Consider the following 141689-nt stretch of genomic DNA (forward strand, 5'->3'; position numbering starts at 1 on the left):
CCATACTCTGTGGGGTATCGACTTCTCTACAAGTTGATCTAGATTGTTGATTTCTGTTGCTACTGAATCTTTTAGAGCATCTGTGTATGTCCAGAGAACATGTTATATGACGTGATTGAACTTGATTTACTGCATAGCGGTAGCAGATGAAGGTAAGAAAAGCTTCATACATCATTTGTTAGTATATATATATATATTGAATGATCGATGAACTAGACGAGTACATTCAATAAATGTCTTATCGGAAACAGCCTCCCTAACTTTACCAACGTAGTTGTAAGGTTTGTGTATACCTCGTTTGTTGGATTACATAAGGTTGTTGTACATTTGATGAATTTTTGCCATCCTGTTTTGAGGTGTACCTCTTATCGTTATTTATTATTTTCTTTTGAATTTGGATCGATTCAAAGATTGAATCGATAAACCTATAAGTTTAAATAAATAAAAAATGAAATTGGACGGTTGAAACTCAAAGTAAAAATAGGTATTTTCATTTGGTTATTTATGTTCTTTTATAGTGTCATTATCAAACAACTAATAATGAGAAAAAAGTGCCATTATCATGAACTAAAGATTGATTTTAATTATTTATTTTTCTCAACCAATCAATATTCTCGAAGTGGCATGTACTTGGTTTTTTCGAAATAAGATTTAATAATAAAATATTGATCCAGCTTTAATATTTAAATAAATAAACAAGAAAACACTAAAATAGATATAGGGTGTGTTTGGTTTGGAGGAATTTTTTTTTAGAAAACGAAATCAAGAGATTTAAGTCTAATTAGTCCGAGGGAGTAAGTAAGCAACCTTCATTAAACAAATTTGTGCTTGAGCTCAATAACTTCTTCGGTTTATTTTTTAATTTTTTCATGTTCGATTTAGTAAAAAAATAATGATACATTTTCCTAGAAAAGCATACTCTTTAAACATAAAAAAGTAAATAACTTTTTAGTGAAAATTGAAAAATAATTTTTTTTCATATTAATTCTATTTTTCACTTCACCTTCATAGAATACAATGATAAGGTGAAATTTGAAAATAAAAAAAAATCAGGCATTAATTAAAACTTTTCAAACTTGTAATAAAGGGGAAAAAGACAAAAAAAATTATTGCATCTAGGAGAAAGTAGGTAGAATTCACTACTCACTTATTTACTTGTCAGATCATAATAAGAAACAAAAACTTTTTTATATTTTTCCTTTTTAATATTAGTGTTTAATGTCTATATTGAAATTTAGCTATATTTTTTTAAATTGCTTTTATTAATAAACTTGATTGGATTTGAGAGATATTCTTATCTTAAATGAAATAAGTGGATTAAAATAGACAAAATTCTAATAAATGAATAGTTTGGTCGTATGTTTTTTCTATAACATAATTTATTAGTTAAATTGTAGCTATAAAACTATTTTCTAGAATAAAATAAAGATAGAGGCTGTATTTTATAAGTATTTACATATCAGTCTATAATATTGATATTAATATATGTTATTTCATATATAAAATTACAATGAAATTCAATTTGGTTGATTTGTTCAGGTGAATCTGAATTAGTCTTATGTCTTATAGTTTGAGTTATTATATATTTTTTTTTAATCTGAATTTCGATATCAAAATCAAATTAATTAAAAGGAAAAAAATAGATTTAGACTTGTTCAAAACAGAGACCATTTGGAATTTGAGTTCTATAAGTAATAATGAGGATTTAGAATATCACATTTGAATAATCAAAAGGAGATTCAACAATAGAAAGAAAAATCAATTCTTTGACATTCTTTCCTTATTCAAATAGAATGAAAAGAGATAGAATCAGGTCGATTCTCAAAATATATTTCTACATATTTTTTAATGTCTCGACTTTTATATAACTTATTTAAAAATAAGGTTAAAATTAAATAGTGAAATGAAATAGCATATTTGTGAAAATCATTTCATTTTTATAACAAATTGATATTCAAAATTTATTGATTCGATTAATTTTAAATTATGTAAAATCTATTATGAATTAAATGATTCAGTATTAAGATTCTCATTTCAAAGCTAGAATCCATGAGGATAAAAAGAGTAGCGTCACATCCATTAAAAAAAAATTAATCATAGATTGTGATAGAAATGATCGAAATATCTCTATCATTAAATAAATATCCCAAAATTAATCAAGAGCGATGTAATATGAAAGTATCATAGTACAAAAGTACTCTCTCCGTTCAACAATAATTATCCAGTATACTATTTTGAGATGTTCAATAATACTTGTCTACTTTATAAAATTAATGAATAATTTTTCATAATTCCTAATTTACCATTATCATTAATTATAGTCATTATTTTCCTGCTATATTTTTTAAGATATTATATTTATTATATTTAAAGAATAATACAATAAAATTACTCTTTTATTTATAATTTCTTAAGAAGCATGCAAAGTTAATAGTGAACAAATATTATTAAACAGAAGGAGTAATACTAACAATCAATGCTATAAAATTTAAAGTAAACAAAATTTCGTACTCAATACCATAAATACGTATCAAATTTCTATAAATAAGTTTCTAATGTACAAAATTATTTGTCTCATCATTTAATTCCTAACTACTTTTGTCTTTTAATACAAATATGTTTATTAAAAAATCTTTTCAGAAGATTTATCTAGCCTTTATCTAACTATTTATCAACACCAAACAATATAACAATAAATTTCATTATTTATGTAAAAAAAAAAAAATCAAAAAAAAAAAAAAAACTTTGCACAAGGAGCTATAATATGTCAATGGGGTTTTAACAAAATTGAAAAAAAATATTATTGAAAAAAAAAATATGGAGGGAGAAGAAATCAAGAATGAAGTGAAAACTCCATTGTTGGATGGGTGGAAGCTTAGTTATAGTGGACGGCGGAACTCAGTTACAACTCTAAGGGGTGATTTCTTAGCCAGATTGCCTGAAAAAGTGAAGTCTTGTGTTAATGTTGATGTTGAATCTTCATCATCAAACATTGATAATACCAAGAGTTCTAGCTTATCTAAAGGTACCCCCACCCCACCCCACCCCCTCAAAAAGGGAAAAAGGGGTTCTTGTTTTCTAGTTTTTTGGTGCATTTTGGTTTTCAAGATTCAATTTTTGCTAACTTATGGAGTTGTTTGATGGTTTTTGGTTTTCAAGATTCAATTTTTACTAACTTATGGAGTTATTTGATGCTGTTTGGTTTTCATGATTCAATTTTTTGCTGATTTATGTAGTTTGATGCTTTTTTGCTTTTCAGAATTCAACTGTTACTAACTTGAGGAGTTGCTTGGTCCTTTTTGGTTTTAAAGATTCATTTTTTTGCTGATTTACGTAGTTGTTTGATGCTTTTTTTCTTTTAAGGATTCAACTGTTACTAACTTAAGGAGTTGTTTGATGCTTTTTGCTTTTCAAAAGTCAATTTTTTGCTGACTTGTGTAGTTGTTTGATGCTTTTTTGCTTCTCAGGATTCAACTGTTACTAACTTGAGGAGTTGTTTGGTGCTTTTTAGCTTTTCAAGATTCAATTTTTTGCTGACTTGTGTAGTTGTTTGATGCTTTTTGTTTTTCAAGATTCAATTTTTACTAACTTAAGTAGTGAAAGTGATCCATGTGAAGCACATTTAACCTTTGATTGATTGATTGACATGTGTTTATAGTCCTACATTATGTAGGAAGTAATGTTACATTTGGAAGAAAAACTAAGGTCTCTCTGTTCTAATTTGTTTGGTACTTTTTGCATTTCAAGATTCAATTTCTACTAACTTAAAGGAGTTGTTTGATGCCTTTTGCTTTTCAGGATTCAACTTTTTCTAACTTAAGGAGTTGTTTGGTGCTTTTTTGCTTTTCAAGATTCAATTTTTTGCTGACATGTGTAGTTATTTGTTGCTTTTTTTTGCTTTTTTGGATTCAATTTTTTGCTAACTTGAGTTGTTGTTTTGTGCTTTTTGCTTTTTTCAAGATTCAATTGTTTACTAACTTAAATAGTGATAGTGAAAGTAATCCTTGTGATATTCTTTGATTGATTGGCATGTGTTTCTAATTCTACATTATGTAGGAAGTAATGTTATATTTGGAAGGGAAAAAAAGGTCTTTCTGTTCTATTTTGTTTTGTGCTTTTTTCTTTTCAAGATTCAATTTTTACTTACTTGCGGAGTTGTTTGATGCGTTTTTTGCTTTTCAAGATTCAATTGTTTACTAACTTAAGTAGTGATAGTGAAAGTTCTCCTTGTGATATCTGGCGAAGCACATTTAACTTTTGATTGTTTGACATGTGTTTTTAGGCCTACATTATGTAGGAAGTAATGTTACATTTGGAAGAAAAGAAAGGTCTTTCTTTCTGTTCTATTTTGTTTGGTGCTTTTTGCTTTTTAAGATTCAATTTTTACTTGAGGAGTTGTTTGATGCTTTTTTGCTTTTCAAGATTCAACTTTTTGCTAACTTAAAGGAGTTGTTTGGTCCTTTTCAAGATTCAATTGTTTACTAACTTAAGTAGTGAAAGTGATCCTTGTGATATCCGACGAAGCACATTTAACCTTTGATCAATTGGCATGTGTTTTTAGTCCTACATTATATAGGAAGTAATGTTACATTTGGAAGTGAAAAAAGGTTTTTCTGTTCTAATTTGTTTGGTGCTTTTTGTTTTTCAAGACTCAGATTTTACCAACTTAAGGAGTTGTTTGGTGTTTTTTTGCTTGTCAAGATTCAATTTTTTACTAACTTAAGGAGTTATAATGAACTAGATTATTTCATTTTTGAGATAATAGCAGTGTTAGCCTCTTTGGTTATTGTATATTCCGATTTGATCCTTGTAAGATCTGACGAGGCACGTTTAACTTTTGATCGATTGAAATATGTGTTTTTTATTCCTTTTATGTTGGAAGTTAGGTTAGATTTGGGAAACGAAGGTCCTTCCATTCTAATTTGTTTGGTGCATTTTGCTTTTCAAGATTCAATTTACTATCTTAAGGAGTTAAAATGAACTAGATAATAGCATTGTTGGTCCCTCGATTATTGGTAAATTCTGATTTTGATCCTTGTGATATCCGACGAAGCACAATTTTTACGTTTAATTGATTGAAATATGTGCTTTTAGTCCTTTATGTAGGAATTAAAGTTAGATTTGAACAAGAAACATCATTCTGTTCTAATTTGTTTGATGCTTTTTGCTTTTCAAGATTCAAGATTCAATTTTTTCAACTTCTAGAGGTACATTGAACTAGATTATTTCATTTTGGAAGTAAAATTTAGATACTTTTGGTGTGACAATGACACAATTTGAGCTTAAATGGAATAGTGAGGATTCATATACCAAACCCGAACTTATTTGGGATTGAGGCGTAGTTGTTAAATTTAGATATTAAAAAGTTGCAGTAAAAAATTGCAAGTTGCAATTGTCCTTGTATCAAAGTGGTGAAAGAATACAATCGTAGAATGTTAGTGAACGTTGCTTTGTTTAGGTAAAGCTCGAAACTTTCTCGTGACAGAAGGATTAGTTTTTTTCCTTTCTTCTTCATGTCATTTTTTGGATATATGAAGCAGTATACATGTATTATGTATATATGTATGTGTATCTGTTGTATTGAACTTGTTGTCATAGCTTCTAATTCAAGCACATTTCAAATTAGAGACGGATCTAGGATTTGAACTTGACGGGTTCAAATTCATTATTCCACCACTTCCATCAAATATACTGGGTTCAGAATTTATTATTTGTACATATTTAGCGGATCTTTTAAACACATATACATAGCCTAAGCGATATATGTAGTAGCATAAGGTATACATGTGTTCTATATGCGAAGGAGGGTCCTTTTCGTTTCATCGTCTTTTGTTTTTCTTGGTTGCAAATTTTGTATAAAAGGCTTTTCTGGTCGTAACAGTTTGTGGTAATAGCTGAGTGTGCATTTTAATAATCCATGTCTTGTTATGACATTCATATAAACGATTCGTGACACATAGTATCGATATATAGCTAATTGATTGGTTGATTAGTGAAGATGATTTCATGAACCCTTAGAGCTCATAAACCACAGAGGTGTGCAGAGGGATAAATGAAATCCTTCCGTACTATATAAGAGATCTAGCCTAGTCATTAGTGTGGCTAAATCGCAGTGTTGTTTACCAGTTTTTGAGATGCAATTTTGTGAAAGATGCTAATCCTAGGATACAAATGGTGTTTGGTTCAATTGTGTTTTAAGGACTCTCAAAACCCGTAGTTGTACTTGTTTATACCTCTCTTTCCCTTCCTGTCTCTGTCTCAACCATGGGCACCGAGGGTCGGATATGGGGATTATAAGGCTTGAAGAGAGGTTAGATTATCAATAACCAAAGACGGATCCAAGATTTGAAGTTTATGAATTTCTACAACAACCTCAAGTTATTATACATCAATAAATGAGTTCATAGTCAAATACTTATAGATATTTAGTGGATTTCTTAATACATATATAGGGTCTGAACAAAAGTTTTTGGGTTCACGTGACCAAGCTAGTAGTAAACTTAAACCCCAGTTTCACTTTTTTTGTTTTATTATTCATTACCTTTTTTTCATTATTGAGGTTTTTTTGTACCACAGGAGAAAAGGATTACTATGAAAAACAATTTGAGACCTTGAAGTCATTTGAAGACGTTGATTCCATTGTGGCATCTAGTTTCATTGATGATGAAGGTCTTGACGAACAATCTCAAGATGAGAGGGCAATGCAGATCTCCAATTATGCAAACGTTTTATTACTAGCTCTTAAGGTAACAACGATTACATGCTCAGTTGAACTCATGATCCGAATCTTATATATGAATCGACCGTTTTCTTTTGTGGTTGCATATGCTTCTGTCATTACGAATTGACAGTCAATGAATCTAGGATAGTGTGAGTATATAATTTCAGTAATGTATCTCAATTTTTTTGTCGATAAAGTATGTTGTTACTTCAAATTCTCCAAGATTGATATAACATAGATCATATTAGAAAGCCATGCACTTGTGAAATTAGAGCGAATGCATTTCTTCGGCAAAAACACTAGGTGATTTCTTCCATCTAAGTCTTGGTGGACAGAGAATCCAGTACTGTAGCAAGTATCCCGTGGAATTAATCGAGATTTGTGCAAGCTGGCACGGACACTACAGTTAGAAAAAAGAAGTAGAGCTATTCTGGCATCTTTTTGAAATTGTTTTGACTAAGATGGTGATTATGCAGTTTCATATAATGGCTCTAGTAACACATCTTGCACCTTGGAGATCAATGCCAGTAGCAATGGCGTTTTATGCGTTTTTCTATAATTACAGTAGTAACTATCTTTTCGTCTTGCAGATCTATGCCACAGTGACAAGTGGTTCCCTAGCTATCGCTGCATCTACATTGGATTCGTTACTTGATCTCATGGCTGGTGGCATACTGTGGCTCAGTCATCTGTCAATGAAAAATATCAACATCTACAAATATCCTATAGGGAAGTTGCGAGTGCAGCCAGTAGGGATCATTATCTTTGCTGCTGTTATGGCTACACTTGGTAGGTGATCAATCTCCTTTGACACGCTAACCATTTCATTCTATTTTCATTATAATCTGTTGAGTCGTTATGGCTCACGTTTCTTCCTTTTTAGGCTTTCAGGTGTTTATTCAGGCTGTAGAACAACTCGTTAAAAATGAATCTCCTGATAAAATGACCTCGGATCAGCTTTTCTGGTTATATACTATCATGATAACGGCCACAGTGGTAAAACTTGCCCTTTGGCTATACTGCAGAAGCTCAGGAAACAACATTGTCCGTGCCTACGCAAAGGTGTGTACAGTATCTTCACGTTCTATTTTTGGCATCGTTATCCTGAATCGTCTAGGCTCCTAACTTGAAGATACTTTCGACAGGATCATTATTTTGACGTGGTTACTAATGTAGTCGGACTGGTAGCAGCTATACTTGGCGATAAATTCTACTGGTGGATTGATCCTGTTGGTGCCATTATTCTTGCACTTTATACCATCACCAACTGGTCAGGAACTGTTTTAGAAAACGCAGGTATCGTCTCATTCCTGCAGAACTTTAATTTTCATCGATAGCCTCATTGAAAAACTGAGTGTTCTACTAAAAGATTTTGTTATGCTCGAGTGAGCTCCAACCGTGTAGAATTCTATTACATAATGTACCGAAGAATTCTCTGATGTTTGATTCCATACTGAACGACGTTCTTCATGTAGTGTCACTGGTGGGACAGTCAGCCCCACCCGAATACTTGCAAAAGTTAACGTATCTTGTTATAAGACACCCTCAAGTGAAGCGTATTGATACAGTTCGAGCCTACACATTTGGTGTCTTGTACTTTGTAGAGGTCAGTCTTCGGAAAAATCATCTATAATAGTGTGAATGATTCATCTGTCGATGATTTTGACACTCGTTTGGTTATTGTAACGTAGGTTGATATTGAACTCCCAGAAGATTTGCCTTTGAAAGAAGCACATGCTATCGGAGAAACTCTACAAATAAAGCTCGAGAAACTCCCTGAAGTTGAACGAGCATTCGTTCATCTCGATTTTGAATGTGAACACAAACCAGAGCACTCTGTTCTCAGCAGGCTGCCAAACACTGAACCTTAGGCTCATGGTTACGTTATGCCCGGATAACGGAAGAGGGTTGTTATTACTTTCGACAATTCGGGGTTTTGTTGTTTTTTTTTTACGAACATTTTAACTATATAAATGTGTATATTCATATGATCCAGCATAAGGGATTGTTGAAAGAGAGGATATAAAGAACTTGGATTTATTTTTAGGTGATAGGTGCTTGTGTCATTTGTCGTTTATGTTGCTCAGACTCTTCAAAAGTGAAACCGCACCCGTGTCGGATTCCTCATGTACACTCTTAAAGGATCTGACATACGTGACGACATTTTTAAAAAGTTTGAGCAAAATAAGGTTGAAAGAAAATTTTGGGAGATCCTAAGTGAATGGTACTTGTGTTATTTTCATCTAATATTGTTTACTCTCACATAAAATGATATCGTATTCGTGACGAATTATCTAAAAAATTGCACTTGTGAAGGATTTGTGAATTCGAATGTCATAAAGTTGTCGATTCAAATCCGTCTTGATTGGTTCCACCTCTGTCGATTTCAACCCCGTCTTGATTAGTTCCACCTCTTCGAAGGATGATAACACCAGTAGTCGTGAAACACAAATGTTACTTATAGTTATCAACATTGCCTAATCCTTTTGTTTGTGTTTTCTCATGTTCGATACCGTGTTTGAAACTCGACTATTTTAAATTTATATTGCAAAATTCTGAATAAAACACTTTTTGTATTTATGATATTCTATGCTTTTTACTACTGTCTCAATTTATGTGACACATTTGAAATTTAAAGATTCAAACAAATCTATTTATGATCGTAGATTTTTTATATCTATTAAATATTTTGAATTGTCAATTATTATAACTTATAGTACTTTTTACTAGTTTACAAATATATAAATTTCATATTAAAAATTAAAGATTTCATGAGCAAATTTTGGATCAAACTTAAACTATTTGACTCTAAAAAAATGAAATATATCACATAAATTGAAATACAGACAGTAATATACAATAATACTTAATAATATGATATTCTCGTCCTCAACGATCTCAAGCACATGTGAATCACGTATAAACACGAAATTCTTCCACCAAATTGATCTTTTTTTCTTTTTTTTTGCCTATATCTTGATAAACAAAATTACTACTAATTATGTATATACATGAATCTTCAAGATCATGTATGAACATGAAATACTTCGTCCATCGAATTAAATTACATTTATTTTCCATCCCTTCTTCATGTATTAGTTGTATAAAAACCATGCACCAAGAAAAGGAAAGAAATAAAAACCCAAAAGAAACTCCAATTCTACATATTTCACCTTTAATTATTCCTTCCTCTCATCCAAAATATAAACAACATACTAATTATATTCTCACAAGTGGTGCCAAAAAATAATAAAATATACGTAAATCTTATTTTCGTAGTCTAGAAAAGATATTATACTCTCATGAGGGGAGTCAAAAAAGAAAAATTTACCTAAATCTTATTTTTATTTTTATAGAATAACGAAATTATTCTGATCAACCCTCGATTAAATTCTAGATGTGAGGCTAGCTGGCAAAGGTTTAGCTAGTGGACCACCATTACTAGCAACAACATTTTTCTTTTCTTTTTCTACAACTTCTTGTTTTTGTTTCATCTTTTCATTTACTCCTTCGTCCTTAACCTGAAGTTAAAATATAGTAAAAGTTTAGAAAAAAAATTATTTAAAAAATAACTACAGTAATCAATCATTAATGAATGAATAATAGCAACTTACACACATCTCGATTGATTCCAAGTATCTCAGACAATAAATACCAAGTTTGTCCACTAAAGCTAGGATGAGCTAGATGTAAAAGAAATCATGTCGTGCTATTGTCTCTATTGAAATTTGAACCCAAAAAAACTTGATAATTATTATATAAAAAGAAAAGGACTTTACCTTTGAATTATTCACTTTTAGTGCATATTTTGGTGAGTACAATTCCATTTGACCTTCTTCTTCATTTGGCCTTTTTTGGCAAGTATTATTATTAACTTTTAGTGCATAATTTGGTGAATATAATTCCAATTGACCTTCTTCTTCATCTTTTGATGTTGATTTTGTAATATCCCCTTTGAAGATTTTGGTATTTGTCATCTTGACAAATTGAATGAAATATCCAAAATAATTGCAAAACAAGGATGTATATAATAGACTAAAATGGGATTTTTTTTATTTTTTTTTTTTGGTTTTATGTCCTTTATTATTGATATTGTTTTGGGGAAGTGTGCAATATGATGAACATGGAACTCTTTGGTCATTATTTGCTATGTGTCTATTGTTTTTGTTTGCCATTTGTATATATGTGGCATTTTGTGGAGAACTCAAAAGTTATTATAGTACTAGAAACATTTTGTTAGATAAGGTGTTTCAATTCTTTGAGATAAATAATATTATTTTTGTTCATTTTTTTTTGAATTTGATATTTAAAAAGTAAAATTAAAAAAATGTGGTCCTAAATTAAAATATATGATCCTAAAATAAATATATAATTTTGTGGTCCTAAACTAAAAATGTATTAAAATATATTTTAATTTTGTAATATTAAATATGTGCTGAAAAAATAGAATTAAAGAGTTAATTGAAACATTTTTTAAAAAATAATGTACTAAAAATTAGATGAAGTATTTTAATTTTTGGAGGGAAAAAATTAAGGTAGTCCTATTTAGGACCCTATTTAAGACATAGTCGATATTTATAAAGTTTTATTAGTTTAATTATTTTAAAATTGAGTTCAAATATGTAAATTTGGAGGGGTAAAAACTTTAGATATATGCGGATAAAGTGTGTTTTACTAAAGATTACCTTAAGATGTACCTATGTTTGAAGTTCCAACGATGCATAGATCCGTTTTGATTTTCCTATTCCATAGATCTTCCTGAAAAACGGAACGAATTGATCTGATCCACAATCTGTCTTTTCAACCTTTGAGTAGACCATAGGCAGGACTTTCTTTTGCCTAGGCAGAGAGGATGGAGTGTAAGACGAGAATGATTCAAGAGTCTTGGACATAAGTCAATGACGGAGCTAGAAATTTCACGAAGAGTGTCCAGAAATTGCACAACAAAAATTCTTTTTAAAAAGGGGGAAAAAATTCAAATGGTGCATAAGCCATTGGGGAAAAAATTGTTGCTAGTGAAATTGAAACACGCTATCATTCAAGGCGTCTAAAACTCATTCAAGGGCTTTAAAACCACTAGGCTACAACCTATTGTGTCAATGGTATCCAAAATATATTATTTAATTACTTCGTGTGTCATTCTGCTTGTATATACGATTTTTTTTCTGACGAAGGGTGTCTAATTGAACAAGCCAACATGCACGTGGCTCCGCCATAGACATAAGTTCTTTAAGGACACCAATATAACTTGTGGGATATTACCATGTGAATTTAAAATCTATGATCGCAAAAAAAATAAATTTATTGCATGTGTTAAGCATACGACTGAAGTAGCATAATTGGACCTTCTTATCACTTTTTTGACTACTATAAACTTCAATCCCCTTCTCTTACTTAGATGGAGAAACAAGTAAGCAAAACTTTCTACCCTACTTTTCTTTTCTTAAAAAATGGTGAATTACACCATGTTTTGCCTTCAATCATGGGCGGTAGAAAAGAGTTCTTCCAATCTAATCATTGCGTAAGCCGAGGGTTCAATAGATGAGGAGTCGAATGACATTTTTAGTCAATACTATCAATACAAAATAGGGGTAAAAGTGCAAATGACCTATTCATGGACCATATAACTATTGGGCCTAAATTTCAAATACACCAACTACAGCCCAATGGGCCTTTTCTCTTAGCAACAGTTAGCGCTAAGACTTGGCGCCAAATCTGACGTGGCATAAGAGACACGTCATCATAATTCCCGCGCGAAAACCTAACTATATATTCTCTTCATTCATTTCGTTTTCAATTTCTGCCTCTCATTAATGGAGTTCACCGGATCTTCACCGTCCGATCGGAAATCATTGCCGGCTATTCTAATTCCCGGTGAAAAATCTGCCGGAGTTGTAGCAACTCCGGTGATGGATCAATGGAGCACCAAAACACCGGAGAAACCGATCCCAAATCGCATGGCGCGGTCACTACTCTCCTTGAAAGACGTCAGAGAAGCAGCTCAGAAGCTCCGGAAACCCGATCCAATTCAACGCGAGGTTTCTGACCCGTTATTAAGCTACGGTGAAGTGAAATCTCCTTTGGTAGCTGAATCGCCGGTTTCTGAACGGAAGAAACATGTAAACTCGGTAAAGCTGCCGGAAAAGTGAGTGTTTCCTGTACTCTTCGTTATACACTTTGTGCCTCTTTGACGAGATCCTTACTTGAATATTCTTCAATATGTTTATCACAATTTGTTTATTTATTTATTTTGCTTTTGAAATGATTAACTTTAGAGTGAAACTTAATTTGAATAAATTTTATCCTTTGAAGAAATAATAAGATATTTAGATTTAACAATCGAGGCTTGCTCAAGTGGTTGAGCATTGCTATAGGTTGAGTGTGAGCTTAAACTCACACGGGAGGGTAAGTAGGAACACTATTGATCTCATGGCGGATTGGGTAGGAATTTGGAAAAGCAAAAAGTAACAGAAAATTTGGGGACTCAGGGAATTCGGATGTAGAATCAATCTTTTTTTAATTGTAACTTACATATTTGTAAATTAAGTAAAAAGATATATAGTTAAAAAAAAAAACTACTATAAGTAATAATAATTAACAATTTAAAAGTTTATATGAAAAACTTGTTTGACTCTCAAAATCCAAATACAACACATAGATTGAGACGGATGGAGTAGTTGTTCAATATATTAGCTTTTGAAAGTAATAGTCTTATTTGTTTATTAGCTTATAATGATGACAGAGTAAGAGACTTGGTTGAGTTTTTCTTAACGTATGTTTGTATTACTGTATAGGTATGAATTGTTGGAAAAGTACTTCAATAGCATGGATAGTTCAATTCGGCTGCTGCATTTGAAGGGATCTGCAACAACTTTCACTAATATTAGTGCGAAAGTAGAGAGTTTGATCGATAAGTATGAAGATCTAATGATGTTTGAACATTTTCATTCATGGTGTTTGCTGTACTGAGAGGATTGTTAATAATTTCATTCTTTTTGAACATTTTAGGAGATTTACTTGCAGCCATTTAGCTCAGCTGAAGTTTATTTTACCTGAAGCCATTGAGATAAAGAAGATCCTCAAGCACGATGAGCGCAGTTGTTGCATGAAGCCGGATCTTTATATCACTTTAAATGCAAATGCAGTTGATAATAGTGAGAAGTTGAAATCTAACAGTAGCAGTGTTCTATTGAGGAAAGTATTCCGCTCTCGTCTCTTGGATTTCTTCAAGTCACACCCTGAGGTAACCAAATTTTCTGATGTTTTGATTATTTGTGTTGAACGATCTCTCAAGGTAGGAGTAAGTTTTGCATACACGCTACCCTCCCTAGATCCCACTTGTAGGATTACACTGGGTATATTGTTGTTGTTGTTGTTGTAGATTGAACTATCTGCCAGAATATAGCTGATGCAGTATTGAGGTTTATTGCTTGAATTCATGTTATTTGGAAAGACTAATATGTTCTGAGATGCTATTTGACTTGCTTAGTTCTCTTGTTATTTCAAGCTCTGCATTTTCTGTAAGACATCCTGACCGGTGTTTCATTTGCAAACAATTGCTCTTGAATCTTGCATATTAAGAGGGAGATTAACACTTTTAACAGCATAGCAGAAGTTTCAAATGAAAAATGAGATTTTAAGCTGGAGGTCTTTCATTATACTATACTTTCTTGTCAAAGTGATGCACTTGTTTCTGGTTTAATGATATTGTGTAGTGCCTCTGCAACACTATAGGGGCTTTATTCCAGAAAATGCTAAACTTGTATGGGAATGAAGCTATACGTGAAGCTCGTAAAGAGTGGTAATCACTGTTTCATGAAGCTACAGAGTTATTCGGTGGCTGGCCTGCCATATTGTATGAAAGGAATAGCTTTTGATAAGAAAATTTGTGTTGAATTTGTATTGTGTTTTACTCTGAGTATCAGCATTGAAATAATCAGCACAAACACTTTTACATATATGAGCACCATGTTGTCAGCTAAGACATCGTCAAAGTATAATTTAATGTTTCCCTGGAAATTTTATTTCCATGATAACACTTTTTCTATGCATGCATTGTCGATAATAATTACCGTTTCTGTTTCAGGTTGATGACATTCCTGAGGGAATGCTGCCAGGCCCATTCACTCAGTCTAAGCAAGAAGTGACCAACTCATCTAGACCTTCTAGCTCATCCTTAACCAGTGAGGCACCTAATGGTGTGTTTCCTCTGCAGTCAATAGCTTCATCACACCTGTCTGTATCTTTCAAGAGGTGCTTTTCAAATCGAGCATCTATTACTGGAGGAACGGATGTCAAGGAAAGAGATAGAGTTGGGCTCGTCCCTGTTTCTCCAGCTTCAATACCCCTTGATGTCGCAAGTTCCACTAAGAAGAAAACAGTAGCATTTTCTGATGCTCCTAAGTTATCTCTAAAACAAACTAGTAGCATGAAATGCTCAGCTGGAGGGATTGTTTTGGCTAGTTCACCATGTCATCCACCTGCTCTTCCTATGATTGAAGCCAAAAAAGGAGAAGATGCTTCTATGTCTGCTCCAGCAACCCCTATGCTCGAACCTCCTAAGAGATGTTACATGAGTCCAGATGATCCAGCTGAATCACCAATAAAACTAGCTAGATGCCCGTCAACTAGAAGGTCATTGCTCTTTGGTGCTCCTGTGAAGAGTGCAAATACTGCTGATAAAGTCTGCAAGAATGGAAGGTTTTCAACTGATGATAATATTCTTGACATTCTTCCTGAGAATCTTCTGCAATCGGTAACATAAGATACACTTGCTTATCAATCTTCCTTTGATAAAATTTGTTTAGACCAACTACATTGGATTCATTTAAATTTTCATTCCTCAACGTAGTTAAACTACAAAATATTCTTCACTCGTGAATCATGAGATTATTGGGGGATTTGCTCAACCTTCTGTTTTCTGCAACAAGAAGCTAACTTCCATGATTTCACAGATAGGAGAAAAGGAGAGTGAAGCACTAGCAGAGCAAAATCCAGCCATATCCCAGGCAAAAAGGCGTAAACAGATGATTGCTTGTTTGCCTCACCTCTTTGACATGATCTATTTCCTGTTTCAATCTATTAAACGTTCTGTCATGACGAAAGAGGAGCTCATGCACAGAGTAATTTCAAGCCATTTAGAGATAACGGATAAAAGTAAGTCCGGTTGACAATTTTCAGAAGCCTGTAGTCCTTTTGAGATTCATTGGAGCTTCTTTCTGAATCTTGATGTTTCATTAATGCAGGTGAAGTTGAACAGCAACTCCTATTACTGCAAGAATTGGCTCCCGAATGGATTTATGAGAAACCAGCATCTAATGGAACTCTTCTCTTACTGTAAGCTACCATTCTTTGTTTGCTTTGTCCATAGCAATGATGAGTTTAGGAGATCTATGTTACCGATTTCTTGATCATTTTTCTTCGTTAGAGTAGATTAGAGTCTCACATTGGTTAGAGTAAGTTAGAGTCTCACATTGGTTAGAGTCTCACATTGGTCGGAAAATGAAGTGATAGTATCTTTGGACAATTCCCCTTGTGAGATTGTGTTTAAGGTTGGGTTAGGTCCCGGAGTCATATTTTCTCGTGATATTAGAGCCAAGGGTCATCCTCGTTTCAAACTCATATTATATTGCCCATGCCCCAGTTGGCGGCCTGAGCCCGACGGGGTCAATCGGGGTGTTGAGAGTTCCATATTGATTGGGAAATGAGCTAGTGCTAACTCTCTTCTCGTGAGCTAACTTTTGGGGTTAAGCTACATCTAACGTCTATAATATCTTTATTTTGCAGTGTTAACAAGAAATCAAATCCTGACACAATTCGTTCGAGACTAGCAGAAGCCAATTGAGAGAAACAAGAAACTAGTGATATGTACTTTATTTTACCAAAATATTAGTGTAAGGAATAACAATTTAGTCTAAGTTGTAAATAATAGTGTTTTGTTTAATTAATACAGTACCACTTATGTTGCATCAAATGGCCAGTATAGTTATGATAATTCATAGTCTCATTCTTAGTAATTAAATCTTTGCTTTTCTAAAAAAAAATACCATACATAATAACATAACACACCAATTTTTAAAATAATAGATGGTACAAACTCTCAAGTAACAATTTTTCATAAGAAAATATTATACATTCCAAAGTACAAAACAGTCTCTGTTTTCTCTTCTTTCATTCTCTATTGTTATGAGATACGACCAAATTAACGCTCTTCTCTCACAATATTCCAAAATAGTTGCAATGCTAACTCTATCATGTAGCAGAAACTACTTACCATTTCTTTCATCAAGAATGGTGGAGGGGGCGATGAAAGTCCGGGAATACAACTAGCCTGGTGTCAAGATAGATCAGGGAGAGTTAGAACGAGAGTTCATCGAGAGATTTAACAGGTACGCTCAACAACACAATAGTTGTGACATCCATAGTTACTTTGAGTCTCTTTTCATTGTCCTTCTGGTTTAAGTACAGCTTTTAACCTGAGGAATAGGAATACAGAACTTGAGAATCTATACGTAAAATGTTTCAATCCAGTACCCGATTGGAATGTAAAATGACGTTGTACATAACAAGGATAAATAGAACAGGATTCGTAAGACTAGAAATGAATTATGATAAAATTGCTCGAGTTAATTAACCTTATGAGTTTGGCAACAGTCGTCCATTATACATCTTGTCAAGTAACTTCCTTGCGTCTGGCCGCCTAAGAAGACCTTTATTATTAGGTAAACCAGTTCCTAAACATACAGGACATACTAGTTTCCCTCGTCCTGGTTATCCCATAAGAAAAAATGTCGTTATGTTAGTATTCAAGATAAGATAAAATGAATCATTCTGAAAGCAAAGATCGTAAAGCAAACGATTATCAAAGGGAAAGACTATTGATGGTATGTCTAGTTGGGGTATATCGAAATGAAAACGGAGCGGTTCTTGTTTAGTGACTCGATAAAGAAAACCCTACGTCTTATGCAATATTCAAATTTTGGTTTTGTGCCGGGACTATGATCTACATTTTGACTTCTCTTCTTCCTTAGAAGGACTCAAAGGTTCATTCCTTTTCACAATCCATGTCAGAAATTTTGCCTCAGGGAGTATGGATATCGAATCTAGTTTGAGTAAATGCTGCAACACAAGCTACTACTTTCATATTACGAACTAAGGAAATTATCGACTGATACCAACCACCGAAGCAATCACAGTATGATTTCAAGAGAGACAAAAATATGAGCTAATATTCCAATTTTAATATAAGACATGGACGACAAGAGCAAAGTTCCTAATGGATGTTTTAAGTATCCTTGAGAGAGACAGCCCCAAGTCATGCAGTTCGAGATGGATATCTAAGAATAGCATGGATATCTAAGAATAGCATGATAAATAGGATCAGCTTCAACACATAGAAGTTAGATATAATAACATACCATAACAATTGGGGCATTCAGTGAACTCATAAACGTCTTTAGCTCGTTTTCTGTTTAGAGCTTTCCATTTTCCTGTACCACCACACATATCACCTAAATAAAAAACAGACGACAGTCTTAAAGTAGATAGAGCACCAACATAAGTTATGCATACAATATTATAGTGCTTCATCTAAATTGGGATATAAAATTCTTTGATTTGTGTCCAGGATAGTAAAAATTAGCTACATTTTGTCCTTTGGTTACTTGGAAATGTATGACGAAAGATTCAACAGACATCAATAGTTCACAAATTATCTGCTTTACGATATTATGTGAGGAAGAGATCGAACAAAGACAAGTTCTGAACAGAATTGTAAAACAAGGTCCCACAGACAAAGATATCAAGCAGAAAAAAAAGATAACTGAGTAGCAAAAGGATTTAACTTTTATCAGAAAAGAGAACTTAAGTAGTCAAAGATCCCTTCAATTACTACATCGCGTCCTTTTAGAAGAGAAAAAGATAGAAGCACAAGAAACTTGTATGCGAACAATCATGAATAAAATCGCGTCAACATTGTATGTGAAGGAAACTAACTATAAGGAAATAATATTGATATTCTTATTCAGACTTCTCTCTCTTTTTGGTTTGTATTAGCTCAAGTTTTCACTTTCTAAACCTGTTCTTCGGCAAAGTTGCGAAAACATAGGTGAGTTGTTTTGATGCTCAATAATTCTCAAGTTTGTTAAGGTGTGTTGTTTTGATGCTCAACAATTCTCAAGTTTTCCTAGTTTAACTTCGAAAAAGAAAAGTTCGTTGAGGTTCTTGTTTCCATGTTTCAACACTTCAAAAGCAGAACTTTTTGGATAAAACATTAGAACCTTGAATTCTCAACGACACAATACTACTGACTCACAATAAAAACTTTCGGCAAGTCATTACATATTGAGTTGGATGTATTTACGTGTGTTAGTTTTGTTAACTATGTAGGTGCCTTTCTGTTACAATTCAAAGATTTAGCATATACTGGATCCTACAATTTTATAAGGGTACTGGATTTGGTTATACGGGTTTCAATTTCAATATGAAAATCTTTGAGAATTTGTTTATAGTCATGGAGAAGCATAAGAAAAGTTCTCTTAGAACATGTTGTTCCTAAATGTAATATGATTAGTGGGATGAAGCAAGTAAAGCAGGAAACAATATACACTTACAAATTATAGCGCCACTACCCCCACAATTCCGACAGCCAGGGCTTTCATTTCCATCTAAGGCAATTGCTTTTGGTTCAGAAATAGGATTTCCAGAAGCAGTTATCAGAGCTCCAGTTGAGCATAGGCAAGTCAGACACCATCTCCGTGAGACTGACGTTTGAGATCTCTGTTCCAAAAAGCAACAGCACTCGAATCAATATATATAATCTGATGATAGTTGTAGACAAAAATAGCACATTGTCAACTTTATTGTATATGATACATTACTATTTGGAGGGTCGAACAATGATTTTCCTCATTATAATTTCCTCAAACATTTTCAAAAAGACATTATTTTACAAAATAAAAACTAGAATTTCCAAAAATCATCAATTGACTCTACATAGAAAGGAGTGGAGGTTCCGTATTAAGGTAAAAGGTTAGTAGGGGTAGAGTGTTGTCTTGTCTTACAATGGCTTAGGCTTGTTAGTGCCTATCGTAGTACTAGTTATCCCCTTGTAGTTCTTGCCATATGTTGTTTATTGTCTTTCGAGTATCACACTATTTTGCTATTGTTATTGTTTCGAGTAGACTTTACAATGTTTTTCTTATCAACTGCTATGTTTTCTTCTTCTTTTACTTGGGTTTGATGCAATTGAGCCGAGGGTCTTTCGTAAACAGTCTCTCTACCTCCATGAGATAATCGTAAGGTCTTAGCGACACTCTACACTCCCCAGACCCCACTTAGTAGGATTTCACCAGGTAAGTTTGTTGTTGTTTAGCAATCCCATCAAGAAGCTGTAAGAAGTTACAAACCTTTTCCTCTACAGGTTCCTGTGAATGCTCGGAAGAATCAGAAGTACCACTCTCATTCTCCGAGCTGCAGCTCACATGAGATCCTCCCCTCTTCTTCAAATTCACTGCCATTTACCCAAAAAAAAAAAAAAAATTACTCCCAAGTACCAACATATTTTTCAGGCCAAAAATTTTCAAAAAGGTCTTCAAAATACTAACTTCCAACAAAATCCCAATCAGAAGGAACAATCAAGAATGATATCAACCAGTCCAAAAAACAAATAAATATATCTTAATTGCATTTCAACTATGTATCAACTTAAGCTGTTTAACTAACATGGTCTGTTGTGGAGTGGTATAAGGTTCAAATCCCAACAAAGCCCAAAAAAAAAAAAAAAAAAAAAGCACTAGGTGATTCTTTCCATCTGTTCTAAGCCAGCCTTGGTGGACAGAGTTATCTGTGAATTAGTCGAGGTGCGCGAAAGCTGGCCAGACACCATACAAACTTAAGTTCCACTTTGAGAGATTTCATTGTATACTGAAGTAGGGTCATGAAAAACTACAAAACTTGAACCAAAAACCAAACAAACAAATATTCCAAGAAGAGTACAATACAAAATGGCCTTAACCAATCTACCGAAAAATCCAGCTTTTAATCAACTTACACTGACGTAAAGAAGAACACTTGGAGTTCAATTATGAACCTCATAGAGCTGAAGGAGTGGGAAATGAGAGGTGGCAAGTCATCTCTCTCACTCTTTTTCCTCTCTTTCTATCTCACAACTTCTACATATACACTCCTCTATAACATTAAACAAAAAAAGTTGAGATTTTTAGGATAATAATTGAAATTTTGAACCTAAAAATATCAACAAGGGTCTTCAAAAATACCAATTTCATCAAAAAACAATAGCCATAACTAGAGCCCATAACCAACAACAACATACACGGTGTATTCCCACAATCGAGGTCTAGAGAGGATAGTGTGTACATTACCTTGTTGAGGTAGAAAAATTATTTTCGAAAGACCCTCAAGCTCAAATAAAGTAGTTTTAAAAATACAATAATAAGGAACATAACAGCATAAACAGCAAATAAACAAATGAGTATGTCCCAATTACTATCCCAATTGTGTGATATCAACTTAAACTGCTTCCACATTGAAAAAAAATCAAAAAGGTTTTGCCAAAAACATAAACTTTCAACAAAAATGACCTTAAACAAATCAAAAAAAAAACCCCACTTCAAGATTTTACCTTTTTGCAAAGTAGAATCAAGAAAACAATAAAAATCTGACCTAAATTTTTTTTAAAAAAATCAAGAAAATTAAACAAAAGATTGATGTATCAACTTACACTGACATAAAGAGGAAGATTTGGGGTTTAAGTATGAACCCCATAGAGCTGAAGGAGTGGAAAATGAGAGGTGGGAAGCCATCTCTCTCTCTCTCTTTTTTCTATTTTTTCTATCTCTCAACTTCTACATATAAAAAAGTTTAGATTTTTATTATGATATTTGAGATTTTGAAGCTAAAAAATATCAAATTTGAGTAAAAGAAAGCAAAGGGTGTTTTGGGTTTTATTTGGTTTTTTGTTTTTGATGAATGAAAAAGAGGGAATCAACATGGATAATAAATCTTAGCCTCTATTTTCTATATGAATATTCAAGTTATGCTTAATTCATTTTTACCCCTTAAAGTTTAGATAGATGACTTTTGCCTACCCTAGACTCTCAAAAACATTTCTCAAGCTAAAAAAGTATATCACACTTTCTTATTAATTTAACGTTTAACTTTTATTTTACATTTAATGAAATAATTTTCAATCTCACTAATATTTTTTGTCCAGAGGAGAAACCTATATTTGAAGTTGCTATTGAACTCGTAGTTTATTATAATTATTGAATTCGTAATTAAATATTTATACATATTTAATAGGTTTTTTAATATAAGTATATGATCTCATTTAGTTGAACTTGTATCTAGTACTAGTAGTTTCTCTATTTATAGTTTGTTTCGTAATATAAATTTGAATCTTTCGAAATTAAATGATGGTATTAAAATCTATTTTATCTATTTGATATTTCTCTTTTGGGAAAAATAATCAGTCAACTTAGAGAAAGTATTAATATGCTTGATTGGCCTATATATGACTTTTTAAGTGTTCCTTAACAATTATCCATAATATATTTAATAACAATCGTTGCTCTAGACAATCATAGTTTTACTTTTATTGTTATATTGTTATGACTATAATTCTATTTTAAGAAAACAATATATAATTATCCAACACTTCCCTATAAAAAAAATAATGAATTATATAGACAATCGACTTGTTAAAGATTATTAAACTGATAAATACAAGAGGTCAAGAAAGCTATTAGGCATGCTTAGGTTTTCATCTTCAACATTAGTCGATCTGGATGTCCACTTATTTTCACTCATGCTTCATTCTAATCACGAATAAATCACTCGAAGTTCAAGTCCAAAAGATGAGGCAGTTTGCCCTATGATAACTCGCTTTTGCTACGACTCTAGCAGATTTTCTTAACCAAGGCACAAGGAATCACCAGCTCATTCTTCAACAAACACCCAAGTCATTGCTTATGAGGCCGAATCACTTCTCAACAGGCACCCAATGCCTGAGAGCTTACGATTTCATGTTCTATTTCATTCCTCAGTCCCAAGAGGGGTTCTTTTCACCCTTTCCCTCACAATACTACTTCGCTATCGATCAAACACCCAAAGTCATTGCCTATGAATGACCGAATCATTTTACAGAAGGCACCCAATGCTTGAGCGCTTACGATTCCATGCTCTATTTCATTTATCATCCCCAAGGGGGGTTCACAATACTACTTCGCTATCGATCACCAGAGAATATTTAGCCTGGCAAAGTGGTCCTTACTGATTCATACTAGTCCAATTAATCAATAATTTCCATAGGCGCAAATTCCACTTTTTATAGGACCAAACTATCTTCACAGTATAACCCATCCTTGTTTTTTTTTTTTTTGATTTCCCATTCGGTGTCCGGTACCCACATTAAAGCCCGACTAAATCCGAATTCACGCCGGGAAGTCCCACAAGGGGACTCGAACCCATCCTTCTTGTTGACTAATGTATTTCGATAAACTGAAATCATCAACTAAAAGCAAATAAAAGACAACCCAATGTAGTCACATAGGTGGGATCTGAGAAGGATAGAATGTACGAAGACCTTACTTGACTTGTTAGGCAGACGGACGATTTCCAATAGAACCCTCAGCTATGAAGAATCAACTAAAGGCAAATAATACAAGATAATCGATAGATAAAGATAACATTAAAATTTTCCCCAGTATTTCGAGTACACGAAACAATTTTTGCAGTAAGAACAATTGTTTCAGTACTAGTAGGATAACAACATCATAAGCAGAAAGCTGTTACACAGAGCAGCTACAACATCCATAATTTTAAGACAACTAAAGTTTTCCTATGCATAACATTCTAAGACACAGCTAACTTTACCACCATCCATTTACACTTGGACAATGAAACAAAGACGACGAGAAGTTCGTAATATAAGATCAAAATGTCAGGTTACAACAATTTGGTCGCGATTTGTTTTAAGATACAGTGCGTCCATAGCATAGACAAGAAAGATACAGATTCTTTCCCCATTTTTCCTGCACAAAAAAACAAGGATAGAACACAAGTCAACAACTCGCTCAAATAATAAAATGATGTGGATACAATGTATTTGTCAAAATTATATATGTGTAAACTGCGAACTTGGCTAACTAATAAAACTTAATGGAAGCAAACTGCAAAAAAAAAAAAAAAAAACCTACTATATTAGGCGAAATGAACAGATTGGGACTTGGGGACCAAGACAGAAGTTGCTTCTGTCGCACTTAAACTAGGTTAAGGCACGGATGACAAAGAGATTGAGAGAACCTCTAGCTCTAGATAACCCTACCGTATAGTTGCTGAGTGAAGTTCTGAAAAATAAGTGGCTTTTACTTATTTTCTTGTGCTTATTGGCAAGTACGCCTAAATATTGTCTCAAAGGCATTATATATATAATCTAGGCAAACACCTTGTGGAATGGAAGTGGGCAAGGGTGGTGGCGATGGGGCTATTGGAATTTGAGGGGTGAGGGGTGGGGAGGAGAAAATAAGTTTGGAGTGTCAATTATGGAACTCATTTTCCCAACTCTCACTAGGGAAGTCATTTTCGTCAAACTATAAAGGAACTTCTTTTCCTAAAGAATATTTTCAAAAACCTTTAACTTACCACGTTCCAAACATAAGAAAATGTCATTTTCTGGAAAATTAAAAAATACTACATGTTATTGTGTGATATGGATGAAACTTCAAGAGAAATTACCAAATATACGAATCTGCAAATATAGCATTACCCAATGAGTAATACGTACTCTTTTCTTAATTAGTTCATCAGCGATTTTTTTTTCTTTTTTGATGACAAGGGAAACCCGTAGTCGCTACCCTTTGGGTGCGCACAGGGTAAAACCCCCGCGCTCCTATGCAATAGCTCGCAAACCACACAACAATTAGGCAAAGTAGAGATAACAATTTCACAAACAATACCTTGACATGTGTGCTGGGAAACTGAGATGTTCGCAGAGTTTCTTGAGTCTCATCACCAGGTCTTCGGCGAGGTACACTCAGGATAAGAGCAGCTTGGTCTGGTGTAGCAGCTGTTGCCGTAATACGATAACCATTATCCCACCGCTTATGAATACCCTCACTAGGATAAAGGAAATCAAGCTCTACCACCTATTAAACATTAAAAATCTGCATGTTAACAGATGATCAAAGCTTTCTATAAATAGTCTTCGCATTTACATTCAAGTCAAGGGAGCATGATAGTTACTGTTGCTCATTAACAGCTTAGATTTGACCTTCATCAGGTTCTTTAGATTCTATGAGTTGCGACTCCCAAGAGTAACTCGGAAGTCATATTCAAATAAAAATTATCTTCACTTTGTACTGTGCACCACCTTTTCCTTCTCTTTTCTTTTGAATAATATTTCACTTGTCAAAATATATTTTTGCAACAGAAATATATTTAATCAACTTCTAAATATTCTCTCCAAAAAGTAGACAAGATGAAAAGCTGCTCACCACCAACAGTGAAACTACCGAGATGAGTATCCCTTTGTGTAAACTGTATAGCAATTCAGTGTGTCCTATTTACACATGTCATGCAACATGTCTATGTTCATAAACATAAAGCATTTAAGCAGACAGCAATAGAAATGATAAACTCGTAAGTGCATAGTTGATATCAAGATTAACCAATACATCAACGAAAATGTATGCTGCCCAGCTTCTCTGTAAGTGACTCAACTTATATATTCATTTTTTTATAACCAAGAACTCCCTGAGGTCAGCGGCATAAAATTCTGAACTCCGAGCATAATTGACCCACCTGTCTACTCTTCTCCGCTTAATTACCAAGCTTTTGTCTGTAGAATGGTTCGAACACGTGTGTGCCTGTCCCACACGTCATGGGATACACTCTTACCACTAAACCAAAGCCCTGGGGGCAGTTAAATCTTCAAATATCAAGGAATGAAACACTAGAACTTCTGTTACTTGATTTCCATGTGAACACTTGGTTCATAACACATAACAAAGGAGCAAGCTTAATCCAACAAAATCTGCAAGGTGCAATACAAACGGACTATTTCTATTTTTTGGACAAGGATAAAGAGGAGAGTCTGTTAAACAGCCATGAGACCATCTAAGACCTGAGAGGAGGTCTAAGAACGATCATCTACTACTGCCCCACACAACTAGGAGCCATGGAAGGAGGCTGTGAATCACACTCTAGTCACATGACCATGCTTCATCAATCAGATTGGTGTCCTACTTTCATGTTTCCTCAGAACTCAAGGATATAGTAGTATGAGCCAATAGAACAGATGCTGTTCAGGTAAGGCCGTAACATAAACAAACTACATAATTTCAAGAAAAATAGAGTAATAGACTTTCTTTTAGTAAGTAAAAGAAATTATAAACAAGTGTGACAAAACGAGGTATGGACTTTTTAAGTAAATTTTAGGACGAAAGGTCATTAAACCAAGCTACTTCATTTCCTTACAGAAAAATCTTACTGTGACTACCCTTTTAGATCCTTAAGCCTACGCTCATGGGGAAATTTATCCGATAATTTTTCCAGGTGATCATCACAAAGGGAGGAGGGGGGCAGAAGGAAACGGGATACCGTATTAACACTAACACCAGATTAAATATTGTATGAGAGTGTTAAAGAGGGGGACAAACAACCTGGTCACTGAAGCCTGAATTGCGTGACATAACAACAGCCCACCTAGTGTTAGCCGTTGCCATGGAGGTCACATGGAACCCTTCTTTCCATTTCTTGCTTATCCACTTGAAGGGAAATGACTCACTGACTTTATAAGACTGTTGAGTGAACTGTGTGCCTGCGAAAAATGACACAAGTATTACATACAAAAATAAAGATAGTCCAGGACCTAGAGCTAAATCCAGAAAAGCTCAAAGCTGGCGAAACAATCTGCATTTGCCTTTGCATAGGAAAAAATACCCTCCACAACAATTAGATGACGATATGCAACTCACCTATCAAACTTCTATTCTATATATCACCAACTAGTGTTAAACTGGCAAATACAAGCAACAAACTCTGGCATCTCAACAGCAGTACTTTAGTTGGTGTAACTACCTAAGAGAAAAGGCATGAACGCTTAATGATTGTTACATTCCAATGTTTGACTTGAATAAAAAGTTGAAACTGGAAAGAGAAAATGCCAAATTTCCATTGAATGAAGAACAATGTGTTAATATCTACAGACGTAACCCAACATTTACCAGCTCCAAAAAAATATCTGAAGAGGTAACCCATCATCTAATATAACACCATCTGACTGAAACAATTTTTAGACTCGCACATTATAAAAACTGACAAAATGCTAACACCTTCTAATTCGCCTTACAAATATAAGAAACTATAATGACAGAACGACATCAGAAGACAACTACCCTAGCAACTACAACTTAATTTGTTATAGGTCCATGTTATAGTCTGGAATGGAACTTGAAAATGAAGATGAACCTATCCAAGAGCTTCAAGAATCCATATATTATATATTTAGATAGGGCTATACTTTTGTCTTCGCACTTTTGGCACAATGTATATAATTCCAGCACATTCTTAGTGCTGTTTACGAGTAAAAATAAAAACTTGCCATTTGACAACACAAGAGAGAGAGAGAGATCCATGTTATAGTTGGATACGTAAAATGGAGGAAGGAAAATCCAGAGCCAGCAGTAGAGTTTGTTTTTCAATGCAAGATGAAATTCAGAGGGACCAACAGAAAAAGAAACCAACAGAAATCATATCTGGCAGTAATACAAACAGCCCAATCAAAAATTATGTCGTGACCTACTACCAAACCATAGGCCCCAAGCATATCAACACGCTAGTTAATTGTAACTTTTGCTGACTGATAAGCAAGAAAAGATATCTAGCTGTATTCTCTGAAAGTGGGTAAAAGATCAAAACAAGCACAGAGAATTAACCTACAGCATGTTAAAAAAAAACCCACCTTTTGACATTACTACTAAAGAGGCTCCATTTATGCCACCAGCAAGAGAACTAATATAATAGTTTTTCTCCCACTGCTCCATAATCCACTCCTGTAACACGCATTTGGAAGATTAGATAACTACATCTGAAGCTAAATAGACTACATGGAACTTCTAATTACCTTGTGTAAGAAGAAAGGTGACAGCTCATAAACTTGGCTAGTGAAGTTCGTTCCAGCGTCCATGATAATAGCCCATAAGCTAGAACAGGATGCTACACAACTTATAGACAAACCATCCACAGACCCTTTCTCCACATGCTGTGCCAATCTTGTGTCTGCTACATTGTAATGGTACCTAATAAAGTCATGATAATAATATTAGGGAAAGTTGGGGTACAAAAGATGATTTTTTCTTTTGTATATCAACTATCAAGTAATAATATTCATATTAATAAGGAGTAAAAAGCGCCTGTATCTCACAGCAGAACAAGGTTCTCTACAAAAGCCAACCAATCCTCTATACCTATCCAATCAACACTATGGATCGAATAGAAAAGGATCATCTCCTGATACCATGGAGCATAGAAGAAGATAAAACAGATCTTCCAGAAGAATCTTTAGTGATTATGCCATCAGAAGACAAAGGACACTCCATGTATCCTTCTTAATAAAATAAGTAAATGAGAATTGACTAAGATACCAAGTTTGGCGGATATTTGTTTCTCCGACTACCATATATCTAGCCTCCAAAGAGTTCAAAATATATTACCAGCAGAAGCTTAAATTTCCTCTGCTCCCAAAGTCCAAGAAGTTGAAAACTTCCTGGAGCACCATTATTCCACAAAGGTAGGGGTAAGGGCTGCATATATCTTACCTCTCCAAACCCCACTTGTGGTATTACGCTGGGTATATTGTTGTTCATTCATATTAAATGTATCAGTTCTGTTTTTAAGATGATAGAATGTTTCTATCAATAAAATTTACATAAAATACTCACTTGATAACCCCCCCCCACACCCACAAACCACATCCCCATTTAAGGTGAAGAATCCAGGATTAATGTTCACAACAGACAAATACTTATTAACTGCCATAAAAGACAAATCGAGTGACATGATATACGTACCTCTGTTTCATCGGCTTTCTGGCATTATATATTGAAATCCATTGCGTCGCAGGAACACCGATTCGAATTTTCTTCTGAGGCTGCTCTTCTTCCTCATTTAAAGTTAGTCTCCCCCGCTTTTGGCCAACTTGAATAGCCTATAATGATTACACCATGAGCCCACATATAGTAGTGACATAAAGCTTACAAGCCCACATATAGTAGTGACATAAAGCTTACATACTGTGACTTGTATAAAATTTAGAGTACTTACCTTTTGAGCACCATCTGTGTTGATCGGCCTTATAGCAGGATCAGCTCCAAGCAAGCTCCCAAATAGAGAGATTAACTTTGAATATTTTGGTTCTTCATCAAATTTCATGTTAATTACTGTATCAAGAAATTCTCTAAAAGGTGCAGGGCAGAAGCAACAAAGCATCTCTGGAGATGTTGCCATCTTTTTTTTGCAGACTAAAAATGATTTGTTATCACCCTGTAATCCAAAAGATAAATTGTTAACAAGAGACGTGGAGGTTGTGTGTGTGTGTGGGGGGGGGGGGGGGTTGAATGACTGAAACAAACTGTATGCAGTGTAAAGACTGGAAAGAAGCAGGTAAAGCAGAAACCTGATAGCCCTGCCATGGGAGCCTCCCTCGATGAAGAAAAATTAGTGTGTATGCAAGTGATTCCAAATCATCTCTTCTACTGGCAGTCCTTCCCAAGTGAGCATGTGCACTTGCATAGCGAACAGTCCCTCTGAAATTGATAGACAGAAGTTAGTATTGGGTAGATATATAAGAAAACTACGGCAAAGGATAGCAGAACGTCAACACACCTGAACGTGTCAGGACGCTGATCATATCCAACATGCTGCCCTTTTGAAGTGTCTTTCCACTTTGTGGCTGTAATTGGTAGATAAATAATTAGGAAAAGGGTTATCAAAATAACAAACACAGAAACCTACACTAAGCTCTCTTACCCAGTCCCAAGTCAACTAGGAACAACTTCTTCTCTTGTGGTGTTGATGGCTGGCCAAGTAAAAAGTTTTCTGGCTTTACATCTCCGTGCACGTAACTGAGATCAAGAAAAACAGTCACTAGGAAGAATTCAAAAGAGAAGTACAATGACTTCAAATTAAAAGTAGTTCAAAATTCAGCAAATAAAAAGAACCAAACTGATTGCAAGGAAAAGAGTGAATCCATACCCTTTTGCATGCAGCTTTTCCAAAATCGACAATGACTCAACTGCAATACAAGCCACCATTTCCGCAGACATTCTGCATAAGTAGGATTTATGAGCAGACCTTATTCAACTGACACATCGATATATGGTAAACCAAAACTCAATAAGTTTGTCAAGGATCTTTTTGCTGTTCTTAGAAATAAACCTCAGAAAATCAGAATCTATACTAATACACAACTGATCCTTACCACCAGTGTATGAGGATGGATATCAAGGACCATTTTAACTTTGAAATTAGAATTACTACGTAGTCCATGTCAAATAATTGGTGACTTATTTGGACCATTTTTCTATTTGAGAATGTCATCCTTGTGCAGGTTGACTTATTGAATGATGGTATCTCTATTATCAATTTATCATAATGATAAAAAATAACTGAAAGAGTGGGGAAACAGCAGCCACTTCTGGAGGTCTGACAATTGAAAATGTCTTTATTCAATAAGTATGATTTATGCTAGCATTAGCTACTTACGATTGCCCAGAGGAATTCCATACATCCCATAAGCTAGGGCCTAGCATGTCCATAACCTGCATACATGATAATAATAAGGTCAATATGCATAACTGTAAAGCACACTCAATTTATTATTATATACAACAGCATTCACTAGTTCAGAAAACATACAGACCAGAATCCGCTCATTGAAAAGAGGTCCTAATCATTAACAACCACTTTGCTTGTAACTCATCGAATCAAAAATATTTATCTCTCTTTAACTTTCTGAGAATGTCTCAAAATTCTATCCCATTTCAAAAAATTATATCTTTTTTCTATCAAACAATCTTCAACGGCAAGAAAACGGACATGATTCTAGCAGACTCTTTTTACTAAACAATTAGGAGAATATGCTTGAAAAAGGTCTTTTTTTCTTTCTTAAATTGAACAGGAAAGAGTGACAATATTTGTAAGACAAATGGACTAACAATCTGAAGTAAAATGGTAACTTTTTTTGTAGTCCAGAAATCCACCAGGGCCAGTGGTACATGGTTTGAAACTCTGTGGATAATGGCTCACCCCTCCAATGTTCTCCACTTAAAAAGGAGTAGTAGGCTTTCATTCGCAGCAGGGTTTGAACATGTGACATGTTCCTAACCCACACATCACAAGTAACGTTCTTAACACTAGACCAAAGCCCGGCGGCTAATGTCAAAGACGATTTCTGAGATCCAGGGGAAGTGTAATAGCAAAACAAAATCAGTCCCCTCAAAAGACACTCATACCAAAAAGAAAGTAAGCAACTACCAAAACAGTTTCACTCATTCAATTGGAACAGGACCTGGCTAAATAAGTGAATAAAAAATAAAGAAATCCACTGTACACTAAAGCTATTTGTTAGCTTGGTATGAGCAGATATGAGACCCTCTTAAAAACTTGAAATACATCACGCTGCCTGCCTATTATATATATTTTATTTAATTCTCTTTGAAGGCCGAAATTCGAATGCTAAACCAGGTCACAATCACTGTCCCAACTCACAGTGTTGATGTTTCTCCCAATAATGAATATCCCCAACTCAATTTTTTTATCCTCCATAATTACTATAATCAATGCAAATCTGTCTCGGTAAACATACCATCACATAATAGTCTCCTGCCCGTCCTTTATAATGCACTCTAGGCACTCCATGGCTGCCTCCAAGAGTACTGAACCAAAAAAAAAAAAAAAAAAAGGAACTTTCAGTCCTGCAAATCTCATTTCAGTATAAGTGTACACGGTAACTTCAAAAGATATCAATCCTTACTTGTAAACTTGCCACTCATATGGAGGGCCATAGCTACAGCCTTTGCTGTTTCGATGCTCAAATTTCAGTGCGACCTAGAGACATAACAGAAAGTCAATATGGTCTTCTTTTATCAGGTAAAATAAGATTTCATTAACAATTGCATTCAGAAGACGCTAAGACTTGTAGACAGATAAATTAGCCTTGTCGAGAAGGATAAGGGGAAAAAAGTGGCTAGATGATTCATATGCAACCACTTTACCTCCAAAGCCAAGGGACCACTAGCACGTTCATTTCCACCGGTTAGACGGCGACCCAAAAACACCTGTCCAAAACCACCTTTACCTAACTTCCTTTCAACCTTATAAACTGGAGATCCTCCTACTTGCACCTGAAAACAAAATTAAGTAAAAAATGAGTAAAATTTCGACATTTAATACAAAGATTTGAAAAAAACTTAGAACACGACGACAGTAAAGCTCAACATCTAGTAATTAAATGTCACATGTATCATCAAGCTTTTTTCAGCTAAAAGGGCTTGCAGTGATGATGAGAATCACATGGGAGGGGAATGGACAGTCGTCTATGGCTGGATCAAGCAATTCCCACCTACTAAATTGCAGGTATAACTGTGTAATTATATTCAATCTAGTAAGTACCTTGTATTAGAATTAAGAAATTCTAGAGCTCAGATGCTAGTATTCCCTATTTACTTCACATACCTACTACCAAATATATGATAATGGCAAAATATAGATAGCAGTGCTAAAACATACACAAAACATGAATCTGAGTAGGACTAATGACATCGATGCAATCTCCAACAATCTCCTCAAGGTCAATATAGTACCAAATTTACTTCCTTTTACAAGAGATAGCCAGAATTTAACAAAGAAATACACATTTAATATGATTCAAAACACAAAATCCCTTTAAACACCTAGAACACCTAGCAAAACAACACATCACTTGCTTCAAACAAGAAAGACACAACATCAAAATTATCTATAAAGTATAAGAACATCGCATAAATTTGCAAGCTTCACTAAAACCAGCCCCAACTAGCTTTTTTGGGATTCAGATGCAGAAATTGATGATCACCGATCTGATCAGGGAAGAGAAAGGTGCTAAATATAGATAACAATTCCAAAACACAAGCAAAACATGTATGTAAGTAAGACCAATGACATCAATATAATGGACAACAATCCACACAAGGTCAATATAGTACAAAATTTACTCTCTTTCTTTCCAGAAATAGAAGAATTTAACCGAGAAATACACATTTATAATGATTCAAAAACACAACGACAACATCAATTTTTTCTAAAACAAGATGATCATGTATAAGAAACAAGCATACATAGATGTAAATATTTCATTAAAACCAGCCCCAACTAGTTTTTTCTAAGATTCAGATGCAGAAATGGATGATCACCCACCTGATCAGGAAAAAGAGAAGTGCTTTCATCTTCCTGTGCAGTCACTTTATTATTAGCACTCAATCCACCACTCTCATCACCCATCTTATGCTCTTCTTCAACTTCTTCTCCCTCTACTCTCTCGTTTTCGTTCTCCTTCACCTCAACCTTCGCTTCCTCTTCCTCTTCCTCTACTTCCACAAGCTTTGCTTCTGCTTCCGCTGCCTTAGCCTTAGCAGCACGAGTCTTTATATAACCCCTACCACTAACACCGCCACCAACCCTTTTCTTCGTTTCGGGTTTTGTTTCAACTACTTGAGGAGGAGCACGGCGCCGACATACCCCACTCCGCAACTCCGGCATTCTTTTTTACCCATATAAATTGAACAACAACAACAACCCGATTCCGATTGCAACTTGCACATCACTTATACTTTCATCATCATAATCAAAACCCTAATCATACAAAACAACCCCAAATCCGTTTCTACAACAAACTCAAACTCGATCGAATTTATGAAATCAATTTCAAGAACTGAAAAAAATCAACTTTTTGATGCTAGGGTTTGTTCAAATACTGCAAACGATCTGTAATCCGCGTGAATGTCGATGAAAAAGTAGTACTTTTAGAGAGAGAGGGGGGGAGGAGAGAGAGAGGTGGGTATAATTTCTCTTTCTTCTTCTACTACCAAATTTTTCCTGCTTATAGGTATTTTCTTGATAGTATAGGGACTACATTTGGAGTTGAGGAGGAAATGAGGGGTCTATTGAGCAAATTTTTATGTTTTTTTTATGATAAGAAAGAATGAGAATTGGGACAAGGAAAATCACAAGAAAGTTGGTGTTAGTTGAGCCTCGAAAGTTTACTATAAGACAATTTGGTCCTTTTTAATTGTTGTTAACATTTTAATCTGGTGTTTGGGATCGTGATTTTAAATTTTAAATTATTCAAAAATCATATGATTTTTTTAAAAATGTAATAAGTTTATATTTTGCGCAAAAAGAAATTTAGGATTTTAAGTTTTGAAATAAAAAATGGATGCATGTTTGATGACGTGAGAGATTGTTGATACTATGTGAAAAGATTATTATATTAAAGAAGAGAAAATGGTCTAAAACCCTCTCAACCTATACCCGAAATCCCAACTACACACTCCAACTTCACGGGTGTCCTATTACCCCCTGAACTTCATATTTCTTTATTTTCTACACACTTAAACGTTGACCTGTCATAGGAGGTGACCACCTCCTCTAGGCGCGTTAGAAGGTGAGAACACCTTAAATTTTGACAAAAAAAAATCTCTTTCTCCAATGGTCATCTTCCCCATCATTAAATAAGCCATTGTTTCTTCTTCTCCACCATAAACTTTTGTTCCTTGTATAAAAAAATCACGATTTTCTCCCAAAAATAGGTAGGGTTTAGTTGTTTATGTTCATTTCTACTTCAAATCTTGAATTTAGGGTTTGTAATCTGCTATCTGCTCTAATTTCTTATTTAGGTCTCTAATTTGAATTTTGAATTTTCTCGAAATTCATCAAAAATGCCAAATGAAAACTTGAAAGGATGATTTTTGGGTCTTTTACGTTTTAGGAGGTAAATGGGGGAAAAAACAGGAATTGGGAGTTGAAGAGGCGGGGGACCCGGAGCGTGCAATCACGTTGGACTATGTATTTGGTTTATGTGTTGAGGTCAGCATTTAAGTGTGTAGAAAATAGAGAAATATGAAGTTCAAGGGGTAATAGGACACCCGTGAAGTTGGAGTGTGTAGTTGGAATTTCGGGTATAGGTTGGGGGGGGGGGGGGTTAGACCATTTTCTCTATTAAAGAATAATCAGTTACTTCTATGGTTAATTATTGAATTTTTATAAAATTATGATATTTGGATTTTGTAATCAAAATATTTATTTATAAAAGGTATATAGAGATATGTGATTTAATAATGCGGTGTCTTAAGATATTTAAAAAATTTGTTTATGAATTATGATTTGCTTATTTTGTAAAATTGTATAAGAATTGGAGAAATATTGATAGTTTTTATAATTTTGTGGGTTTTTTTATGATTATGAAAAAAAATACAATTTAAATTACAAATCTAAATAAAATTTCAAGTTCATAAAAATTGATTTCTTGTTAGATATTCAAAATTGATTTTGGAATATGAACTAATTTAAAATCGTATCAAGTGAAATTCATTAAACGGAAAAATATTTTCTATTAAAATGTTTTTTTTAAGTTCTCCTTTGCATTTTGTTAAGTATTTGGTGTATTAGTTGTTAAATGATCATTTCTATGTTAAGTCTATCCTTCTCTAGTCTTTTCCTTTTTTTCGTTTTTCTATAATAGAACTCATATTCATGAGTTTCTTCAATCCATTTGATCAAATTATTGTTTGATGGTAACTTTTTTTATTTAATATTTGAATATGAGTCTATTTAATTTAATTACATATTTTTATATGTGATGGTTCCTAGAAGATAATGTTCTTTATAAATAAGTAATTAAATCTACAAAGAGACTATCTCATCATAGATGGAACATGATAATACTAGCATATCATCTAACATTTCTTTTAATTGTGTAAATTGAATTCGATATGTTAGGAGCAAAAGGAATCAACACATTAACTTTGTAAAATTTTAATATATTGTAAAAGTAAGTCAATTTTAAAAGAAAATATTATTAATTTAATTTATTATGCAAACATTAATATATACTAGACAAGTCACGTTCCGAGGTGTCTATTATAAGGCAATTATAAATAAAATAATTTTAAAAATAAAGACGTTATAAACTTTGTCACGCTTAAAGTAATGGGCGTGTCTCTTATTTACGTCAGAAAGATGTCGTGTAAAGAAACACTTACTCCAGATGTCTTCTGTCAATAATATTAGTTTTTTTCCTTTCATGTACATCTTTGTAAATCCCAAAATAAGTGCTCCATCTCGTGCTATACTTTTGCTCTCTTGTCTTCTAATATTGCTTTTGATGATGGTTTGCGTCCACACATTATCATGAAAACACATTTTATATATCATACATAATAATATGAGTAACTCAATTAACCATAATTTCAATTAGGTGTAAAAGCAAATATTAAGATTTATATTTAAATGTAAAAGTAAGCATCCTAATAAAAGTTTTAAACTCAAATAGTTTTAAATTATGAAAGTTTAATGAATTAGTGTAACATCTCGTAAATTCTTCGCATGCGTGTAGATTTAAATATGATGATTTCTAATTGCACACAGGTGTTGATGTCAATTTCCAAATGTAGAAAACATGTTGGATGTGGATTAAGGTTGTAAGGAACCTTTTAGCACTGGGTTGAGTTCAAAGCTTCCCTATTGATTAAGATTTTGCTTAAGATCATGTAAGGTTCAACTTCACACAAGCATGTCTCTTAGAATATGAAGAATTATATATTTCATTAACCATCAAATTAAAGATCTTGAGTATTATTCCCAACTCCACTGACCGTTCGTAAATTCGAGTTTGAAGTTAAAAGTTATGATCATTTTTCAGAGACGCTCTTGTCTGAAATTTCTAGTTTCATGTACTATGTGTCAAAGTAAGACTCATGGTATCATCAGTTCAACTCATGGCTTGATAAATTGATCCATACTTTGACCCATGAAATGACTTAGAGAGTCCCAAATCCACCCAAGCAACCACGATTCGTGGTATCAAAGTACGAGTCGTACACTGACTCATCGTCACTATTTTCAGACTTGTTTCAAACGTATTTTCAAGAGTATTTTAGACCCTATTATTCAATCCCACTATGTTTTGGCTTACAAAAATCATAAAATATCATATTCTAAGTCAATTCTCTCATCTTTCTCTCTAACTCAAGTGAAGAACAAGTTCTCTAAAGCAAGTCAAACACCTAGGATTTTGTTCGAGCAAGGCAATCAAGAGTGATGCGTGGCTATTTGACGGCACATTTGATGCTTTTAACTACGAATAATTGTGAGTTCTGAAGCATTGACAATATCTTTTGATAGTTTTTCTACTATGTTAGACAAGAAATTAGTTGAGGCGAGAGAAAAAAAAGCAAAATGGAGCAAACTATTTCCAAAGAAAAGCTCTGACGGACCGCCAGACCTGTGACGAGCCCTTAGATGAAATGTCACACCTCCAGGAATACTACAACTCTTGAACCTTGTGTGACGATGAACGTGACAGACCGGACCTTGACATGGCGTCAGATGCAATGTCAGACTTACAAAATCCTAAACACTTTCTTGAGATCAGACGAGAGCCGAGGCGATGGACCACCACACCTGTGACGGGTCATCAAATGCAGTGTCAAACGAGACTCGAGATGCCTGCTTTCTATTTTTGAATTTTAAATTCTTAGAACTATAAATTGTAACACCTCAGAAATTGAAAAGTCAAGTTGGAAAAGGAAAAGTGCAATTTTTGCACTAAGGTAGTGATCCACGAGACTAACCTACGGATTGTAGAAAGTCCTACGATCCGCAGGAAGGCAATCGTAGACTATGACACCAAGTTGAATTTTGAAACTTCAAGTTTCTAAAGTTTGACCAACGATTTGACAGAACGAGCCATGTAATTTGGATGAGTCGTAGATGGCCTTCGTAGAAAGGATTTAGAGATTTGATTTTGGACCTCAGGTCTACGAAATGTGCATATAAATTGAGACGGATGAAATTTTAATTGACTTTTTGCCAAATTGCCGCGAAGATACTCGAACATCCTATTATAGACCCGTTTTCCTTTCTTTTTTTTACAGAACCCTAGTTTCAACAAATCTTCAATTTCCCCAAATTCAATTTCATATCTCACAAATCTGTGATTTTCTAGCGTTTTCTTCTTCAAATCCATAAGCTTAATACTATCAGTAATGGGTGAATTGAACATGCAAGAGATGCCATTACCAGCTCTGTTCGAGCAAGCTAAAAAAATCCATGATTTGTCTTTGGAATCGAGCGTTGATCAAGTACTATAATTTTATGTATTTCTGAGAAATTATGCTGAAAGATTTGATTTTTTTTTATTGTTGATTGAATTTGTGTTTGTTTTGGTTGTTGATTTTGTAGGGAATAGTGAAGAAAGGTTGTGAAATTTTGAGAGTGTGTGAAGAAATGATTGGGAAATTAGGGTTGTTTTCGCTTAATGAGACTAAAGATGATATTAGCACAGCAAATCTCAAGTATATTCTGGTAAGTGTTAGTATTAGCACAAGTATTACTATGTGTTATTTCTTGTGCTTCGAGTTATTTGGTTGTTATTGTTCCTTTTCTCTGAATGATATTTAATTCTTACCTTATTATTACTATGTCCTCTTTGATTCTGTATTTTCCTTTTCTATTGGATTTGTTATGCCTTTACTTGAGCCGAGTGTCTTTAGGAAACAACCTCTCTATGTTCAGGAGGTAGGTGTAAGGTTTGCTACACTCTACCGTTCCCAAACTCCACTTGTGGGATTACACTACATGGGTATGGTGTTGTTATTGTTGTAAGTTATGATAAGTACTTGCTAGTAATGTTAGTTTTGCATTTTTTCTAAACTTTTGATACTTAAGTAATAAGTACTACTCCATTTGTTCCAATTTGACATAATATTGTTTTAATGAACGCCGAATTCAATAAAGAAATGAACTACTTTTTAAATTTGTGGTCTTAAACACGTCATAATGTTCGTGTTGGGTTGTATCAATTGTATAAGAGCCACCCACCACTGCCTTTCGTGGCCTGGATGGTGACACCGGCATTGTAGTGTGCCTGGGACTAGAGATGGTCTAGCGCACAACAGTTGAGGACGACGATAGAAAGTGTGGTGGTCTGTTATGATCCTTTTGCAAGGTTAAATGGAGAGCTGATGTGAAGATTATATAACCTTGGGATCTCTCACCTAAATAGCTAGCTTTTGGGATGTGATTTTCATAGGTTGTATCAGTCTGTGTCACAAAAAACTTTTGTAACTTGTGGCAATATGCCATACCAATTATGTGGTTATAAAAGCTTCTCATTAGGATAAAACAAGAAGTGTAAAGTCTTTTTTTTTCAAATTTAGAAGTGTCTCATTTTTTTTAGAATGGACTAAAAAGTAAAATGCGTCACACATAAATTGGAACAAAAGGAGTAATAATAGAACTTCCTTAATGAAGCTTTGTTCTAGTGTTTATAAGTTAAATTAAGGTGACAATGTTGTTGAGAAGTAGCATATTCAAATCTCATAATTTGCTAGTGCTAGCTGATGTTACCTTTTATCTAACGTTAGGATCTTGTCCTACATTTTTATCTGAACCTAATATTTCCATTATTCCAATTTGACAGTGTGTTTTTCTGTTTTTAAAAGACCCAAATATTGTCCACCTTCCAACAACAACATACCACAAGTAGGGTATGGGGAGTGTGGGGTGTACGTAGACCTTACCTCCCTACCTTGCTGAGGTAGAAAGTCTGTTTTTGGTTGACCCTCAGCTCAAATGTCCACCTTCCATAAATGGAAATATTGTACACATTAACCTCCATAAAATAGTTATGCTGGACCAACCTTTTGCTATTCTTTTATACATGTATCAAGTCAAACGAAGATGTTTATGCTTTGAAATGGAGGAGTATAGAAATGGAGGATGCAACAGCAAATTTGCAGTATTTGTTTTGCAGTTTGGTGGAAAATGACTAGTTTCAGTAATAATTGGCCTTTTTTATCAGCAGGAAAAGCTAGTGCTTTAACTTTTCTGGTAATTCCATTTGGTTTTTGCCTAGACATATATTGTTTGTCAGGAAAATTAAATAAATAGTTAGCTCACTCAGCTGTGGTCGTTCTTTGTTGAAGATATTCTAGGTTGCTGTTGTAGTATTTATCAACGTAATAGTCATTTCCCACTAAACTACACAATAAATACTGCCAAATCATCTGACTTGAATACTTGCTGTGGTCATTTCATGTTATTAGTTACTGTGAGAACGAGGATGATGGGTGGGTACCTGGGGTGGAAACTATATGGAGTATGGACTAATCTAAAACTTTTCCGCAATTTCATTGCTATCATAGAGGTTAAGAGACCTTGTAGCTCATGGCAAGTCTTTGGTTTAACACTTTTCAGAGGGTTGGCAGGCTGTCAGCTTAAGCATTTTGTCATGCTGGGGTTACTGTGATTTTCTTCCATAACCATTCAAAAATACTTGACTGCCACATCTTTTTTTTTAAAAATCAGGACTTCACTGCTACATCTTTCATCACCATCACCAAGAACAGTCTCATTCCTTTTGTCGCAATTTTCTTCCACAGCCAAAGAACATACTTCACCACACCCTCCTCATCACCATCACTAATCTCCTTTTTTTCATCCCTTTTTTCTCTCTACTAGCTGTTAGCGTCACATCCTCGATCACTTCCATTGCCTCTGTAAACGGCATCTCTTGTTTCCTCTTGTACTTGATATGCGTGCTACCATTGTCCATAAAAATTCTTGTAAACTTGTGATTGCAAGGGAATCAGCTTGCTGTTTCGGCACTACTCATAACCTGAATGGGTTTCTCATTGGTCAGGGCTGGGAACTGATTCCATCAAGTTATTTTAGGGGGTAGTAGTTGCGTTTGCGTTTTCGTCCACTATTTTTGATGTACGTCCATGCTATCATCAGTAGCCTGAGCACATATTATAATCCACTAGTGTCAAGCTTGATGTTCTTGCTTTATCCATTTCTAGTTTTAGTTTGTTTTCACATTTGAATTAGAGTTTCCTTGATCCTGTTTTGGTACTCACAACGGGTATGGAGTCTTATATTTCATTATTTCAGGTCCCTTATTATCTAGCAGAGTTAACAGAAAAAAATGCAGAAGATGATAGGATAGAAGTACTCAAGGTGTCACAAGCTAAGCTAAAGGTAAAGACTATTACGGGCTTAAGCTATGTAATAGATTGTGTTTTAAGAGGGATAAACAAAACCTATTGGTTATTCATATCTTCTCATTTTTATTGGTCAATATTTCTAGGAGTTCATTTCATTTTGTGAGACAATGGAGCTTGTTCCTGAAGACGAGATAGAGACATCTACCCAAGGTGGATCTAGTTCTTCTGTAGATCGTAGAGCTAAGAAGGTAGGCTGGGCTTCATGGTTTAAATGTTGTGTACGACTTTTATATATAACGCTTGGAATCTTATCGCCCTCAATCTTAGATTCCTTCAATTTTTAATGAGATTGTTACTAAGTACATTATGTTATTTTAGATTGCTCGTTTCAAACGTCAAAGAGCTGCCGAGTCAAAATTACTTGAATTAAAGGAGCGGAGAGAGCGTCGTGGACGATCTACTAAAGCAGCTGCATTGTCAAGTCCTGTGGAAACTGGAGAAGATGACATGTTTGATGATGACGGTGAAGAAGAAAGGGAGGTTAGTTAATTTCCCCAGTTGTGGCATGGGCATTAGCATAAGCTTCTTTTTTTTTCTCGTCTTTTTTTTTTTCTGGGCTGGAACTTTTATGGCACTTAATTGGCTGTCATCCTTATCTTTCGAGGAATTAGTCAAAAGATTTTATAAGCTGGTCATTAAATAAATGAGCTAATATAAGTTATAAAAGAAATTAGCGATTCTGTTGACGATGCTGGTAAACATACAGTTGCTGCAATGTTCTTGTAGAGGTCCACAGTCAAGTTCACGACATTGGAGCTTGCGTTCGGTGGATAGGCACTCACTATTTGTTGTCCACACGAAATGTTGACCGTCGCCCTTTGAACCTATCATAAGGATTTGCACTGACATCAATGGCTAAGGAGCTTTCCATTTTGGATATGATTTTATTGGAAGAATCTCGATTTTGCTTATTAGATGCTATTTGATTTCTTGGATTGAACTATATTTTTCCTCTACGATATACATAGCTTGATTCAAATGTAAAATTTGCTGTTGCTTCTTTCAAGTTATTTCCAATCTCAAGTTTTGGCTTCTATATCTCACTTTGAGTAAATGTCTGATTCTTCAAAACCATTATACATTGCAGGCATGGCTTACAACTATTTCCCTGGCCCTTTGTAAGGTTTGCCAAGATACTCATTTGAGTTGAATCTTTATTTATTTCCTGTGCTTGGTACCTTATCTTCGTAGTTATGAAATCACTTCCCTGCAGGCCTTTGATTTGCTTGAAATGCTGAAGAGAGAGGAAGAAATACTATCTGCTGTCAGGGAGAAGCAGCTTCAGGTACTATTTAAACTCAGTTGATTTGGCTTCTTTTCTGTGCTAATTTGCCATTCGGTTCTGGTAGCCTTTGATTATGGTAATTGCTATTTGAACTTGTGCGTTCAATCTTTAATTCTCTCTCCCTTTAATGAGTTCATTTGAGCCTGTGATTTCCGCCCCAGTACAGAGGGGGTTGCTCTAGTCCTTCCCGCAAGACTACCTAAAAGATCAGCATTAAATTGCAATACCTCTCTTCTTCAACTCCGTGAACCTGTTACTCCATATCTTGAAGACAGCTTTTGTATCATTGCTCTCTAGGTTGTGCTTTTGCTTCAACACATAACTTTACTTCTTTTGTAGGATGGGGAGAAAGAATTTTCTCAGCTAATACTTGACGAACGCACCCAAAAAGCAGAATCTTGGCATCGGGATGCTGCTACACGAGCTCGCTATACAAAACCTGCAGCACCTATCACCTGTGCCACTTTTGCACAAGATGTCATAGAAGGGAGGGCCAAGGTTTCACAGGCGCATGACCATAAACACCAGCCTTTACTTTTTGGACCTGCAAGTCTTGTTGGTATGAACCCTACAACTGAACGGCAAAGGATAGCTGCACAGGTCTTTCAGCCTCATTATAGGTATGCGTACACATAATCTCTTGAATTACAAAGTTGATATATTTACTCCATTTTAGATTTGTATGTCCCATAATAGGTCCCATTCTTCTACTCTTACCCGGAAGTCAATGACTATTCATAGCTATTACCTTGACACCAAAAAAGAGTTCGACCCCGTGCTTTATTTTTGTCCTAGTTGATCCTGATTCGACATTAGAAGTATATTGATTTCCCCCCAATAACCGAATACTTTAGCCTCAAAGAACTAGTTTTCTGATCTTTATTCATATGTTTTAGATTGCCAACGATGAGCATAGAAGAAGCTGGGCTAACGGAGATGAATAAGATGAACGAATGGCAAGAAAGGAATGTTAAGCTCATGGAAGAAGCAACTTCTTCATGGTACAATGACGGTCCCAAGACGAGGCCAAATGAAGATGACGAAGAAGATGATAATGATGTCGCCGCCCAAGAAAAGGCAAGAGCATGGGATGACTGGAAAGATGACAACCCTCGTGGCGCTGGCAACAAGAAGCTAACTCCTTGTGGTTAGAAGCAATTGCATCAGATTCTAAGAACTCCAATCAATATCCTTTTTTAGCACCTAATTTATAACTCAATTGACATGCTACACCAGTTTGCCATTCAGTTGGAAACCATTTTATTCTTGTTCTTATATGTGTTGCAATTTTTGTGTAATGTCTAAGGTAAGGTAATGTATTATAAAGTGGTTTTTATTTTAAAATTGGTAATGACACTTTCTCTAGTAAAAGAAGTGAGTAGTACCACATTTTAAATATTGACCTTGTTTGAAAAAATTGCAAAAATAAGCTACAACAACATACTTAGTGTTTTATTAGGTTGCGTTGTCACAACTCTTGACGGTCACCATCAAATTGGGTATCGAATCTTGACGGAAGGAGGTAGAGCCAGGGGCGGAGCCACCTTAGTATAAGGGGTTCATCTGAACCCCCTCTGGCGAAAAATTATATTATTTATACATGGTTAAAATAATTTTTTATGTATATATAGTAGATGCCGAACCCCCTTCGGCTACTTCGTGTGTCTATTTCTACAGATTTTGAACCCCCTTACTGAAAATTCTGGCTTTGCCTCTAGGTAGAGTGTGGAGTATTTTCTTATTATGTACTTCTTTTCGGCTAATTTCTTTTCTGGCTAGCTCTAGCCCTAGTAGAGGTCCTAGACTAGACTACAAGGGCTAGCGTCCAAGGATTTATTACATTGTTGATCTCACTTAAGCACTCGATGTCACAAATAGCAATAAGAAAGGGTAGGGTTAAGGATTACTCACGTCACGGGTCCAACGAGCTCAACTTTCACTGAAAAGAGAGGCAAGGCCTCAACTTCATCAAATTGGGTATCCGATCTTGACAATTTTGGTTAATCGTCGTAAACTTGTTGAGTCATGTCTTTGCGTTTTTGATTGATTCATATCGGTCTAAATTAACTTAAAGTGATTCTTAATTTGATATTGAACCTTATAATAGCAATTTCAATAATTTTAATGGTTAGACTTGATCTAATTTTTTTACGATTGGATTTGGTGTAACAAGAAACAACTACTATATCTTGAAAATATGGTAAGAAGAGGTATTTAATATCACTACTTATTAATTTGTTCCAATAAATAGTTTAAACTAATGTTTTAATTAAACACATTTATAGTAAATAATACTTCCTTAATTTACTTGCCAAGGAATTAGCAGATTGCATTCCTTAAATAAATACTCCCCTTGACTAGTGTATTTTTTCATCGTATTGATATGCAAAAAATTATAATTTATAGTACTTTTCGTATAATTTTTTAATATCTAAATTTTTTATTTAAAATATCAAAAGTTTAAATTTTTGAAAAACTCATTTTTTAAAACAAATTACACTAGCATTTGACACTATCAATTTAATATGATAAAAGTCATTCAGTCAAAAAAACACTTGGAGTATTATTTTCTTTTTGAAGAAAAATCTTAAAAATTTGATAAATCGATATTTAATGGCTATTATTTAAACTTTATTCACTCTTAAGTAATACAAGAAAATCAAATCGTGTTCTCCAATAATTTTTCCAACTTTTTAACATTGATATAAAAAAAAATGAATTTTACCACTTTTTTTTTCTAAATCAAATACAAAATAATTATTTTTATTTTTAAAAAAATTTCATACATACCCCACTAATATATCACTAACGGGACGTGACGCTATAAAATCCAATCCACTTTCGAAAAAATGCCTTCAATTCCGGGTTCCCGCCTTTACCACGATTTTTTCAAAATTTTTACCCAACTCCCCAAAAAAAAACTCTCCATATATATTTATTCCCCTCTTAATATCTCACGATTTTCGTATTCCCCACCCTCTAACCCCTTACCCAGCAATGTCGAGCAAACGGAAAGTTTCTCCGGCGGAATTATCGGAGTCTTCAAAACGACATGCAGTAGAAGTAGTGGAAAGCGCTGTGGATGAAGTAGCTGAAGGTTTTCGGGACGATGATGAGTTTGTAGAGGATGAAGAGATTGTAGCTGATAGTTTGAACGGTGAATCGTTTGATCAGAAAGAGGTGAGAAGAGTTGTTGTGCAGGCTAATGAGGAACAAGAGTGTGCGTTTTACGGCGAAACTGTGCCGGAGAGTGAAGCTAGGGAGAAATGGCCTCATCGATATATTATAAAGGTTTGCTTTACATTGCACTATACCTTTTTTTTTTTTGCCTAATTTTTTTGATGTGACATATTTTTCCTTGTGAATGAGCTTAAAGTGCAATTAAGCTCAAACAATGCGTAGTGCTGCCTTGCCTCAAAGGCGTATTCAGAATTTCGAGACGATGAGTGCATAATTACAAAAATGTTGATTTAAGATATAAATTTGATTGATTTAACATTTAGATTCTTATCACTAAAAATATTAAAATTATAGGTCCAAAGTTATTTTTACCTATCCAAACCACTTAGAGGCGTTACCCAAATTTAGAAAGGAAAATAAAATGAGATAAATAAACGATTCAAGTTTCTAACCTCACTTAGAGAGGTGCACCCAATCATAATCGCACGCTATGATACTTCAAGTGTGGGTTCACATATCTATATTTAAATATTTTTAAAAAAAATATAACACTTCTATATATGATTTTAGGAGGGGAGCATGGGTTCACGTGAACCCGGTGACCCCCTCCTGGATATGCCTCTGCCCTGCTTAATGTGCGCTTTGGTGTTGTGATCATATTTTTTCTTGTGAATGAGTTTTTCTTGTATAGGTGATGTTAAATCATTGATATTTTACTTCATGGTTAAAACAATTAATTTAATGGCAGTTATTCATGCTTATAATTAATAATTTTGGACCTGAACTGTTCTGGATTATGAAGCTAGGGATAAATGGCCTCATCGATACATTATTTAGGTTTGCTTTGCATTGCACTGCACAATACTATTTTGTATTCCACCACTTTGCTTAATGTGTGATTTAGTGATGTCATCGACATATTTTGACTTGTGAATGAGCATTTTGCGAAGAGGAAATACTAAATCATTGATATTTTGCTATGTTTTCTCCATTTGTGCCTTTCCTCAATAAAATCCACTTTGCTTTTGTGCTTCAAGCTGCAAGTATTTTATAAACAATGTTATATTATTTTTAAACAAAAGAGCAAAACTACACCTAAGAGTGTTGTTGTTGTATTAATATGATATATTAGTGAAGTATGTTATTACAGCACTTATTTTGTAGAATTATAACAAACAATAGAGCAAAAATACACCCCAGAGAGCTGTTAGTAGTATTAATAGGAACATGTAAAATGAAATCTAGATAGTCTTGAGTATTTTTGTTTTAATAAACAAATGCCTTAGATTTGAACTATAATTTATTATGTCATTGCTTGACAGACCATGCTAAGATCAAGGAGCTAACAAAATAAAAAAGAACTATTAGGTGAATTAACGGGGGATAGATTGTATAAACCAATAAAATAGACATACAAGATATCTTGTTTTAAAATATCAAGTGATTTCTTTTCATTTGTTCTAGCCTTGGTTTATAGAGTTACTTGATACATGTTGCTAGAGGGAGATGACACATATCTTGTGAAATTAGTCGAAGTAGCATAAGCGGTTTGGATAAAAATATCTTGCCTTAAATGAGAAGTTAAGAGGGATCAATAACAAGAACTTTGGCATTCAAATGCTTTCTTAATACTTGTGGCATGGCCTTTTTTCTTTTAAAAAAAAATTGGGTTAGGAGTAGAAGATTACAAGGTGAGAACCCTCACCAACATGGCATGACCTCATTGAGTCCAGAAGTTGAGAACATATACTATCAATCTGGAACAACTACACAATGGAGTAGTAGCTGAATTTTGGTTTCTAATTTTCGGTCACTCATGCATAACATCTACAAACGATTTGTATGTCCTTTCTGCTAAGGTTGTCCTGGCTCAAACAAGTTTCATAGAGTGTTGTCTCGCTGAAAGCATTTGTCCTTTATTGGTATCTTTGTTTTCGAGAGCTTCCAAGAACAATGATTTCATTGTGAGCACACATTCATATGTGTAGCTTGCTTTTATAGATATTACTTTGTTTGTATTGCTTCACTTTAGTTTGTCAACTACATGTTCATTTACTATATGATTATCTAATCAAGCAAGTAGGCGAACTAGGTTGTCGTCATTCACCCAATTATGAACAAATCCTCTAAACAACATGTTCTAGTTGTTGCTCTTTGTTTAGTGAGAGGAGGGATTGAGTCTCAAGTATTTTAGAGAGGGTTAAAGTAATCATCCATTAGAGTTGAATTCCCTTTCCATTCATCCTTCTAGAATATGCTATGAAGTCCATTGCCTACTTAATTGTTTAGTGAGAAGATAATTTATTGTTTTTTGAACCTTTACAAATTGCTTAACTAAATAAATAAGTTAATATTCTTCATTTTTGAGTGAACATTTTAAATTAAGCTTGTAATGTTTGAAAATATTGAATATGTAAGTTTACTTGTACTTTTGTCATTAAAAGACCCTTTTGAGGCATGCTTAAGTCTTGGAGATCAATGCAATATAAACTTGGTGTTTTGTTTTCTGGCTGATAAGTGTCTTTTCGCCTATGGGTTCTTTCTAACATAAAAATTAGTTAGCATAGTGATATTCTTGGTGCCCATGGGCTGTTTTGTAATGTTCTTGTTGTTGTATTTGTTGTTATTTCATACTTATATTATATTTCATTATTTTGCCAATGAACAGGATAAGGTGAATGTAAATGGTACATCTACGAGCTTAAATTGGTAAGTTTGCACTATAGATTTTCTCCTCTCAATTAGCTTCATCTAGTTTATGTTGGTGCCATTTGATCTTTATGCTATATATTTTGTACTTTGTGCAGCCAAGATGATTCCAACCAATTAATTCAGGCCAAGTGCCATTTTGCACAAGCATTGATTGAAAATGTTTATAAACTTGGGGATGATGCGTATGTAAAGGTGAATTCTACGGTGCTCAAGTATAGTTAGTCTTCAGTTCTGAATTGACATCCCTTTAAAATATATTCCCTTTGTTTCATTTTGTTTATCTTACTTTCCTTTTTAGTCTGTTTGAAAAATTGTCTCTTTCCTTTTTTGACAACTTAATTCTAGTTTTCCTTGGGCATGTTTAAGACCACATAATTAAAGGGTATTTTGATACATTTTACATATCTTTAGTATAGGACTACAAAATTTTAAAGTCTTTTTTAAACTTCGTCTCAAGTCAAAACTAGACAAACAAATTGAGACAAAGGAAGAATAATGTGTACTAGATCCATCTTGTTCTTTCTCTTGGATTTTCTAGAATTTAATTGATTTTTCTTTACCATTTTGATAAATCTAATTTCTTGCAAAAGAACTTTTCCTTCCACAAGTAGTCCTTGAAAATAAAGAAGAATTATTGGATTATCTCTTAAACTCTTGGGATAGATTATGGATACATATAATACCTTAAAGTAGGAAAACATCCAGAAGTACATGCATCAAACCTCCTTAACAATTCTTCCTAATTATAGGTATATGATCATTTGATGAATCCATATGATGATCTTGTTTCTTTCTTTTAATTGAATAGGCTGCAGATGGTGAAGATGATTACATATGCAAGATTGTTGAGTTTTTTCAAGGTGTTGATGATATGAAGTATTTTACTGCTCAGTGGTTTTACAGAGCCAAGGATACTGTAAGAAATACCTAACTTATGAAAGCTAGTTCTTCTCATCAACACTTTTAAAAAAAAGTTGTATCTAACCTTTGTTCTTTCATCAGGTAATTAAAGCTCATGACCAGTTTATCGACAACAAGCGTGTATTCTTATCAGATATTAAGGATGACAACCCTCTTGATTGCCTTGTAAATAAAATCAAGATTGTTCCAATATCCTCAAATGTATGTCGGTTTTTACTTAATGTTAGAGTTCGTTAGAGTTTTGCATTGGTTCCTGAATGAATTGGTGGTTTGCTTATATGCTCTTAGCAATCATCTTCTCATGGTATTAGTCTAGATCTTTTCATGACCCCCATATTAAATTGCATGCTCTAGCTGGGCTTTGGGGGTGTTGGGGAGGGGTGTGTGTGTGTTAGAGGGGTCTGGAGTCCTATCAGTTGAGGTTGAATTGATGGTTTGTTATAGGGTCTTGTGCAATTCTTATCTGAGGAGCTATTTTTTGGGGATGAGTAGCTTAAGTGCCATATTGTTACACTTGATAAGAAGATACTTTGATTCTCTTGGCTTTAACAAGCAACACTAATGCGCGTTGGATATTATTTGTAGGTAAGCTTACAATTTAAGGAAAGTTTGAGATCAGAATGTGACTATTACTATGACATGAAGTACCTTGTCCCATTCTCGTCATTTATTAGTTTACCATCAGGTAATTTTTTTCAAGTATATTTCTCATTAACATAGTAACTAAAGTCAATTATTTTCTTAAAATATGTTAAATTTGACAGCAAAATATCTTCTTTACAAATGTCTCAATTCTTTTTGCACCCCTCCAATCAATACTTACGACATTGTTATCAAATTTTAACATGTAACAATTTAACCAAACTTTCATTGCAGAACACTATTTAATTTGTTGACCCTATAATTAATCTATTATAAATAGCTTTTAGAAAATAATTGTTGTTGTAAGCATTTCCCTTTGTATTGAAGACATGAGATATTTCTCAGAATATATAGATTACAAAGACTGCTATTTTTGTAGATGTTTCAAGTCCTGATAGTGAATCAGATTCTACCATATCAAGCGACAGTGATGTTGTGGAAGTCAATGAACAGAAGCAAGAAAAGAAGCTCTTGGATCTCTATTCTGGTTGCGGTGGAATGTCCACTGGGCTATGCTTGGGTGCTGATGTTTGCGGTGTTAAACTTGTCACTGTATGTCCTATTATCCAATATGGTTTTCTTGTCCTTTTTTCCAATCTTATGTTTGTTTTTGTTGAATTGTGTCTCCACTTCATCAAAAAATTTAAACTATTAGAAATAAGACAGTTTTATTTACTTGGATGTGTAATCAATACACCCTTGCATATGTGCGGCTACCTTACTGATGGCCAAACTTGTGGTAAGACTAAGTGTTGAAGAGATTTAAGTGCATCACTGCTAGTCCGTTACAGTTTGGGTATCATGTCAAATTGTGTGACTACTTCATCTAAAAGTTTAAGCTTTCATAAAAGGATACTTCTATTTATTTTACTTTCTTGTCTTAGCACTTTTTATTTCTTGACTGCAGAAATGGACTGTTGACCTAAATCGATATGCTTGTGATAGTTTAAAAGTGAACCACCCAGAAACTGAGGTAATGATTGATAATGCATTATGATTATCTTTCTTCTTTTTATTCTTTAAATGAATAAATTGTGTTTGTGCAGGTAAGGAATGAATCTGCTGAAGATTTCTTATTGCTTTTGAAGGAGTGGGAGCAGCTTTGTGCATCCTGCTCCTTGTTGAAAAGCAATACCGTGGCACATCCTTTGCTGAAAGTAGGAGATGAGGATGTGGAAAATGACGATGATTGTGCAGATGATGATGGGGGATCTGGTGACGATGATGAAGGTGAAATTTTTGAAGTGGAAGAGATCTTGGAAGTTTGTTATGGAGACCCAAAGGAAATAAAAAAACCAGGCCTTTACTTTAAGGTATTTGTTCACCGTGTTTGGAAGTTTTTGCCTACTTTACTGCTAACTCTTAGGTATATATTATATAGGCTACTGCAGTGAACAATTCAAGACTTCGTAGCTAAGTTATTGGGTTTTCTGGTTGTTCCTCATATCACTTACTGCTTATGACTAGGTACATTGGAAGGGTTATGGCCCGGATGAAGACACTTGGGAGCCGATAGAAGGCTTAGAGTATGAATTTCAAACCAAGCAACATATTGTGAGTCCATGTTTTTCATTAATACATTTATCTAATGATTGACATTTTTCTATAGTGGCTGCCAAAACAAAATAAAGGACTTTGTGACCAAGGGCTTTAAAAGAAGTGTTTTGCCATTACCTGTAAGTTCCCTCCTTTTGTTTAGATTTGGATCTCCACAATACGTATTTGCAATTCTTTGGTCTGAACTTTTTTATTGGTTATATACTAGGGGGAAGTAGACGTCATCTGTGGGGGACCTCCTTGCCAGGGAATAAGTGGCTTTAATCGTTTTAGGAACTCAGCGAATCCATTACAAGATCCGAAAAATAAACAGCTTGAAGTATTCATGAGCATTGTGGAGTTCTTGAAGCCAAGGTTCGTGTTAATGGAAAATGTGGTGGACTTGCTCAGGTTTGCACATGGTTACCTTGGAAGATATGCACTGAGCAGACTTGTTGGAATGAACTACCAAGCACGGATGGGAATGATGGTTGCTGGGGCATATGGACTTCCACAATTTCGTATGCGTGTCTTCATGTGGGGTGCTCTTCCTTCAGAGGTAAAGAAACAGTTATGCTTAAATATCCCTTTTCTTGTTCTTCTCTGTGCTCACTGCTCAACTTAAAATCTCTCCCTGTCTTGCAGAAATTGCCACAATATCCGTTGCCCACACATAATGTCATTGTGAGGGGTGGCATCCCCACAGAATTTGAGGTAGTCTACCGAATTCGTTAAAATACTGCATACTCTTTCATGTTGCTGTTGGCTGAATATGTTTTTGAATTTGAATACAGTTAAATGCAGTAGATTTCGAAGAGGGCCTGCAGGTCAAGCTAAAGAGAGAATTTCTTCTTGAGGATGCACTTTCAGATCTTCCTCCTGTATGTAATAAACATTAAAGTTGCTCGAAAGACAGACTACCAGTTAGTTAAACATATACTTAATATGGCTGTGTTCCTGTATTTACGCAAATAATTTGGAATTTTAGGTGGAAAATAATGAACCAAGGGACGAAATGCCATATACTGATGAGCCAAAATCTTACTTTCAGCGGTTCATAAGATCAAGGAGGGATGGTGAGTTTGTTTATGATTATTTAGTCTTGGAAATATGCATCTTGGTATTACCTGAAAATAATTCAGTATTTTACTAATTCATTATGATTGCATTTCTATATCATAGGTACGTTGGGTACTGTTTTGTATGATCATCGTCCCCTTCAGTTAAACGAAGATGACTATCAGCGTGTATCTCAAATTCCCAAACGAAAGGTATTACACCTGTTGTAACCTGCTATTTGTGGTAGAACATGAGTATATCTATGGGGTTGTTGATTCCTTCTTCAATAATTACAGGGTGCAAACTTCAGGGACTTGCCTGGGGTTCGTGTTCGTGCTGACAATGTTGTTGAATGGGATCCAGATGTGGAAAGAGTAAAACTTACATCGGGGAAGCCTTTGGTATGATTTGCTTTTCGTGCTACATGTCATTTTGATGGCTATTTCTGTTTCTGCTTCTTATGGTTCTGCAACTTCACAGGTTCCTGACTATGCAATGACTTTTGTTCGTGGCACTTCACAAAAGTAATGATACAACGTTTTCCTAATTTGATTTATCTTGCACTACTACCCCTGATCCATCATAATGGTTCTTTTGTTGTCATCGTATTTGAAATTATACAGGCCATTTGGTCGTTTATGGTGGGATGAAATCGTTTCAACAGTTGTTACAAGAGCCGAGCCCCACAATCAGGTACCTTTGCCTTTGCAAGTTGTCTCAAAATTACACCTTGTGTGTCTTCAGTTGGTTTAATCTGATACTCTTCGTTGCTTTTGAGCCCCTTTCAGGCTATATTACATCCAGTGCAGGACAGAGTGCTCACTATCCGTGAAAATGCAAGGCTGCAAGGTTTCCCTGATTACTACAAATTGACTGGACCAATAAAAGAAAGGTAACATCTGAATCAAAATAGTGACCACTTTATTTGTGCATGCATTTGTATGATGTTATTTACTGATCCTTTCCACAAAAAAAAAATTCAGTTTACTCTTATTTGCATCTCTTATAAGGTCTAACAATTGATCATGCATGTTTTTTTTAATGGTTCGTAAAGTAGAAAATAATCTTTGCCTGTGTTGAATTTGCCAAAAGTAGTGTATTTTTGGTGAATCCAACACGGGGGTGGCATCAAAAGTGAGGAGTCCGTGCAACTATGAAACTTCTGCTGCATCAACATGTAATTTTGACATTCTTGACAAATTCAATCTGAATATGTCACGAAGAGACATGTTTTCTCGTTATATATAGAACATGTAGCACTCTTTATTTTACAGGATCTGAGTTCATGTTTCGTGTTCTTAGGTACATACAAGTTGGAAATGCAGTTGCTGTACCAGTTGCCCGGGCTTTAGGGTATTCTTTAGCATTGGCATTGAAAAGATTGTCGTCGCGAGATCTACCATTACTGACATTGCCACCTAATTTTCCATATCTAGAGGAACTGGTCTCCAATGAAGAATCTCTAGATAAGCTTTAATTATCTGAACATTAGATCAAGCTATTCACCTCCACTGATTATTTCCAATTTCAATCATTCTTTAGTTTGTTGCAATGCAAGTTCTGTATTAACATTATATTTTGGTTAGTTGCTAATTTAGGCCAATGGAGAAGTTTTTATATGCATACATTGGATTGACAGCTTAACTGTTTTTGGTGTAAATGATAACCATTGTATTACAATGGTTAGATTTTGATTATTTATCTTATATGCAAAGCCTATTTCTTGCTTATTTAATTGTGCTCAATTTTGAATATTATTAAGCTGTCGTTTGGTTGGATAAGGATAATAATCTCGAAATGTCTGATGGAATTGTTTTATTCTGCATATGATATCATCCCATGAACCAAACAACCTCTATTTCATCTGAGACAGAGAGAACTAAGAATTTTTGCAGACACAAATCCAAGAAAAATGATCATCAATTTGCAGAAACATTTAGTGACATTACATTCATTCTGTTTGATAGCTAAAGCTCTCAATTACGTACTATTTCATCTGCGTGACAAAGGAGTAACTTTTGGTCTAGTACAACAAGAAGTAATAAGTGATGAGCACAACTATCTCTTAACGCGCTTGTTGATTTTTGCAGAACGATCACCTTTGTGGAATCCTCCGAAATCGTTGGTAGTGTCAGCAGAGTTCTGCTTCTTTAAACCTTTTCTACCACCAAATCCAAACTTGGAATCCTTGAATTCCCTGCTTTTCCTCTTTTTGTCGAACCCCTTCCCTTTACCTTGCCCACCAAATGTTGCCTTACCACCTGAACGATCTCCGGGAGATACACCAGGCCTCTTCTTATTCGATCTCTGATAGGGTTTATCAGCAATTCCTCCGTTAAATGCCAAATCTAGACCACCAGCATCTTCTTTATCGAAGCCACTTTGCTGCCTTTGCTTCCTCCACTTTTTAACGGACTCAATCTCTTGCTTCTTCTGCTTAGTTCTTTCTTTCATCTTCTGTGCTTGTACATCCTTGGCAAGTTTCTTGTTATCTCTAGCCTTCCTCCTCTCCTCGGACTCCTCAATCCTCCTCTTCTCAGCCAAGAGTCGGCCCTTAACTTTCTCCATGTGAGTGTCAGACTTCACCATTTCCGCATAATAATCAGAGGGCCTCAGAAATGGTTCACCGGTTGACTGAAAGTTGACGTAAGCTTGACGTATACCCTCCAATCCATGCGTGTAAAACGAGTGCTCCCTTGCCAAATCATCGTTCACATCCACCTCTTCTTGCTCCTCCCTGTTGATGCTAAGCCTGTGAGTCCAATCCAAATCATTAGGCCAACTGATATCAGCTAGCCTTTCAAGCAAACCATCCCTGTTATATACAGCAGTTTTTGAAGGTTCAGCCAGCTTTACGACTTGCTGATCTCCTTCTTCATCTTCCGATTCCGACTCTGTCTCTGGATCGAAATCCTCGTTCTCTAAGTTCATCATAGCCAATTCATCCGCAACCATCACACGCAATCACACTTTCTGATAAAAAGAGTGAAAAACATAATATTAGAGTTACTGACTAACTAGCTCAAATTACAACCTCTAACAATACCGAATTGACATGAACCCCTCAGCCATACATGGCTCCACCCCCAACCCCACCCCCACCCAACAACAACAACATCCAACTTTTTTTTTGATAACCGAGAAATCCGTCTGCACCCCGCCCTTTGGACCAATCACAACATTCTAAACTCGATGGATAATGGGCCCGCCCCTCTACCCTTCTCCACTTAAATACAGGGCTTCACTTTGCATGGTATACAGCTTGAACCTGCGACCTAAGCCACAAATTCTTCACCTTTTTGTGGTGATATGTAACAAAAACTAATATTTTTAACAACCCCATATCTTTTTTTTGTTTATTATTCAATTTTTCACACCAAATTAGCACAGATTACTCTGTTTCAAGAAATCATCACAAAGCAAGCAAATAACAGTCAAATTAGCACTAAAAAACACCAAATAATAAAGACAATAAAATATATATAATTTCAGTTTTCTAAATTACATCAATGAAAAACAATGGAGATTAACAGAGAGAGAAGAAACTTACAAAAAATTGGAAGAATTCGAAAACGTTGAGCGCTTTTTTGGGACGAAGGGTTTAGGGTAGGGTTTTAGTATTAAATGATGGGCTGAACTTTATTGGGTATAGTAAATGGGCTTGAAGGTTCATTTTTTAAATATTTTTTTTTACTTTTGATTTAATATATAATTGAATTTTATATAAACATTTCATTTAAAAATTCATGAAAGTTGATGAAGCAACAAATTGTTGGTGGATTTGAGCTTGAAGTTGCTATTAAAATAGCACAAACATGGGTTGTGGTGCACTGGTGGAAGTGTTTCACCCTCAATCAAAAGTCTCGGGTTCGAGCGCTGGTATGGAGAAAATCATGTTGGGAGAGTCATCCCCGAATGAGTCTTGCAGTGCGCGATCCGAATTTAGTCGGGGCACCAAAAAATCTACGCTTACGCGCTTGCCATTCATGTCATGCTTTCGGTCCGGTGTTGCGGCGCTACTTCCCATTTTCGTTCTTGACTTTTAGCTCCATTCGAATGAAGAAGAAGACTCCAAATCCCCTCCGATGGTCATTTTACTTGGATTGGGTGTTGAATCTCTATCCTTTGTGGTCGTGTGATTTTATACTAATTTTATACAAAACGGGAGGCTACACTATTAGACCCACTAGATATTAAAATAGATATTCTTCTTATTTGAATCTAATCTCTATATTCTGTATTAAATTATGTTTCTCATCACTCTTCATATGATATAGAATCAGTGGAGCTAGACATTTTAGGAAGAGCGTGCAAAATTTTTAAAAGTAACCAACAAAATATTTAGCGAGTTTTGACTAATAAAAAATGATGAAGGGTGTGCAAAATTTTTAAAAAGTAACCAACAAAATATTTAGTGAGTTTTGACTAATAAAAAATGATGTTAAAAACTTAAAGGAACCAAGAATCCAATCTCCGACATCAAGCCTTGAAGCTTCTAACGCGCTCTTTACCACTGAGCCAAGGGCTCTAATTATGTCAAGTGTGTACAAACTTATGTATTTATTAACAATTTCATTAATTTGACCTAGTATAATTTTTCGGCGAAGGGTGTTCACCTGCATACCCATCACTAGTTGTAGCTCCACCCCGGTATAGAATCAACTTTCAATTGGCTAAATTTAGTTTATCATATTTTAATGTATATATAATGTGTATTTAATGTATATATAATATGTATGCAATACGTATGTAATATGCTTTTGTAAAATATTGGTGTTTAGAATGTATATATTTGTTAAGTATTGTTAGAAATCTAATGTTATATATTGAAAACTAGAAACTCATATTAAGACTAATAATATTCAATCTTAGATATGTTATTTATTAATTTTTTTCCTTTATTGAAGTTTATATAAGGCCCAAGTAAGGCTCATTTACCCAAAATCATCTAGGGGTTGAAGATCGAACCAAAATCAATAACTCGAACTAAATCTTTTTATTAGTTTATTGATAATGAATTATTAATTTAGCGGTTTTAGTAATGGTTTAATTTTCTTTTAATATTGATTATTAGTTCTTAACTGTTTGAGATTTTTTCTTATCGGATTAAATTTTGTTTCATACTTTCATTTTTTATTGTCTCAAACCTTGGTTATTTTCCAATGTGCTAGTGTTTGCTTTAGAGCAAGATGCAATCTGTCAACTCATTTGCATGGTTTATATGATTTGTCTCTTTGTTTCTAAGTGATTTTTTTTTTGTGTGTGTGAAATCTTAACGGTTAAATCGATGATTAAATTGATAACGATCAATATTTGATAAATCAATAAATTAAAATTTTGATGGTTCTATAACGGGTTAACATGTCTACAATAGATAACTGATAAGTCAAACCTGATTAATCGATACACCACCTAGTCTGAAAGGATAAATGTAAGTTTACCTTACCCCTGCTTTTGAGATTGAGATATTATTTTCGATAAACCTTCGACTCAATGTTTTTAAGCCCTCATTTGAGTTTTGGAAAAAAACTACACAAATTGCTATAATTATTTAAATTTGCCCACATACCTATTAGTAATCACTAAAATAACCGCAAGCTAAATAAAAGTCATTTAGTTATCTATGAAACCTACATGGTATATTCTGTATATTGACAGGGTATCATTTAAGATTGATTTAGTATAAAATTGTGTTGGTATCGTAGATCTTAGACTAAGCTCTTTTTTTTAAAAATAAATAAATAATGAATCAATCATTTATGATATTCTATCAATATATGGTGTATATCATGTTGGTATCATATATAACTGAGCTATTTTTATAAAAAATGAACAAGTTTATATGATACCATTTTCAATATATGATATATATACCATGTGAGTGTCTTTTGAAAGAAAGAATGAGCAAGTTATTTATCATATCATGCAATATATACCATGTGAGCATCATAGAGAAATGAATAATATTTTTTAAGGAATAAATTTATATTTTATAATATAATTTCAGAGTATAATATATATTGAGTTGGAATCATAGAAGATTGAGGTGTTTTTCTTGAAGGAATGAACTATCAGTCCTTTGTGATACATTGATAAATAGTATATAACATATCATGTGGGTATCATAAAAGACTAACTAATATTTTCTTTTTACGAAATCAATTATTCTTCTATTAATTATATTTTGTAGAGTGAATTTTAGGTTTAACAAATATAAAAATCATATTTGTAAGTTATATTTATGTTTGCTATGGCTATTAATATGTATATTTCGGTTTACATATACAAAAGAATCAATTGTATAGTTTGTGTTTGTATAAAGCGAGCAATTGTATAATCTGTGTTTGTATAAAGCGAGAAAGATAGAACGACAAAAGAAAACTGGGCAGGGGAAGATCTGTATTTGTATAATTATAAGTGTATAAGACGAAAATATGTGTATTTGTATATACAATTTTCTCTCGCTTTATCAAACACAAACACAATTTATACATTTGTGTTTGTATAAAGTGAGAGGCGAGCGAAAAATATGGGGAGAGAGGCGAATGACAATTGTTTGCTACAGGTTACAATTAAATCAAATTGTAATTATAACATTTAATTTGAATTAATAGTTTGCTATTTAATTTTTCTTTTTTTATTGATACAGAAAAAGGAGCCAATAGGCATGTAGAAATAAACAATGGGAAAAACATGAAATAAAGAAGAGTAAAAATTAAAAAGGAGAAAAAAGTTGATGAAAATTACCAGAAATATAAAAATAAAAATAAAAAATAGATTATGCCGGAAAATAAAAGAGGAAAATTGTATTAATGAGTAGATTTGATTAAATAGACTTTTGTACGTAAAATGACAAATAAAATATTTGACTATCGTTTGAAACTTTGAATTTGTAGACGTGGTTTTATTTTATTTATTTTTGAAGAAAAAGCATTAATTACAATATTATCTCTTATGGTTATAGGTTTGAAATTTTGTTTGGTGAAATTATGTAAAAATAAAATAACTTTTTTTCCTTTTTTTTTTTTTTTTGCAAATAAGTCTTTGAATAGTTGATTTATGTGATTAAAAAACATATTGTATCGTTAGTTTTAGAAAAGGAAGTCATAAATTGTTGAAAAATAATATCAATGTCTATAATTGTATTATGATTTTACTCATTGAATATTAATCTAATAGCTTGTATATTACTCTAATTTGAAAATTTCAAAAAAGTCTATTAGTGTGACTTCATCTTATAATTTTGCATGTGCAATAATAAACTTTGAATAAATAAATTACTTAGTTCAATTCACAATCTATTTTAATATGATGTAAATATTATTGGTTTAAGAAAAGTAAATAATTGTTGACGAGTAATATCGATATTGAAAAATGATTAATTAACACTCCCATTTAATAAATGTTAAACAAAATTGTCAAATACACAAGTTATTATTATTGTAATTAGTATTTATGTTATATTTTGCTATTTATTATTTTTTCTTCAAAAAAATTAAATATTTTCTGATTTTTTTTTTCTTCCTAACTTCACCTTTCTTTTTTTTTTTTGGCTTAATCTTGTGATTTTTTAATCACTAAAATTTATTTCTCAGTATTTTAATTTTAATTTTTTATCACAATATAAAAAATAAAGTGTAGGATGAAAAATTTAAATATATCATGTGAAACTAAAATTTTCAATGTGATATTATCTGTAATTAATGCTACAAAGACTTCAGAAAATCTTGAAATGAATTTTTTCTATATAATCAGCTAAACTGAAAAAACAAAAACCAAAAGGTAATTTCTTCAACTTGAAAAAATGTGGAAAAGAAAAGAAAAAGAAAAAATTTCTTTAATTGAGTTTATGTCAAAAAAGAGTTTAAATCAAATGTCAAATCTTTCAAGTTTTCTTCAATCAGTGACACCAATTGTTCCATCAAAACCTCTTTCAGAGGTAATTCATTATTTTTTTTAGATTTTTTTTTGGTTAAGTCTCATTTTAATAATTTCATTGCTTAAAATAATAATATTAATTGAATCCACTTTCGTTTAAATAAATTTGTTTCGATGAGTTTTCTTTGAAAATACTAAAATCAAGTTTGATTTTGCCCCTTTTCATATCATATACAACGATATCATAATTTTTTTTTGATATATATGAATTTTTATTTTTCATGATGAATTTGATACAAAATCAAATTTTATACCGTGTGTGTGGGGTGTGTGTGTGAAAGAGTGAGTGAGCAAGCAAGCAAGCGAGTGTGTGTATGTTAGAGTGAGTGAGTGATGTGTGTGAGAGAAGGAGAAAGAGAGAATGTTTTTTTGTGTGTGTTTGTGTGAGTAAGAGAGAGAAAAAGTGTATGCGTGCGAGAGAGAGAGAGAGTGAGTGAGAAAATGTGTGTATGTTAGAGAGAGAGTGAGTGTGTGTGTGTGTGAGAGAGAGAGTGTGTGTGTGTGAACGAGAGTGAGTGAGTGTGTGTGTGAGAGAGAGAGAGAGTGAGAGTGAGCAAGTAAGTGTGTGTGAAAGATAGAGAGAGTGAGTGAGTGTGTGAAAGAGAGAGAAAGTAAATGATGTGTATGTGCGTTTGAGAGAGTGTTCTTTTTACACCAGACGGGATTGAAATGTCTCTGTCTAACTAAATACGTCTAGTTCTCCTTCTATTTGCTTCTTTTATTATATTCATTTATATTATATCTTTTACCATGTATATCTAATATGTTTGTAATTTAGAAGGATACAACTGAAAATTTCAGACTTCGAGATATGTGGGATTGCTATGAAGAATGGAGTGCATATGGTGTTGGTGTTCCATTAACTTTGAATAATCAGTCTGTTATTCAATATTATACTCCTTACTTATCTGCTATCCAGCTCTATACTGTCCAATCTCCAACAACACTTAGGTATATATTCAAATTTTATCGAGATTTCATCTATTACTTTTATAAAGTACATTTTTTTATGTTGAGATTTTATCGTAATATTTTTATGATGATTTACTAATCCTAATTCTTGTTTAGATTTTACACTAGATTTTGCTTGCTACTTTCATAAAGTACATTTTTTTCAGAATTTATTGTAATATTTTTTATGGAGATTTGATAACTAATTACAATTTAGATTTTACCCTAGATTCCATATGTTACTTTCATTAAGTATTCTTCTTAGAATTTATCGTACTATTCTTATGACAATTTAAATAATACTAATTCATAACTAGATTTTATCCTAGATCTCGTTTGCTACTTTCATAAATATTTTTGTGAGAATTTATATAGAGCATAATTATCTTATCCACTAATATTTTTTTTTTCAGTTCCTGCAAAATCATATCAAAAGACAATAATTCAGAAATTTCAAGTGATAATAATAATTTATCAAATTTCAATACTGAGCCAATGGAATATTCAAAAAATCAACTTGGCTATCTCTATTTTGAATATTCTGATGTTTGTGCTTATACTTGGAGACACCCCTTAATAGATAAGGTATGCATACTCAATTTCTAAATTATTATAATTCTCATTTTAGTTTTATAATTTGTCACAATTAAAATTATATTTCATTAATTTATGCTTTATTTTTAATATATTATTAATTAATTTTGATGTTTTAGGTAGATAAATTATACGACAAAAACCCTGGAATTCTCAAACTTAACATTGTTGACTTGTCTCCAGCAAGTTGGATGGCTATTACTTGGTATATTTTTCTAATTTTTTTTTAATCTTTTATACTATTTTAAAAGTAAATTTTGATAATAAATTAATCACTTAAAAATAAAGTTTTTATTTATTTTCATGACAAAAAATTATTATGTTAAAAATGATGTTACAATTTTTTTTTATGTCATTAAATAATAAAAAATCTCTCTCATTTTTTTTATTTTAACAAAATCTTTTTTAATTTTCTTATTATAATTTTTAGGTCCCCAATTGGCTATATACCATTGATTGGGTTGAGAAAAAAAGCGCCCACATATTTCATTACCTATCATACCATATCATCATTATTTCAAGGTATGTCTTTTAATTTTTGCTATTTTTTTATATTAAAAAAATCAACCAAGACAATAGTGAAATTGGTAAAAATATTTCTATAGAAATTCTTTTTTAATAATATCATAAAAGTATTGAGACAAGATCAATTTCATACAAAATATCACTTGTTTTTATAAAAGAGAAAATCACCTCACACATCTATTTAAGACTTAACATTACTATAAATTTATTTTTTACGTATTATTATTATTATTATTACAGAGAACACAAACGATGAAACAAAAGAAGGTGTTTCAATGCTAAAGAAGAAAAATGGAGGAATTCCTATTCCACCTTTTGGGATAGCATCTTACAAGATGCAAAATGATGTTTGGATGAACAAAGCTCAAGCTAATACTATATATGATGATCTTCATGGTGCTGCAAATTGTTGGTTAAGTCAACTTAATTATTATCATCATGATTTCAATGTTTTCACCTCAAATGACAGAAATCTAGACTATATTTACTTATTTTGAACTTATGTTAAAAAATAAGACTTATGTTGTTGCTTTTAATTTGGGGTTGTAATAACTTAAACTTATGTACTAGTGGTTATGTTTTGAACTTGGTTAAATGAAAAAATCAGTAACTTGTATCATATGTGAGTTATTTTAATATTATTGCTTACAAAAATATTAGATTTTTTAGATTATATTTGTATGTGAAATTTTATAAATATTTTTTTGAACAACTAAAAAAACTGAATTTAGTGATAGATAAACAGCAAAATCTATCGCTAATTCTATTTTGAATTGATCTAGCGATGAATTTCTGTTAGTTATGAGCGAAATAGTGACAAAGTTCATAGCTTATTTCAAAGTGTTAAGACTGATTAATTTTTTCTCATCATGATTTCAATGTTTTCACCTCAAATGCCAAAAACAATAAATCTAGACCTATATTTACTTATTTTAAACTTATTTTAAAAAATAAAACTCATGTCGTTGCTTCTAATTTGGGTTTGTATAACTTAAAACTATGTTTTAGTTGTGTTTTGAACTTGGTTAAATGATAAAATCAGTAATTTGTATCATATGTGAGTTATTTCAATAGTGCTTACAAAATATTAGAATTTTAGATTATACCTGTATGTGAAATTTTATAAATATTCTTTTGAACAACTTAAAAAAACTGAATTTAGTGATGGATAAACAGCAAAATCTATCGCTAATTTTATTTTGAATTGATTTAGCGATGGATTTTTGTTAGTTATGAGCGAAACAACGATAAAGTTCATAGCTGATTTCATAGTGTTGAGATGGATTAATTTTTAATTATTTCATGATTAGGAAAAATTGATATGGTCGTTAGAAAAAAAATGAGATTACATTATCTAAAATAATTTATTTGTGCTTAAACTATCCCTAGTTATTATATTATTATTATATAATATATAAACGTGAGTGTAATTATTATTATTATCATTCTTATTATTATTATTGTTATTATTATCTTGTTTAATTTTTTGTTTAGATATGAAATTTCCTTACCAGAATTATATTTATCAAGTGATAGTTACTTGTTATATATTGATTTGAATAAAAAGGAAAAAATAACAAAGAGAAGACTAGTGCGAAAAAAATATGAGAAGAAAAAGTGAAAATATTTTCTTATTCAATTGAATTCTTTTTAAAAAGCGATTAAATCAAATGTCAAAATTTAAGATTTCCTGTTTCATCACAAGCTCTATCAATAATATAATTCAGTTTAGAAATAAATATTTTTATTGTGAGTTCTCATTTCAATCATCTTATTCCTAAAATAAAAAAAAATGGTATCTCAATTCTAATCAATATAAGTTTGATACAAAGATTTACAAATCATTATAGATCAAAAAGTAATTAAAAAAGATTAATATTATCAGTGCACAGAACATAAACTCTTTGTTAATATAAGATTTGAAGTTCAACTAAGCCGGTCAAATCTAATACAATCTTTTTTTTTTTAAATGACAAGAATTAACTACAACTGCTTATATATCACGATACATTTTTATAATTTATCCAAAAACACAATATTGAAAAAAATAACAACAAACTTGAAATTATAATCTTTAGGTTTAATCTGATAAGTACCTGAAAAATAAAATTATATGGCAATTGATTAAATTGTATTGACAATATAAGAAAACTAATTTATACTTTTAAACCCCATATAAAAAAAGGAAAAATTGAGTTGGATATTTTCTACTCCGGAAGTATCTTCACGTACTTTTCAATACTATGATAGTCTGTTTGACCAAACAAGCTAAATATTGAGAATCACGTGAGGAACTTTCGAAGTAGAAAAAAATCCAACTCAGAACAAATACTTTAGGATAAAAAAAATAAGAAGAATGTAAATGATTAATTTGAGTGAAAAAAATAAGAGGAAATGGTTGTATTTATAGGTATTTTGGTAGAGATTGTGGAAATGAATATTAATTATTTAGTTGAAGGAACTTAATACAAATTGCAGTTTTTGGTGAGAAACAATTACTTAATTAATTACAATTAACATATAGTATTTAGAAAGATTATAATTTGGGGATATTAATCTAATATAGATTTTGAGAATAAGAGTTATTAATGTGAGTCAAGATTTTTTAAATATCTTGTTTTCTTAAGAAATATGATTAATTCAGTTAAAACGTAATGCAACATATATTTTCTTGGTCTCCCATTTGATGTTTGATATCCACATTGACACACAATTATATTTGGATTTGTGTTGCTTAGGCTGCATGACACCGACGCCTTTCCCTTTGTATAGTATATGACTAGTGACTTCATTACCTCAACCTACTTTTTTGCTTACTGTAGCATAGACCTTCGCCAGACTTTCATCCCTTCGCCTATAGACGACAGCTTGACTTCGCTATCGCTCGATCATAACTTGATATAGAGTCGTGTAGTCATCGATTATACCACCATATTGAAGTAGAAGATCCTATGAGAGCATTTTTTGTCTTCAAACGTGGTATATGACTTCCATCTCACTCTTTCCTTTCTTCGGTGCTACCTTTTCATTTCTTCAAGGGATGGGGTTGGGGTGTATAATAACCTTTTTTTTAGGATGTCCGGGAACAACCCCATTCGGACGGAGACGTTTTCTACTAAGAATTTTTTCATATCTAGGGTGCAAACCCTGAGATATCTGGGCTCTGATTAAGCGATACAACTGTAATTTGTATATATAAATCGATAATTTACATAATTTTTATATTATTAGTGCAAATAATTCATTAATTATTACTACGCATCATCCAGATTAATAATTAAAACTAAACAATAGTTTAGTTAACGTAAATTAAGATTAAAGGAAATAAGAAAGAGATTGCTTGGTTGATCATTTTTAAAATAAAAATAAAAATTGCATTGCAAACAAAGAAAAACAAACCAATATATTAGTACCACGTAGTATCTTTTTTTTTTTGTTTGGTGTAAAAACATAAATGCAACTAGAACTTAAAAGGTAGTGGAAAATATTCAAGCAAGTATATCGACTTATCAGTGTATAGAACTTAAATCGAATAATAAAAAAAATGAAACGGATAACCGAGGCTGAATAATATACCTTGCCCAGAGCAACGTCACGACCTCAGGTAAGGAATATTAGTTTATCAGATATTTTAGAAGATACATATGTATAAATAATGAAAATACTAAATATAAATTATACAAAAATGACATTAAATCAAGTTTACGTCTATAATTGTTGATATTATTTACGAAAAATTCTGCATACGTCTACGATCACTTATATTGTTTTTTAAGTTCCTTCTCATGATATCACTTCCCTTTAATAGGGAAACTAACTTTATGAACAAACTTTATTGTCATAACTTGCCTAGAATGTTAAGGTTTCTTCAATAAAACAATAAAATTCTGACAACTTAGAAGTCCAGATAAGTAAATATAACATCTAGGTTGTTATTTTTCTTTTTTTAAAAAAATAAATAAATCTCCTACTATATATATATATAGTTGAAACAAATGATTTTCTAGCACAAAGATAGAGGATGTTTATAATATATAAACTAACCCTTCATTTTCCATCTCTATTCAATCTCACAATAAGGGTTTTTGTAGTACAAGGTAGCATTGTCGGTTCTTATTTCATTCATCAAGACAGTCTTACTTGCTTTCAAACTCTGTAGCAAGTTTTTCATCCACTACCTTTAGTTCAGATCGAATTAGAATGAAATAGATTCATTCAACATCTTGCACAACAATCGAACGGGAGACTCCTCGTGCATGTGAATTAGAACAATCACAAGAAAATTAGTCTCACTTGTAATTAGAACCAATATAAGGGTTTTCGTATTACAAGAGAACATCTTCGGTTCTTATTGTATTTATCAAGACAGTCTTAGCTTGCTCAATTCTGAACTCTGCGTTAACCAAGTTCAGTCACCACCCTCTGAGTCAGATTCATTTAGTAACTTTCACAACAATCAAAATTTGACCTATCGTGCTCGTGTATTATTAAAGAAAGATGGCAAAGTTGGTGGGACATGTAGGAACAGGTCTTGGTTTCTTTCTAATAGGTATTTGGCACTTGTTTAACCATATTAAACTACATGTTTTGCACCCAAATGGCTACACTTCTTTACTATGGTTCCCAACACCAAAAATAAGACATTTTGAACTTTTCTTGATTATGTGTTTTACCTTAATTTTCTTATTAATGGAAATTTTTGGTAATCATAATCTACTAAATTTAGATGGAACAATCCCTTCTAACCATCTTCATTATCTTGAACATTCATGTATCTCTTTATCTTTATTTATTTATTCATTTTTCTCCATGTTAATTGACAAAATTACCCCTACAATCCATTCCCAAAATGGACTTACAAATTTTCTTGCATCAATTGCTTTTGGCCAAGAATTACTTCTATTTCATCTTCACTCAAGTGACCATATGGGGGTTGAAGGACAATACCATTGGCTTTTACAAATAGTAATTTTTGTGTGTTTAATCACTACCCTTTTGGGAATTCCATTTCCTAATAATTTCTTGAATAATTTTGTTAGATCTTATAGTATTATGTTTCAAGGCCTTTGGCTTATGGTTATTGGTGTTATGCTTTGGACACCAAAATTTATACCAAAAGATTGTTTTATCAATTTGGAAGAAGGGTATCAAGTTGTTAGATGTCATGGACATAAATCACTTGAAAGAGCAAAATCATTAGTGAATATTGAATTTAGTTGGTATATTATTGGAACCACTTGTTTAGTGGTTTCTCTTTATTTGGTTGGTTTCAAGATTTTCACAAAAAATATTAATGTTGAGTATCAATCCATAAAAAATAATTTTGAGGATAATCAAGAAGTGGATTTTATGGATGTTGAAGATCAAAAGAGAAGTCAATTGAAGAAGAAGTTTGTTGAAATGGGCAAAGTGTTTGCTACATAATTGACAAGATAATAATAATAATTATTATATGTATTATATAGGCAAGAAATGAAGAGTTCATTGTAAAAGCAAGGGATTGGAATGTACAAAAAAAAAAAAAAAAGGGGGGGAGGGGGGGGGGGGGGGGGATGTTTGGTGGTTGATTGTATATTTGTTTTTAGTTATGAGTAGAAAATAGTTTTAGGGTCTATATATTGAAAATAGTTTTTCTGTCTCTACGAGATAGGAATAAGATCTATGCATACTCTATTGTATATATGTTATGCTACATTGTCATTGTTGTTGTATAGTAGGGGTGTATTGTATTTAATTTATGGCCTTTAATTAGGGAGAATGAGAAAAAATATGTATATATCTATGTTACACACAATTTTTCTTTTTTTTTTATAAATGTATTATTTATTTTTGTAATAGGTCTTGTGGTCTAGTTAACATTACATTATTTGACCGGATACAAAGTAATAACTGATTTAAAAAAAAATTGTGTAACATTTGCGATCAATTATTAGTGTTGACAGATTGCAGATAGGCACGCATATTACTTCCTCTGTTCACTTTTATTTGTCATGTTGCGTTTTTCGAAAGTCAATTTGACTAATTTTTAAAGTTAAATTAGATTACATTAATTCGATATTTAAAACAAAAAATTTAGATATCTATACGAAAAGTACTATAAATTGCAATTTTTCGCATATCAATATGATAAAAATACATCGTAAAATATTAGTCAAATTTTTTATAATTTGACTCTAAAAAAGAAAACTGTGACAATAAAAAGAAAAAGTAGTTATTAAATATAAGATGATGTAAAAACACAAGGCATAGGAATGCACAAAAATGGGGGTGGGGGTGGGGGTGGGGTGTCCCTTCAAAATATAGTGCTATCTTAAATCATTAAATCACATGCATTATAACTCACCTACTCCACACATTATGAAAATTTCACTCCACTAGTCATATTATATGAAAAATAAAAAAAAGACATTGACACTATAATTTCTCAACTATAATGATTTCTTACCCAAACCTTTTTAAAAATTTTAACTTTGTGTTTCTCTTTTGAGTTCAATTAATTTAATTTGCGACGCTTAAAGTTTTGATAAAGTTTTTTTTTTACTTTTGTGTATATAATGAATGAAGTAGCTTTACATTTTTGAACGATTTTATTTTTAGAAATATATTTATAATAACATGCCATTTTATTCAGATTCAATTTAAAACTCGAACATATATTAAGCTAATAATGTGCTTAACCAATGCGATATTAGGAAGTGCATTTCGTTTGTATTATGTCTACATGTTATTCTTATCACATTTTCATTTATACGTTGTAAAATTTTCCGACTAAGTAGTGTCATGAAGGGACACCACTTACTCACAGCCCACAAACTAGCACATATGCTAGATATATGTAGCTCTGTTCATCAAAATTGAGACAGATAAAAAAAAGCACCAAATGTTGTCTTTACTAAAATTAACATAAGATAATAAGAACGATTAGTTGAATATTAATAGTGTAACACATAAACATCATATTGAACAATAGCATCCTTAGTTTTCACATTCAATGAGATAGTCTTTGCTTGAACATACCCTCTAGCGAATCGGAAAAGCCCACTACCGCCGATCACCGGCATCTCGCGGACCGTCTCGACTATCGAATTCCGACCGAGCACCGCTAACGAGCTACCATTATATTTCCCTTCAATAAAATTAAAATTCATGATCATTAATAAACTCAATTCACTTAATGAAGACGAGCCATAAAACCCTTGTGCCCTTCCAATAATCTTGGAACTCAATTTTGGTTCTAGGGTTAGAGCATTATCTATCATGTTGACTATGCCAAAACCCGTTTTTGCGGTGTTTTTTGGTGGTGGTACAATCATAATTGATGTTGGTTTCGTGCCACTAAGGATATCATGAAAATAAAATTTGAAATGGCTAAGTTTTTCCCTTTTTAGACTCACGGACTCTCTATTTATAGATTTTTCGAACGCATATTCTTCTTTTTTTCCGATAATTGGAAAAACTACGAAAGATATGAGAATGAAGATTGTACCAAAGAAGTGTAGGAGTTTAGCCATTGAAGTGGAGTTTTTTGATGATATGAAAATATTGGAACAATCTATTTATAGGTGGTCAAGTCACAATGTTCAATTATTTAAATATGGAAAAAATTGAAGTAATGTTATAGTGGTTAAAGGGTCCACCAATTACTATAATTATGAAAAGGAAAATAGTTTTATGACTTTATTATATATAATAATAATGTGCGAAGTAAATAGAAAAATCGTGAAATAAGGTTGTAAATTATATCATAAATTTGAATTTGATTTCTTTTTTAGTACAAAAATTAAATAAACGGGCAAAGTGAGAGAAATGACTTCTAGTAGGTGGAGTCCAGTCCCTCGAAAAGGTATATCTGACTTAAAAATTAGTGGAGATTAAAATAAAACAAAAAGTAGTATATTTCAAATCTACTAATTACTATCTTAATTAATCATTAAATCACATGCATAATGTTCACTTATTTAATAAATATTTTTTTTTTTAAAAAAACTAACACAAATAATTTAATATATAGATACGCATATTCATTTTACCGAACAAAGTTTGAAGGTGTGCAAATAAAGTGAACTAATCCACTGGTGATTTAATTCACGCTAAGCTATTATTTTCACCAAACATTAACTCATCATGTTCATCTTCATCTAGCCAATTCATGGGTGATTTCTTCAAATTAAAGGTGAAAATGGACTCCCAGGAAAAGGAATCAGATGAGAACGATCAATTTGGTTTACTTAAATATTTCCGATAGTTAAGAAAGAAAAATGATTCAAGAAATAGAGATAAAATCATCTTATAATCATCCTATATTAGATCTAAAGCTTGCATGAGAGATCAATAACAGAGGAAGTTGTTGATTTCTCAAAGCAATCGAATTTGTAAGTTCTAAAGCGACGATATAAATATTGGTTGCAGTGGCTAAGTCAATTCATCTTTCTTTCACTTCTAATACTCCAAAACATCTCCCATATGTTAGGTGGTCTGATATTAACCATAAAAAATTAAAAGGACGAGCATCAAGTAGGACGATTAATGTCTATTTATGTACGTATGTGTTTTTAGATTCAATTAGGCTTTAATAAATAAGGTATTATCAGTAATGAGTAGCAGGTAGATCTCAAACCAATACAAAAATTATGATAGCGTGTCGAAGCTCTATTATTGGTTTTAGGAGGAACAAGGTTATGTTGCTGTAAAAGAATTGCGACGGAGAAGGGTTGCATACTCACTTTCTTTGGGAAAAAAAATTATTATAAAAAGGATAAATATGTCAAATTATAATTAATTTATATTTATTTTAAATAAGTTTAAAAGAATGGTTACCAAAAAATCAAAATAAGGGAGGTATAGGTAATATCTCAAACCACAGGATGGGTGAGTGTAATAGAGTAAAACCTAGAGGGAGGTCTCTGAAATTATCCCTATATTATAATGTGCGAAGTAAATACAAAAATCGTGAAATAAGATTGTAAATGATATCATAAATTTGAATTTGATTTCTGTTTTAGTACAAAAATTAAATAAACGTGCAAAGTGAGAGAAATGACTTCTAGTAGGTGGAGTCTAGTCCCTCGAAAGGTATATCTGACTTAAAAATTAGTGGAGATTAAAATAAAACAAAAAGTAGTATATTTCAAATCTACTAATTACTATCTTAATTAATCATTAAATCACATCCATAATGTTCACTTATTATGATAGTTCCACTCTACTAGTCTTATTATATGGGGAAAAAAAGTGTGTTAGAAGCTAGGGTTTTCCAACTACATTGATTTCTTTCCCAAACTTTAATTGATTGTCTGATTTAATTAATTTATAATAGTATCATTTAAAAAAAAATCTCAATTAATTTTTATTATGAAATAAATACAATATGGTAAGATCGTACAATTCGGTGCTCATATGAATTGGGTCTAAATAAATTTTTACTCGTAAAATAGTCTAATCAAACGTTTAAATAGAAAGATTTTTACATAAATAATCTATTTTAAAAATATAATGTAGATCGATTATATGATTATACATATATTATATATAGATTATATGTACATTAAATATTCGCTTACTGCATTTATTTATTTATTATAATTATATTATATATATGAATTGTATATATATTTGTTTGTTTATTATAATAATCTTTGCACCAAACTTTACGTTTCAAATGTCATAATGTGTCTCACACCTTGTCTACTATGTGATGATAGACACTTTATGCATATGGGCAGTGCAAAAATTGATTTAATCAATAAATTGAATTGATAAAAATATTATTGGTTTATTGGTATAGAATTATTGGGCCAATGATTTTGTAAATTTTTTAATTGGATTATCAGTTCGGTTTTTGGTTTAATGATTATTGTTAATGATTAAATCGATAATCCAATAAGATTACATTAAAATTATTATTTTACTCCTTATTATATATCTATGACTTTAACATTTAACCAATCCTATTTTTAAAATTTTAGTATTAATTTCTATTCTCGACATATAGTATTACCTTCTCTCTTCTTAATTTTAGATTTGATCGTGACAAACAAAAATAGTTAATGTTGTTTCCTCAATTTATTGTGTGAGTCTTTAGAAGGAATTCAAATAATTATATGTTTTAAACAAAGTAATCAACGTAGAAATTTGTGTTGAACTTCTATTCCACTACTATTTCTATTTTTATGAACATGATGTATGTATGATCACATGAGCATTTTTTTATCGGTTAAATCGAAAACCGTTCCGTTAAGAACCAAAAACTGATAATAAATATCTTGTTAGTTTGGTTATCAGTTTAGCATGTTAAAAAATCAGAAATAAATAAACTGAACCACTAATACATAAAAACTGAACTGAACTGTCCGATATAGATCTCTAGAAAGATTCTTGATGGCCCGCACGAGTGAACTCATTATTCTTCTCATCAGATGCATAATAGATTTGACGAACGCCCAAACACACTTAAAAAAACTTAGGCAAAGGTACTCATTACCCCCGTGAACTTGAAGCTTTTTATATGGTGTACACCTAAACTAAATTCTGTTTTAATTACCCCCGAACTTGTTTATTCCTCCGTCGCGTACACCATTTTTGTCCACCTGGTGTAGAAATTGACAACACACTCTACAGTCTACTAGGCGCGTGAGGAAGTGATTTTTTGCCACATCACAAAGCTACAACGGTAAAAAAACGTAAAACCTCCATTTTTCTTTAATATTTGGCATATTTTAAACGAAAAATAGGGCAAAATGTAAATGAAAAGTAAAGGAAACAAAGATTAACACTTATTTGGTAAGAATTTCCGACAAATTTGAAATTCAAGGAGTTCCGCGAAATCAGCCCTTATTCAAAAATAACTTTTAAACGATGAATTTTAATATTTGGCATATTTTAAACGAAAAATAGGGCAAAATGTAAATGAAAAGTAAAGAAAACAAAGATTAACACTTACTTGGTAAGAATTTCAGACAAATTTGAAGTTTAATCAACCAACTTCACGTCTAGAAAAACCCAAATCCAAAAGGAGTTCCGCAAAACAGCCCTTATTCAAAAATAACTTTTAAACAATGAATTTTAAATTTAATAAATTTATTTTTTGCAATATTAATTTATCTAGGTGGCTATTATTTATCCAGGTGGAAATCCACATCACCACTTTTGCCAGCTGTCGCGCGCGTGTAGTCACAATAGGAGCAGGTGGACGAAAAAGGTGTATGCGACGGAGGAATAAACAAGTTCGGGGGTAATTAAAACGAAATTTAGTTTAGGTGTACACCGTATAAAAAGCTTCAAGTTCGGGGGGGTAGGGGTAATGAGTACTTTTGCCAAAAACTTATGCAACACCCTCACAATTAAAAGAAGCATTTGTCATTTGAAAGTTAAAGCTTTTCTTCTGTTTTACGAATCCTACCGCTAAAAAGTTGACAAGATAAGAATGAATCGGATTAGGACTAACATAAGAGTCATTTGGTAAAGATTTATGGGTTATTTGTACAAAAGGCCTAATTTGAAGAAAACTAAATAAGTGTTCAGTTTTTTGGGCTATTTGATTAGGGCATTTGCAAAAATGTTCTATTTTGAAGCCACAATTTTAATTCTTCCACCGTAAGCTAAGTTTAATAAATGAGCCAAAAAAATAAAAAATCATCAAGCCACTTTCAATAAATTATTAGAATTCACAAATAAACACTTTTTAGTCCTTGTAGTTAAAAATTTATCAATATTTCGAAGTTTCAAATTATATCTTGGAGTTTTATAGGTAAAATTTAAAATTTCATGACAATGATTATTCTTTTAAAATACGGTTAAAAGTAGTTAATGCGCGATAATTTTCCCTTTCTAAAATTGTATTCTGTGTAATTAATATAGCCCATTGGTCTAAAATGGATACAATTTAAAGAATTATCTCCAAAAAGGCCATATGGTGCAAATAATCCAAGCAATTTCAATTTGATAAAGCTAATGTCAATATTAACAAGTTATTTAAAGAAAATAAAATTATACATTAAAAAGAAAAGCTTAAACTACATTATGGCAAATGACAAATAACTTTTTAACCACTATTAACTTTAGTAACATATATATATATATATAGGTGAGAATATTAAGAAACTTAGAGACACAAAGTTGGCTATCTGTTTAAGTATTTATTAGGTCATGTTAGTGTAAAATTCTAGAGAATTGTTGATGCTTCAATAATATACTACTAGTTATTAACAATTTCGAGTGTAGCCTGTGTAATCTTGCTCATATTTTGATCTTAAAGTTAGGATAAAGAAAGAGGAGTGTGGTAAGCGAATACTCAACAAAAAAATTGTTCATTCATGATGAATCTTCATAACAGAACCAATCTCAACGTGTTCGATATTAAGGCACAATTATTGTTTGTTAGTGCAATTAGATACAAAGTTAGTTATTATTAGGCTAGAAAACCAACACTCATAAAAAGGTATAAAGCAAATGAATGTTAGTGCAAAATTATGAGAATTCTTGATGTTTCAAGAATAGTAGTTAACAATTTCTAATTAATGCAATATTTTTTTCAAGAGAATTGGTGAGGTTTAGTAGAAAGTTCTTTAATTATCAATAAAATTAATTAAATGCATTACTATGACAATTTTTAAGAAAATATACCTAAAAGGTCACTTTTTAGACAAATCTTTTTCTTTCAATTTTGGTAAGAAAGTTGCTTTAAAAATATACATATTTTTAATGAAGTCTATCGAATATTGGCTCAAATCTCTTCCAACAGAATATCTATCGAAAATTTTATATTTGCAGTTGATCTCCATAAAAAAGAAACATGTTTTGATAAGTATATATATTAGATTATTTTATATAACAATAGTCAACTTATAATTGAATACTTTCATTTTTGTTCATCTTGGAATTAGCCATACATGTCTTAAATTACATGAATATAATTAATTAGCAAGAAGTTAGCTCAGAATTCTTTGGAGTATACCAACATGGGTTGTGGTGCATTGGTGGAGTGTTTCACCCTTAACTAGAGATCTCGGATTCGAGACTTGGGTATGGAGAAAATCCTGTTGGGAGCGCCACCCCTGAATGGGCCCTGCAATGCGCGATCCGAATTTACTCGTAGCTTCAATGTGGGCTTCGGACACCGGGTGGAAAAATAAATAAATTCTTTGGAGTAAAAATGGAGGATAAATCTTGTTTAACAAGAAAATAAGACTTTTTTTTCTTTAATTAATCCTTTAGTCAAAGTAAAATAATTTTTTTCCTTCTTCTTTTGGGAGATTCTTGGTAACATTATCCATATATAATATTAAAATTTTTGATAGCTAATTCGTATCTAAATAACAGAGAAAAGTTAATGAGTCCTATAAAATCAAGCTCATAATTTGTCGATTTATCTTTTGGGTTAAAATTTAAGGGGACAGAATCGCGAGGCCCAAAAGTCTTGAAGTGATTTACAGATATACTTACATTAGTGTTAGCGGTTTAGATCAAATTTTTAAATGATCAAATCTTTCGAGAAATTGAATATAAATTCTCTTATTTAAAGTTAATGATCAAAAATACATTTAAACTATCATTTTTGTGAGTTTTATACCTCAATTATTCTTTGTTCTCTTTATTTACCTCAATGAATAATTAAGATATAAAACACATAAAAATAAAATAATTTAAATGCTAAATGAGAATCAAAAGATATTGCCCTTTTGACTATTAATTATGTTTGAAAATTAAATAGAATTTTAAGAATACTTTTCCATATTTTTTATCAGTGGTAAAAACAATTTTTGTTTGAAATTAAAATAGAGAAGTACAAGTTTGACCTTTTGAAATTATTTACATTGTGACCAAATTGACTTCCAATTATTCTACACACATATATAAATGTATAAAAAATTCATCAAAAATTTATAAATTTCGGTGATTTTGAGCGGATATAATTCTCATTAAAATGGTGGTACATATATATATCCACGACATTCAATAAATAATGCACATATACCCTCGTTGTCAAACAAATAGTGCATATATACCCTCACCATCTAACAAATGGTGCATATTCACACCTTTTTATTAACTGACATAGTTAAAAAATTTAAAACTAGTTTCGTAATTCTAAAAATGCTACATGACTCGAAAAGTTACCTCAAACTCTTTTTTTACCGATCCAGACTAGACCTAACTAAAGAAAATTCAATTTTCTTTATATACAGACTCCACCCAAACTTATTTTATGGCTGAGTAGAAGAGGGAGATTGATTTTTTTCATTTGGTTCGAATCTAGAAGGGTAAAAAAATATATATGCAAGATGATTTAAAAGGACAAATGATATTTTTGAAATTAAAAAAAATTAGCGCTTAGATATTTTCTTAATTTAGTAAATATAAGTTGTTAATGAAAATAATAAAAACATTATTTGTAAGACGGTGGAGATATAAATGCATCATTTTAAATTTTTTTAATGAGGTGTATATCTGTTTTAAATACAAAATAAGGGTTATTTTTCTTTAGACAAAAATGACTTTTAAAAGCAAAACACGATAATTAATATAAGACACATAAACTAGGTAATATGATGTAATTGATTAGATAACATTAATTATATGTAATTATGTAAAAGTATTTTTCCCCCATCATTAGTAAGAAGAAACACCAAAAGAGAGCCTCTATTACTTGGATTTTCTTTTTTTAGACAAAATATTTGAGGTCACTGATGATCACATATAACTTTTACTTTTTAATCACCAACTTTTATATATATATATATATATATATATATATATATATATATTAAATCCTTCTTTATTAGTTATGGACAATTTAGGATATAATCATTACAATCAGAGGTAAAGCTAAAGACGTAAAGGGTTCATCTAAGCACTTGTCGTTGAAAATTATATTATATATATAAAATTAAAATTAGACATTTTATTTTTCTAATTTCTTTTTCTTTGTACTTTTATATACTTAATCTTTTCAGTAAATATTGATCATAATAATAATGATATCAAGGATGATGAACATAGTCGATATCTCTTCCTAAATTCAATAACACATCTTTATAACAACAATTCTCTGTAACAATATCTTATTATAATAACTATATTTCATGTTAAATCAATTTTTCATTTTATATTGTATCATATATTCCTTATAACAATATTATTTTGCTATAAAGTAGAAAAAAATCAAAATAAACTAGAGACATTGTGAAAGAGACTAAATGGTCATTTGATTGGAATACAAATTATAATGAGATAAGTTATGATAAAATTACTTATACTAGAATTGTTTCTTATTAACGATTTGATTTGTTGTACTAAAAATAATATTCATGACATACTTTCAAAAAATAAATTATTTATTTACAAAAATATCCTCAGAAAACAAGAGTTTTAACTACTCAGCCCAAATTGCATGCAATATCACAACTTTCTTTAAAAAAATTAGTTGCTCTAGAATATCAGAGTATCATTTGCTTTATTTGATCATATCGTAATATGAAATGAACCAATAAGATATGAATAAAATATTTTTTAGATTCCTTTATGAGTTGGAATAACACAAGAATTCAAAGCAACACACATAAAACATATCAATTAAACTATTGTTAATAATATTTAATTTTATACTATTAATTTGCATGATCATGTTAAATTGTCTTATTATTATACTACGTACATTTTAAAATTGCTAAGAATCGATATTTAATAATATAAGATATTGAAGTACAAGCAAAAGGTGCAATATTAATATATAGGGTGTGAAGGGTAATTTTGTCATTTAATAAGTTTATCCGATAATAAATTACAATAGAATTATTATATTACCTAAGAGAAAGAATAACTTATTCTGATATTAATTATTAATCTCAAGATAAATTATCTCTGACTTACAACTAAACAACAAATTAATGACTCAATCAGTTTATATAATATATATATATATTATCAATGAAATTTAACCGATAATAGTATAATAAGTTACTATCTTCTTTATCAAATTACCAATGGAGTAATACATATCAAAATACATACTTATATTTTCCTTATAATTGATTTGATTGTATACATATTTTTTAATTTTTATACCGTCATCGTATACAACTTAAATAGTATTAAAATAACCTATTATATCTTCTAGAAAAATAGCCACCTCAGCCAAGTGCTAAAACCAGATAACTTTTATTAGTCAACTCTTAATGCCAAATGTTAATTGTATTCTCATTTACTCAAAGCCACCACAAAAACCAAAAACCAAAAAAAACTCTTAACTAAAGCCCAAAAAAATCAAACTCTTAATTAATCAATTTAACCCCTTATAGAAGTCTCTAGAGTCCTTCACAATTCTCTTAATTTGTGTACCCCCACCCCACCCCCATCCCATCACAAACTCTTTATATAGCTCATTTTCTTTTCCCTCTCTTTTCCATCTCTATTTTTTCCAAAATCAAGAAGAAGCAAAAGTGGTCATATTTTGCAATTTTTGCAAGACAAATTTCCATCTCTATATTTATTCAAGGGGTTATATTTGCAATTTTAGCTAAGCTAAGAATTTGCTAAAATGGGCACTTTAGTGGGACATGTAGCACCAGGATTTGGCTTTTTTTTAATTGGTATTTGGCATTTGATTAATCATATTAGATTACATGTTGTACATCCAAAATCATATACTTCTTTGCCTTGGTTCCCAACTCCAAGAATTAGGTACTTAGAGCTTTTCTTGATTATGGGGGGTTGTTTGGCTTCAATTTCAATGGAACTTTTTATTGGTCCAAAAAAACATCAACCTTTAGATATTGATGGAACTATCCCTTCTAACCATCTACACAATTTTGAACATTCAAACATCTCTTTAACTTTCTTTGTGTATGCTCTTTTCACCATAATCTTTGACAAAGTTACACTTCAACCCCAAACAAAATATGGGATGACACAATTACTTGGAGCTATTGCTTTTAGTCAACAACTTTTGCTTTTCCATCTTCACTCTAGTGACCATATGGGAGTTGAAGGACAATATCATTGGCTTTTACAAATAGCCATTTTTGTATGTTTAGCCACTACTCTTTTGGGAATTCAATTTCCTAAGAGTTTCTTGAATAGTTTTGTGAGGTCTTATAGCATTATGTTCCAAGGGATTTGGCTTATGGTTATGGGGTTTATGCTTTGGACACCAAAATTCATCCCAAAAGGTTGTTTTATCAACTTTGAAGAAGGTCATAAAGTGGTTAGATGTGAAAATGATGAAGCACTTGAAAGGGCAAAAGCTTTAGTGAATATACAATTTAGTTGGTATATAGTTGGGATCACAATATTTTGTGTCACCCTTTACTTGATTTTAATTAAGATTTTCCAAGAGAAAATTGAGTACCAATCTTTGAATAGCAAATTTGAGGAAATAGAAGATGATTTGGAGGATGTTGAGGCTCAAAAGAGTAGCAAAAATGGTGTTGAATCAAATAGGTTTCTTGAAATGGGAAAAATATTCGCGTCTACATCAGATATGGAAAGATGAAAAGGAGAGAAACGATAATTGAAAACACTGTTAAAGATAGAAATTTCTCTATGGACTTCATTCATGATTACATTTTTCATTGAATTTCTAATATATCAGTAATTTCTATTTTTTAGTAGGGGGAAGGGTATTTGTACAAAAATAAAGATTTGGTTAAGTAGGGGTGTTTGTTAATTTATTTGTTATTTTTTTAATTAATGTCACGATAAAATAATTGTTGGCTTTGTATAATAAAAAAAGAACCAAAAAAGAGAGAGGAGGGAATTTGGTTCAAAATTTGTGTGGTTTGTATTGGTAGCTTGTCAAAGGTGGGAAAACTATTAATGTTAAGAAAAAAAATAGTATAGTTAGGAAAGTTGTATAATTTGTAATTAAAGGTTTCTTATTTAGTTTATTTATTATGGAAATCATGTATCCCTTATAATCAAATTTTCAGTTACGTACTTTTATTTTGTGAAAGTTTTATTATTTTGCAGAATTATTATTATTATGGAATGAGGATGAATGATAGTGAAGGAAATCAAGAATAGAATAAGTATTTTTATTTTATTTTTCAAACTAGCTAGGAATTATGATATTGAATTCGAGTTCTTTATTATAAGTGAATGAATCATATCTATCCTATCAATTGAATAAGGGTGAACGGAGCCTATCATAGTTAATAGATTGAATGAACTTGGGTATATTTATTGACATTTTTTTGTTTCTCACTCCATGTATGGTATCCGCTTTGATCTGAATTAATATGTCACGTGAAAATTCATTAAATTAAAAAAGTTAATGATAAAACACACAGTTAAACTATTATATCTTTTTAATTTCATACCTTAACTATCCATTGTTTATTTATATATCAAAATTATCACCTTTTCACGAGTTTTTTTTACCTCAACTACAGTTGTATTAGAACATACCTCGATACTGAATTGATCTACACATGTCTATCATCGATTGAATACAAATATATAATCAACTCAACATCAAGGTGTATTTCAATACAAAAAATAATGAGTTAAATAAATAGATAGATAGAATAATGGATAGTTAAGATAAAAAAATTGCGAAAAAAATAATGCTTAATTAACATTTAACCATAATTAATAATCTGATTATGTTGATTTTTTTCTTAAAAATGTGTGGCCAAGATTTATTTCTCAATTAATGGTAAGAACCTAGAAGAAGTTAGTCCATGTTGTAAGTTTTCACGTGACTTTTCTATTTTTCGTTTAGAATATTCAATGTTTTTCAGGGGTCAACTAAAAATTAATTTAGATTTACATTCAAAAGTATATTTTTTATAAACAACAACTTTTAAAACGAGATTTCTGATTAAGCAAAAATAAGTTATCATAAAGTAATAAGTATTCTTTCATTCTCAATCATAGATTTTTTGAATTTGAGCCTTAAACGTGAAATTAGTTTTAGAAAAAAGTAACTCCTTAAAATAAACTTTTCAGCATCAATTCAATAAATCGACCCCCAAAATAAATATCAAACTCGAAATTTTCTAAAAAAACGAGTTATGTTATTTTAAATTTACACAAATCAAGTAATGAATTTAAAGAACTTTTGACTTTTGATAATTCTATCCCTAGAGGTAACTTTCAACAATCTCTTTCAACATTATTTAAAGTAAGTATTAAATATTGTTAATTTTTTATATCCTTGCTCAATATTAGAAATGATAAAAAAAAATCTAATTAAAGATATAGGAAATTTGAGGGGATATAAATGGTAATCTAATTAAAAAAAACATCATGATTAAATACTATTAAATAATTTTCTTAATATGTCAATATCTTAAACTACATTTAAAAAAATATTAATGGAAAATTTTTTCAAAACAAAATAGCTTTCAGATCCTACTTGTGAAATATTCCAAATTAGGAAAAAAAATTAAAAATTTAGGCCCAATAACTCAATATTTTTTCAAAAAAAGCCCAAAATAAAATCTTTTATGGCCCAAAAAATCCCCAAAATATTACTAAAGTTTTCTTGAACTTTTTAGCTTTCTCTCTCATCGACACACACAGACAACACAGTTTCTCCATTTTCAGTGTACTTCTCTTCTTCAAACCCCCCACCCCACTTCTCCCCTTTCTGGGTTTTGTTCTCTTAATTGAGTTTTACCATTTTCTTGGTTTTTTTTCTCGAATTTTTTGACTTTGATTTCAAGAATTTAGAGAATTTTGAAGTTTTTTTTTTTGGAATTGTGTTGATGAAATTCGTATCAAAGATATAAAATGGAGAACTCTGCTGCTGCATCTGATGAGCCTCAGAAGAAGCGTCCTCATCTCAACTCTGTGTTTTCCTCACCCACCATGGCTCGCCATTCGAAAACTTTTTCAGATAACAAAGATGTAAGATTAGTTTCTTTAATGCCTCTCAATTTGCCCCAATTTTTTTATGTGTGATTGAAGTTATTTTTTGTACTTGTGTGTTTTTAGGGTTCCATAGTTGAAAGAAGAAATGACCCTTTTTATGTACTGTTCTATCTATTTTAGCATATAAGGAATAATTTTTATTTGTTTTTTTATTTAGTTTGTTGATTTTTAGCTTTAATTTTGATGTAAAGGGCTTGTTGATCTAACTGGCTTTCAGTTTTATGGCTGAATTGGAGTGTGGTGAATTATGCTAAGAAAAGGGAAGTTTGTGTTTTTTTTTGTCATAAAACCTAAAATTAGGGGTTTATGAGCTATAAAGGTGTGATCTTGAGGAAAGATTGTTCAAGGTGATGCTTTTGTTGTTGTTGTTTTATGGATGATCAGTTGGGTACTGTTTGCTGTAGAGGGTAAGTGATGATGAAAAGCACATGTCAAAGTCGTAACTTAAATAGAGTTGGAAGGTGTGATCTTTTCCCATCTCCGTTAGCCTTGGTGGGTAGAGTTGCCTAGTACATGTCTTGGTGACATGATGCATGTATTCACTGGAATAGCGCAAGCTGGTCATTACTGGAAGAGAGAGAGAGAAAAACTTTTCTTTTGAAAGTTTGGGGTAAGGGAAGGGGAAATGAGGAGGGGATTACAAGTTGGGGAATCGAAACCCTCACTGACAAGATGGTAGTTCAAGTAGACAACTAACTGAGCTACTAAGAGGGTGTTTAGATTGACTTCTTGAAAATAGCTTATAAGCTAAAAGTCATAAGTTGAGAATAACTATCTTTTGGCTTTTAGCTTATTTTTATACCTTTTTGGCCGAAAAGTAAGTGCTTAAAAAACTTTTTATCTTTTTCAAACACCAGAAGAAGTAGAAAAAGAGCTTAAAAGTCAATAACACTTTAAATAAGTCAATCAAAACACCCTCTAAGATTCCCCGAGAGAGAAAAACCCATCCCTGATACACCTTTTTTTTTTCTTTTAAAAGAAATCCTTTTTGAGCGGTTGTGGTTGTGCTTTCCAATATGCCTTTAAATGTTTAGGCATGTTATTAATATCAGATGGTATGGTCATACTATTTATTCCCCTCACCATTTATATAAATCTATTGCTAATACTCTAGCACCACGAAGTGAATTTCTGTTAAAAGATTTATGAAATGTATCACTTTATTTTATGGTAAGAAGTTCCGATGAATTAGATACAACTGAAGTCTTAGGTTAATCCGTTAATGTGGTGGGGTGAATACGGAGTAATAGCTAATAAAGGATCTTTTTTTTTTTTTTGGAACTGGTAACTTACTAATAAAGGATCTTACATGCTGTTTAATTTTACATACTTCTTTTTTGTAAGATGCGAATATTTTTTATCTTATGCGGATTCACTTTTAGACTATTTCATGCCATCATTAACTAGTTGCTTAATACGACAATAGGTTCAAATTGCCAAAAGAGAATTTGCATTGTTCTACCTACTTTTTTTTTTTAATAATTTGTTTATTTATTGAAGTAAATAGATTCTTTGATGGTGTCAAGCAGATGCAAAAGGTACAAAGTGATTGAGTTTGCCTTTTCTACTGTCTTAAAGAAAGAGCATGTAAAGAACTTCAAGTAAAGATGGGTGTTGTTGATGGAAGTTGATCTTCTTATGTTGCTTCTTCCTCTTGTGGCATGTTCTTCCTTGTCCTTTTTTCTCTCAAACTTACTGTCCTCAAGTTTCTTGTCTCAAAATGTGAATCACCATTAGATATGTTTGACAATTACCAGTCTGGTCTGAAACACAGTGTGCAGTTTCTGAAACTGATTTAGCGGTGCCAGAATCCGGTATGGATCCCACACCCACAATCACCCCATGTTGTGTCGATAGGGGTGCGACACCGTAAGTGAAGAGTCCGAGCAACTTAGCTATAAGTCTAGTGTGAAACATCTATAATAAAATTTCTAAGGCGCTTTCTAGTAGACTAAAAAAATGTTGGACAAGGCTATGGCTACCTCTTCGAATGCATTTGTGGAAGGAATGGGAGTGGCAAACAAAGTGGTCGACTTTGGAAGTGTTAAAGAAATGGACCTTGAGCCTAACTCAACCTCAAAAGTTAGCTCAAGAGGTGAGGACATCTCAAGCTATATTAAAGAGACCACCCATTCCTTAAAAGATTGATGTGGGACTTTTCACACCCTTCTCCATGCTCAAGGCTGAATATCTGAAGCGTGTGCAATTTAATATGGGGCCAAGCATCGAAAAATGAGAAGTGGGATGGGTCATGCTCTTATACCATATTAAAGAAATGGACCTTGGGCGAAACTTACCTCAAAAGATAGCTCAAGAGGTGAGGATTTCTCAAACCATATTAAAGAGACCACCCATCCCTAAAAGTTTGACGTGGGAGTCTTCACAGGAAGGAAGGGGGGAGAGCTGAAATTCTTGTGCAAATTGGACATTGAGAAGGCCGTTGATTATGTAAATAGGGAGTATAATATTGAAGATTAGATTTAAGAATAGGTGGTGGAAGTGGATTAAGTTCTGGATATCAATGGTCAGATTCTCACTCCTAATGAATGGCAGCTCGTGTGAATTTTTATGTAGCTGGGGATGATTGGCACAAGGGTTACTGTTATTTCCCATGCTACCTGTTCTTTTGTGTTAACATATGTAGGTAACTAAGTACGACGTCCATGTTAATAAATAGTTTTTTTGATTGGCATAGTTATCTATAAGGTCGGTAGAGGAGGAAAGTGGACAACTGTCCACATAGGAGAAAGGATTGTAGTTTTTTTGGTTGTAACGAGTTTGAGGGTGAGCATACTTTAGATATGAAATTTTCCTCCCAAAGTTTATGTTGAATTTTAACTCGGGAAATCTGTGGATGGGTTGGTTTTGATTTTTTTTAATAACCGTTGTGTCCGGGTCAATTTGCGTACACCTCGATAATTCCACTTAATACCCGCTATCTCCCACTAGCAATAGGTATTAGGTAACTCTATCCACCAAGGCTAGAACAGATGGGAAGAAATCTCCTAGTGTTTTGTCTCTGTTGAGATTTGAACCTAAGACGTCATGGTGCTCAACCCACTTCACTGACCACTAGGCCACACCTTTGGGTGCGGGTTGATTTTGATTTGAAGATCTACCTTTTAAGGAAAATTTAGCTCACAATGTCCTTTAATTATTTAAATGCCTTTTATATTTCCTTGTTTTTTAGTTAATTTTTTGATGGGGCATAACTCAATTCCTTGCAAGCACAAAACTTACTAAATCTCTTAACGAGTGTGACAGTAAAATAACTAGTCTTGGTTAGCTTTTGAATGATCTTCCTAGAAAAGTCAAACAATGATTCACCTGCCAATTTTTTTTTATTTAAATATAAAATTAGCAAGGACTTCAATGTTGGAATCTTGCGCGGATTCAGTTTCCTCCAGATGGATCTGTTGCCAAAATATGACAGTGCATATATATGTCCGTTTGTGTAACGCAGAGAAGAACCATTCTCACTTTTGCATTTACCAATTACGACTACTGGTTAACATATGTTCGTTTTGAGTCGTGGATCTCAATATAAGAAAGGTAAGTAGCAAATCTTCAAGAGTAAAATCTCACTGTTGTAGATAAGTAATCAGTATTGGTGCGGCGCGCTCAAGCTGGTCTGACACCACCATTAAGAAAAAGAAAAAAGTAATCTGTGTCGGTGGTTGAATTTGCTTTTGCTAAATCATAGCTTGTTCTTTATTATCTTTTTTAGCCTGATTTACAATTTTTCTTCTCTGCTTCTGCTTAAGAAAATAAATAACTCTTGATGCACAGAGTACATGATATTTAATTTGGAAATAATGTTATTGAGAGTTTCTATTGTCTTTGTATATGTGGATGGACTGTAGGTATAGAATGGGTTCCAAAAATGTAACAACTTATTAAAATTGGATGATAGTTTGAGTTTCTCTTTTTGGCAGGTTGATGCTGCAGTTCTCCAGCATCAAAATCAGAAACTAGTACAGCAGTTAGATGCACAGAAGCATAAGTTGCACGATCTTGAAGCCAACATAAAAGAATTAAGGGACAAACAAGCTTCTTATGATGACTTCTTGGTTACATTAAATCGGATCTGGAATCAGGTAAACTTCTTTGCTTATCCTAATAGTTTGGTGTCTGAATGGTCAAAATAGCCTAACTTGTGATTTGCGCTGTTTTGATGGTCTTTTAATAACTCCGTGTAGCTAGATGATGATCTGATTATCCTTGGGGCACGCAGTATGGCGGACCAAATTTCTCTGCAAAGCTTGGATCATCAAGATTATTCTGGAGGTTGGCTGTTAGAAGCATAAGTGAATTTGGGTTTTTGTATTATCCTGAAAGTTCAATGTAGAAAAAATTAGCTCTTTTACATTGTAGTGAGAATAAATCGTTGATTATTTCTAAAAACATTTAGGTTCGATTCCATCATGTCCTGCGGAGGAGATATTCCTGTGTAGGGTGTTGAAAACCAATGCCATTCCAGGCAATGCCAATGATGTATCCATTGTGAATATCAGAGAAGCTCTTGATCTGCGTCACTCTTCTACTCTTGAGTTGATGAAATCATTGGAAAATGCCATTGATGCTCAGCGAATTAAAACCGAAAATTTTGCTCATCTTTTGGAAGGAAAGACATCTGCAGAAGGTTGGGAACCTGGAAAGACCTTGATATTGTCCTACTTTTCTCCCTCCCTCTTTATTCTCGAATTACATTGCAAGTGTTAGTTGCCTTTGGAATTCACTTTGTTACTGTGCTTGTATCAGGTTTAATCTGATTATTTTATCATTGAGATTTTCAGATGCTGTCATTATTCTCAGTAAGATTGATGATATGATGAAAGAAGAGGCTAATTATCTCCATCAAGTGATTGATGTTCTTCATTTGAAACACAAAGAATATGCCGATGCAATTGAAGCTTGTAATCAAAGGCAGTCAGCAGATCAATCTGAGTTAAAACGTCTTGAAGGTATTTGCAACATTTATTTCCATGAACACAGTATGAGATCTCTCAAGTACAAACCGTGTTCTGTGTTTGAGATCAACATCAATATTAAATTCTGGGGGATACATATGTGGCTGTCCGAGTTGGTTTGTAATGTCTAGCGTTAACTATTGTGTATGACGGGATGGATGTGCATATCTTTTTTCATCTCTTACATGTACCTTGTTTAAGATATTTAGTACAGTCAGTATTGGGAATTAGAGTTCAACTTTGATATCAAATTGATTTGTGTTTGATAAATGGATGTTCAAATTGGAGATGTAGTGTTTATCTTAAGGCATGGCATATGATGACATGGATGTGCCCTATCTGTATTGACTAACGTCTTTTGAGAAACTGCCTCTGTCCCTTGAATATGTGTTAATTGGTAATGGTAAAAGGTGAGCTGGAGGAAAGCATGACAGAACTTGAAGACAGCAGAAGGAAACTAGTTACTTTGAAAATGCAGAAAGATGTGGCATGTGGGGGGCAGGAAACAGTTTCAAGTGCAGTTAATGGGAGTATGTCACCTGAGAAGCATACAGACCGAACAAAAGGTGTGCGGGAACTGAAGGAGTCTATAGAAGAGGCAAAGGTACTGTTACTGTTACTCACCCTGGTGTTTTGCCTGCGTGATGATGACCGTTTAGAAATGATGGTTTTGATTGCAGATACTGAAAGAGGACCGCCTCTCTGAGCTTCAAGATGCCCAGGAAGACAATCTACATTTGTCAAAGCAGTTGCAAGATCTTCAGGTTTTCAATAAGTGTTTCCTGTATTCAGTAAAATTTAAAACTTTCTTTGAAATTATATGGTCAAGTGTTTCCATATGTCGTGAGGCTAAATTTTGATTTTCTGCCCGTATAGAATGAACTAAAGGACGATAGATATGTGTATTCATCTCGTGCTTATACCTTATGCAATGATCAACTTCACCATTGGAGTTCTGAGGCAGAACGATACAAAGCTCTGGCAGACTCTCTGCAGGTTAAGCTACATACTTTTCATGTATCATTGTGGTTCGATTGTATTCTAGCATGTTGTCTTTGCTTAAAATTAAATTCAGGCTGACAGGTCTTTCATCGGACGAAGAGAGAAAGAACTGGTTCTAAAAGCAGAGGCTGTGGACGCAGCAAAGAAAGCAGTTGATAACTCCGAGTCAAGGATTGAGGAATTGGAGCATCACATGCACCGATTCATAATTGAAAAGAATGAGCTGGAAATCAAAATGGAAGAAGCTATTCAAGATTCAGGTTGGTGTATTTTCAAGTCAGATTTTTAGTTGGTAAAATTTATGTAATAATCTGCTTAGAGAAGGTTGACTTTTGCAGGAAGGAAAGACATTAAAGAGGAGTTTCAGATAATGGGCTCTGCTTTATCAAAAGAAATAGGAATGATGGAAGCTCAGCTGAATCGTTGGAAGGAGACAGCTCAAGAAGCTGTTTCTTTACGGGAAGAAAGACGGTCACTGGAAACTTCTTTAGGAAGAAAGGTTTAGTCTTGGTGCCGTAATATAATTTATATCTGATTATTTCTTTGTTAATAAATAGGAATTCATTTTCTTAACTAGGAAGAATGGGGTTCGAGTGTTGTTTGGACACTGAAAACTAATGGAGGATCTTTTTCCAACCACAAGAGTGAGCATTTTTTATTTTTTGGTGGTGGGTAGGTATTAGTAAAGTGTCCCTAGTGAAAGGTCAATACTATTAACCCCACTTCTCTGTGGTTTTCCTTGTCCCCTCCCCGAGAACCCCAAAAAAGGGAAACTGAAATAATAGAGAACATCAAGGCAGATTTATTTCAAGTGATTCCGTTTCTAATTCAGAAATATGTTACACTTATTGCTGTAGGTTATTGAGCACAAAGACTTGATCGGTAAATGTGCTCACCAGACTGGAGAGATCCGAACACTAAAGGAACTTGTAAGTTTTTCAGCAGACCTTTGCTTGTTTGTTACCAAGGTCTGTCCTTTTCAGTAAAAGTTATGTGCCCGAGTCTTCTTGCAGGCTGAGAAGATGCAGAGGGACAAACAGGAACGTGAAATCTTTTTGGAAATGCTTGGCCAGCAAATTTATGATAACAGGTATTTTAATTTATTGCACTTCTTAGGATTTAAACTTGTATAAATACTAGTATTGCAGGTTCTAATTATTTTTATTTTCATGTACATAAATTTCAAGTGCACTTGAAGTTTCGACTCATTAGTCTATGTATATATACATGTTAATATGTGTGTGTGTGTTGTGTTATATGTTCTAGTGTTCTTTTGGCTGTCAAATTTTACAAGAAATAAATATTCTGAATTATTGCGTGGGTAATGCAGCGACTTCATGGGAACATATGAGAACCAAACATATGGGATGTTGCCAAGATTGATTTCCATTTTGTCCACGTGCAGTGTTGTAGGAGGGTAGAGGGGCGGGCAGGTTATCCACCAAGTTTTTTTGAATAGCGTGCTGACTGGCTGTTGGGGATTTCTTGGTTATCAAAAAAACGAAGAGAGATTGTTTTCACTTGATTGATTGTCTCTTGTATTCATAATAAAACTTTTGACCTCTTTGCTAGAGATATATCGGAAATTAGAGAGTCAGAGAGAAGAGCTCACTCGCAAGCTGAAATTTTGAGAGCTGCTCTGAATGAACATGATCTGGAATTGAGAGTGAAATCTGCTAATGAAGCTGAGTCTGCTTGTCAGCAGAGGCTTTCTGCTGCTGAGGCAGAAATTGCAGAACTAAGGGCTGAACTGGATGCTTCTGACAGGTTTTTTTCTCTGATACTTGCTTCTAAACTTATGAATTATGATCATTTTCGTGTATTTTTTTGTTTTTCTGAAATGTCTAGAAATGTACTTATTTGAAATGAATCTTGTGCTCCCTTGCAGCACTAACAACAATTGGCCAGTCTATTCAGTGCCTTCTATTCTTTATTGATTCTGTAGTGGTTGTTTGTTGTTACGATATGTGCTTGCATTAAGTTGAATCCATCCTTCAAATGCGCTAGTAGAAGCACCCAAGGTTGTGACCTAGCGGTCAATGAAGTGGGTCTCATGTTCAAATCCCAGAGACAAGAAAACTAGGTGATCTCTTCCTATATGTCTAAGCTTTAATGGACAGAGTTACTAGTACTTGTGCTGGTGGGAGGTAGTAGGTACACTGTGAAATTAGTCAAGATGAGCTAGCTCTGACACCACATTTATTCAGAAATGCACTAGTCTAAAATATATTAGGAAAGTTGTCAAAAATTTCTAATGTAACTGCCGAGGCAGTATGTCATTTGGAGATCCTTGAATAGTTATATGGGCATACTATTGGAAGTAGTTGTGAGGACTCAGATATCTGAGTTTAGGTTTTTTTTTTTTTTTGGTTAACAGAGATCTGAGTTCTTTGCGAAACTCTTTTCTGATCAATATCTATATTAAGGAGCCTGGGAGGAGATAGGAAGAAGAGATTCTGGTGAAGATTGGTGGGAGTTAATCCCAGCTTGCATTTGGTGGACTCTGTGGAAAGAAAGAAATGCAAAATGTTTTGAGGATAAGAGAAACAACATCCGGAAGATTAGAATGAATTGCCTTAGCCTTTTGTATTTCTGGTGTAAACAAAATATGGGGTGTGTGTGTATGTGGGGGCCGGGGGGGGGTATAGAACTTTTTTGTTGATTTCATAGGAAATTTGTGATCACCCATAGGATAGTTTTGACATGCTCTAATGAGATTGTAAGTGACCTATGCTCATCATTTGTTTGATGATGAGCCTATTGTGAATACATAGTTACCTTTATCTAAAAAAAAGGAGCCTGAGATTCAATTAAACCATTTACGACCTGTCTGTGACATGGTCTTGAGTTCTTTATCAACTTAGGTGGAGAATTTTCGTTAGTTGTATGATATATGGTGGTTAGTACACACGATCTATATGGAAGGACAATCTTATTGATGTACTCCTCTTGAGAATGAAGAACAAGATATCTTCTGTTTGGTTTTTCTTAATGCCACCTCAAAAAGAGATTTAGTCATGTAGATCTTCTATTTTAGTGGAATTTATTGACTATTCCATATATCTGCTGCTGGCACACTTCCAAAATTGTTTGAACTGAATGTCGACATGTATCTATATGCTTTATCCAGTGTGCATCATCTACTTAAAATCTTATAATGATCTTCTATGTATTAGAGATACTTCTTTTTATCCTGTAATTGTAAAAGTCTTACTGCAGGGGTGTTTTAGAGCTAACAGAGGCGATAAAAATAAAAGAAGGGGAGGCTGAAACCTATATATCTGAGATTGAGGTACTCACCTGACTGCATTTGTTACAATTTAGTGCATCACTTCTGCCATTCATCTGATCCATTTACATTTTAGACGATTGGTCAAGCCTATGAAGATATGCAGACGCAGAATCAACATCTTCTCCAGCAGTTGGCGGAGAGGGATGATTATAACATAAAGGTCTCTATTATCACATTTCCTTTGATTGCAATGACTGTCCTGTTCCAGTGGCTATTAATAGGAAGTGATGCAGTTGACTTGTATTCATATTTACTTTTGGATTTTAAATGCAGTTAGTTTCTGAGAGCGTGAAGATAAAGCAGGAACAAAGCTTACTTCTCTCTCGGAAGCAGGTATCAACAGCACAACTTCAACAGTCTAAAACATCACTTGAATCTCTGAAAATGAGGATAACTCAAAGTGAAGACCAGGTAGCCTTCTGCCTCTTTTTGTCATGTAAAAGGTCTAATTTGGAATTGTTTGTTTTTCTCAGCAATGATCGTTATGTTGCAGATGAAAGTTCACATTACGGAAGCTTTAAGTTATACCCAAGAAGATAGACATCTTCCACTCCTCCTGGAAACTGCAAAGCGGGAATCGGGAGATGCGGAAAAGGAATTGAAGTGGCTGAGGTCTGCTGCTTTCTCTGCCGAGAAGGAATATGAACAGCTCCACAGAAAGCTGGATGAAATTCAGATGGAACAGGAAACTGAAAGGTGATATTCTTTTTAACCTTAGGTAGTTTTGTTGTCATGCACATTCAGCTGTGTGTTGGAATTTAGCCTGTGCATGCATTTCTCGTTGTAGAATGTTCCTGCTCATGAATTTTTGTCATCTAGGAGTGAGAAAAAGAAGCTTGATGAAGAGCTAGTGGAGTTGAGTAACACTGTTGATGAGTTAACTTCTGCAAGTGGGGAGGCTGCAGTACAAAGACTGCAGGATGAAATCAATGATTCCAAGGCTATTCTCAAATGTGGAGTGTGTCTTGATCGGCCAAAAGAGGTATATTCATGCATTCTTTTTTGCTTCCGAAGTGGGTAATCGTTTCTGGTTGAACACTTTGAAGAATTCAGGAATAAAAGATTCTTGCTTCCATTTAATTTCAAAAAAAAAAAAGATTCTTGCTTCCATGTTTATTTCGTGGGCAATTTGGACATAAAGAAACTATTGACTTTATTGAAAGAAAACATAGCAACATAATAGCCTTAAACAAAATTGTATTTTTTTGCTAGCTTTCAGTGCAACATGGCCTTTGTAAATGATGTATAGATTCCATGTTAGATATGATCATCGGGGATTTTCACACGGCATAATATTTTACGCACCGTCCTAGTGCTGTTTTACTAATTACAAAATATCATTACCTACCAAAAATATAGGTTCCCTTCTCTATTTAGAAATAAAGATTGAAAGCAAGAGCAGGGTGTCTCTCTGGGAGGGTTTATTTTTTGTGAATATTTGGTTTACAGATGCCCGCCTCTTGTTCCATCTAGACTCTAGGAGCAACCTTTTCTATTTATGAAGTTTAAGGCAATATGGGTTTTGTAAAGTTATAAGTGGCTTCTCTTGTAGGTATAGAGTTTGGTTAATTATTTATGAGCTACAAACGACCCCGACCCTGATTTTGTTGTTAAATTATTTGGCAGGTCGTAATCACAAAATGTTATCATCTGTTCTGCAATCCATGCATCCAGAGAAATTTAGAGATCCGTCATCGCAAGTGTCCTGCTTGTGGAACTGCTTTTGGGCAAAGCGACATTCGTTTTGTGAAAATCTGACCAAAACTCGGTCAGCTCGCAGCTCGCTAAACATGTACATTAGCGCGTTCTCTGAGGGTGTCGTTCGATAAGCCTTACTAGGGTCAAGAATTTATACCCATGTGAAGAACCAAGTGCTAGCTTTTGTTCTTACCTTCCCCCCGTTCTTTTGAATTGGGGTGCACCCATTTTTTTCTCTCCCCCCCCCAACCAAATCTCTTTACTCAACCCTTTATATAGTCTTTTTTGCTTCCTTACATCTTCACTTAGCCTCTCTTAATTCTTCTTTCAATTGTATTTGTGGCAAACAGTGTAAAGCTTTATCTTGTAGTGGTTTTATATGGAAGCATCTTTTATGACATTGTTAGAGCAACTAGTAGTTATTTGTTTTTGCTTTTCTTTCTTTTGGCAGGCTTCTATATGTTCCCATTTGCTCTTAAATTTTAGCAAAATATTTGTATAAACAAAGGGCATTGACAGGGTACTGTGATGTATAAAAGTAGCATAATGTAATTTTTGCATTAGAAGAATGAAGTTTCATGTTCTTTGTGGGGAAGTTATGAGATCAGCAATGAGATAGTAGAATTCATAAAGACGATTTCAACTTGTTTGGGATCGAGACGTAGTTGTATATGTTTCTCTTTGTATATATGTACATTTGCACACTTTTGGTATCTGATTTTTGGTGGTCATCTTTTGTTTAGTTCATTGATTGATGAAGTGTTTATGAGAGCAGAAACATTTCATCTCATGAAACAAAAGAAGTCTTTAAGAAAGAGTTAAAAAGCTTTGTGTACTGTTGTGTGTAAATTTTTATGCCATTAAGTCTGATATAATAATTTGAGCTGATCCAAGTGGAAAACGATAGTGAATCTTGAACTTTTAGCAAGTCTGATATAATAATTTGAGCTGCTCCAAGTGGAAATCGATAGTGAAACTTGACCTTATTGCAAGTCTGATATAATAATTTGAGCTGCTCCAAGTGGAAAACGATAGTGAATCTTGAACTTGTCCACCTGTATCCGAACTGGCCTAAAAAATTGATTGGAAGTTAGTGCCTCCCTTTCCATCCAAGTTGGTGAAGCCGCCCTTATATCTAATCACCATTGTAGGGATCAACACCTTCAAAAGCTTCGAAAATTCTTCAATTCTGTTTTGTGAAGCTCAAAAAAGCAACATTGGTCATGGCGAAGCAATGAATATTGGTTAGTAGACTCTTTCGGATGGACTTACAAAGCTAAAAGATTGATGTGGATTATGGTGAGGTTATAGATTTAACACATGAAAAACTGAAAAAATCGTCTAATTTCTGTTGAGCGGCCTCTAAATGCTAAAAAAATAGTGTGGATTATGGTGAGGTTATACATATTGTTTCCCAGGTAATACGGAGGATCCTGTAAAGATTCTGATAAATGAGTGCTAGAAAATCATATCACAAAATTTTTTATAGACGTTACATGAAAAATTGAAAATCGCCTAATCCTTGTTGAGTGGCCCCTAAATGTAAAAAAAATAGTGAGGCTATATGTATTGTTCTCCGAGTCATCACGGATGGTCATGTAAAAGTTTTGGAAAAAAAAAAGTCTCCGAAACTCATATCACCAAAAAATTAATAGACTATAACACATGAAAAACTGTGAAAATTTCCTAATTCATGTTGAATGGCCCCTGAATGCAAAAAACGTAGCATGAATCATGGTGATGCTATATGTATTGTTTTCCAGGTTATTATGGAGGATCCTGTAAAGGTTTTGAAAAAACAGTGCCCGAAAATCATATCACCAAAAAATTCATTGACTAACACACACGAAAAACTAAGAAAATTGCTCAATTCTTGTTGAGTGGCCCTAAATGCTAAAAATGGTGTGGATCATGGTGATTTTATACGTATTGTTCCCCGTGTCATTACAGAGGGTCCCCTAAAGGTTTTGAATAAAAAAAGTGTCTGAAAATCGTATCACCAAAAAATTCGTAGACTAACACACACGAATAACTGAGAAAATTGGCTAATTCTTGTTAGGTGGCCCCTAAATTCTAAAAAAATTACGTTCATTATGGTGAGGCTATACGTATTGTTCCCCCATGTCATCACGGAGTATCCTGTAAAGATTTTGGAAAAAAAGTGTCTAAAAACTATGTCACTAAAAAATTAATAGACTATAACACACACGAAATATTGAGAAAATTTCCTAACTCATGTTGAGTGGCCCCTAAATTTAAAAAAAATAATGTCCATCATAGCGAGGCTATACATATTGTTCCCAAGGTAATCACAGAGGGTCCTGTAAAGATTATGAAAAAAAAGTGTCCGAAAATCATGTCACCAAAAAATTAATAGACTATAACATAATCGAAATATTGAGAAAAATTCCTAATTCCTATTGAGTGGCCTAACTGGCCCCTACATGCTAAAAAAAATGGTGTGAATCATGGTCAGGCTATATGTATTATTCCCCAACCAGAGTTCAAATCCCTGTTGCCACATTTTAGTTTTATTTTTTTATATCTAGAACCCACTTCGTGAAAATCCTGGGTCTGCCACTGTACTGGCCCCTACATGCTAAAAAAAATGGTGTGAATCATGGTCAAGCTATATGTATTATTCCCCATGTCACTACGGAAGTTCTGTAAATGTTTTGGGAAAAAAGTGTCTGAAAATTATACCACCAAAAAAATTGTAGACTAACACACACGAAAAATTAAAAAAATCGATTAATTCCTATTTAGTGGCCCCTATATTTGATTATGGTGAGACTATACATATTGTTCCCTCAGGTCATCACATAGGGTTCTGTAAAGATTTTGGAAAAAAATACCTGAAAATCATATCACCAAAAAATTCGTATACTAACACTCATAAAAAACTGATAAAATCCTTTTTTTTCTTCAATTTCATGGTCCTTAAATGTTAGAAAAAAATGGCATAGATCATATAGAAGATATAGTTATAGTTCACCAGGTCATTGGATGGTCCTAATGGGATACCATATTCATAAAAATTTATGAACTAACATACACGAAAAACTATCGTTTTCTTATCTTTTCTTTTACATATTTTTTTTTCATTCTAAATCATTTTTGTATTTATTCATAAAAATGATTGACCTTATGTTTATCCATACCTTAAAAAAAAATATATCAAATATATCTACTCAGCTCAAAACGTTGTCGTTTTAGCTTCATTTTCTACTTCTGAAGTATCTCTATAAAGAATCACAAAGAACTAAAAATCTTCACTTTCTCAGTTCAATTCACTTTTCAAATCCAATCAAAGCAATGATTCTACAAACTACAATCAATTCTTTCACATTTTCATCTCAACCCATTTCAAGAAACAGTTTTTTCTTTAAAAATCTGACCTTTTTCACCTCCCCTTTGCTACCCAAATCTTTTTTACCCAGTCTTGATTACAAGTTCTATTTGGGTAACAAAAGGAGCTCATTGAGTGTTTCTAGTGCCAAAACTGGGTCAAAAACCATTCATGCTACTTTGCTTGAAGCTCCTGTCTTGTGGGTTGGGAGAGTTTGTGTATTTTATGCTCTATTGAAAGCTGGTTTAGCTGGATCTCCTTCTAATCCTCTTGTTTCAGGTATTCTTGTTTTGTTTTACATCAAGAATGGGATATGGGGTTGTTTTTTTATGTGGGGAAGTATGGTATTTGAGTCTTTAGTTTTGATGTATAATGTGTAAATGAGAAATGGGGTTGTTTTAGTTATTTGGGAAATGTGGTGTTTGAGTCTTTTAGCTTGAGTTGTAATGTGTATATGAGATTGGGTTTGTTTTTTTATGTGTAAAGTTTGAGTCTTTAGCTTGATTTGTTATGTGTTAATGATAAGGGATTGTTTTTGTTTGTATGGGGACTGTGGTTTTTGAGTCTTTTAGCTTGATTTGTTTGTGTTTTGGTTGTAGATTTATTAAAGAATGAGGAGATGGGGTCTGTTTTCTTATAGTGGGAAAGTATGCATTTGAGTCTTAAGCTTTATTTGTAATGTCTTAATGAGAATGAGGTTGTTTTTGTTATTTGGAAACTGTGTTTTTTCAGTCTTTTAGCTTGATTTGTTGTGTGTGTGTTAGTTGTAGATTTATCAAGAATGGGAAATAGGGTTCTTTTCATATGTGGGGAACTATAGTAGTCGAGTCTTTAGCTCGATTTGTAATGTGTTCATGAGAATGATGTCATTTTGTTTATTTAGGATCTGTGGTTTTTGACTCTTTTAGCTTGATTTGTTATGTGTGTTGGTTGTAGATTATCTAGAATGGGAAGGGGGTTGTTTTCTTATGTAGGAAAGTATGGTATTCGAGTCTTTAGCTTGATTTGTAATGTGTTAATGAGAATGAGGTTGTTTTGTTTATTTAGGAACTGTGGTTTTTGAGTCTTTTAGCTTGATTTGTTATGTGCGTTGGTTGTAGATTTATCAAAAATGGGAAATGGGGTTGTTTTCTTATGTAGGAAAGTATGGTATTTGAGTTTTTAGCTAGATTTGAATGTGTTAAATGAGAAATGGGGTTGTTTTGTTTATTTGGGAACTGTGGTGTTTTGAAGCTTTGATTTGTTGTGTTTTGGTTGTAGATTTGGAGACTGATGGGAATGCTGAGTTGGGTTTTGCCAAATGGTTTGAAGAGTTGCAAAGCAAACCAGGTTTGTGGAGTGTTCTTTGGTATATCTACATTTGTTTGTGCTTTAGGAATGAAGGATTATATTATATGAGATGATGTATTGATATGCTGATGAACAACTTTTGACTAGGCTTACTTTTAGAAAATAATAGCTTTGTAGAAAGTTCGAGTTGTTCTGTTTTCCTTGTTTTTGATTTTTGAAGCAAGTGATAAGAGTATTTCTTACATGACGAACTGTTTAATCAATGTTCCAAAGTTACAGACTAGTTTAGGAAAATCATGGTATTAGTAGGACATGAACCATATATCTATCAACTGTGGGGGTTTTAGGTCTCAAGCCTCAACTTTAAATTTTTAAGAGCAACGGCAGATTCAAAATTTTCATTAAGGGAATTCAAAATATAAAGACGTAACCACGTGAAGAAGCCAAGGAGATTCAACATCTAATATATACACATAACTAATAATTTCGACCTTCTATATACAACGTGGATTATAGTTTTGCGCCCCTCTAGCTCTGTCCCTGCCTAAGAGCTTGGTTGCTATTGAATGTATCTCCCTCCTTGGCTCCTCTGTCCGCTCCGCTCACTCCTGTAGAGTAGGTTGGATCAGAGTTACACTAGTTGAGGTTTCAGTAAGCGCTTGTTTCTCCCTCCTAAATTTGAGAAGCTGAGGCAGAAAAAGCCCGATTTCCCGGTGTCATGGATTACCTTTCTATTGCCGTAAGCAACATATTTCCTCTCCATATATTTTAGTATGTATTTTGTGAGGGTGATACAATAACAATAACAACAACATACCCAGTGTAATCCCACAAGTGGGGTCTGAGTAGGGTAGCGTGTATGCAAACCTTACCCCTACCTTGAAAGGTAGAGATTTAGGGTGAGAAGGATGCAAAATATGTGCCAATCTGGAGTTTGTAAGCATTGGTAAGAGAATTGTTTCATTACCCTTGTGTCTTAGACTCTCATCTGCTTTGGATTTTTTGCATGTAACATGAATGGTGCTGCCTCGATTTTACACTTGTCCTGCATTTGCTATATGTTGATAACAATTGTTAGCAAGAATATAGTCAATTTTAGGTTTCAAACTAAATTTTACGTATAAGTTTGAACTCATATTAAGAGCTCATTTACTTAATACATCAAATTTTTTCATAACTTAGTCATTGTTGTTATTTTCTTTGGACAGAATAAGTAGGCTCCTTTCGGAAAATACCGAGAAAATGTGTGAGTTCACCTTGCAGAAACCATTATTCCTTTGTATAGTCTTGTACATTGCCATAGGACTCTAATTTCCTTCTCCTTTTTCACTCTTTGGATGAAAGCAGTTAATTTTGGACTACACATACATATTTGTATTTTTCTCCATTTGCTTTCTTCATTAAATTCCATTGCTTTATTTCTGCTTAAAGCCCCAATGGACCTTAGAGCTTTTTGTGCTTTTCGCCTTAGATAAACTGTCTCATTTACATGTAAATGTAGTTGCTGCGTATCTTCTGTCCAGTTATTCTTTCCGAACACTTCTTCCAAATACAGCCGCTTAGTAAATAGACAAATTTAATGATATTCTTGTTCTTGTATTTACAGAGAAGGAAGCTACTGACAGAAGGAAATTAGTGAGCAAATGGCATCCTACCACTAAGGGGACCTTACGTCGAAATTACAGGGTACCGTCCAAACCTGAAGGAAAGCGCCTTCTCAAGTCCATTGCTTCCTTGCTATCAGATGATGACCACTTCAGAGATGCCACTTCTCACAAGGTAATGAGAGCTTTAAAATTTTCTCGTTTGGCGCTTTCCATAACGAGTATTTCTGAACATGAACATGTATCTTTGTTCAACATCTCCTAAGAAGTATTTACTGTTTTCTCCAGGGTTGTCAGATTAGGAGGGAAAGTGCTCATGGAGAAAGTGTCTGTTGCAACAACGTGCGAGCATTGTTTGATGAGCTCCCTACGCCACACCTTATTGTCGAGATCACTCCTTTCCCTGCTGGTCCTTTAACAGAAACTGACTATGCTAAGGCTGAAAAACTAGAGAGGGTACTTAGATCAGGTCCTTCTGTCTGATTAAAGAGTGTCATGTTTAACTCCTTTTTGTATGTATTTCTTCTTTTTGTACATAAGCAAGAGATATTTGTGCAATGTTCCTACTCTTCAGAATCAAACTAAATCAAGAAAACATCTACTTATGCTTTATTTTCCAGGCTTATCCTTTCTCCCATTTCTCAACTACATGAAAAAGGTGTGAATTCCTATGCCCCTCCTCCATTGCTACTAAAGATCAAAGAACTTGTATGAACATGTTTTCTTCCACATGAAACTTTAGATGGTGCTGAGCCTATGTAATCAGTGGTCTAGTTGGAAGTGCAAAATATATGCTTGGCCACCTGAGCTTCAGTCTGAGTGGCGAGAGAATGATGCATGCTATGTGGTTTAGACACATGTCACGAGTTTGAATTCCATCACAAAAAAAATGAAAGGTATTTTAGTAAAGAATAGTAAAGAAGCAGGTCCATTGTTCGTTGAATTCGTGCACTAACTAGCCATTGGGAAAAAAATTACTCTTAAAAAAAAAGTACAAAAAGAGATTCTCATGAGAAATCCAGCATAGTGAAGATCTTTGAGTACCATCAAAGGAAGTGGTGCAATAGATGAGTTGTTGCTTCCTTAACCAAAAGTTTTGAATTCAAGCTTTGAGTATGAAAAAATCTTTGGTAGGGAGCGCTTCCTCCAAATGGGGCTCTATGCGGCATAAATACATACTAGTCAGGCTCCAACACAGATATCAAATACCAAAGTATAGAAAAAAACAAAACAAAAAAAAGATTTGTTGACTAGCTTCTTCTGCATTACTAGAAGCCTTACTAAACTCATTATCAGTTTTTATTAAAGTGAAAAGATACTTCTGCCATTCAAACGTTGTAGTATTAATTCTAATACAACTTATACAAGCAATATGAGAATAAGAGTGTATCTAAACACTAAAATGCCCATAAATTGAGGAATCTCTATGTTAATCAGTGCATTAGTACTTACTGTGCTAGTGCACCATTCCCTACCCACCCCACATTCCTTCAACAAGTAGGCACCAAGCAAGTATATGCATATCCTAAATACATTGCTTTTCCAGTAATATATATCTATCAGAAAGCATTTTCTGCAATACAAGGAGAATTGAAGGGGTTGGTTACTGTCTCTATGACCCCCAATAAGAAAAATTGCATATTAAGCATTATCACTGATGCATGGATAGCATAGAATTTTACTTTAAGGCTTTAGAGGGGGTGGGGGGTGGGGGGTGGGATCAACATGAAGGTCTATAGTTTGAATCATTTAACTCCAACAGAGGCCATCAAGTCTTCATATTCAGGATCGTTCTCTTGTTTTTCTGCCATTGCTGGATTACCACCAGGATGAGGATGTCGAGGGACAGATGTGGGCGAGAAGGGGTCATATATTTGATGTGCTCCAGAGGAGCCAGAGGCAGGCCTACCATGACGGAAGAAGACATTGTTGGGAGCCTCAAAGTTCTGTGGTCTAAGCATGGCATTTGGATTATTTTGCTGAAGAGGCATGGAGTTCACTCTAGGAGGGAAGGAACCTACATGATTTGGAGCTGGCCTAAAGTTCATAGGTTGCATTTGAGGGACAGTAGGTGAAGCTATACCCTGATTTGAAAATGTCGGATGCCTAAATTGAGGGAGAGGGCCAGCAGGTCCTCGAGCAAAGTCAAGTGACATAGGTGGTCCTGGCTGACTAATCTGATTGCTTAATTGGGGTCTTTGAAATCCTTGAATGACAAGTGGGGGATTTGGATTGTCTATTGCTGGTCGTAGATGAGGGCGCATCATTTGGTTTGAAGGTGAAAGTTCCTGAGATCCAAATTGACTAATTAGCCTGGAAGCTGCTGGATTCTGTGAATGGTGAGGCTGGAATGTAAAATCGCTATTGGGCTGCAGTGGATTTGGAGTTACAAAGGAAGTAGGTCTCATAGAATTAATATTAAGAGAACTTACAGGAACTGGATTAGGTGAGAGATTTGGATTGATTGGTTGTCCACTAGACACAGAGTGGTTCAAGAAATGTGCAGGGGTAGATCCTGAAGATGGACGCAATGGAGGAGGCATATGTGCTGATGGAGATGGTCCAGATGATTGGGGTGCTAAATTATGGCCCTGGAAAACATCTATATGCGGAGCTGCAGAGACACCCATTGGGCGTGAAGCAAGATGATGACTTCCTTGAGGGGAAACTGTGGGGGGAGCCATGGCAATCATGTTGCTTGGACCTTGACCTGTCTGGTTGTTCCATGGTGACTGTGACCATCCAGGGGAGTTTCCAGCTGGGGTCAATGGTCGGTCTGGATATGCTGTAGGAGGGACAGACTGAGGTAATGCAGACATTACTGGTCTGACAACTTGCGGAAACCCTGTTGGACTCGGTTGGCCCTGAGAAAATTGAGGCAGAGTCATATTGGATTGAGGTGGTGTAGACCCTAAAGATGGTATAGGATGTCTAAGTCCACCAATTTGTCCAAAATGAGAGGAAGGCATATATGGCTGCTGCATTAGTGGTGCCTGTGGGCTAGAGTGAACAAAAGGGTTTCGAGGAACTGAACCAAAGCCATCTTGCATACCATGTGGCGGACCAAAGGGTGAGGATGTATTTGACAAGTTGGTAGGTGACGGTGATACTTGGTGAGTGTTGCTGACCAGGGATGCTGAAGAAATCCCGGAGTTAGCGGGTCCTGGAAATCGAGGTACAGGATTCTGAGATGTCGGTCCAGGAAACCACTGCCCTTGGTATGGCTGAAAATGACTTTGAAGTTGAGCAGGTTGTGCTCCAAAACCTGGTTGAGCCATCCCTTGATTTACTACAGGAGGAGGAGTCGGGCCAGGTGTTGCTTCAACGGAAATAGTTTCTCCATCACCTGAGGCTTTTGTGGTTGTGGCCGCAGGAGTCATCTGAGAACCAAATGGAACACTTAACTTTATGACACATACACCAAAAAAAAGAGAAACTGAATTGCCGCATTGGTATTCACAGTAACACCAAGTAAAACACCATACTACTGTGTACTTACTGAAGCTGGGGTAACCAGAAGTTCAATTAAAGCAACTGCAGCATCAACCTTTTCATATGTCTCCGCTGATACTTGGACATGCATTTCCTCATAAGCACCAGAGTCATTTTCACCAGAAGTAACTTCTACCTGGGGACAGATTAAAACACCCGTCAATTTTCAAGAAATCAAGGTGAACAATAGGTATATGTCGTTGCAGCTCATACAGGAGACTTGACAATCCAGACATGATAATCTAATACTAGGAGCAAGTAGAACATAGATTGCATATAAACTACAGTTTATAGGTGTCTCCAGCCTAGTCTACACAACATACCCAGCGTGATCCCATAAATAAGGCCTGGGGAGGATGGGGTGTACGCAGACCTTACCCCTACCTTGGAAAGGTAGAGAGACTTTCGGATAAGACCTTCGGCTCGAGAAAAGCATTCAAAACAGGTTTGAAAAATACCAAGAATGCAAAGCTATAACCAGAGTATTGGTCATCAGCAATTGTACAATTAGATGACACACTGAATATAAATATACACGATGGATTGAATTAGGGACTTTACCTTCTCTCCAGTATCTGCTTTAATAACATAAACCTTTACTTGAGCTCCAGTTTCCTGGTTTTCAGTACAATCAGAAACACTCAATATTGACCAGGAACACTATTTTACTATGCAATCAACTAAAATAAGTAGAACTCCAAGGTCTTGGATGCTAGAAACAATTACCTTTTCCAGTTGCTTATGAGCAGGACCAAAAATCAAACCAATGAAATTGTACCCGGGATGTTCTTTGATCTGCATTGAGAACAAATAGAGATGCCTCATGAGGATCTATCACTTCCCCTTTTGGTGAAAATACGGATAGTCTTACTCCGTGTCAGTAACAGATGGAATAATGTCATGTCTCTTGATTAATATTTAATATGCTTTCAGATTTTTGTGCTTGTATCATACAGCTTGACCTTCTAAAAGGACAACAAAGTCAGTAATAAAATAATGTCATGGCTCTTAATTACTATATCTTCTACAGTTTTAAGTTTGTGTCATATAGCTTGACCTTAAAAAAGTACAAAAAATTATGCAAATAATAAGGCCAAATAAGAGGTCAGACAGTTTCCATCTGCATGATTTACATTGAAGAACTCGCAGGAGTCACTTAAAGATGAATCAAAAAATGAAATCATTTATAGGTAGCATTTTAGGAATATATCACAATAGTTCTACACTATCTGGATACCGATTACAGGTTACAGTTTGAAATACACAAGCACGTGAGATGCTTAGCCAGGTGAATACCCTGTACTAAACTTGAGCTAAATTTCCCTGTTAAACAGTAAGACATGGCTTACAACTAAATCGAATCATTAAAACCCTTCAACATAAACTAAGAAACACCTAGCTCGTGGCAGTCAGAATCAGTATATAATAAAAGACATGACAATGAATAAGTGCACATCTGCCATTTCATATCTAAACCTGCTCTTTTTTGCTGTGGGAGCGTGGATTGGTGGGAGGAGAAGGACAACTAATAACAATTTTCTCCACAAGTCTCCCATTAATCCATAGTTTGTCTAACTTGTTTTGCAAGGCCAGGCCATCATTCTCATTGATATCAACACATATTCAAGTTTTACAAGAATGTAAATGTAGTTAATAGAGTAGTAATTTTAAGCCAAGGAGAAGTGTAATCCAATGCAATACAGATGATCCTTAATCTTGTTCCAGTTGATAAGAATTCTAAAATTTTAAGAATCAACACACAGAACCCAACGGGAGAACTATTGGAACGAGAAAAAAAGAGAAAGAGCACAAAGTGCCAGAAAACTGGGTTTAACTTACAGGTACTGGAATTTTTGCCTCCTTTGGTACAGGCTTATAACCAGCAGGTGGCTTATAACTGGGATTCAGTTTTAGAATCTCCCCTGGACATGAATAAAAACAGATAAGATGTATGGTGTATTTGATAATGGAAGAGTAAAAGTCAGTGACTCGAGGGATCAATCATAACATACCAATGATTTCCCGTCTTTCAAGTTCCAGTGATCTCACATTCTACATCCACAGAAGACGTCAGCTTTAGAAGCTAACCCAAGCAAAATTTGCAACTAAAAATCTTAATGATTTAATTTACCTCATCATTAGGTTGATGATCTGAAGACTCGTGATCTTTAGCAGGAGAGGCTAATAATGAGTCTTTGCTGCCTTCTCCCTCCAAACTCCTAGAATTCAGTAGTTGTGTTATTTGATCCACACGACTCTGCCCAAAATTTGTAAGGCAGCAATATCACTTAGTGGCACCTGGAGTAGGAAATTAATAAAAGCAATTCACACAGAATTACACTGTCTTTTAGGACCCAATGGACAAAGGGAAATTATTAACGGCCACTGAGCCATACTCCATCAATATAATTGAGGCCATAAATGCGTGGAAAACGTTTTTTCTTGGGGGGAAGTTGATAGAGTTATGAAGTTCTTCAAGAAACGATCAAACTGAGAAGAACAAGAAAACCATGGATGATTCTCATGTCGCACAAATTTATGTGAATGTAATTACAGTTTATTTCTATGTTACTCGAACTACCCTAAAATGTTGCCGCACCCATGTCAAGTCCTCCAAAAATGCACTACTTTTGAAGGATCTGCCATGCACCCGTCAACATTTTTGAGGAGTACGAGCAACATACTTTATTTTCAGCTGTTTGATCAATGTAACATAATATGTATACATATTGCATATATACGCATGTAAATGTGCAGTTACGCATAACCTAACATGGTAAAACAAAACTTATTACTGTTTTGGAGTTCCCTTGTCCATGTTGTGGATTTCTAAAAGAAAGGCATGCCCTGTTACGATTCTCTGTATCTATATGAGAAACACATGCATAGATGTAATATTAAGGATCACAAAACATAAAGCACAAAAAAGGTTGTGTAATCTCAACACGTCCCTACGATGTTGAGTTTGGAACTAATGTCAGATTGTTTTCTTCTGATGAAGAATATAAAGGTCATTTCTTCCTGATGCAAGAAATTATAAAGGAACTTAAAAACAAAAAACTAGAAAATAAAATGTTCTTTTAATAAAGTATTACTTTCAATATATCTCTCAATTTCAAGAAAAAGCTTAAAAAAGAAGAGAAAATGTAAATAGGTATATATTGCAAAGCATTCTAAAGCACCTGATATGCCAATGCTCTTGCTTTTCTGACAGTAGTATCCTGTGTGAGATCAGGACCCCATTTGGTTTTCCTTTGCACCTGTTTAGTGCTATCTTCATTTACAGAATCACTAGCTCCTTTTTTTCCTACTCGAAATACCGGAACCAATGAACCTGCTAACTTGTTTTTTGGTATCACAAATCCAGTTTTATTGGCAAACATAGAGATCTTTGGGCCACTCAATGGTGTTGCAGATGAAGCAGCCGTCTGAATGTGGCTAGATGCCTGCTCAAGTTTTGTGCTCATGTTTACTTTTAAGAACACCCAGTACTCGGTATATTAACACCTGCATCAAGAAATTAATCCAATGTGATTCATAGCCAATTGAAAACAAACAAATGATTCAAGAAAAAAAACATTAAAATCTAAGTAACCTATCTAATATTTTATCCGATTCTGACAGTAAGTAATTAAACCATTAGATAGCTAAATCAACAGAGATTAGTTCAACAGCTCACAGATACAAAACATAGGCAGCTATTTGAAACTCCACCCAATACCACCAAATTAAGCTAGTAAAAGCTACATTATAACTACTACTTGTGCTATTACTACATGTACAAGGAAAAGCATTTCCCCTTGTAGCAGATAGATATTACAACATACAAGAGCTCTTTATCCTTTTACAACATAAGGAGCTCTTTACGATTCCGTAGCTAGTAAATCTTTAAGAAAAACCAACTAAAATGAATGAGGCAGGTCATCAGTACACTTTGGGCCTTAATGAATCTTCCATAAGCTTTACCTAGAGCACATAACTGCCACAATATAGGCAAAGTCAGGAGAATAAGAAACCTGAACAGACCACTAATTAATGGACCAAGTGAAGTGCATCAAGGACGGGAATGGAGAACTATTACATGTTGTTTCATTTGTTTTGTTTATCTTGCTATTTTGCTGCCAGTTTTTTTCTTTCTATCATGCTTAGATTACATATGTTTTGAGCCGAGGGTCTACCGTAAATAGTCTCTCTACCCCACAAAGTTGTGGGCTAGGGTAAGGTCTACGTACATTCTACCCTTTCAAGGCCGACTTGTGGGATTAACATTGGGAATATTGTTGTTTTCAGGTCTAAGCCTTGACACCTCTTATAACTTGTATATATATATATTCTTTGTTTATAACTCAAAGACCTAAGTTCAAGCTGAAATACGAATAATGTGCACACCAATTCTCCGCCAATCTTCACAATCTTGTTTCTTCAGATGCATTTTTTAAAAACAGAAAAATGCCTTTTGTACAGCTTAGTTCCTGATCAACTTGCGTTGCTATGGATTCAATATACATGAGCTTACAATGATGATGATGTTTGAATACATAGTATGCACATAACTAATTACAGAATTGAGAATTCTATGACCCCTGATTTTCTACTATAACTGCTATAAAACCCTAACTTCAGAAGATGCTCCTAAACAGACATAAAACTCAAAACAAACATTTAAAACTGTGAACACCCTTATGCCAGTGTTATTGCATGTATGGCCAAGTACTTTTGAAGATTAACTGTTTGTGTTTGGGAAATTAATTTGAAAAGCACTTTTGTCAATATAAGAGCAACAATTTGTGCTTGTCCAAGGTACCAAAAGTGCTTCTTCCAGGGAAGAACCATTTTTTTTTCAGCTTCTACTACTAGTCACAAACACTGACTTTTCCATTAAAAGCTTGGCCAAACATCTCAACTCTCTAAAATAAGCACTTCAAAGAAGAAACTTTTGGCTTCCCAGAAGCTTGGCCAAACATGCTATAAATCTAGTGTGCATACATAGTTCTTTTTTTGTTTTGTTTTCTTTTTCCCCAAAGGTTACATAGCATACAACTCTTCATGAACAGATGGGGATATTAAGATACTGTATCATCCATCAACTAACCCCCATCAAACAGATTGTAATATCACAAACTGAATTTCCCACTTTCCTCAAACATAAATGAAACAAAATCCACAACATTAAAACTTTCATTTTCCATACCAAACCCCCAAACCATTTCACACAGAAAGGAAACAACATATTTTGGAATAGCACAAGAACAATAACAACATACCCCGTGTAATCTGGAGAGGGTAGAGTGTAAGAAGATCTTACCCCAACCTCATGGAGATAGAGAGGTTGTTTCCGAAACACCCTCGAACAAGTGCAGCAAATCAAAGTATTTATGAAAAAAGGGAATACGGCAGTGAAGAAAGCACTACAGAGCATTCAGAAAAAAGAAACAAAACAACAGCGAAATAATGTGGTAATAGAAACACAATAGCTAACAAATGGTAACAGATATCAGAAGCAAGAAACTACATGTATAACACTAACACTACGCCAGATACAGTGCTCCCAGACTCCCACCAAGCCTAATCCCACCATAACGCAAGTCAAAGCTCAACTACCTACTACTCTTCTACCCTAATCCACTACCTCCATACTCTCTTATCTAAAGTCATGTCCTCAGTAAGTCAAAGCTGAATAGCACAAGAACAAAGGGGCAAAAATTGAATCTTGATTTTACAAAAAAAAAAAAAAGGAAGAAAAATATAGACAACAACAAACCACCCATAACCAAAGAAAACCTTAAATATCAAAAACCCATGTCACATTTTTACTAAGAAAGAGAAATACAAAACCTCAAAAGAATCACTTGAACTGAACTTATCCACTTTCCACTTTCCTCAACCACATAGGAAGCAAAATCTACAACATCCAAACCTTCATTTTTACAAAATCAAACTACCAAACCATTTCACACAGAAAGAAAACAGCAACATTTAACAACAGCACAAGAACAAAAAATTGAATCTTGAAACGTATAACAACAAAACCACCCATAACCCCTCATAAAAAACCTTAAATCTGGCAACCCCATGTCATTTTTTGCACCAAAACGCAGGAAAAAACACATTTTTTACCGAGAGAATCGCTAGAAATGTACTCTGAGGATTTCGGAAGAATCTTGTATGAGAATTGAAGCTTGAATGATTGATGAGTAACGAGCAAAGAACTTTGGGTTTTTTGGGGTTAATGGAAGAGGGTTTATGATTCTATTGGTCCATTTTTTATTTTATTTTTTATAATATGGTGTTCGGGTCAGCTTGAGCACATCTCGATTAATTTCATATGATATATGTCATCTTTCACGAGCAACACGTACTAGATTGCTTAAATATGGATAAAGATTTTGTCGGAGTGGTAACTATAGTTTGATTTCGTGGTACTTTTCGATTAGAATCTAAATTTAGTCACGCCACAAAGCAAATATTGAACATGAAATGGAAAATTAAAAATATTAGTCTCGTGACTCTCATCCAATTTTTCAAATATAATAGACAATTACCTTTATGTGAATTTTTTTTCTCGAATTTTGATTTAATCGTGGCTCAATGAGAATATCAAACACCACATGAAAAACAAATATTATCCAAACATAATTAACAATTCCTACGTTAGAAAAGGTTTTATTGTCCTTCAAAATGGCTCAATTGGTTTGAAAGTTGATGGAACTAATCCTCTCTCAATGACCATTGAATCGAGTTTATAGCATAAAACTTGCCTAGTGCAACTCAAAAATCTATTCAAGTTGGACTCCAATACATACGGTATGCCGATTACCATATTAAAAGGAGGAAAAAAATGAATATTGTCCGAAGAATTAACAATCTTTTTTTCCTTATAAAAATCAATTGACATATTTTAGGATAATGTCAAATTTACATCTATTTATATTTATTTATCTATCAATCCATTAGTTTTTTATCCTATTCGATTTTTCCTTTTAATTTTCTTCAAATAGTTTAACTTATTCAAAAAAAATAAAAATTGTCGAACTGTGGATACTTTTTCGATAACATTTATGACACTACAAATGCAAAATGGGTGAATGTGTTGTTTTAAAAGTAAAAAGATCATTATAACCATAAATTATACGAACATATAGCCCGAAGCATCCCGTGTTCAAGTGGACAAGTAGGGAAGAAGAGTCACACCCCAAAATGGTGAAATGTAGACCATCTGCACTAACAAAAGCATATGTGATTCCACGACTTTAGCTCGTGACTTATAAGTTATACGGAGATAATTTTACCATTGCTCTGTCCGGAGTCCTCTTCATTTCTGAAAAAGTCATGGGAAAAAAATTGAACCTCATCAAATAATTCAGTGCACAAGTATCAAACGTTTACAAAGGGTCCATGAAGCCTGAAGGGCCGGGTCCAAAGGAATGTGATATTAGATAGTCTGCCCTGATACAAGCATCAATAACTAATTTCACGGCTAAAACATGTGACGTATGACTAATACGGAAACAACTTTATAGTTACAAACTGTTACATATGCAAAGCAAAATTGGTTTTGCTACATTCATGTTGTCTATTGAATCATTCTAGTTCAAGTAAAATCAGAACATTATGTCAAAGCGGAGAGTTTCAAGGTTTGAATGCGAAGAAAGCAAACTGTTCAACCAGTATCCACACCTCTACTCTACGTTTATCGTCAAAACTGGAATAGCTGATGCTGCTGCGAGGTAGCCATCGGATATGATACTTCAAAAAAGGAGGAGATTATGGTGAATCAGACAAAAAGAAAGTTCAGCTTTAACTTACCACGCGTCTCAGGTGAAGGGGTAAAAATTAGAGAAGAGCAAACTGCCGAGCAAGATGTAAGCTGCACAATATGTCCAAATAATGTATCCCCATCTCTTGCTGAGATGAGGAGATGTCATGACATATGAGCCAAACCAGTAGAGAGGAGGGCTGGCAGATAAGAATCGTGTTGAAACCTGTCAAAGTGATCGGAAGAGAGTCAGATATAGGTTTTGCCCAGGGTGTTTATCTAGGTTGACAAACTTCCTAACTTAAGATGAAACTAAAACTTTCAATCAACTTGATTCAGATTCTCATACTCAGAAGGCAGAGTTGATGCACAAAAGGAAAAAGTGGAGAAGGTAGATAATCATTTCGTGCCAGAGGACAATGTGAGCACGAAAGTATAAACCATGTCCGTTACCAGAACATGAAAGAAGTTCATCAGCTGAAGAACTGAAGACTCCCCAGAAGAAGTTAAGTCTGTGTTTAGATTACAAGAACTTTCCCCACTTTCATTCCCACACAAAATCTTCTAATTTCAAATAATTCAAGATTTTGCAGAACTAGGAAGTTAAGTCTGGGTTGGGCAAATTGGAAATACTAAAGGGAAAGATTCAGTTCAATAATAGTTATCCCACCATTAAACCAAAAGCTAGGAAAATTCACTCCTAGTAATCACGTCACTTTAGAAAAAGGGAAAGAGGTCAGCCAACCTGTACGTGCATGACAAAAAAAGCCGTTGCAACCATGAACACAAGGTGTAGAATGAAGGGAACAAGAATAATTGGTTTCAATCCTGGATTCTCTGATGCTTCATCCTCTGATGGCTGTACCACATAGTTCTCTTCTCTCACAGCTGGTTTTCGCCGTCTAAGAAAGTCACCTATCAAAAGTGAAGTAAACAATGAGCATTGTCTTCACATTACAAAATTTTGAAATTGAGTCCCTATAAGAATGTGATGAAACATATAACCACTCATTTTTATATGAGTTGGAAAGAAATAAAATCATATTAATTCACAGATAACAATGTACATCTCATCACAAAGTGCAGCAACATGAACAAGGAGATCAGCAGAGCAAGGATTAGAAGTTTAAATGGAATGCAAACATTGAAAGGAAATGCGAGACAAGGAAAACTATAAGTGTGGGCAAGTGTATCTGAATTCAATGCAAAACCTCACACAACATTCAAAATGATCAATCATAAGCAGAGTACCATCTTTGTTATACCAGCTAGTAAAATTTAGCAGTGGCCATTTACTAGACCAGAAAATTGATGGTCTGTCGTTAGTTGTAATCAGAAAAAAACAGAAACTTCCTCTCGTACATGATACATACATCTTATGGAAATGACTTACGTATCAAGTTATACCTTGCCCGGCATCAGATCTGTTTTCCGATGGAAAGCCAACACTCTTGGATCCTGCACTTCTCCCAAGAGGCATGGATGAAGTAGCACTTTCTTTATTTGGAGAGGATTCCCGAAAACCAAGTGAGACAAAAACCTCAGGCCATAGCTTCACATAATGTATGATTGTGCAGAGTGCAAGAGATAATATTGGAGATGCAAGAACAAAGTTTGGAATTTGTTTTACTTGAAAATACTTTAAGAAACCCACTCCCCTGAGAAAGAAGAAACAGCAAAGTCAGCCTCTGCTCTTGGCGGCAATCAACATTGAGTTTAGCTGAGGATACTGGTGTTTTACTTTTACTTTTTCTACTCACTCTTTTCTTTTTATCCTTTATTTTTTTGGTAATGAGAATGATATCTATCAATAAGGACTATCTTGGGTATCACAAATCAGTTAAAGCACCAATGAGCGTTTACATGAACCTATTTCCCGTGAGTACTGTCTGGCATCACCTTTCCTCACCAAAGAAATTAAACACAGCTACACACAGTGAGAACTGGTGATCACTTGGCCTGACCAATCACCAATGAGAAATTTTCCTTTCTAGATAAATGTTCATTGAGGTCGTAGGGGCCCACCAGATCCCCACCCAAGTGGCATCTCATTTCAAATAGATTGCGAAAAGTTAAAATTCAACCATACCTTAAAGAATTTTTCTGCACAAAATTTAACAGAAAAAGAAAACATCATAAAATAATATGATATAAATGGCTAAAAGTGGGAGATTGGAATGTGAGGGAAAGATCAAAGTAGCTTTTAAGCCATTGTCTTTATAAATTATTAACAGAGAATATAGAGGCAACGATGGTCTAAACCTTGATTAGTTATTCTAGGGTATTATGACTTTCAGAGAAGTACAAGAAATAAAAAATTGTTCTGGTATTAATCTTAAAAAGAAAACAATCGTACACCCAAAGTTTCAGCACAATAAGATCAAATGTAATTTAATATCTACCAGATCAAATTTAATGTGGAAGAGGCAATGAGAGTTTGAAAAGGTAGAAAAGGTACCAACATACCAATAACGACTTTGAATATAGTTGTAGAGTAAAGGAAGTCTTGCCTTGCACCAAGGCCTCATTTCATCTGAAGTGCCTCTCCCACACATATTGTAGTAACCATATGCTTGAAAAGCAATAAATGGGGAAATGATAAATAGGCTACGCAAAGCCCCAGAAAGAAGAACTAGCAAGGTCCCCTGGCAACATGTGGAAGATTTTGCCTGAGTAATCTTAAACAACCAAAACATAACTTTCTCTAAAGCTATATGCTATATTTATCGAATTCCGAGAACAATTGATGCTCAAACAAATGATAGTTCATAATCATGAAAACTACGAAGTAAACATAACGCAAGCCACAGAATTCAACAATTTATGTTCTTTTAACAATCAAATATAAAATGCTAGAACAGTCAAACTAACAACTTAAACACCCATCTCCAGTCAAATAGTGCAACATAATATGGGAAGGAGGCATTATGTAAGGAGTGTGGAACTCCAAAACAACTTTGCTCAACCACCATTAAGTTTACAGAGATGAGATTTAATAAGAGTATTGGTGATAAGCCATTTCAGATCAAAAGAAGAAAACTGATCTATGGAAAGGAGAGGGATAGGAGTAGTAAGGCGTTTGAGTTCGAAAAATATTTGAGGGAGATAATGAGAGGAATAAAGTGGGTGGAGATGGAGGAATTGGAGCAAAAGCATGTACAAAATAAGGAATTAATCTAAATATTAATTCCTTTCCAATTTGTCCTTTGGCCAACAAAATGAGCAAATTTGATATGGCATAGTCTCTCTCCTCTGCCTCTTTTTTTTTTTAATTTTATATATCTCACATTAGAAGCCTCTTGGTCTCAAAGTTGACCTTCTTGAGGTTAGAGCAATAACCGTAAGCCTACTTTAAAAATCATGGTTGAAAAGCCTGACAGGCTCATCTGGTTTTGTTTCATGGATGATCCAACCCTGCCCCACTTGAGCCATCATACATGAGTGTATTTTGTTACCACTCATGGCATGCCAAGTTAAATAGAACTCCCTGAAGCTCCTTGGGAAGTAGTGACTGCAGCTTTCGCAAACTCACAGTGAACAGTGCAGCTCAATTAAGTATGAGCCTCGGCAACTTCTTCATATAGTGAGAACAATCATACCGTACTAAGCACTATCCAGAAAAAAAATTGCATTGGTCAAAGGAAGAACAGCAACAGAACAAAACTTACACCAGCATTTTTTCTAACAAAAGCTGCTTTATAGGACCTATGCATTGTCTGGAAACAAATATAGCCAGCAATAAGCACTCCGTTCGACCTTGCAAATCCAGTGAGAGCAAGACAAAGTGTTGCAATGTTATTTGAACCCCTCATGAGATAATACAATCCTCCAATGGAACACAAAGCATACATACTCTCAGTATATCTGTGAACAGACAGCACAGAACATACTCATATGCAAGTCATCATAATATGAGGCGAATGCACGGCAAGACAAAAGAAAATACATTGATGAGTAGAAGATGGAGGCGGGATTAAGGCAAAACAATATTGTAGCTCTGAATGCCACCTCGGAATCCTTCAAGATAATAGCTGAGAGCCTGTGAACCAATAACATAAAGAATGATAAGCAGATTTAAAAAAGTAAATAAATTCATAAATGTGCAAAGACAGTGTGAATCTAATGTACTATATAAGAATGAATATAACATATCATCTAATGTATTATATAAGAATGAATATAACATATCATTATGAATATGTAAGTATCAATTGTGTAGTTTGTGCAAACAAGTGGAGAATAACTATCCAGGAACCATCAAAGGACTATGAGATAGCTCAATTAACACACTTGGCCTTCAAATCATCTCAAAAACTGGCACAACTTCCAAAAATTCATATTTGAGTTTAGTTTAAATCACAATGGTGCCATGATGTTCTCCACAAACAAAATTTCATATAAACTACCCTATCAATTTCAAACTAACTTGAATGAACATTTAAGTTAGAGACATCAATCACTCCAGTCAAATCTTCTAAATGAATGTTATATGAAAGCGTTACACCAAATAACCCAAATAGAAAATCAAGAACAATGAAACAGCTGAGCAGGGCGAAGCCATGTACAAATAAAAAGTGTTCTTGCCATATTATGCAAAGGACTTCTGAATCCAAAATTCAAATACATCATTCATGAGCTTATAGCTTTGAAGTTTGAGAAATTTCTCATGATTGCTGCTTCAATTTCAAGACACTTTATGGGTTTGCCCACTGCAAGCCATTTTTCACTTTTCCTCGGAATGCCCAAAAAGAAAAATCCTTTCATTATGTGATGTTCACACACCAAAATAAAAGGTCAATTATACAGAGATTTAACCAGGAAAACATGAAAATTTACAGTATTTGAGCTATTGCAGATGTTAAATAATTCAGATTATTGAAAACTAAATTGATATTATACTTTTGAAGATATCCCAAAGCATAGCTTTTGACTTATAAAGACCATCCTTGATGTTCTGGAAAATCAGTGATAGCGAGATAGAACTAATTGTGGTATCAATAAGGGTCTTAAATACAAGTGTCAGGAGATCTTTCATTTTCATGTTTCAATGGTCAACAATATCTCTTCAAAGTCATAAACTGACTCCACAGTCAAAATTCTACATACTGCAAAATAGTTACATGTTTAGTGTCAATCCAACTTATCAACTTTCATGCACTAATGTGGAAATTTTAAGATTCCTTGCTATCCAATTCTTGAGATGTTGTGGCATTGATACTCAATTTAAACCTTGAAGTTTCTCCACATGACAGAAGAAGGAACATACTTTCATAAAGAAGTAATACTTACAAAAACAAAATTGGACATTACCTGTAAAGATAAAAAGAAGCCAAAACAAATGCAAAGTTATTGAGCACATAACCAGATAATCCGAGAACAGCTCTCTGTCCAATAAAAGGTATCAATGGGGCAAACACTGCAAAAACAAACATTCAAGAACTTTTTTCAATCTAAGAAGTAACAATTGCAAAAAAAAAAAAAATGCTGACTTCACCACGAAAACAGGAAAAGGAAAAATACCTGCACAATGAACATCATTCTTAATGAGCAAGATACAACTTTTGAAGCATGACATGTAACAGATCAGTGATTTCACAGTTTATCTATATCTATACTGTAAAATGTCAATCCTGTTGTTCTTTATCAAAAAAAAAAATGTCAATCCTGTTGTTTACATAGTCTCTATTAGAACCTTTATGCGTAGCGGAATAGTGACACCATGTTTATCTATATCTCTATCATGAAATGTCTCTCTCTACCTTCCAAGATAGGGGTAAAGTCTGTATACACCTACTCTCTCCAGACCCCACTAGTGGGATTACACAACGTATGTTGATTACTATGAAACGTCAATCCTGTAGCTAAGTAGCTTACATAGTCTCTCTTAGCGCCTGTTTGGGAGCACGGCTGCTTTCAAGTAGTGCTTTTTCAAGTGATGTTTCTAAAAGTATTAGTACTTTTTAAAAGTCTTCGTAAGCACTTCTTCAATAAGCATTTGATGCAATTAGCTCACAAAGCATTTTAAATTTTTGCATTCACAAAAACAACCATAAAGTACACATTTTTTTATGCTTCAATGCGATAACAAATACAAATTGCCTTTTGGAACAACTCGAGGAGGAGGTAGAGAGGTTGTTTCGGAAAGAACCTCAGCTCGAGTAACACACACCAAGAGCAGCTAAAACGAAAATACAGAAGTATGCTTATGATAAAAATGCGTGCATGCTTATAAATTATAATATGCCAGTATTATTAATCCACAAAATGATTAAAAAAAAGAGAATTACCGGTTCGTGAAAGCAAAGAGATGCAAATCGGAATCAGAGGAAAAAAGGCGTAGTTCTGTTCATACTCATATCCACACTGCGCAATTCGTACAAAGTACACACTATCCCAAACAATGCTATCCTCGATCACCGATGCCAATCGCGGGAGGAGAACCGGCGGCGAGTCGGATTTCAAGTAAGAATTTGAACCGGAAAACAAACCGATAATGGACGTGGTGTTGGAGAGGCAGCTAGGGTTTATAGAAGCGGAGGTATCGTAAGGGCTGAGCAGTGATCTCCATAGAACTATTAGGGAGATTAAGACGAGCCTTGAAATGACGGCGTATTTGAGAACAAGACGAGTGTGGTTATAATGGAGATCGGCGGTGGATTTTCCGGCCATTTTCCCCGGCGGCGGAGAAAGAAGGTTAACGGCGGCTTTAACTCGTCGGAGAATTTAGGACGGCGATTGTGTATAATTATGCTAAACGGAAAATTGAAATGTTAGTTAAGCAAATATAATTTTCCTTTTTTTAAAAAAAAAAATTGCTTTATTTGATTAAAAAAAACTAATCATTAAAAATAAATTTTTTTTTTTTTTAATCATGACAAAGATTAATTCAAAATGTTTATTTGATTGTTGTTTTGTTCGGTTTAATAATATTGCTTATCTTAGTAAGTTTACCTAAGAGAATACCGTTTTGTGAAAAAAGTGAAATTCGTTCATTTAGAATCTCAAAATACAGTAACATTCATAAGATAAGGAATAACATATTAATTTCACGATTTTAGGTGATGTTTTAACAAGCATTAATTCTCGTAAGATTTACATGTTACTAATAAATGATTATGCCAAATTGTCAATAAATGATTTAGGTAATCATAAACGTGTATCATTAATAATGATATCACTACATTACTAGCATTATTCATTGTATAACTATTTTGTACTTATTATAGGCGATTAACTCTAATTATCTTTTATTTAACTTGATAATATGGAGAATTATTTATAAAGTTAGCGTATAAAATTAAATTGGAGGAGAAATTAATGATTTATTAGTGCGTCTTTCTTAAAACGTCACTCTCTCATCCTCACGATGTGTCTTAATAAAAACTTGATTGCATTTAATATATAAAGAAAAGCAACATGGACGCAAGATATGTGTCATTAACACATATTTATATCATTTAATTATTACTTTGTTGCATTTTCTAGAATCTTGAAATTCAAAAATTCAATTTCGTTTTTTTTCTTTCTATTTAACGGCTAAGAGTAAATTACTTGATATAATATATCAATGATAATAAGAAGTTAGAAACAAGAACTTCTTTTATCGATGTATATGCTTTCACATTGAGGACATTTTTGGAATTTCAATATCTAAATTTTAAAGGTGTTTTACAGATATTTTTCTGTTGATAGTTTGGTCCAAGACAATAAAAGATTTTTTGTCAAATAAGTAGAATCCAATATGAATGAAATATTGATAACGCTATGAATTATTTATAAAATACGATAATGTGTCATTTTCTGAGACTAACTAAAAAAGAAAATATGTCATATGACAAAAAAAAAATATATAAGGCCATTTAGGCCATTTTAAATATAATTTATTGAGCTCATGCTAACACGTACTTTGCGTATATTAAATAAATACTTACCACGTGTCCATTGTAGAAGTGAGTACAACTAATAGGGTCTATATGTAGAGCTTATTAGAATCTCAAGCTAGTATCTTCTCACCAGCTTGGCTGACTACAACTTGGATCACTCAAGAACTTCCAAGTGTTAAAAGAAAATAATATAGTAACAATCGTAACTAATAAAATTGTTGTCACGTGATTAAGAGGTCATAGATAATTTTTGCATAAATATATGGTTAAATTGTATATAATAGACTCTTAGGTCTTTCTTTAGGCCTTTATGATAAAGAAAGCTTAGTGTATCAGATTTTTTTTTAGTAAAAAAAAACTATTCCCACTCGATGTTTTGTATCTATGTTGTTGTTATTGTTCTTTCTCGTAGATTTTATAATGTTTTTTCTTATTAACTGTTATGTTTTCTTCATCGTCTTCTTCTTCTTTTACTTGGGATTGATGCACTTAAGCCAAAGGTCTTTCGGAAACAACCTCTCTACCTCCAGAAGATATTGATAAGATCTGCATACACTCTCTCATTTACAAGTTCTACTTAGTGATTTCACTGAATATATTATTGTTATTATTGTTGATGTCCGGTATCCACTATGAACATGTAAATTGGTGTGTGGTAATTATGCCACTACGCTGAAATGTTTATTGGTTTGTGGTAATGCTAATACATTGAAAAGATTCACCTCGAAGGTAAATTACTCTTTATCAAATACGACTTTATATTCGAGATTTATATCTAAAATCTTTAACTAATGATGAAAAAGTATTTATTACTTCACCGCGATTATTAATGTGGTACAATAGTAATGTTTAATGAATGAAACTTTAAAAGAACAGCTTTGAGTTTGTTGGATTGGACATTATGGGCTTTTATTACATTTTTTTGACAGTTGGAAGTAGTTGTTCCTTTCATTCATGTGGTAGTCCTAGCTGTTTCTTTAAAGATATATATACATTGATTATACACTTATTATGTATTGTATTCGTGTCGAGATTTTCAAAAATAATTTCTCTATTTTTGTAAAGGAGTAAATTTGCATGTATGTTATTATTTTCAAATTTAGAATGACACTGAATATGTAATTGTTGTACACACACTAATAACGATTATAAAGTGTTACAGTTAGATAGATAAAAATCGAGAGAAAGCCAAAAATACTTCCTCATCTTTGGATTAAGATTCAAAGTCATCCTTGAGTTTTCACATGGAGCACTAATAGTCCTTTATGTTTGTAATATTAGTGCACTTTTGGTCCTCCTTCAAAATTTTGCCTATTTTTTAACATTGATTTTATTCATAATTTATGTACATTCGTCATTTTATATATTTAGTAGAAATAATAACTCCATGTGGAGATTATAAGAAGAAAAACACATTGTTTTGTTTAGTAGAAATTGTATTGCAGGTAAAGTCGAGAGGTTCATCACGACGATTTCACGTGCAATATTACAAATTTCTCTTTTCTTGCAATGTCATATGTTAAAATATTCTTAGTTTAGCTGCAGTAATATTTATACTGAACAGAACAATGTGTTCTTCTTCTCACTTTCTCTCACATAGAGTTATTATTTCTACTAAATATATACAAAGATGATGGGACATTCCTTACATAAAACTATGAACAAAATTAATGTTAAAAAATATGCAAAAGTTTAGGGGAGGACCAAAAGTGCACCAATATTGCAAACATGAGGGACTATTAGTGCTCCATGTAAAAACTCAAAGATGATTTTGAGTCTTAATCCAAAGATGAGGAACTATTTTGGGCCTTCTCTCGATAAAAATCATCTTTATAGTCGATTATTGGCTGAAATTGCGGAGATCAAGAAGTTCCTTCGTCTCTAAAAGGATTGTTTAGTTCAAAACAAGGATATTTAAATATAAGGGTAATGCTAAATGGCCAGAGAATTTGGCCAGAAATTTTAAAAAGTTATAATATCTTTTTTATTTTAAAATAAACTGATCTTTTTCCATTTTTTAGTTAAAATGTATTAAAGTTAAAAGGGTAAAAATATTTTGAAAGGTAAAATAACATGGATAAATTATCATTCTGGCCAAATTTTCTGGCCGAAAGGATTTTTCCTAAATATAATTAAGCCCTAAACGAAAAGTTTCCTTTTTTTAATGAAAGATATGTGGTTAAAAAGTAAATCAATAATTATTATGAAAATTTAATGCATTTTGAGCAGTTGGAAGTTAAAATTCCATTAATTATGATGCAGACTTTTGCCCTAGATATTAGGTATACGTATATTACCCTTATGCTAGGTACATTCTCTATTTACTAATTTGCGTGACATATTTAGAATTTCGACCGTTAAATTTTTTTTAATTTTGATTTAAAATTTAGATATATATAATTTTAAGTTTACATATTTAAAAAATATGTAAAGAATATTACACACTACAATAATTAATTAGATATAGTGTGGACATTAATAATTATTGTGAAAATCATGATCGAATTTCGTTAATTATTATGAAAATCACAATCAAGTTTTTTAATCAAGAATGATCGATGTGATGTGTACACTGATAAGAATATCTAAAATTTTAATATAGAATATGATGTGATGTGGGTAATTCCGTAATGAAACTCTTGATAGAGATTAGGAAATGTTTTCTCTTTAACGTGACTTATGTGATGCGAATTTGATTATTTGTAAATCCAATACGAGTATCAAAAAAGGCATGTCGAAGATGATCTCATACTAGGGTATGTATATTTTTTGTCTATTAGTTATTAGTAAATTTTAATTTTTGGTTCTTATGATAAATGACTAATTAAACATATCTTCGATTAACTAAATTATATGCTTTTGGTTCCTTTATGTAATGTTATATTTACACTACTTTTATAATTTTATATACGAGGATGATAAGCAAGATTACAAGTTCAACGTAATACATGAATGATAAAATAACATAATGGTCAATAATTCATTAAATTTGTAAAGATTCATATGCGAAGGGATAGCTCCAACGATATAATCAACAAGGGTCGTAGTGAATTGGTTGAGATCCCTCTACCCAACCAAAGCTCTATGGTTCGAGCTATGAGAATGGAATTTTTTTTATTAGTGTGTCTCCCCAAAAATGAACCCTGCAACACGTAAAATGAATTTAGTCGGACTCTAATATAGATATTGAATACTGAGTGAGAAATCAAGAAAAGAACCCTCCAAATATAAGTTTGGAGATTTAAAATTTTGGAGAGAGTTTAATTGAAAGGTACATTATTATGCTAAATTATTTCAAATTTTATTAACTAGAGAAAATAATGGGACCTAATAAGATATTAGGTTGAGCTAATCATTAAATTTAGCATTTAATGATAAATAAATAAGGTGACCCATGATCACAACCAATTTAATTAAATGAACATTATGGATACAATTTTATTATTTTCTCACAACACGTGTTGGTTTTTAGTTTCAATAAATTGATCACTTTTTCCATAAATACATTATTAATTAATAAACAAATAATTTCTATCCCTAAAATATAAAATATTCACTGCTAATTCTATTTCATAACATATTAGAGATAAATTGTTTTAGAAAAAAAAAACATGTTAGCTATGAACTATTTAGCCCTATCTATTAACGACAAATTTCGTAATTAATTTCTATCCTTTATAAATTATTCATATATTTAACAAGTTGTATTAGGTAATTTTTCACATTTTTTAGTTACTAATCTCATTTGTTATTAAGTATTACATGTAATTATTTTTTAAGGCGTTAATAAAGTGTTATTTTTTTAATGAATTTTATAAAATACGAATTTGACTCGAAACAAAATAGCAAATACCAAAAAAAATAAAAATCCTCTTGATTCAAGATCATGAATAGATCCAAAATTAGTCAGGATCTCATGTTCATTGAATTATAAAATAAAATATAAAATTATTAATTAATATAAAAAAGATAATTCTTCTATCACATGAGAAGAATATTATGATCCAATCTAATAATACATACACAAATTGGTACTTCTGTGATCATGTCAAACTGGAAAAAAATATTTATTTTCTCTTATAAGAGAGATAAAAGGCAAATATGGATTCGTAATTTGAATTTTATTAGTTTGAAATTTTAGCACAATGTGTAATTTTATGAATTTTGAATTTAAAAATGATAATAATTGAATTTAATATTTAATATTTTGTACATATTTAATAAAATTTCAATATAAGTACATTGTTTAAGCAGAAATTACTGAGTTTAATTATTTGAATCCATTTATTTAAGCATGTCGTTTCACTCTTGGCTGAAGGGTCATCAGTAGAATGCTCTTCGTCAAAAAAGTATATTTATTATATATATATAGGCATGATATTACTGTATATTTTTATATATACTAAATCTCGAAACATCTAGCTCTTCTCTTAATTGAAGGGTGATCCGTTGAATGCCCTTCATCGGAAAATTATTTTGTATATAGGTCAAATATTACTTATACTTATATACAAATCTTGAAAGTAACCTTAAATATTCTTAACGAAATTTCTGATTACGTCAGTAATCGAACCTGTATCCAAGTGTTAAATCCAAGTGTTTAGCTTCTTGCTCCACCCCTAACTTGGCCAGATGTTGAACTTCCCTCGTCAAAAAATTATATTATGCACATATGTTAAATATTATTCATATAATTATATACTAAATCTTGAAATTACTCTTATATATCCATTAATAAAACTTTTAATTTCTCTGCTGATCGAATTCGTAACTTATATTGTGGATCTACTCGGACAAAAAGGATCACAAAAAAGATTCATCTAATAATAATTGTAATACTAAATGACAAATTTTATTTTTGTTTGGTCTAAATAACTAATTTTTGTGATATAAAATTGAGTTAATTAACTAACTATTATCACGGATTAAACATACTGTCACGGGTTAAATCTGGATTTATCACGGGATAACATTTGAATATATTATTTTTTGTTTTATATATTGGATTTTAGTCCCCCAAAAAAATAATCCAAAAAGAAAACATCACAAACGAATTATTTTTTCCAAATAAAATAATAAATATACGCTGCGTAAATTCAAAATTAGTCGGATATTGAAATGTATACTTGTTGTCGTCAAATTATATCCTTACTTTCAACAAGAAGTTTCGAGTTCAAAGTTTGGGAGTGAAAAGATTCTCGATGGGAGCACTTCTCGTGACATGAACCTAAATTAGTCGGAATCCTAAAATGAATACTCAGTGTCATTAAGGATTGTGACGTAATGAATATTTCTTCAGTATGCTTAACCAAATTTTTTGAATTTGGGTCTATGAATAAAGAAAATTCCAATAGGGAACATTTTCCCTTTGAATGAGTCTTATGCGATACATATTCAAATTAATCAGAGCTTCAAAATGAGTATCGAATACCAGTGAAAAACAAATACTATGAAAATGGAAATTTTTGGAAGATGAAAGAAACAATTCATTTCTAATTATGGGTGTATTTTATTTTATTTTTCAAGAATTGGGACCATTTGATTTAAATGCAGTAGGTGACATTGTTAATAAATAATGCAAATGTCAGAATAACTACTAGATAATAACGCACCAAGCAAATTATGTATTTTTAGATTTATTTTTACATTCATTAATAAAAAATAGTACTAATAAATCAAGGCTATTCCAATCATTAAGGAACTAAGTAGAAAAAAAAAAACATTTACAAATTGCAATTGGTAAAAAAAAAGAGGATAAATTCTCTAAAAGGAGGAAAATATAAATTTAAAAGCAACTAGAAGTAAATAAATTCCATTGGTTCATAATTATATAGATTTTAAAATAGAATTTCACTTATATAAATTAATAATATTAAAAATATATACATTATTTGACCCATATATAATTGGGCTGGGTAATATGCCATAGTTTTCAAGTTACTAATTTCACTTTATATAAAATTGCTTATAGTTTCACCTCTTAAATAATCCGAACGCTATAAAAGAGAGGATCTGCTTCATAAAACTACGTATTAACTAGGCAACATGTCGAATATTATAAAAAAAAAATCGTTGAGAGTAGAGTTACAATAAAACTCATCTTACAAAAAGTTATTAAAAAAAAAAAAAACTTTGAAACTAAGTGAATAAATGAGATTTGATCATGAACTTTTTCTAGAGTAAAACATTATTTAAATAATTATATGTTAAAATATTGATGCAATCATACCAACATTATATCAAATTTCATTAAAATTAAACGTGTTTGGACGAGATCAATAGTGTTACTATAGGATAAGTGATCCTCGGGAATGTCCTCGTGTTGCATTCCTCTTTATTTCTGTGAGGTAAGAGTACGGTCTGCATGCATATACTTTAATCTTTTCTGATCCATCATTTATTATTTTTTATTGAATATGTTATTATTAAAATATTATAAAATAATGGGAATATAGTAACATTAGCACATGTGAATCCTCTAAAGTTTATAACTAGACAAACTTTTACACTTCAAAAACCATACACAACCTATTTATTTCTATCTCCTACCACACCTATTTTTCTCCATTATTTTAGAACACATCACAATAAATACAATTATTGTCACAAAAACAAAGCATAAAAAGCAAACTTTCCCATCACTTATTCATTATTTTGTCTATACATCTTTCTTTCATACTCCCAAATTATTCCTTCAAAAAAAAAAACAAATTGCTCCAAATGAGTTCAAAAAAACTTGTGACTTTTGAACTTTCTTTCTTCTTCTTGATCTTATTATTAGGGTTTTTGAGTGCGAGTCTCGATAAAGATAGAGAAGAATGTGCTAACCAACTCGTCGGTTTGGCCACGTGTCTTCCTTATGTCAGCGGTGAAGCCAAAGCTCCCACACCGGATTGTTGCACCGGTTTAAAAGAAGTTTTAGACAAGAGCAAGATATGTCTATGTATCTTGGTAAAAGACAGAAATGACCCTAGCCTTGGTCTTAAGATCAATGCTACACTTGCATTAAGCCTCCCTACTTTATGTCATGCTCCACCTAATATGTCTAATGTATCTATGTGCACCGGTAAGTACATGACACGTGTTTTTTTTAAGTGATTAACTTCTATATATTGATATCGAGCCAAATGGAAGATAATTATGAGTTACTATACATAAAATAAAATTAGTAACCTAAAAAATAAAAATACAAAATATATCAATTATATTGTAATTAGATTTATTTTGAAATTTGGAGTTGTGATTTATTTTGCAGATTTGTTGCATTTGGCACCAAATTCACCAGATGCTAAGGTTTTTCAAGATTTTGCAAAAAATGCAAAAGGAAGTTCTGCTGCTCCATCTGCACCAGGTAAAAAAAAGAAGAAAATCAATCAATTTGTTTTAATAAATTTAAATTAATTCTGTTTTTTTTTCGTCTTTATCACTTATCTTTGTGTTTCATTTTATACCACCCTTTTTCTTTTTTTAATCTGTTTAAAAAATAATATAAAACATTTATTTATAGATATAATAAATCTTTTAAAATTTTTAACTTCTTATTTTACCCTCGATGACATCCTCTTATAGTCAACGTCAGAGCTAGGAGGTTGTAAGGGGTTCATCAACATCTTTTTTATTTTTGAAAAATTAAATTGTACATATAAGAGATCAAAATTATTTTTATGTATCTATAGATATTGGATTCCCTTGGTTTTATTATTGCTTATATAGCCATAAAAATATCATGTCGTATCATTACGACATAAAGGAATCTATTTTGAGCTGCTACAGTCCGTCAGTTTGTTGTTGTCGATAATCATTCTGTATTGATGGACGTTTGTCGATCTTATCCATCGAAAAGGGTTTTTAATTAGTAGTGTGTCTATAACTAATACCACAAGTGTTTTTCGTTTTAAAATTTGTGTTCAGTCAAACAGTATTGCGTTAAAATAAAGTAGAGTAAGTAATCTTTTTTTCTTTTTTTCCATTTTTGACCTTTGATTAATTTATTTTTATACAGTTAGTGAGAACTCTAGTGGAAAACCAGCAAATTCTTCAACAAATGATAAGAATGATGGAGGACATAGAAGGAGATGGATGGGATTTATGGAAATGACTATGGGCTTTTTGGTCATTTTGGTGCTTTCATATCTCACCTAACTTTTTAACACATAATTATTGTTTTTTCAAAAAAAAAAAAAATCACATTTGTACTTTTACCTTTTTGTGTTTCCTTTTGTGTTGTTGGCTTTTATTAGTGTGTCTTTTGTTTTCTTATTTTGTAACTCCAGATTTGTGATCTTCAATTCTTTGGAATATCTTTTTTCTTTTAGCTATCAAAAACAGAAAAATATATTTGCTATGTGTGAAAAACTTGAGTTATTATTTTTGGAATTTTTTTTATCCACATTTCAATAGTCAGTATTTTCATGAAGGCTCGATTAATATGTACACTTCAAATCAAATAGTGAAAATCTGAATTTGAGTGTGAGGTGTGGGATGTGGTGATAAATGGAATGAATTACCACATTATTGACGGATGAAAACTCTGGGCTCCTTATATGGTTGATCCTAACTCACATTTAAAAGATAGTCTACGCCATATAAAAAATTGAAGGTTCTCGTGTGTCACCGATGTGGTATTCCATTATATTCATCACCCCCTTCATCTTACCTCCAGATCCGAATATTCTTTCTTCAAGGTTCTATATTGTTTGCAACGTGCATAATCATGAATTGGAGGTATTTCCACCTTTCTTATCCAGGATACATCGGATTGGGCCTGGCTCTGATAATCATGACACATTAGGTTTTGAGCCTAACTCATAAAGAGAATTATCCAAACTATATAAGCAACCATAATGGTTCTCGTCTATCATCAATGTGATATTCCATTCCGCTCATCAACTAATATTAGACTCGAGTCCAATAATGATATATGCAAGGTAAAATTTGTAAAGAGTTATATTTACTCAACTTTTATAAATAGGGACGAAATCTAAATATAGCCTAAAAATGAAGCATTTGTGTAAAATTGAAAAAATAGCCCAATTCTCAAAGTCTAAAACTCAAACTAGCCCATACACTTGGCCCGAAAATGTACCTAATAGGGGGTTGCTCATATGGTAAGCACTCTTCACCTTCAATTTGAGATTGTGAATTCAAGTCATCAAAAGATCAGAAAAGGTAAAAACTCTTACGGAGAGGTAACAAAAACTTCTTGAATGTGACGAATGGATTGTTAACAATAAACGTGGGTGTTTACATTGCATGGTTCAGTGTCTCATGGTTAACAGGGCCTCGACAAATTTGTGCAATATAAGATAAGGAAAACGATATTTACTGTAATTTCTTATGTACTATAGTCCGAATTTGCAGCCTCTAATTAATGATGAATAAATCTTATCCATTCCATTCAGAGTTATGGTAGATGAATATAATTCCTTTAGTTTTAACCCAAAGTCTTGTGTTTGAGTTTTATGAATAGAATTTCTTTATTGTTAATTTAAAGTCTTGTATTTGAATTTTGTGATTGGAAAAAAATTCTAGTAGGGCGTTTCTCCCTTTGACAAGTCTTATGATGTTATGCGATGAGAACTAAAATTAATCGCAATATCAAAGTAGTTATCGAGTGAAAAAAAGTTCTCAAGTAAAAATAATATATGTAATTTTAAATTTCTCATTATTCATAATGACCTGATATACTGTCATACAGTATTGATGACTTGTTTTAAATCATAAAATTCTATCTTTTTTCTAAAAAAAAATCTTCATACTTAATAAAACAACATATACAAATTAGAACCAAAGAATCACTTGATACGCAGAATAAGATAAACAAAAATATCCGAAACAAATTAGTTTTGGCTAAATTGGCTAAAAAATATCCCTCCTTCCAAGAAATTGCACTTTTTTTGGCTTCTTTCTCCCATGTAATCACAAAAGTCCAAACCAAACCCATCCTTCTTGTTCTCATATTGCTTCTCCCTCCAAATTAATGTACACCTCTTTAAGCACAATGTACAACCATCTAAAGCACACCTACCTCTTCCAAAGTTCAATTTCTTCAACAAAAACATGGCTTTCCATTCAACACTCCTTCTATATCTTCTTCAAGACTTAAACCAATAAAGCTGTACTCCCCCCCCCCCAACCCCAAAAGTTAAGGTACACCTCTTTATCCAGGAGGTACAACCATCTAAAGCACAATTTCCCTGTTCAACCACCATTCATGGCTTTCAATTCAATATTCCATTTGGGGTTTCTTATTTTCTTCATATTAACCCCTTTTACTATCTCTTTCATCCTCAGCCCATCACCACAGCCAGAACCAAAACCCACAGTGTATGATGTTCTCACAGTATATGGGCTGCCACGTGGCATCTTTCCAGACACTGTGGAATCCTATAATCTTGATAAAGTTGGAAACTTTGAAGTATTTCTGAAAGCCCCTTGTTATGTAGAGTTTGAATATTTGATTTATTATGCTGAAAAGATTAGTGGGAAACTAGGTATTGGGTCAATTACTGAGTTGGAAGGGATTGAAGTGAAAAGATTCTTGTTTTGGTTTAATGTTAAAGAAATTAGAGTTGATTTGCCACTTTCTGATAATGTTTACTTTCAGATTGGTCTTGTTAACAAGAAGCTTGATATTCATCAGTTTGAGACTATTCATTCTTGTATGAAGAATGGATCTTTGAGACAAGTTCTACAGGTAATTAGTTTGCTTTCAAAGTTTTTATCTTTTTGTTTTGTTTGATTGTATAGTCGATCTCGACTTGTTTATGATTGAGTCGTAGTAGTTATTGTTGTTGTTGTTGTTGTTCTATTAAGAGTATATGTTGTTGGGCGTGAAATATTACATTGTATATACAAGCTATGTTGCTCGGATTTTCCAAAATGGGGATATTCCAAGATAAGCTACTTTTGGAGGATCTAACACACACATGTCTTTTTGTTTTGCTTAATTGTATAGCCGATCCCGACTTGTTTGTGATTGAGTCGTAGTAGTTGTTGTTGTTGCTCCATTAAGAGTATATGTTGTTGGGCGTGAAAAATTACACGGTATATCCAAGCTATGTTGCTCGGATTCTCCAAAATGGGGACATTCCAAGATGCACTACTTTTGGAGGATCCAACACACACCTATCAACATAATATACTTTTTCTTCCAAAGTTTTTGCTTTTCTGTTCTGTTTAAGAGTATAGTCTTAAGAGTACTATATGTGTTCGGGGGTGGAGCTAGAGGGGCGGAAAATCACATTGTATACACAAGCTATGTTGTTCTGACTTTTCAGAATGTTGCTGCAACTGTGTCGGATCCGCCAACATGCATTACTTTTGGAGGATCTGATACACACTGTCAACATAGTAGATAAGGTCACTCTTTTGCACTAAAAGGTAGATTCTTTATTGCACTTTCCAGACTTCATTATTCATCCGAGTAGAGCTTCTACTTGGTGTCTGTGTCTTATCCTCTAAATATGTTGCTGCACTCGTGTCGGATCCTCCAAAAAGGCATACCTTTTGGAGGACTTTTGACACACACACACGACAATATGTTTGAAGAGTCTGAGGAACATAGTCTTTGAGTTTGCTGCAACTTTCATTTCAGTACTTTTTAGCCTTTCTTTGATACTTGGTAGAAAGGTCTGATCATTTACTAGGGAAATTTAATCTTTGTGCTAACAGGATTTTGGGAATTCTGTTTACTCACTTTAAGCTGAGTATCCGTTTCCTGCTAGGATTGGAAATCCTGTATTTTACATAATCCATACGATTGAGTCCTTGAGTTTCCGAAATAGTGTAAAAAGAAGTGCTTCGATTCATTGCTATTTAAATCGTACATGTTCTAAAAAAAGTTGAGGTATTCGTATTGTTTGTTATGACAGACAAAGTCAGGAAAACCTCTTAAATTATTTCAATATTCAACCTTGGACATATAAGAGTTCCGAATCTTGTATTGGAATTTCATTTGCTGACATATTAGTTTTCTCTCTTGATTGGTGAATTTGGCAAAAAATTGATTGAGATGAGTGTTGAATACTGTATATTAGGCAACAGGTTGGGTAAAATGATAAAAATCATCAGCCAACTTGTTCACATCCTCCATAAAGAACTACCTCATCGACACGATTCTCTCTTTTCCCGTCATCTTTCTCCAACCCCTTCATATTTGAAGAACCCTTTTTGTGATTGATCCATTTGAAACTTCTACGAGTGTTCTTCGCGCTTCTCCTGAGGTTGAAGAGTTAGTTAAAATGATGATGGATTCTTAGCTAGTGAAATTTGTTGTTTGTATATATAGTTGCAAAATTATGAGTTTAAGATGTTGTTTCAAAGCATGAGTTTTTCAAGGGGAAAAAAAAGTCAAGGAAGAAGAACTAGGGGTTGTTTGGTAGCCTGTTTGAAAATGAGTCGTGCAAGTATAAGTAACACCACGTTTGATAGCTAGTTAGAAGTTAAGTTCATCATGCATAACATTAATACGGTGTTTGATTTGCAATTCAAAAACCCGCACATCTTATACATGTATAAGTTATGAGGGAATCTATGGATTATGGATTATTTTATGCAGGATAGAAGTTGGAATAAGTAATACATGAATAACTTATCTCTGCATAAAATAACACGTAGATTACGTTATAACTCATCCATGTATCACTAATACATGTATAACTCTAACTATCTACCGAACGACCCCTTGATGTTTGTAAGTTGTAACAAGAAGTTATCTATATTTGCAGCTTCCAGCTCCTGTCAATGATATGCAAATGCTTATTACTGAGTAAATGGGAACAAATATGCAACTCAAGGTGAAATTAGCAATGGAAAAATGTACTGTTAGTTTACTTCATTTGTTGTGACATATGATCAAGATTAAAAATTCCACATGTGTATCGTTTATAAGACGATCTTTGTAGGATCATTTTCTTCTATTCAAATTGTGAAGGACATTTCCTCGATGTTTGATTACACATTAGTTGATGTATATTCCTCTCTTACACCACCCTTCCCGGTCAAGACACATGCAGTCTGTTTTAGTATTTTCGATACGAAACATAATAAATATGTAAAAAGTTATTAAACATTTAAAACTGTGTGGATTCAAAACTCTAAGTTCTAGAAGCATTTTTTTTCCAATTATTTTCAATCCAACTGTCTCATTTTCAAAACCTACATGATAAATTAAGGTGAGAATACGTTAATATTAATTAATCATACGTAATTTGATGTAAACATCGAACGTAAGTAAGCTCATTTTGTGCTGATATTATATAAAGAACTAATTTTTATATTTAATCCATTAAAGAGAGTGATAATATAATACATCATGGACAAGTTAGGTAATTTTTAATTTTTTTTGTTATTTCCTCATAACTTCTTTTTGTAGTTTATAAATACACCCACCATCTTTTCAAAGTCATAAAGTTGAAAATTACTTATTAAGACCCTAAACTTTTTCAACCATCCATTAATCTATTTATAAATTTATGTCAGTTTTTTGCACTAGTAATAAACAATTCTGCAACTTTCCTTTGAGATGCTTTTTTTGGGTTTCTCATTATCTGCATTGGAGCTCGACTATTTCAAATTCGCATCGCGTAGGGCAAGGAAGCTCTCCCTATCAAGGATTTTTCCATACTCAGGACTCAGTGGCGGAGCTAGAAATTTTAATAAGGGGGTTCAAAATCTGAGAAGTAAACACACGAACTAGTGGAAGGGGGTTCGACATCTATTATACATACCTAAAAAATAATTTTAATCATGTATAAATAGTAATATTTTTTGCCCAAACCCCCTCATTATATGCTGCCTTCGCCCCTGTCGGGACTCGAACCCAAAACCTCTGACTAAGGGAGGACCAGCCCCATCTGCTGCACCATCCTTTGAGATGCTAAACCGTATAGAAAAACAAAAAACCTAACAATAAATAAAGAGATCATAACACTTTTAGTCCCTCGATTATTGATAAATTCTAATTTAGATCCTCTTAAAATTTGATAAATCACATTTTGACCTTCAATTATGTGAAATGCATGTATTTAGTCCCTTTGGGTAGGAAACATGTTACATTTGGACGATATTTAAAACATATTACAGTCAAATATGAAGTAACAATATAAGCGTAACATAAAACAGAGACAACTAAATGGACAATTAATAATAATCACGAAGAAGTGGATAAAAATATGCATTTCAATCAATTGAAGGTTAAATGTGTTTAGTCAGATATCACAAGGACCAAAATTGAAATTTAACAATAACTAAATAAGTGCTTTGCCTTTTCCTTTTTGGCTTCAAAGTATTCATAAGAATGCCTTTCACTCGTGAATAAATTAACTAATCTTTTATAACTTTCCTTCTTCTTTCCTTTGCTTTTTTCCCATGAAAAACTCATGCTTTAAAGCTAAAAAAACAAACAATTTAAACTCACAATTTTGCAACTATTTAAACATCAAGTTTCACTATATAAGAATACCATCAACATTTAACTTAACTCTTCAACCTCCATAGAAGTGCGAAAAATAAGTTTCAAATGGATCATCATCATCATAATCACCAAGAAAATTCATCAAAAAATATGAAGGGGTTGCAAAAAGATGGTGGAAATAGAGAGAAAATCGCGTCGACGAGGCACAAGTTCTTGGTGGAGGATGTGAACAAGTTGGCTGATGATTTTATCAAGAATTTCAGAAAACAACTTAGGTTTGAAAGAGAAAAATCATTCAAGAAATTTCAAGAAATGCTTAATAGAGGGACTTAAGATACATATATGATGTTTTGTTTAGTTGTTTCTTGTTTCCATAAATGTTGTGTTTTTTGCTTTTCTTGAGCTGAGGGTATATCGAAAACAGTCTCTCTACCTATCAAGGTAGAAATAAGGTTTACATATACTCTACCCTCCCTACACCCCACTTGTGGAACTATATTGAATATGTTGTTTGTTGTTGTTGTTGTTTAGTTCTTTCTTGGAATTGTAATGTTCTCGAGTGAAAATATAGTATATTTGTTCTGTCATTCTTGTGAAGTGAAGTTGCCAAATGTGTTATGATGTGATTGTGTGAGTTAGATGCACGTCACCAATTTAAACGTACAACAGACAAGTCTAATATATAAGTGAAGAAGGGTTGAGGAACAAGACTCTTATTGACCAAGTTTAGAATCGTTGCTTGTCCTCGAGGATTTCTCGGTTATAAAAATATATAATTAACAATAATAGTCAGACCAGAAAACTCTTATTGGTCCAAGAAGCTCCCAAGCAGGATAAACACAATTGTTTTCAGGGTCGTTTGATAGAGTGTATAAGAATAGTGCCGAATGTAATGTTTTAATAATATTGGTATTAGTTGATATTTGTTCCTATGCATTGTTTGGTTTGGTGTATTAAAAATACATAATTTTTATAATTAAAAAAAAGTATTTGTTTACAAAAACATCCTCCACAAATACGGTGTTAGTGATGTGGAAAATGATTAAAGGGGAAACATGCTAATGCAAATATTAAAAACCAAATAACATATTAGTAATACACAAAGCTAATACATGCATTTTTTTTTCCTAATGAATCCTACTAAATGATCCCTTAGCATCTATGTTGTTCGGTCTCTCCAAAATGTTATCGCATTCATGTTGGATCCTCCAAAAATGCACTATTTTTGAAGGATCCAACATGCACTGATCAACATTTTTCAAGAGTTTGAGCAACTTAGTTTAGCAGCATCAACAACAATAATGGCTACGCCTCAAATCCCAAACAAGTTAGGGCCGGCCATATCAATCCTCAATAACCATATTTCCCCATTTAAGCTCAGCTCATGTCATCATCATAATACCAAAACATTTAGCATAACATCTTCAATAAAAAAACTTTGGAATTACATTTAACCAAATGTCATCTAAAACATTACAACAAACAGGAAATTCGACGAATTCTAATGCGAAAAACGCAACATGTAACTCTTTCAAGATTTTACATTAACCTTTGCAAGCATGAATACAAACTCAGGCATGTCATGCAAAATCTTGAAAATGTCACATCACTGAACCTATCAATACCTGTTTCTACAATACCTTTCGTCGAAAAGCACAAGCTTTAGGACATGACACAGCCACTACGTTCTAACCGATCATAAGCGACATATTCAACAGCAGGGGCAGCAAGATCATAATGCTGGCCACTCCAATTCCAATTATATTGTGTACAAATCTTGAAAAGAAGGCAGAGAGAAGAAGCTAAGAAGCAGAGATTCCGGCTATATATCGTTCAAGTTCAATGACCAACCTATGTTCAAAATATGGTATTCTAAGACGGGAACTATCGGTGAAAAACTACAGGCCAAAAGGATACACAAAATATAGAGCTATCTGATCTTTTCATGCAAAGAAACAACCTCATTTTTTACTTCCAAACTCTGCGTTGGAACAGACGTTTGAGATGAATTAATGGCAAAAGTATGAAAATACCAGAGAAATCCATGCACAAGCTGTTGGCAGTGAAAGCCCGCCTCTTCAACGGGCCATTATGGACAATCAAAACACTTCCACACGACAGGCACAAATATTACCAGGTTGAGCATTATCTGCAGAGGCTGCAGAAGGTCACCTGGAAGTGAAAATGAATGATGCAACAATTTGGTTCACAAACGGAATGAGACCATGTTGAGGATGTCAAAACTGCTTTAATGGAAAAGATTTTGTTCTTTGAGATTGAAGAGGCTGAACCTATTCCTAGTTCTCGTCAAGAAGGGCGACTAGACATTACTTACAATCCTCAGGCTTGTAGAACCTGACAATGCACAATATGGCTCTTCAACCCTCCTCGTCCTGCGATGCTTGACCATAAATTAGTAAATAGAGTTCTGAAGTGACCTTTACCAGCAATGTTCTCCCAAAGATGTGGGTTAGTTTCCACTTGTTTATCAGGGCTTGATACATCAACCATACTAATGCTCATGTTGTTACGAATTATACAGAGTTTACCATTAAGAGGAACCAGAGCTGCAGCCTCTAAAGCACGAGAACTTCCAAGATGGAGTTTGCTGTCAATGAATCTATTCCACGAATCTGAGGCTCCATCATATACTCTAAGTTTACACCCATCACGACAGTCCAAAGCATAAAGGCAACCGTTCATGGAAATACTTGGGTTGCGCCAACCAGCAACCATCCCGTCAGTGACAGGGCTCCATCCATTGTTTTCCGGGTTATAGGCTTCACTTAGGACTTCTCTGTGGGATCCCAGCCCTTTCAAAAACCATTTCCCGTCATAAATAACCCCAATAAAGGGCACCATAGCTGTGCTCATGTCAGCAATAAAGGTCCAGCGGTTCCTATTGGGGTCATAAACCTCAGCTGAACGGAGAGTCCTTTGGATTCCTTCACATTCTCCACCAGCAACATAAAGACAATTGTTGATTACACAAGAACCAAAGAAATGACGTTTACGAAGCATGTCTGGTGCCCTGTGCCATTTATTTGTACGAGCACTATAAAAGATTACCCGTCGCATAGACCCCTTGATTGGATCTTTTCCTCCAAACAAGTAGAGATGGCAACCACTAAGAACAGCACAACCAAATCCAAGGGCTTCACTATATTCCCCGGGAAGAGGTGGAAGTGGCTGCCATAGTTGGTATGTTGGATCAAATGCATGCCATGAAATCCTTCCGTCACGATCTCTCTTTATCACGTATACCCACTCCTCCGCCATTCCAAGACTCTTCCTGAGTGAGTAAAAGAAATTTCCAGCAAGAAGTCGATACCACCTTTTGCAGACTAAACGGAGCTTGTTGTGTTCAACACGAGGAACACGTATTAGACAAGCAATTGCAAGATCATCTGGTAGACCAGGCAGAAGAGGTGACTGCACTCTTGACCTCTCCCTACGGGAGTTTTTAGTCTTGTGTGCGTGAGGATTAATGTCCGGCTGGATGCAAATTTTTGATCCTGCGACAAACTTTCTTGCCCCTACAACTGTCTTAAACCCTGAGTCAACCTTGCAATAGCATGACACGGAATCAACCTGCAAATGTTTACCAATTAGAAAATGCAGGTGTCTTCTAGCAGCTGACAAGTATAGCAATGGGGAATGTAAGTTAACAAATACACTAGCAGAAAAACTGAAATAAAAACAAATCATCATTTCACTATTTAAGCTAAAATTGAGAAAAAGAGAGCTGATGATATGCATGACTGTGAGTTTGAGAAAGGATAATGCCTGGACAAGGTATAAACACAGTAGTCTAAATTATGTGGTCCGAACCGAAGCAGCTTTTATTAGCTAAGAGCTCACATATTATCCCTACCAGAAAATATATCACCCACTTTAATGATCATTTTACTATAAGGGGTCATTTGGTATAGTTTATAATGCATGCATTAGCTTTTTGTATTATTAGTACCTTGTTTGATACACTTTTTCAACACATGCTATACACTCTATTTGGTATTAAGGTATGTCTAACTAATACATGAAAATCCATGATATTAGTAATGCAAAGGGTTTAATGCATGCATTAATATGATTAGAGACACAATTGCCCCTCAAAACATTTTACACATCTTCTCCACCATATTTGTGGAGGGTATTTTTGTAAGCAATTTCCTTTTTTTTAAATTATGCAATGCACATTATTTTAATACAATAAACCAAACACAACATAAGACATAATCTTAGCATAATTAATGCAAGCATAACTAATACAAACATTACTAATACACCATAGTCAACACTATTCTTATACACCCGATCAATTGACCCCTAATTTAAGTGTCAGTGATTAGTGCTCACAAATCTACCAATGGCAAATCTTGATGTGTTCCTAAGAAATGGAATGTCCAGTTATCAGAATCTCAAGGGGGTGAGGAAACACATAAGAACTCATGGGAAGCTCCAATGGAAAACTATTGAAAAGGAAAAAATCTTTGAAGATACACAAGAAAGGCACTTGCAAATGCAGGTACTCAATGTTTCACAAAAAAATGAAGAGGATCTCTTTATAATGGAAATGAAAAGATAACGGCAAATCAGCTCCATGTTATAGTCTTATAGACAATCATAAATGTCCTTATTTTTCCTCTATGTTGCTCGGACCCTCCAAAAATAGTTGCACCGATGCTAGATCCTCCAAAAATGCATGGCTTTTGGAAGATCCGACACACACTTGGCAGCATTTTTGAAGAGCCCGTGCAACATAGTTATTCCTAACGAATAAATGGAATCAAGAATCAAGATAACCACATGCAGCTATAAAGTTCAAGCCTTCCTTGGCAATCACAGTCTTCTCCGATAAGAGCAAGAAAAAGCTCACCCCATAGTAGAAACTTCTACTCACACAACGTATAGATTCAGTTGAATAAGATGCAATGTAATTGTAACTTTATTCACTTATGACAAACAATTGACCTCATTCAATCTTTAACCATGAGCCTGTGATGGGATACTCTATTCCTGAAAGGCAACAATAGTCTAAAAACAGTTCAAAGACTCAAGTCAACTCAACATTCAATCATCTTTATTCTAGTGCTAATTTGAAATAACGCCGTTGTTAAAGAGTGAACTAATATAATTGCTAAGGAACTAATATCAAAGAGATCATCAGAAACGTGACGACAGCATAATAGTTGTTCATAACATATTTAATAGCTGTGGTGACCGGACTAGCTTGTCCACATAGTTGTTCATAACTTTATAATGCTGCAGAGGACAAAAAGATGAATCTTCAAATTCATGAAGAGGTTAACCCCATAAACATGTTGATACCAATAGAGGGACAAGTTCAAAGAACCCGTTGAAAAGTTGCTCAGTCAGCAAGAATTTCACCTGGACGCCTCCCAATTTTCATGCTAATAGAATCCCCAAAGGCCAAATTAAGACAGACCCAAAATCTATACAAGCTAAGTAGCAAAAATAATTGAAAGATTGAAACTTTAACAACAAAAAAATCATCAGGGTACCTCAAGAAACAAGCTACATACAAGGGAAATCTTAGTAACTCAGTTAGTTGGCTACCTGAAATTTTCATCAGGGAACCTCAAGAAACAAGCTAAATACCAAAAATTCTTGTAAAGATAGCTCCTTTACCATGAAATTCCATCAGGGTACCTCAACAAACAAGCTAAGTACCAAAAAGTCTTGTCAAGGTAGCTCATTTACCATGAATTTTCATCAGGGTACCTCAAGAAACAAGCTAAATACCAAAAAATCTTGTAAAGATAGCTCCTTTACCATGAATTTCCATCAGGGTATCTCAACAAACAAGCTAAATACCAAAAATTCTTGTAAAGATAGCTCCTTTACCATGAATTTCCATCAGGGTACCTCAAAAAACAAGCAAAATACCAAAAAAACTTATAAAGATAGTTCCTTTACCATGAATTTGCATCAGGGTACCTCAACAAACAAGCAAAACACCAAAAAATCTTATAAAGATAGCTCCATTACCATGAATTTCCATCAGGGTACCTCAACAAACAAGCAAAATACCAAAAATTCTTATAAAGATAGCTCCTTTACCATGAATTTTCATCAGGGTACTTCAAGAAACAAGCTAAATACCAAAAATTCTTGTCAAGGTAGCTCATTTACCAGGAAATTTCATCAGGGTATTTCAAAAAAAGACATTAATCAAACAAATTAACAAAAGAAAAGTCAAAAGATTATGAAGACTCACCAGTGGAGCTTGAACTCTAAAACCCCTATGTGCATTTGGAGACCTCTCAATTGTTTGGTCCATTTTTGAAATGAAAATTTCATACACAAAGATTCTGGTCAAATCCCAACAATTTCACCCCTCACAAGAATCAGATCAAGAAAACTAACACCAAAGAAGAACTTTGATATACCCTTTTTGCACTTTATACCCCTTTCAAAATGCCAACAAAAAAAAAAAGCAAAAAAAAAAAGCAAAAATATTAGTGCTTGGAAGTTAGAACTACAGCAACTTCAAAACAGTGATAGGCATTTTTCTCTTTATAGACCAAAATTATAAACTGAAGATTACAGCTGGAATATAATCTTTTCACCTACTTGAAAACAAATTAAGAAAATCTTTATTATTATTGCAATAATTATTATTTTTCTGTAATCTGAGAAATTTAATTTTTTTTTCCTGTTTTTAGTCACAGGACAAGAAACTTTAGCAGAATTTTTAATGCTTAGCATTAATTAATTGGGTCAAACTTAAAACTGTTGTCTATGTCCCTTGTGGTTATAAAATATATATATTGAAAATGTCAGCACTAGACTTATAGTAATAAAAATAAGATTTTGTTTAATATGAAATTAAAAAATGGTACTATCTTTTTCATGTTGGGTAACTTGGAAGATACAATTTGGCCGTTCGATTAAAAAATATTTACTGTCTCGATTAATATATACGAATTATATATTTATTATATATAATTATTAATACACAGTTGAAATTTTGAGAGAATAGAGATTTTATCGTAGAATATACACATAACTTATTTCTACTTTAAGAAGATAGAAAAATGATTTATAATAGAACCTCAACTCAAAGAACGATAAAAAATAAGGCAGAAACAATAAGCTGATAAGATGATTGAGGCTAAGGAAACAAGTAGAAATAGAAATCGAAAAATAATGAAAAACAAGAATAATATCAATACACGAAGAATGGTAAAAAATTTATTTGAACATAATTTAACTTTAAATTTCTCATTTTATATTTATAATCACACAATTTGGCACAAAAAGAATACTAATTAGATTGTTGCAGTTTCATAAACACATTAAAGATCAATAAACATATCCCATTAGAGTTTTATAATCTATTTCTTTATACATAGAATACAGATTTGCTAACAACAGCTTATAAAAAAATAAAAAATTCCCTAATAAATAGTTGGGTGGTTGTAGTAAAAAATATTAAACAATTGAACTCTCTAGACTCTAATTTTTTTAAAAAAAATGAATTAATGAAATACACAAGATTATTTCGAAGAAAAAAAGATTAGTGATTTTAACTCAGCTACATTAATATGAACTATGTCTACTGAATTGTAGCAAATTACTCGTTAAATTAATCAAGATACACACAAACTAATTCAGAAGGGCAGAGGGTTTTTTTTTCCACTAAGCAAGATGTTTGTGTAATATAAATTTGATGTAAACTATAATGAACATAAAATAACTCTTTGAATTTACTAGGAAATGATGACTATCAATATTTTAAAATTTTAATAATAGATGTCTCATTACACTATAATTAAGAAATCATAGAATGGAGAGACTTTTTCTTTTCATGTTTATTATTCTATTTAATTTAATTTAAATGTGATATGACTCAAAATTTTAATATTCAAAACACTTTTTTTTGCACTGTCCCAATCAAAGAAAATAAAAATAAATAATCAAGAAATAAATATTACAAGAAATTGTAGAAAAAGTCAAAGATTTATAATTTATTTTGTGGTATTGTGAATTGTACTCCAATTTTAAACCACGTAGCAACCTCATCTATTTGTAATTTCATTTACATATCACTATTAAAAAAATTGGAATTAATTAAGAAATTTATCGCTAAATAACCCATGGCTATTAATTTCTTTTAACAATTAGTCCTTCAATAAAATAAACAATGGTTTTTATTGTTAAGCAATAGAAGTCCTAATTTTGTCTTTTTATATATATATATAATTTAAGTCAACGCGTACGAATATATGCACTATTCCTTCGTTACAATGAGTACAAACTTAGAATGATATTATAGGTTTTTGCTAAAATTTCATATTATCGTGTAATATGTTTATATCGATTAACAAAGTAATATAACGACTCTTACATTCTTTAAGATATTCCCTATCTGGAGAAAGAAAGCATCTTCGACGGGACTAAAGAAAATGTGTAAGAAATCGAGGGACCGATGATTTGAACCTATGATCGATCTGTACCTGACATGTTGGGTTAGGTAGTCGGATTAGCATCCCTTGTCGCCTAAATTAAACAATTTCCCTCAATACATTGTCAAATAAATTTTAAAGTTGATTTTTTGTTTTTCCTTGTTATTTTTTATTTTATTTTAATGATATCAAACTGTTAGTTGTTGTTAACCAATAACCATACAAAGAG

General features: G+C 33.2%; 17 protein-coding genes and 2 pseudogenes across 20 annotated transcripts; 11 read left to right on the top strand and 8 right to left on the bottom strand.

Moving 5' to 3' along the window:
• Positions 1–2783: 2783 nt before the first annotated feature.
• Positions 2784–8765, top strand: LOC125836861 (metal tolerance protein 4-like). The gene is made up of 7 exons (XM_049516020.1): positions 2784–3025; positions 6577–6746; positions 7312–7510; positions 7605–7783; positions 7867–8017; positions 8197–8327; positions 8413–8765. The coding sequence occupies exons 1-7, from the start codon at positions 2818–2820 to the stop codon at positions 8590–8592; spliced, it is 1218 nt and encodes a 405-aa protein (XP_049371977.1). The 5' UTR covers positions 2784–2817; the 3' UTR covers positions 8593–8765.
• Positions 8766–12529: 3764 nt separating this feature from the next.
• LOC125837678 (CDT1-like protein a, chloroplastic) lies at positions 12530–16713 on the top strand. The gene is made up of 7 exons (XM_049516763.1): positions 12530–12866; positions 13516–13635; positions 13730–13964; positions 14808–15476; positions 15676–15877; positions 15967–16057; positions 16508–16713. Exons 1-7 carry the CDS (start codon positions 12535–12537, stop codon positions 16563–16565), a joined length of 1707 nt encoding a protein of 568 aa, XP_049372720.1. The 5' UTR covers positions 12530–12534; the 3' UTR covers positions 16566–16713.
• Positions 16714–17353: 640 nt separating this feature from the next.
• Positions 17354–21599, bottom strand: LOC125837689 (protein PHOTOSYSTEM I ASSEMBLY 2, chloroplastic). The gene is made up of 5 exons (XM_049516772.1): positions 21462–21599; positions 20128–20231; positions 19333–19498; positions 18139–18231; positions 17354–17487 (listed from the first exon to the last, which is right to left on the bottom strand). The coding sequence occupies exons 1-5, from the start codon at positions 21541–21543 to the stop codon at positions 17357–17359; spliced, it is 576 nt and encodes a 191-aa protein (XP_049372729.1). The 5' UTR covers positions 21544–21599; the 3' UTR covers positions 17354–17356.
• Positions 21600–23400: 1801 nt separating this feature from the next.
• LOC125836545 (casein kinase 1-like protein HD16) lies at positions 23401–33837 on the bottom strand. Its single transcript, XM_049515725.1, has 16 exons — positions 33194–33837; positions 32014–32142; positions 31773–31846; positions 31605–31674; positions 30503–30558; positions 29993–30064; positions 29768–29862; positions 29624–29690; positions 29415–29544; positions 29063–29281; positions 28810–28946; positions 27864–28038; positions 27702–27792; positions 26401–26558; positions 24697–24885; positions 23401–23772 (listed from the first exon to the last, which is right to left on the bottom strand). The coding sequence occupies exons 1-16, from the start codon at positions 33533–33535 to the stop codon at positions 23713–23715; spliced, it is 2064 nt and encodes a 687-aa protein (XP_049371682.1). The 5' UTR covers positions 33536–33837; the 3' UTR covers positions 23401–23712.
• Positions 25830–26057, bottom strand: LOC125838962 (small nucleolar RNA U3; annotated as a pseudogene).
• A 4089-nt stretch (positions 33838–37926) lies between the features above and the next one.
• LOC125837580 (PP2A regulatory subunit TAP46) lies at positions 37927–43690 on the top strand. The gene is made up of 9 exons (XM_049516677.1): positions 37927–38136; positions 38237–38359; positions 40949–41035; positions 41145–41249; positions 41380–41541; positions 42149–42184; positions 42275–42346; positions 42686–42966; positions 43243–43690. The coding sequence occupies exons 1-9, from the start codon at positions 38041–38043 to the stop codon at positions 43496–43498; spliced, it is 1218 nt and encodes a 405-aa protein (XP_049372634.1). The 5' UTR covers positions 37927–38040; the 3' UTR covers positions 43499–43690.
• A 1653-nt stretch (positions 43691–45343) lies between these two features.
• On the top strand, positions 45344–54129 carry LOC125835891 (DNA (cytosine-5)-methyltransferase 1-like). The gene is made up of 21 exons (XM_049514992.1): positions 45344–45637; positions 48195–48235; positions 48334–48430; positions 49047–49154; positions 49241–49360; positions 49745–49844; positions 50181–50353; positions 50709–50774; positions 50848–51114; positions 51269–51327; positions 51411–51477; positions 51567–51896; positions 51983–52051; positions 52132–52218; positions 52326–52413; positions 52520–52608; positions 52693–52797; positions 52877–52920; positions 53020–53089; positions 53185–53288; positions 53699–54129. Exons 1-21 carry the CDS (start codon positions 45344–45346, stop codon positions 53871–53873), a joined length of 2553 nt encoding a protein of 850 aa, XP_049370949.1. The 3' UTR covers positions 53874–54129.
• A 325-nt stretch (positions 54130–54454) lies between these two features.
• Positions 54455–55969, bottom strand: LOC125835901 (probable rRNA-processing protein EBP2 homolog). Its single transcript, XM_049515003.1, has 2 exons — positions 55947–55969; positions 54455–55369 (listed from the first exon to the last, which is right to left on the bottom strand). Exon 2 carries the CDS (start codon positions 55349–55351, stop codon positions 54455–54457), a length of 897 nt encoding a protein of 298 aa, XP_049370960.1. The 5' UTR covers positions 55352–55369; positions 55947–55969.
• A 5811-nt stretch (positions 55970–61780) lies between these two features.
• Positions 61781–62901, top strand: LOC125838107 (uncharacterized). The gene is made up of 4 exons (XM_049517166.1): positions 61781–61870; positions 61999–62084; positions 62310–62401; positions 62645–62901. Exons 1-4 carry the CDS (start codon positions 61781–61783, stop codon positions 62899–62901), a joined length of 525 nt encoding a protein of 174 aa, XP_049373123.1.
• A 3995-nt stretch (positions 62902–66896) lies between these two features.
• Positions 66897–67828, top strand: LOC125837506 (uncharacterized). The gene has a single exon (XM_049516611.1). The coding sequence runs from the start codon at positions 66902–66904 to the stop codon at positions 67826–67828; it is 927 nt and encodes a 308-aa protein (XP_049372568.1). The 5' UTR covers positions 66897–66901.
• Positions 67829–69318: 1490 nt separating this feature from the next.
• LOC125837499 (dirigent protein 19-like) lies at positions 69319–69915 on the bottom strand. The gene has a single exon (XM_049516606.1). The coding sequence runs from the start codon at positions 69913–69915 to the stop codon at positions 69337–69339; it is 579 nt and encodes a 192-aa protein (XP_049372563.1). The 3' UTR covers positions 69319–69336.
• An 8904-nt stretch (positions 69916–78819) lies between these two features.
• Positions 78820–79893, top strand: LOC125837175 (uncharacterized). The gene has a single exon (XM_049516322.1). It carries the CDS (start codon positions 78939–78941, stop codon positions 79890–79892), a length of 954 nt encoding a protein of 317 aa, XP_049372279.1. The 5' UTR covers positions 78820–78938; the 3' UTR covers position 79893.
• Positions 79894–81977: 2084 nt separating this feature from the next.
• Positions 81978–93356, top strand: LOC125836949 (E3 ubiquitin-protein ligase BRE1-like 2). The gene is made up of 19 exons (XM_049516093.1): positions 81978–82252; positions 86212–86373; positions 86476–86563; positions 86688–86918; positions 87073–87240; positions 87657–87850; positions 87927–88010; positions 88123–88242; positions 88322–88508; positions 88587–88747; positions 89106–89177; positions 89262–89338; positions 89821–90015; positions 91468–91540; positions 91614–91700; positions 91814–91951; positions 92034–92236; positions 92360–92522; positions 93167–93356. Exons 1-19 carry the CDS (start codon positions 82136–82138, stop codon positions 93296–93298), a joined length of 2652 nt encoding a protein of 883 aa, XP_049372050.1. The 5' UTR covers positions 81978–82135; the 3' UTR covers positions 93299–93356.
• A 3132-nt stretch (positions 93357–96488) lies between these two features.
• Positions 96489–100093, top strand: LOC125837330 (uncharacterized). Its single transcript, XM_049516471.1, has 4 exons — positions 96489–96866; positions 97848–97916; positions 99484–99656; positions 99770–100093. The coding sequence occupies exons 1-4, from the start codon at positions 96554–96556 to the stop codon at positions 99962–99964; spliced, it is 750 nt and encodes a 249-aa protein (XP_049372428.1). The 5' UTR covers positions 96489–96553; the 3' UTR covers positions 99965–100093.
• An 811-nt stretch (positions 100094–100904) lies between these two features.
• On the bottom strand, positions 100905–109231 carry LOC125836732 (uncharacterized). Of its 2 annotated transcripts, none has more exons than XM_049515947.1 (9): positions 109091–109231; positions 106156–106480; positions 105105–105230; positions 104986–105025; positions 104813–104895; positions 103700–103768; positions 103535–103588; positions 102981–103109; positions 100905–102861 (listed from the first exon to the last, which is right to left on the bottom strand). In XM_049515947.1, exons 2-9 carry the CDS (start codon positions 106438–106440, stop codon positions 101227–101229), a joined length of 2421 nt encoding a protein of 806 aa, XP_049371904.1. In that variant the 5' UTR covers positions 106441–106480; positions 109091–109231; the 3' UTR covers positions 100905–101226. The 2 variants fall into 2 exon arrangements, with proteins under 2 accessions (XP_049371904.1, XP_049371908.1); XM_049515951.1 differs by having other exon boundaries at positions 109114–109213.
• Positions 109232–110571: 1340 nt separating this feature from the next.
• Positions 110572–117504, bottom strand: LOC125837596 (uncharacterized). 2 transcript variants are annotated; one of them, XM_049516692.1, is made up of 9 exons: positions 117017–117504; positions 116040–116145; positions 114676–114768; positions 114398–114593; positions 113196–113374; positions 112137–112387; positions 111475–111644; positions 110780–110955; positions 110577–110693 (listed from the first exon to the last, which is right to left on the bottom strand). In XM_049516692.1, exons 1-8 carry the CDS (start codon positions 117396–117398, stop codon positions 110788–110790), a joined length of 1545 nt encoding a protein of 514 aa, XP_049372649.1. In that variant the 5' UTR covers positions 117399–117504; the 3' UTR covers positions 110577–110693; positions 110780–110787. The 2 variants fall into 2 exon arrangements, with proteins under 2 accessions (XP_049372646.1, XP_049372649.1); XM_049516689.1 differs by having other exon boundaries at positions 110572–110955.
• Positions 117505–125171: 7667 nt separating this feature from the next.
• On the top strand, positions 125172–126781 carry LOC125836779 (non-specific lipid transfer protein GPI-anchored 14). The gene is made up of 3 exons (XM_049515976.1): positions 125172–125678; positions 125868–125963; positions 126615–126781. Exons 1-3 carry the CDS (start codon positions 125333–125335, stop codon positions 126752–126754), a joined length of 582 nt encoding a protein of 193 aa, XP_049371933.1. The 5' UTR covers positions 125172–125332; the 3' UTR covers positions 126755–126781.
• A 1795-nt stretch (positions 126782–128576) lies between these two features.
• On the top strand, positions 128577–131549 carry LOC125836824 (uncharacterized; annotated as a pseudogene). Its single transcript, XR_007443491.1, has 2 exons — positions 128577–129308; positions 131341–131549. The product of XR_007443491.1 is annotated as an uncharacterized LOC125836824 (transcript).
• A 2869-nt stretch (positions 131550–134418) lies between these two features.
• LOC125837339 (F-box/kelch-repeat protein At1g55270) lies at positions 134419–139602 on the bottom strand. The gene is made up of 2 exons (XM_049516475.1): positions 139270–139602; positions 134419–136619 (listed from the first exon to the last, which is right to left on the bottom strand). The coding sequence occupies exons 1-2, from the start codon at positions 139330–139332 to the stop codon at positions 135369–135371; spliced, it is 1314 nt and encodes a 437-aa protein (XP_049372432.1). The 5' UTR covers positions 139333–139602; the 3' UTR covers positions 134419–135368.
• Between the last annotated feature and the right edge of the window lie 2087 nt (positions 139603–141689).

The sequence above is a fragment of the Solanum verrucosum genome, unplaced genomic scaffold (assembly GCF_900185275.1).
Source record: "Solanum verrucosum unplaced genomic scaffold, falcon-dt-bn FXZP01000284.1, whole genome shotgun sequence".
In the NCBI taxonomy this organism is placed as follows: Eukaryota; Viridiplantae; Streptophyta; class Magnoliopsida; order Solanales; family Solanaceae; genus Solanum; species Solanum verrucosum.

Bases quoted from the DNA above. Each gene is read 5' to 3' on its own strand.
- LOC125836861 (XM_049516020.1), top strand. From the start codon at position 2,818: ATGGAGGGAGAAGAAATCAAGAATGAAGTGAAAACTCCATTGTTGGAT. The intron at 6,747-7,311 runs GTAACAACGATT...TTCGTCTTGCAG, and splicing joins TTTTATTACTAGCTCTTAAG to ATCTATGCCACAGTGACAAG. The intron at 7,784-7,866 runs GTGTGTACAGTA...TACTTTCGACAG, and splicing joins TTGTCCGTGCCTACGCAAAG to GATCATTATTTTGACGTGGT.
- LOC125837678 (XM_049516763.1), top strand. From the start codon at position 12,535: ATGGAGTTCACCGGATCTTCACCGTCCGATCGGAAATCATTGCCGGCT. The intron at 12,867-13,515 runs GTGAGTGTTTCC...ATTACTGTATAG, and splicing joins TCGGTAAAGCTGCCGGAAAA to GTATGAATTGTTGGAAAAGT. The intron at 13,636-13,729 runs GTATGAAGATCT...TGAACATTTTAG, and splicing joins GTAGAGAGTTTGATCGATAA to GAGATTTACTTGCAGCCATT.
- LOC125837689 (XM_049516772.1), bottom strand. From the start codon at position 21,543: ATGGCTTCCCACCTCTCATTTTCCACTCCTTCAGCTCTATGGGGTTCA. The intron at 20,232-21,461 runs GTAAGTTGATAC...GGTAAATGGCAG, and splicing joins ATCTTCCTCTTTATGTCAGT to TGAATTTGAAGAAGAGGGGA. The intron at 19,499-20,127 runs GTTTGTAACTTC...TTTTTGGAACAG, and splicing joins AGGAACCTGTAGAGGAAAAG to AGATCTCAAACGTCAGTCTC.
- LOC125836545 (XM_049515725.1), bottom strand. From the start codon at position 33,535: ATGCCGGAGTTGCGGAGTGGGGTATGTCGGCGCCGTGCTCCTCCTCAA. The intron at 32,143-33,193 runs GTGGGTGATCAT...TTTTGTTTTCAG, and splicing joins CTTCTCTTTTTCCTGATCAG to GTGCAAGTAGGAGGATCTCC. The intron at 28,039-28,809 runs GTACGTATATCA...TGACTTTATTAG, and splicing joins AGAAAGCCGATGAAACAGAG to GTACCATTACAATGTAGCAG.
- LOC125837580 (XM_049516677.1), top strand. From the start codon at position 38,041: ATGGGTGAATTGAACATGCAAGAGATGCCATTACCAGCTCTGTTCGAG. The intron at 41,542-42,148 runs GTTAGTTAATTT...TATACATTGCAG, and splicing joins ACGGTGAAGAAGAAAGGGAG to GCATGGCTTACAACTATTTC. The intron at 42,347-42,685 runs GTACTATTTAAA...CTTCTTTTGTAG, and splicing joins TCAGGGAGAAGCAGCTTCAG to GATGGGGAGAAAGAATTTTC.
- LOC125835891 (XM_049514992.1), top strand. From the start codon at position 45,344: ATGTCGAGCAAACGGAAAGTTTCTCCGGCGGAATTATCGGAGTCTTCA. The intron at 49,361-49,744 runs GTATGTCGGTTT...TATTATTTGTAG, and splicing joins TTGTTCCAATATCCTCAAAT to GTAAGCTTACAATTTAAGGA. The intron at 51,328-51,410 runs GTATGAATTTCA...ATTTTTCTATAG, and splicing joins GAGCCGATAGAAGGCTTAGA to TGGCTGCCAAAACAAAATAA.
- LOC125835901 (XM_049515003.1), bottom strand. From the start codon at position 55,351: ATGGTTGCGGATGAATTGGCTATGATGAACTTAGAGAACGAGGATTTC.
- LOC125838107 (XM_049517166.1), top strand. From the start codon at position 61,781: ATGGAATATTCAAAAAATCAACTTGGCTATCTCTATTTTGAATATTCT. The intron at 61,871-61,998 runs GTATGCATACTC...TTGATGTTTTAG, and splicing joins GACACCCCTTAATAGATAAG to GTAGATAAATTATACGACAA. The intron at 62,085-62,309 runs GTATATTTTTCT...TATAATTTTTAG, and splicing joins AGTTGGATGGCTATTACTTG to GTCCCCAATTGGCTATATAC.
- LOC125837506 (XM_049516611.1), top strand. From the start codon at position 66,902: ATGGCAAAGTTGGTGGGACATGTAGGAACAGGTCTTGGTTTCTTTCTA.
- LOC125837499 (XM_049516606.1), bottom strand. From the start codon at position 69,915: ATGGCTAAACTCCTACACTTCTTTGGTACAATCTTCATTCTCATATCT.
- LOC125837175 (XM_049516322.1), top strand. From the start codon at position 78,939: ATGGGCACTTTAGTGGGACATGTAGCACCAGGATTTGGCTTTTTTTTA.
- LOC125836949 (XM_049516093.1), top strand. From the start codon at position 82,136: ATGGAGAACTCTGCTGCTGCATCTGATGAGCCTCAGAAGAAGCGTCCT. The intron at 86,374-86,475 runs GTAAACTTCTTT...AACTCCGTGTAG, and splicing joins TAAATCGGATCTGGAATCAG to CTAGATGATGATCTGATTAT. The intron at 87,241-87,656 runs GTATTTGCAACA...TAATGGTAAAAG, and splicing joins TGAGTTAAAACGTCTTGAAG to GTGAGCTGGAGGAAAGCATG.
- LOC125837330 (XM_049516471.1), top strand. From the start codon at position 96,554: ATGATTCTACAAACTACAATCAATTCTTTCACATTTTCATCTCAACCC. The intron at 96,867-97,847 runs GTATTCTTGTTT...TTTTGGTTGTAG, and splicing joins TTCTAATCCTCTTGTTTCAG to ATTTGGAGACTGATGGGAAT. The intron at 99,657-99,769 runs GTAATGAGAGCT...TGTTTTCTCCAG, and splicing joins GAGATGCCACTTCTCACAAG to GGTTGTCAGATTAGGAGGGA.
- LOC125836732 (XM_049515947.1), bottom strand. From the start codon at position 106,440: ATGAGCACAAAACTTGAGCAGGCATCTAGCCACATTCAGACGGCTGCT. The intron at 105,026-105,104 runs GTAAATTAAATC...CTGTGGATGTAG, and splicing joins ATCATCAACCTAATGATGAG to AATGTGAGATCACTGGAACT. The intron at 102,862-102,980 runs GTAAGTACACAG...TTTGGTTCTCAG, and splicing joins TTCTGGTTACCCCAGCTTCA to ATGACTCCTGCGGCCACAAC.
- LOC125837596 (XM_049516689.1), bottom strand. From the start codon at position 117,398: ATGGCCGGAAAATCCACCGCCGATCTCCATTATAACCACACTCGTCTT. The intron at 114,769-116,039 runs GTAATGTCCAAT...ATTGGTTCACAG, and splicing joins GCTTCTTTTTATCTTTACAG to GCTCTCAGCTATTATCTTGA. The intron at 113,375-114,397 runs GTAAGTTTTGTT...ACATGTTGCCAG, and splicing joins TTGTTAGAAAAAATGCTGGT to GGGACCTTGCTAGTTCTTCT.
- LOC125836779 (XM_049515976.1), top strand. From the start codon at position 125,333: ATGAGTTCAAAAAAACTTGTGACTTTTGAACTTTCTTTCTTCTTCTTG. The intron at 125,679-125,867 runs GTAAGTACATGA...TTTATTTTGCAG, and splicing joins TAATGTATCTATGTGCACCG to ATTTGTTGCATTTGGCACCA. The intron at 125,964-126,614 runs GTAAAAAAAAGA...ATTTTTATACAG, and splicing joins TGCTGCTCCATCTGCACCAG to TTAGTGAGAACTCTAGTGGA.
- LOC125837339 (XM_049516475.1), bottom strand. From the start codon at position 139,332: ATGGACCAAACAATTGAGAGGTCTCCAAATGCACATAGGGGTTTTAGA. The intron at 136,620-139,269 runs GTGAGTCTTCAT...AAACATTTGCAG, and splicing joins TTAGAGTTCAAGCTCCACTG to GTTGATTCCGTGTCATGCTA.